General features: G+C 40.5%; 4 protein-coding genes across 4 annotated transcripts; 3 read left to right on the top strand and 1 right to left on the bottom strand.

Annotated features, from left to right (window-relative positions):
* The first annotated feature begins 8,388 nt into the window (after positions 1-8,388).
* On the top strand, positions 8,389-47,099 carry LOC115774669 (adhesion G protein-coupled receptor F5-like). The gene is made up of 30 exons (XM_030722025.1): positions 8,389-8,436; positions 11,769-11,872; positions 11,968-12,019; positions 12,328-12,480; positions 13,118-13,282; positions 13,736-13,903; positions 14,129-14,170; positions 14,304-14,456; positions 14,575-14,745; positions 14,897-14,941; positions 15,033-15,185; positions 18,465-18,635; positions 19,266-19,310; positions 19,708-19,860; positions 20,075-20,245; positions 20,340-20,384; positions 20,529-20,567; positions 24,015-24,019; positions 24,153-24,256; positions 34,430-34,569; positions 34,675-34,890; positions 35,164-35,373; positions 35,469-35,612; positions 35,706-35,884; positions 42,473-42,637; positions 42,752-44,164; positions 44,268-44,309; positions 44,454-44,507; positions 46,693-46,759; positions 46,839-47,099. The coding sequence occupies exons 2-30, from the start codon at positions 11,771-11,773 to the stop codon at positions 46,907-46,909; spliced, it is 4,638 nt and encodes a 1,545-aa protein (XP_030577885.1). The 5' UTR covers positions 8,389-8,436; positions 11,769-11,770; the 3' UTR covers positions 46,910-47,099.
* A 6,323-nt stretch (positions 47,100-53,422) lies between these two features.
* LOC115774743 (trace amine-associated receptor 1-like) lies at positions 53,423-54,438 on the top strand. The gene has a single exon (XM_030722137.1). The coding sequence runs from the start codon at positions 53,506-53,508 to the stop codon at positions 54,436-54,438; it is 933 nt and encodes a 310-aa protein (XP_030577997.1). The 5' UTR covers positions 53,423-53,505.
* Positions 54,439-80,398: 25,960 nt separating this feature from the next.
* LOC115774770 (trace amine-associated receptor 1-like) lies at positions 80,399-81,385 on the bottom strand. The gene has a single exon (XM_030722176.1). It carries the CDS (start codon positions 81,383-81,385, stop codon positions 80,399-80,401), a length of 987 nt encoding a protein of 328 aa, XP_030578036.1.
* Positions 81,386-95,434: 14,049 nt separating this feature from the next.
* Positions 95,435-96,367, top strand: LOC115774665 (trace amine-associated receptor 1-like). Its single transcript, XM_030722023.1, has one exon. The coding sequence runs from the start codon at positions 95,435-95,437 to the stop codon at positions 96,365-96,367; it is 933 nt and encodes a 310-aa protein (XP_030577883.1).
* Positions 96,368-119,798: the final 23,431 nt, after the last annotated feature.

Genomic DNA, 119,798 nt, shown 5'->3' with positions numbered 1-119,798 from the left:
GGCTGGTGGAGTTGAACCCAGGGCCTCCTTTCTGTGAGGTGACAGTGCTCAATGCTGCAGCACTTTGCCAGCCAAGCGGCACTTATCCAGAGCTACAGTGAGGTCTTAATGAGCAGGATCTGCAGGTTACATCACCATCAGTGAGTCAATATTTTTCTCCCAAGAAATGAAAGATGGCTTGAAAGTACAATGAAAGTTTTAGCTTTCATTGTACTTTATTGTGTCTGCTGCAGTAAAAGCCACCTTGTGAAATGTTTATACCTCAGAGCAGTAAATAAACTTTGATATTTGGAACTAACATTTATTTTTATTTATCTAAAGATTAAAGATTTTATTAAGAAGCACTACCGGGGTTAGCTTAATTGGTGATTCTAAATTGCCCATAGGTGTGCATGTGAGTGTGAATGGTTGTCTGTCTCTCTGTGTTAGCCTGTGACAGGCTGGTGACCTGTACAGGGTGCACCCCACCTCTCACCCGATGAAAGCTGGGATAGGATCTTTTGCAAAGATTTTAGGTACTTTAATCATAAGTGTAATATATAATAAATATAATAAACTAAAATGGTGGCAGTGGTGCAGCAGGTAGGTGCTCAGCTTGCTGGTTCGAGCCCCTGTCCCTGCGCTGCGTTGTGTCCTTGGGCAAGACACTTAAACCACTTTGCCTAAAGGTAGCGCTGGTCTCTGGCTGCATGACCGCAGATGCTCGTCTCTGGATGAGTGATCTGGAACGATCATTTAGTTGTGTGCACAATGAGTTGAATCTAACATCTTATAAAATAATTCAAATCAGTATTACATTTTCATGTTTTGTTTTGTTTTTTCAAAAACTGAAAAAAGAGCACAAGGAACACAAGAGTCCCGACAAAACAGTCCAGGGGGTTAATCTTCCAAGGGGCTGCGGGCTGCCTAGACTATGGACCCCCAGCGGCCGGGTCTGCAATGATATCCTATTATTAACTGAAAAAAATCTTTAAAAAGTGCATTGTGGGTAAACTTTCATGTAAAATACTGCAAAAACGTATAGAGCCAGCCCTCATTTCCTTATGTTTTGCTTCCTGGGATGGAGCTAACACAGTTTGATAGAAATAAAATAGTATTTTTGGACCAACAACCTGATTTCCAAAGACCTATTAGCTGAAAACTTGGCATATTTTAATTCAGTTTCGTTTTATTTACATAGCACCAAATCACAACAAACAGTTGCCTCAATATCTCAGAATGGTTTGCAGCAGGAACTTAAAATGATTTGAGGAAATTGGACAAATGGAGGACAAAAGCAGTGGCAGGACTAAAAACTATACACAACAAATAAAAAAATATGAAAGTCATATCCTTAATAAATATGAAAGAAATCCAGCGAAAGCCTTAGACAGGACCTGAGGGATCCATCTGGCCCTTCAGTGGATTCACTTTATTAAAGCCTCATCACAAATGGCTTCAATGGAAGGGAGGCATTCTTAAGGGAAACAGTACATGCGTGCCAAATTACTCAAGAACTGGACTGAAAATTGATTGCAACTGGTCTTGTGGTCTTATAGAAGTCAATATAGAAGAAGTCAAGAGAGAAAAAGAAGTGATTAGAATATGTTCCCACGGTCTCCTGCAGACAGGCAGCTCATCTTTTCCAGCTGTTAGAACCCCCACTGTGAAGATTTCAGTGTTGAAATCCAAATGAATATTTACACACGTTTAATGTTTTTATATTTATTACCGAGTGTAGTTCGTTTACAGTGACAGTTAAAGACGGTGATGTTCAAAACATGCGTTTATTTTGTTTTGTAAGCTCAAATTTAATGTGTTCGATGGTTTACTGAAATCAGCACTCACCACGTCCTCAGCAGGGTGTGACGCACCAGAGTGAAGGACGCCTTATCATCAGGGCAAACTTTGGTAACAGACTGAGGGAGTGTGGACAGAATGATTTCTGAAACGTTTCACTAGGCAGGTGTGTCAATTTGGCCAAAATATGACTTAGGCAATTGTGCTATGAGGCTAATGGTATGTTTTATTAAATATATAATATATGTAAATATGTATTCTTAAATATGTATTCTTTCTATTCTATTTTCTCATATGTATGAGACTTTTAGGGCACAACAATGGTCTAAAAGGCAGCTACTTGCTTTCAGAGCAGGTTGGTGTTGATGTTTTATTTCGTGGAGTCCTGCTATGTGAATCAGTGCCACAAAGTGGCGCTTAAATGTACTTAAAGAGTCTCATGCCTCTGCCAAAATTTGCAGCTGCCACCAAAGTGTCAACCGTGAATATCCATAAACTGTGTAATTAAAATGGAAATTTGACAGACATTAAGCTGCATCTTATCACTCATGTCCACTCAGAGGATGACACCTGACTGAGAAACATGAGAGAAATATGGTTGAAATGCTGAGGTGTGTCATTGCAAGATGTGTGTGATTTGTGTGTGTCGACGTGAGTGCGGGTGTAGGTGCTGGAGGTGAGTTGGCTGTTTAAACCTTCAGCTGAAGAGGCAGAATTCTGTCACAGGGCTGGTTTCACAGGAGAGGTCACGATAGGTTAAAGGTAGGCTGTGATTAAAAATTATATGAATGTGACTACAGCAATAAGTTGAGGTCTAATTACCCCAAGCCAGAATGAGATATAGCAACAAAATGAAAAATGTGCAACTATAATAATAATACTGTAAATTATTGTTTAACTGATCTTTTTGTATGTTTTTGTACAGTTGTGGTTACATATGCCATGGCCATGCACTTAAATAACATTAATAAATGGAACTGATTATATTGTTACACAGTTAAAAATCTGATATCATAACAGCCATAATCCAAGGTTTGGATTTGTATCGCAGGTTTTTGCAGGCTGAAATTTTAACAATTCTTTCCCCTCAGTCTTCATTTGTCAATTTATTCACAACTTTTCTTTTCTGTTAACTTTTCTAAGTCAGCTTTTTGTGCCAAATTTTGAAAATACTAGAGCTTTGGTTTAGTTCATATTTGAGAAAAAAAAATGTTGAGTTTTAAAAAATATCGAAAAAGAAGCCACAAAGTTCCTGGTATCTCAACAGTGGCTGAAAATTAAAAAAATATAAAAATTCCTAATTTTTCCTATTCAACAGCTCATATGAAGAAAGGCCAGCGTGACTCTACTTCTACTATCTGAGTTGGACTTAGCTTTTGAGTGTGTGTGTGTGTGTGTGTTTCAGTCCACTGTACCAAAGACCTATTATGAGCCAGGATCAGATATCTAATCCACAGCAATTCACAAAGGAGCTTTTACAGAAGAGGAGAGAATGGGGGGCGTGCTGGATGTACTGAATGCACTGGCAGCCATAATGAAGGTCTTACGGTGTGCGGACATGACTTTTGTTACCGTGCAGAACTCAGCTGAACCAAACACACAATCACAATATTACATGAAATTATTTAATAATTTATCAACCATGTATTGTGTGATTTGTCCACTTAGTATTTGGATATCTAACCTGACCTAACAGTGGTGGAGTTGACCGTGCTTCATGCTCAGTCTTTACCTTTTTATATCGAAAATGTTTTTTCCTTTTTCTTTCTGACCTTTTACAAACTGCAGCAGGAGACCTGATCTAAAATAGCTACATTTACATTAAATTCTGGTAAAGTGTTTATTTTTCATCATTGTAGATCAGCTATTAAGATTTTTGAAATCATGTAGTAAACAAAGGACATTTGGACAAAGCAGAACCGGTTTCACAGCTGAGAGTCGTCCACTGTTTGCTCCTGGCTACGTCTTTATTATAGTTCAGAATTAAAGTCGCCACGGGCAACAGGTGAACCTTGTCAGAAATTACACTGTGGGATTTTTTTTGCCTATGTAATACATATAGACCATCATGTATGGCAAAGCAAGTATTTCCATTGAGCTACTGCACTGATCCATTTGATGGTGGGAACCATCCACTTAAGTAAAGCAGAATAAATCAGCAGAGCGGGGCAATCATTAGTAAGTGCTACAGAGATGTATCTGTGAAATTCTTCAAGGAACAATAAGATAATGATGGAATCACTGCATTTTTTACGTGTTATGTGTGCAGCATGATAAAATTATTCTGCTGCCTCTTATTCCCTCGTCCTTCAGATGTAATCACAGAAATCAATTAGTCATCAGCACTGAAACTATTTTACCATAAACTGTTGAATTTGTACTTCATTTAAGTTTGTTACTAAGTTGATTTGTTCAAGCTTATAGTTAGGGCTGGATCAGGTGACCCTGAACCATCCATTAGTTATGCTGCAATAGGCCGAGGCTGCTGGGGGGTTTCTATGATACACTGAGTGTTATTCTTTTCATTCATCTATTTTTACTCTGTTTATACCCCACTCTGCATTTAATCATTAGTTATTATTAATCTCTGGCTGTCTTCCACAGTGTGTCTTTTGTCCTGTCTCCCTCCCCTCCACAGTTTGGTGTCATGTTTTCTGGGTGATTGTGTTTCTCTGATGGGAGTGGAATTCTTTCACTCCTGAAAAACTGAGCTTGTCAATGTTAACGATGAAACTTGCTTTTTTATGGAGTTTCTTATATAAAAAGATGTTGTTTAAAGAATGGTGGTTAAAAATAATGTCTGCACATTCAGATTAAATAATTAATTTGGTAACACTTAACATTAGTGCATAATGTACTGATACAGATTCTGTTTGCTTGTTTTTTACAGATAAGACACATTGACACTATAAGTCATGTTTTGCCTTCAGCTATCACAGCCATGTACTATGGGACCAGCTTCCAGTTTGGATTCCTGAGACAGACCCCCTCTACTTTTAAGATTAGGCTTAAAACTGCAATAGAATGGCTGCTGGGGGGGGGGCTCCCATGAGGTACTGAGTATTTATACTTTTACTCGCTATCTGTTTATACACTGCTGCTGTATTCAGTCATTAGTAATCATTAAAGTCTGGCTCCTTTTCTCATAGTGTGTCTTTCGTCCTGTCTTCCTCCCCTCACCCCCAACCAGTCAAGACAAATGGCTGCCCCCTCCCTGAGCCTGTTTCTGCTCGAGGTTTCTTCCTGTTAAAAGGGGGATTTTCCTTTCCGCTGTCGCCAAGTGCTTGTTTATACAGGGCCATGTGATTGTTGGGGTCTTTACAATATAAAGCACCTTGAGGCAGCTATTGTTGTGGCGCTACATAAACAAAAGTGAACTAAACTGAACTGAACAAAGCAATGAGGAATATTTCACAGAGCTTCACAAAGAAGTGTAAAAACCACAAAGCATCCACAGTTAACTGATAAAAGGTACTTAAGGCTGCTCCCTTGTCACAAGGGGTCACCTGGTAATGCAGGAAAATGAATCTGGGATGTTTAAGAGTTACTAGTTCAGCTTTCCTCTGGTTTGTAGTTGGTTGTAGTCAGTTAGCTTGCCTTAGTCAGGCGAGCCATCTTTAAGTCAAGTTTGGTTCTAAAGTGCACCTGGATTAACCAAATTAGCTAAGCTGTTCAGTGCTGTGCTTTCACACAGGTGAACTCAGTAATTAATCCTCCTAAAGGTAAGGAGGTGATCAGGTTCAGGGTAGCTTGCCATGCCCTTCATCAAGGAGAATCCCAAAGCCAATGGCACTTCCATGGAATCTCAAATCCCAACCTGTATAAAACAGGGATGTTGCTGCTTTAAAATCATTCAGTATCAAAACTCTCAAAATACCACTCTTATCACAGTGGGAAATAAATAAATTAATATAACATTATACTCCAATCAGGCCTAACATTATGACTACCTGCCTGATACTGTGTTGGTTCCACTTTTGCAGTCAAACCAGCCCTGACCCATCCAGGTATGGACTCCACTAAACCCCTGAAGGTGTGCTGTGGTATTTGCACCAAGATGTTGGCAACAGACCCACAGATGCTTGATTAGATTGAGATCTTGGGAATCTGGAGGCCAAGTCAACACCTCAAACTCACTGTTGTGCTCCTCAAACCATTCCTGAACCATTTTTTTTTTTTTTTTTGTAGCAGGGCGCATTTTCCTGCTGAAAGAGGCCACAGCCATCAGGTAATACCGTTTCCATGAAAGGGTGTAGATGGTCTGTAACAATGCTTATGCAGATACATGTCAGACATCCACACGGATGGCAGGACCCAAGGTTTCCCAGCAGGACATTGCCCAAAGCATCACACTGCCTCTGTAGGCTTGCCTTCTTCCCATAGTGCATCCTGGTGCCACCACCCATGTGATATAAAAGAAAACATGATTCTTCAGACCAGACCACCTCCTTCCATAGCTCTGGGGTCCAGTGCTGATGCTCATTATTGGCTCTTTTGTTGGTGCACACGGGTCAGCATGAGCACCCTAACAAAAGTTGTGGAAGTAAAGCCATTACTGGTTTTAAATTACATTGGAGAAAAACAGCGAAGGAAGGATGTGATTTTAGAAGCATCGAGTCTCAAATTGTGACTGGAAACCTGCCAAGCAGCTCCTCCACTGTAGCTGTGTTTGCTTTTGCTGAGTGTTGGTGCCACTGTATACAATGGAATCCAAGGCATGTCTAAGAACACAAAGGTCTAACACAGTCTGAGCTTCAAACCGAATGAAAAATGCAGCTCTTTTTCAGAGCAATGAAAATTCAGAGCAATTTTCATTACATGGAATGCTGAAATGTTCTGGTCGGGTAAAGCAATCCTTACAGACCAAACTGCACATTCAAAATAGAGCTAAAAGAAGCAAAAAGAGATGCTAGTTCCAGGCTAATTAAGAAAATGATTGTCTTCAAAAGGACTGGGACAGTGAGGCCAACCCCTTTATTTTTGCTGTAGACTGAAAACTCCCCATCTTTAAGAGATGCTTAAAAAAATGCTCTCAGAGATACCTGTGGGTGTTTCACTTAATTTTTACGATATTTTTATGATCACATTTGCCTTATATTTCTCTGTAACCTTGTGTATGTCTTCTATTTAACACTGTAATATGTATTTTTGTTTGTTTGTTTTTTTTTGTATGTGCATGTTTTCTTGTATGTAATGGAACTTTCCTTTTCTCCCCCGAAAGGCTTTGCCTTTCCCAGGCCACAGTTGTTAATAAGAACATGTTCTTAATCTGTCTGCACTGGTTAAATAAAGGTTTAAATTAAAAATTAAATTTAAAAAAATTTGGGTTTGACATTAAAAGATGAATACAAGACAAAAGGTCAACATTTCACCTTTTATTTCCCCTTATTTACATCAGTTTCATGTCGGCAGCAAAAATGACAGTGAGGCAAGTGTAATTATGTATGCAATGTACAAGAGAGAGGTTAGCAAACTCCTGTGCAATATCAGGGAAATATTAAATATTAAAAGAAATATTAGGGAAATATTAAAGGATTTAAAACTTTCAACTATTAATTATTATTAATCATTATTAGGTTGGCAAACATATATACAATCTTTAATCTTTTCAGTTTGTTTACTCAAACCTCTCTTTGCTCAAAGTGTTTTAATTCCATCTGATGTCAGCGACAGCCTCGGGTGTTTTCTGGGCCGGGCAGCTGGGTTGAGGTCCTAGAACCAGTTCTGAGTCTAAATTCATGAGATCGTGGGTTTGGAACTGCAGTTGCTGAGTTTTTTTTATTTTTTGTTGCCTTTTTCTAAGTAAATGAAGTTTTTCCAGCGATGCCAAATGCCCAATATTTCCTCCTCCTGTTACTGGCAAACGTAGTCTTGATAGCAACACGCTTCCTTTGGCTGTAATCGCTGATGTATATCAGTGGCATATAAATGGTCTTTCTATGATTACTGGGGTGTAAAACATAATTGAAACACAAACGTTTAATATTGTCCAAATGCAGCTAATGCTGTCCTGTGATAACATGATTTGGTTCATCTTGTCACTAAACTGACTTTGCTGTTTCCTTTGTTTTGTTTGTCTTTTAGATTTGCAGGGTATGAATGCTTACCTGTACATAAATATTTACACAGACAACAGTGAAATCTCTATTATTAATCTCATTGTACATCCTGTATAATCCTGTATAATGACAATAAAGGCTTTGTATTATTAAAAATTTCCACTGTCTGTTGGCCTCTACAACTAACAGTTAACTTATCTGGCTTTGAATGCAGCTGCTGCCTTGGTGAACACTGTCTGCCTGGTCCACTGTGTTATCATCTTACAATTAAACTATTTTTCCTTTTGCCTATTCCTGAAAATATTCTCCTACGAATTTTAAAAAAAAGGTCAAATATTTTTTAAAGATTTGCCCTTGGTTTTGCACATGCCCACAACAGACCAAAGGGGGGAAAAAAGACTGATACAATGAAACAAGGAAGCCATCATGGGAATAATTAAACCTGTTGAGTCACTGCCTGTGTAGTTTGCACCCTTTACAACATTTCAGGAAGTTTTTAGTCTTCTGCACTGCGTGGTTACCACAGTTTAACATGCAGCCTTGACGGCCTGCTCTCTGGATAAGCACAGCAATTATAGCAGAGGAGAGAGAAAAGCAGGTGGGGTAAGAAGGCGGATGAATTGTGCTGTTTGAACAGGATTTCTTTTATAAGCTGCTGGTTTAGACTTGGATCTCTTTTGTGATTCTTTAGGAAACACTTTGCATCACTGTTTATTCAACCTGCAAAATATGAACTGCAGATTACACTGAAGTATGTTGTTGGCTTCATGTTTTTAATGCTCTTGTGCACTGACAGACTGGAGTGACTGTGGTTACTCCATGGGCTTGTATTTTATGAAATTTGGTTTATAGTTGATTAATATTTTTTTATTATTTGTCTTGTTTATCTTGGTTATTTTCTTTTTATGTGGGTAATATAAGTATGTGTACTTGTGTTCTGCTGATTGATTTAATCAGTTTTATTTTATTTATTTGCACAGGGAGTGCCGATGGAAATTAGCTGATTGAAAAATCTGGTGCAAAGGATCTTTTCTTTTTACGTAGATTAATGTTTTTTTGTTCATTGTCCCTGAAAGAAATTAACTTGGGGGAAAAAAGAAAGAAAGAAAATGTTTTCAAGGATAAATGTGGGCTGTGGAATAATTGGTGGATTATTGTAGAATAGTTCCTATTTGTGGTTTAGCCCAAGTATGATCTAACACAAGCTGGGCTGGTAATTCACACGGTCGTCTTCCACTATGTCAGCCTTTCTGAAAGTTTCCTCAGAACCATTAAAAACGGTCAGTAATAATGTTTGCACTGAAATTTTATTTAAACTGTTGGATATCGTATAAATACACACAGTACTCTGCGTTCTGTTTTTCGGCACAGAAGCAATATTTACAATATTTGCACACGTATAGAAACTTAATGTAATGTAAATGTAATAACTCTGACATTAACAACAGCTGATTATTCTTTCAGAGAGTTCTAAATTATTTTTTACACAGTTATATTTTTCATTTGTAAATGACTGGTCTTTAAAATCTATAATTTTAAGCACTTCATCTGATGATAGGGATAAAGCATTAAGAATAATAGTCATCAGTGTTTGAAAGTGCATAATGTCATGCAAGGAAAGAGTGATGAAAAAGTACTGTTTTATCCGTGAACATGCACGTTCAAAAACACAGAACAGACACTACAGAATCTGGACCGATTAAAGAATAATCTGTGACCGACTGGAGCGCCGCCCTCTCAGATGCTAACTGCTTTTAAATGCCGGTAGAATTGCAACCACATACCATAGAGCAATAATTCTTTTTGCATACAGAATCAGAGGATTTACACTTCTTGCATTCAATGTGTCCTAGAGCGTTGTATCCATTTCAATCAGCTTCAAATCAGTTTGTTGTTCTGGCGTTTACTTTCAGTTGATTTTGAGGTTTTTGTGATTTGGATTAAATTTGTTGGGCGAAACCTTTTTCTCTTTTATAGGCAAGAAAAACCAGGACTGACCTTGAGATTTTGCCTATGCAGAGTAATCTGGAAACTTTTGTTGTTTCTTTATCAGTGATCAGTGACTGGATTATACTGGCCTACCAGCAGGTGCAATTTGCCCAAACTGAAACATAATAATGGGACCGATGACAGCTAATGATGGCCGTGTGGTCAGCTGATAACATTTAGAGCAGGTGTGGATTCTGTGTTACATCTGTGACAAGTGACCATGTGAGTTTATAGCAGAACCATCGCTGCTCAAATCCCAAAAGTAGTTAAAACATGTTAGCAGATAAGCTAATGCTAAGTTAGCTAGCAAAGGCAAATAAAAACTTTTTTTTTTCTGACATCATGTGAAAGAAGAAGCACAAAATGTCCTGTTTTACTTCCAAAGTAGGGATTTATTGAATAATAGACTTTCTAAATTACTCAGAATAATGAGTTTAGTCATATAAGTTCCTTTCTTAAGTGCTGCACATATAATGTTACATTAATAGCTGATGATATGTTGCTGCCAACAGTGTAGCAATTAATTTCCTCAAAAAGAAATGCACAAAACTCTCTGCAGATAATTTAAATGCTTCATGTGTTTCTGAGCAGATCTTTCTGAAACATGTTAAAAATGTTCTGCTGATGTGCCTCACAAACCAGCAAACACTGAAAGACCCTGCTCAGTGCAATTATTATTACTTCAGCCACATAAAGTGATTATATTGTCAGACAATGTGAAGCTTGTATGTGGAACTACTTTAAATGAACTGGAAATTATTGATTATGGGATTTTGATTTATGTTCAGATTTTGTTACAGACACAGTTTGTTCTGTTTGAGGTAAGCGAGAAATTATCTGGATGATTCACCATAAGTGGGAGGAGCTACTTTGGGCTCTCCGAAGGTTCCAGAAACACAAATCTCACTCCTAAAGAAAATGTTTACAGGTTAATCTCTTTGTGGTTCGGTCTAAAATAATAAAAACTGCAGGAGACCTTGGACATTGAAATTACGAAGTTAAATACTGTATACAAGAAAAAAATCAGAAATTATTTTAACTAGAGTACTGTGCAAAAGAAATTAGAAATAGAAATTAGAATAAATAACGTGTTTCTGTGACGGGCTGCTGGTAACAATGTGTCTAAAGCAGCAAAAAAACTGGTTCTTTGCTAACTTGTCTGTTATGTGCAGGCAGTACACGGGTACATGCCTTGAGTTAGGGGCCTTCATGCTTCAGTGATTTGTAGGTGAGTGTTAAGAGGCTGAACAAACAAAAAACATTCCCATAAAAATGGTCAGGTACAAGGTCTGCCCTGAAAATGACCCAAAGAAACACTTTGAAAGACCTCCAGAAGCCCGGGAGAACTATTGCTCCAGACCACTTTAAAAAATGTACTATTTAAACAACAGAAACAAGCTTTGACTCAGGCCTCAGTCACCAGGGTACAAAGTCATGATAAAGTCATGAAGCAAACATTTCTGCTACTTGCACCACTAAGGGATTATAAATTTGGCACTATAGTTCATAGTTACAATTATGAACTACAGAATTATATTTAGTTAATCTCAACAACAACAAAGCATTTATAAATTCACTGCTGTGTTGATTAAAGTCTCCACCTTGATTCTTTTCTGTGGCATTGGCCTCTGATATTGTAATATACCATATTTTAACTTGTCATCTCTGTTATCTCTGTTTTCTGGATAAATTTGTGATGATGACATAATGAGGTTGTCATGACTGCCGGCAGTAGGTATTACTGTAACCTCCGCACCATGAATCGTGACACACTGTGCTGTCACAGCTGAATGCCTTTCTTGTTTTTGGCAGTACATTGATAATGTACAAACTGCTCCTGTACGTGTCATATAATTAATGAGCTGTAAAACAAGGTGACAGTGTCGTGCAGATGAAATCACAATTTCTTGTTAATCTGTCCTTCTTGAACTTTCCTGTTAGGAATGGCGATATTCGGGAATGCCTTGACCATCGTTGTCCTGCTGGTGATACTTATTATTTTGGAAACAGGAAAGGTCAATGAATTTTCAGGTCTGGTGTTGCAGGTGGGTTACCCCACACTAAACAGAGAGCGTGTGACTCATGATTACATTTTCTCTTCGTAAATCAGTGTAAGCAATTATTTGATATTGTTTCTCAGGAAAGCCATGAAGCAGAACACTTTCATCCTCATACCCGGCACAGAAGAAACGGTTTGTCTGATTAATTGGATTATTGAATATGAATATGACATCTTAGTGATATAATACTTTGTGTATAGTAACAACCTTCAAGGGTCAAAAGTTCTGAGCCCTCATTGGCTTCAGATGCCATGCTAAATGAATTATGTGGTGAAATCACCCACAGGAATTTAGACATTTTTCCCTCTTAAATTCATTTCTACTTCGGGCACCAAGTCTAAATGATATATGCAGAGAACTGTTGACAATGGCATGTCCCAAAACAAAAATAACAACAGAAGAATGAAATGAATTTATCACGTGTTATAATTATTTCACAGAGCTGCGGGCTGAGTTTGAGTATGAAGTTGACCTGGAGCTGAATGTGACAGATATTGCAACAGTGGACTACCTCAGGAGCCTGTTCAACACCGCCAGCTATTCCATAACCTTGGATCCCGCTGTGAATATCACACACACTCACATCACAACAGGTAAAATTATGAAAACTGCGTGTTCTAGTTTGTGTACCAAGTGAGTCATACCATGTGATTTCCTCCCCACAGCGATTCATTCCACAATGAATTTATTTATGTGATGTGATGTTTCCTAATTTTTTACATGAAAACAAACAAACAAAAACTTATATATATCACAGTTATATTAAATATTTCACTGGGATTATTCCTTTATGTCAGTGCAATATGAAAAGTCTGACTTGGAAATTTCTTATAACTCCCGATCCCAAAAGGAAGTGATTCTACAGTCCAATTTATAACAGTCTCGGGCCATAAGCATTCGTACGGCTTTCGTTGTTCTCACACATTATTCTGAAACACTCTAAAACTGCTCTTTGAATCAGCGAGTTCCTCTTGGCATTCATGCAGGTCTGTGCAAATATGTACAAGTTAATGTTCAACAAGTACCAGCACCAAATCCCACAGTCACCTCTCAGCACAGGTGACAATACTCAGCACAGAGACCCTAAAGACAAAAATAGGGTTCCTTTCAATAATTGACCAATTAGATGCAGTTTTAACTGCATATCGTTGTGCTCAACCATGTGTCTAATAAATACGCTGTAGATATTTTTTGATCAGTCTTTTCCACTTCTGCATCTTACCTCTTCAGTGTGCTACCCCAGTGGCACCAGCTTCCAGTGCAAGTGTGAGGATGAATACCTTTGGTCATATGGAAACTGCAACACTTATGGAGCTTGTGATGAGATCATTGAGGACGCTTGCACATGTATTAACAGTATCCCGTTCACTGGGCAATACTGCCAGCCAAAGAGAGGTGATAAAGACATTCAATATCCCTGCATCGTTTATTTAAGTCTTTAACTTTTTTGAAAATCTAATTCCCTTTCATGCTAGAATCTCTACAGTTGTATGAATACTTAACTGAAGTTGAAATCAGCATTAACAATATTGCACTGATTGAAGAGTTAAGGCTATTATGTTTCTTATTATATTCATCTCTTCAACAGTTCTCACAGCTGTTTATGAATATCATATTTCCCTTGAGGTCAACATAACTGACATAGATCAGCTGAGAAACGCTCTGAAAAATGCAGCTTACCCTATTCAAATCAGGTCTCAAATAAATATCTCAGATGCTGATATTACTACAGGTAAGATCAGATATTTCATCCTTCAAAAGGTTGAAATTCTTGCTGTTTATAATTTTTTCAGGCACTTCATAAGAGAATTTGCTTTTTTTTTTTTTTTTTATAAAAAATCCCAAAAGTTTGCAGGCGAGATGCTGAAGGGTTGCAGTGCCGCTGTGAGAATAACTACGTTTGGCCCTGTGACATGTGTGCCACCTATGGGGAATGTGATGGTGATGCAAACAGCACATGCACATGCATCAGAGCCATTCCCACAGAGGGACAGTCCTGCCAGTCAGCACAGCAAAGTAGGTCTTCCTTAACAATCCTTGCTGTAAACTCTCAAATTTGTATTTGTTAAGTTTTGAAATAATTTTTATCTGATACATTTGGATGTTCAAACAGCTGAATTAATATTTTTAGAAATTAAATATAACAGCAGATTACATTTACATCTGTGGGTATATTTAATGTATTTTACATTCACAATTACACCCACAAATCAGCTAGACTGTTTTTGTTTTTGTCCACAGACATTACGAGATGTCCTCTGACAACAACATCTCCATCAACAGGTAAAACCAAATATTACCGGTTCTTATCAGAGAACACATGATCAGGAATTATGTAACAGAAGATTGCATTATTTAAGTGTTTATATATGATCAAACTAATTTCAGGACTCCAAATTGTTATTGTCTTTTTCAGCCTCCATAACCCCTGCAGTTTTTTATGAATATCAGGCTTCTGTTCAGTTGCACATCTCAGAAATCAATCGGCTGAGAACTATTCTGAACAACATCAGTTATCCCATCAAGATTGACAGTCACACACAGATCTCTAATATCAGCATTTCAACAGGTGGGAATGATGAATGTATGCATATTTGCATAATTGTTTAACATTGCAAATAATTTTTTTGGTTTGAATAAAGTTTCTTGAGGGACTTACTTGTCATGACTGATGTTTTTGTCCCCAGTTTGTGATCCGAGCAGTGGAGGCCTCCAGTGCAAATGTGAGGATCAGTATCGCTGGTCATGTGACCAGTGCCTCCTGTATGGATCCTGTGATAACATCACTAATGACACGTGTGGATGTATTAATGCCCTTCCTCTTAATGGACAATACTGCCAGGCTGTTGATCAGCACAGTAAGACACATTGCATCAAATACACCTTTTTAAACTGATATCTCTTTTATCACATCCATCAAATAAATCTTTAAGATTAAGAAGTAATTTCTTCTATATCACAGCACAAAAACCGATACTCTTCTCATCCTGTTTTTCTGTCTACCAACAGACTTCACACCATGTCCCCAGACGACAGGTAATCCACTGTCAACAAGTAAGTCTGAAAAGATGTTTATTCACTGAAAAGTACAAGATATAGTTAAAAAAATAATCCTCCCTCTCTTTTCTGATTTCTTTATATCCAGCTTCTCCATTTACTCATGAATACCTGGTTTCTGTTCAGCTGAACACCACAGAAGTTACTGTGGTAAATCTACTCAGAACTGTAGTTAACAACATGAGTTATCCCATCCACATCAACAGCCAAATAGAACTGACTGACATCAACATTTCCACAGGTAAAACTGTTTGAATCACTTAATCACATAAGATTCAATCCAATAAAGTACTAAGCATCACATTTAGCTCTATTTCTATAACTATAGACTAACATGTTATTTTGGTTGTCTGACCTCAAATGAGCCATTACTATTGTTATTACCTATGGCCAAGGTTATGTTTTTTGCAGCATTTGCTTGTGTGCATGTGTGTGTCATTCTGTCTTTAACACAATAGCTTGAAAAATTTTGAATGAATTCTGATAAAACTTTGTAGGGGTGTAGAGTGGGGCAATGTTAACGATTCATTAAAATTTGGCTCACATCTACTGAGCTCTTCAAGGACAACTTCATGATTTATTAATCAAAACTCAAAAGTTGCTGGACTTCAAAGCTTACATGGGCACTAAGACCTCGAGGTGCATGACTGGGAGGAACGGCCTGCCCGATCTGAGTGGTGTTTTGTTATTGGACTTCTGTGCAAACCACAGTTTGTCCATAACGAACACCATGTTCAGACATAAGGATGTCCATAAGTGCATGTGGCATCAGAACACCCTAGGTTGCAGGACGATGATTGATTTTGTAATTGTATCATCAGATCTGTGGCCTTATGTTCTGGACACTCAGATGAAGAGAGGAGCTGAGCTGTCAACTGATCACCACCTGGTGGTGAGCTGGAACAGGAAGCTGGGAAGGATCCTGTACAGATCTGACGCATCTAAACATATGTGAGGGTGTGCTGGGAATGCCTGGCAGAGGCCCCATTACACGAGAAACTCCCACCTCTGGCAGAATTTTGACAGCATTTCGAGAGAGGCTGAGGATATTGAGTCCAAATGGATCATGTTCCACATGTCCATTGTTGAGGCTGCTGCTCAGAGCTGTGGCTGCAAGGTGGTTGGTGCCTGTTGTAGTGGTAATCCCTGAACCAGATGGTGGACACTAAAGGTGAAGGGAGCCATCAAGCTGTAGGAGTCCTATCAGGCTTGGGGACTCTGGAGGCAGCTGATGGGTACCAGCAGGCCAAGTGGAATGCGGCTCGGGCAGTGGCCGAAGCAAAAACTCGTGAAAAAAAGACATTCAGAAGGCCTTGAAGTGATTCTGGTGACTCAGGAGGGGAAAGCGGTGAGTGTGGGTGTGGCACTGCTGACTTCAACTGAGGTTTTAGTCAGGCGGTGGAAGGAATACTTCAAGGACCTCCTTACTTCCACTGACACGCCTTATGTAGTGGAAGCAGAGCCTGGGGATGAGGGGGATGGCTTGCCCATTACTGGGGGTGAGGTCACTGAGGTGGTTAAACACCTCCTTGGTGGCAGGGCCCCTGAAGTGGATGAGATTTGCCCTGAGTTCCTGAAGGCTGTGGATGTTGTAGGGCTGTCTTGGTTGACACGCCTCTCCAGTGCCGCATGGAGATCCGGGGCAGTGCTACTAGATTGGCAGACTTGGGTGGTGGTCTCCATCTTTAAGAGCTGGGACTGGAGGGTGTGCTCCAACTATCGGGGGATCACACCCCTGAGACTTTATGCCTGGGTGCTGGAAAGGAGGGTCTGTCTGTTAGTCGAACCTCAGATTCAGGTGGAACAATGTGGTTTTCATCCTGGTTGTGGAATGCTGGACCAGTTCTTTATCCTCTCAAGGATATACAAGTCTACGTGGGAGTTTGCTCATCCAGTCTACATGCGCTTTTTGGACTTGGAGAAGGCATTTGACCGTGTCCCTTGGGATATCCTGTGGGGGATGCTGTGGGAGTATAGGGTGTCTGGCCTGTTGTTGCAGGCCATTCACTCCCTGCACAACCGCATCGAGAGCTTGAGCCGTATTGCCAGCCATAAGTTAGACTCGTTTCCTGTGGGTGTTGGACTTCGCCAGGGCTGCCCTTTGTCACCGATTCTGTTCATAAATTTTATTGACAGAATTTCTAGGCATATCCAAGTGGTGGAAGGCTTCTGCCTTAGTGGCCTCAGAATCTCAATTCTGCTTTTTGTGGATGATGCAGTCCTGTTGGCTTCATCAGGCGAAACTCCAGCTTGCAGTGGAATGTTTCACAATCAAGTGTGAAGTGGCTGTAATCAGAATTAGCGCCTCTGAGTCTGAGGCCATGGTCCTCAGCCAGGAAAGGGTGGAGTGCCCACTCCGACTCAGGTACGACTTGCTGCCCCAAGTGGAGGAGTTTAAGTATCTTGGAGTCAGGAGTGAGGGGAGAAATGAGCGGGAGACTGACAGATGGATTAGGGCTGCATCTGCAGTGATACAGAGCATGGGGGACCACCATGGGGAAGAGGGAGCTGAGCATGAAAGCGAAGCTTTCGATTAACCAGTCAGTCTACGTCTCTACCCTCACCTGTGGTCACAAGCTTTGGGTAGTGACCGAAAGAATGAGATGTGAATACAAGCGGCAGAAATGAACTTCCTTGGAAGGGTGGCGGGCCTTTTGCTTAGAGATTGGGTGAGAAGTGCAGCCGTTCGGGAATGGCTCAGAGTATAGCCGCTGCTCCACCACATCAAAAGGAGCCAGTTGAAAATTACATAGCTTTTTAATTTTGAGCTAAAACAATTATTTAGTGTAAAAAAAAAAAAAGTACTCAAAGGAATAATGTATAACACATTAGTGTTTACATTTTTTAAAATGCTTCAGTAGGAAACCTCAAGCCCCTCTGAAACCCTAAGGCCTAATCTGATGTGCACCCCCCTGGAAATATCACTACACATCACAACTATTGTGTGCTCATAACTATTGTAATTGGCCTGTTTAGTAATATTGTGGCTATTTTTACGCTGCAGTTTTTGAATTTGTTGGAGAAAGAATATCAATCATTATTTCAATATAAGGAACAATGACATCAATATAAAGACTCAAAAATATCAGCAAATTCATGGAGTTTGCTGGAACTATTGGAATGGATGTGATGGAATGTACAAAAATTGGAAAATATTCGAGGGATGAATGTGCTGGCTTTTGAAAAAAAAAATGACCACAACAACGACCACAACAAAGTGTTTTATTTGTTTCTATGCTGGCACCACATATATACAACACCAAGACACAACCACATGGTAAATAACACATAAAGCACCATCCACAAGCATAAATACCTGCAATGACTTACGTAGGTCACATCATAGGCTCTACAAAGAGTCACTGCAGAAGTCTAAAAAAGGTCTTAGTCTGCAAAATCACTGTGCAAGTAATTAAATAATGCTAACCTAAATATTATATTTTGAATATTTGGAGGCCTTTAATTTTGCTTTAAAAAAGACAAAAAATAACAGATTTTAATTATGTATTTTTGTCTCCAGTTTGCTCCCCGAACAGTGGAAGCTTCCAGTGCAAATGTGAAAATGGGTATCGCTGGTCCTGTGATCAGTGTGTAATGCATGGACCCTGTGACAGCATCACTGATGACACATGTGGATGCATCAATACCATTCCTCCTGTTGGACAATATTGCCAGTCTGTGTATCAGCACAGTGAGTCAAATAATAGTTAGTTAGAGATTACTTATTTTAAAAGACTTTACTTCCAAGACAACAACAGCGTTTCTCTGTGTCACTTCAGACTCTAAAGTTGTCAGAAAACAGGAACTTGCTTCAGTCAGAAAGAAATCTTTGAGAACAGGGCCATCTGCTGTTGAGAACACATTAATACATGTAGTTGCCTTGTCCTTAAACGTGAGATTACTCAGATCAGAAATCACAGCTGGGCATTCAGGTGGATAAAAGTTGCAGTACAAAACAGTTTACTTCTTAGCAAACCAAGAACATTTAACAGTGCATTTACTTCACTGTTTTTAATCTTTCCCCCCTGAAACTACTACTGTGTCCCTCTGTGTGTCCTGACGTTGGAACCGTTGTTGCTTCAGTTAGAGAGAACATTTTAAAAACAGTGCCATCTGCTGCCTGAATATGCACTATTCCATGTCTTTATCTGTTCCTCAGAAGTGACACTGATAATATTGTCTCAACTTTGAATTTTCAAATTGAGTTCAAAGACAAATGTTAATGAGCTATGCTGAGGTTTGTTCCCTGTAGAAACTACACTGTGTTGTGGTAATTATCAGTGTGTCTGTTTGCATTTATTCTCTGCCTTCCTCCCTGCAGACTTTACCACATGTTCTCCTACAACAACAGCTGCACTACCAACAAGTAAGAATGAGTCATGTTTAATATGGCACAAGAAGAAATGATAGCAGAGTGTAGATTTAATGGACTGGTTCTTATATAGCGCTTTTCTACTCTAGCTGAGCACTCAAAGCGGTTTATACAGCACGTTTGCATTTACCCATTCATACAAGCACTTCCTTCTGCAGCTAGGTGCTTTCTATCTAACATTCATACTTCGACAGCTGCATCGGAGACCAACTTGGGGTTCAGTATTTTGCCCAAGGATACTTTGGCATGCAGACTGGCGCAGCCAGGAATCGAACTACCAACCGTCTGTTTACTAGATGACCTGCTCTAGCTCCTGAGCCACAGTCACCCGTAATCTGCTGTAACTACAATTTTATTTCAGCTTTTTCTTTCTGGATTTTTGTCTCTGCAGCTCCTCCAGTTGTTTATGAATACCTGATTTCCATTGAGCTGATCACCACAGACATAACAATAATCAATAAAGTGAGGGCCATTCTGAGAAACATCAGTTACCCCATCAGCATCAACAATCACATAAACATCTATGATATCCACATTTCTACAGGTAAAGACAAATCAAACATGATAACTGTATAAATATTCAGCTCACTGAGTGAACAGAAAAAAATGAAACTGTGGTTCATTGCTGCACAGGTTTATGATTACAACTAAAGTTTTTTATTAGATGATTGTTTTATCCATCGTTTCAAGATGGAAAGTTGATTTCTGTCATTATAGTGCAGAAAGACGTTCCTGTTGTTTTTGATTTGTGTCTCCAGTTTGCTCTCCGAGCAGTGGAGGCTTCCAGTGCAAATGTGAAGATGGGTACCGCTGGCCATGTGATCAGTGTCTGATGTTCAGACCCTGTGACAGCATCACTGATCACACATGTGGATGCATCAACAGGATTCCTCCTGATGGACAGTACTGCCAGTCTGGGTATCAGCACAGTAAGAAGTTTGAAATAATCTTTCAGAAAAATATTGCAACAATTCATCATTCTCCATGTTTGTTCTTAATTCTATTTTATTCATTGTTCTTTAGATTTCACAGCCTGTCCTGTTACGACTCCCATCCCAACACCAACAGGTATATATATTTACATATAGATAAATAGAGAGAGAGAGAGAGAGAGAGAGGGCGAGAGAGAGCATATACTGTGCTGAGATAATTTTCTTTGAAGTGTCATTCTATTGTATTTATTTAGATGCTACTCTTTGCCTTCATTTTTAGAGTTTACAACATATCCTTCAACAACAGCTCCAACAACAAGTAAGAGAGAATGACACGAGAAAAATGTTAATAGAATACAGATTTGTGTATGTGTGAGTGTGTTTCATATATATATATATATATATATATATATATATATATATATATATATATATATAAATCAGAATTTGTTTATTCATTCTTCTACAGCACTGCTTTACATCAGCTTTTAGAAATAGTGTTGCTAAAACCACACTTTAAAACTTTAAAACTGTTGTTGAGCTAATCTGAAGGCCACATGAGGTTTGGAGGTCTGTAGCATTTGATAGTGGAAAGTTGGTGACCTCTGTGCACTATGCACCTCAGCATGCACTGATCCCACTCTGTGATTTTACATGGCCTACTGCTTTGTGGCTGAGTTGCTGTCATTCCCAGTCACTTCCACTTAGTTATAATGCCACTAACAGCTGACTGTGGAATATTTAGTAGTGAGGAAATGACAGGACTTGTTGCACATGTATCATCCTTTCATGGTACCATGCTGAAATTCACTGAGCTCCTGAGAGCGACCCACTCTTTCACAAATGTTTGTAGAAGCAGTCTGCATGCCGAGGTGTTTGGTTTACACACCTGTGGCCATGGAAGTGGTTGGAAGATCTGAATTCAATGATTTGGATGAGTGAGTGAATATCTTTGGATATATTGTGGGAATATCTAAAAAAAAAAAAAAAGTTTTAAAGTGTGGTTTTAGCAACACTATTTCTAAAAGCTGATGTAAAGCAGTGCTGTAGAAGAATGAATAAACAAATGCTGATTTATACTCTGGCCAGTGCTGTTGCCATTTTTCCCCATCCATGAAAAAAAATGGCCAATAATAATATAGTTTGACCAAAATTCTGTTTTTAAAGTGGTTTAAAGTGTTCAAAGACTTAAACATGTTGATTAAATTGATCCACAGGTTATGGTGACTGCATGATTGACAACTGAAACAAGACACTGCCCATAATCACTGATTATGATGTCATATACTGTACTGTTTCATCTTGATTATGCAGCAAACTATTTAAGGCTGCAGTGTGCTTTCAGGTTTTATTATATGCAAGACCATAACAATGCTTAATTCTAAATTAATTTCAGACACAAAACCAAATATTACAACAGAGTTCAAGACTACAACACCTACACAAACAGGTAACATTAAATGTGTAGTATGAATCATTATTTAAGAAATACAATGTTATACAGTTAGGGCCATAGGTTTTTAGACAAATACAGATTTGTTGTCATTTTGCCAGCAGTGCAGTAGATTAACCAATTAAGATACAATTGAACTGCAGACTTTCAGTTTTATTACAAAGAATTTTAACAAAAGTACTTAATTAACTGTTTAGGAATTACAGCCATTTATACTGCGCACACAAAATTTGTGTGTTGCATTCATATCTTTCAGTACAGTTTATATTAATAGTTTTTTTCAGTTTTTCATATACAGTTAGAAACTTGTCATTTTATAATAAAACTGTCTTTTCAACAGCAGTTACTGCAACAGAATTTACAACAGTAATTACAGCGCAATCAACAACTGTAACAAGTAAGTGCTTAAATATAATTAAACAATTATATTAATAGAAACAGTTATAAATAGCAATTCATCTGAGGACCAATAGTTTTTTTTTTTTTTTTGTATTATGTAGTTATAAATCGGTGGCTCCATAGTGTAGTGAATTTTATGTTTGTTTGGCAAGTGAAAGGGTGCTGATTCAACTTCATCCAGAGACACTAATCCCCTTTGTGTCAGAAAGAGCAGCTGACATAAAAGTCTGACAAATCAAACATGCAAGTGACCCCTCGTAACAAGAGAGCAGCCAAAAATAGCTTTATGAGATCATCTGATTCAACTTTTTTTTATTATACTGTAATTACAGCACATTTAGGCACTTGCAACACTAACAATAACTATGAAATGTAACAAAAGTCTAATATATTTTAGAGTCATGTAAAACTATCTTCTCAGTTACATAGGGTCTGTGTACATTCACTGCAGCACATTTTAATACCACGCCCACTTATCATTACCTAAATTTACCAACATGACAGTGGACAGCATTTGATTTTTGGTAACTTTGGAGGATTGTACAGGATTGTTTTATGGCAGTTTTCAGAGCAAAAACATGTGTAATCAAAAATAAAGCTCTGATCGCAGAAACTGTAGTGGGCTTTAACAATCCTGGTTCCTACAATCACTACTAACAGTAACATTGTCTTTGCAGACCATACTACCTTTGCTGCAACCCATCTGAACTAAGTGAATGGAGGTGTACAAACCCAATCTTTTGCCATACAATAAAAGTACAAATATTTAGAAAGTAATGTCAGCATTGTCCTTGCAGGTTTATCCAGTAGCTCTACAACACATCCACATGCTACAACAGCAATGTCCCCAACAACTGTACTTAACAGTAAGTTTTTAAGTTGTAACAAAACCTTTCAGAAATTTTTTTATTTATGTGAATGATTTTATATAGTGTATATTATTAGATTCAACAGTTACAACAGCTGAACAAAACATCTGTACCAAGTAAACACGTCCAAATAGATGTTGAATCTTAACTTCTTGTTATAACTAGACAGGCTTTGATTTCTTCAGCGTATGTGAAATGTAGTTGGTAGGTTTGTTGCAATGCAAAAACTACAAGTTGTTATTGGCTAATTAATTTTAATATACCATATTGTCACATTTAAAAGTAGTTACTGTGAGTTGCACTCACAACTTCAGCGAGAACTGTATTTACAAGCTGTCACGTGTTGTTTTCAGTTTAATGTATACACTTAGAAAATTGTCTTTTCAGATTCAACAACAGTTGCTACAACAGGTGTGACTACAACAACAACTACAGTTATCACCCAAACAACACCTGTAACAAGTAAGTGCGTAAATAATCAATTATATTAACAAAAGCAGTAATAAATAGCAATTCGCCTGAGGATTGATAGTTTTGTTGTATCATCAGTGGCTCCATAGTTCAGTGAATTACACGTTTGCTTAGCAAGTGAAAGGTTGCTGATTTAAATCTGGCCAGCAACACAAAGCCCCTTTGAGGGTGTGTAAGAAAGGGCAGCTTGTTATGTGGCATGAGCCCTACTCGGAAAGAGGACTCAAAAGCAGACACCGGAACAGACAGCCACTTAAAGGTTAAGGAAACTTTTATTTACAAATTTAACGTAATCACACATCAAACACAAATATTCATTAAAAATTTAGAGGAGGGTCTAATCACAAACCTGAGGGGAGTATTTGGGGAACACATTAATTGACATTCGTCTGGGCTCTGCAAGCATGAGTCGGGTCACTGGGAGAAGAGAGTTAGGAAGGGGGATGCAGTGGAGGTTATCCTGGCAGTGACAGAGAGAGATAAGGGCTTACTTGGTGAAGTGTGGGTTTTCCATCTGGGAGGAGGAAGCAAGACAGCGTTATGACCAGAGTCTGACGTTCCGGGTTTTCTGCAGGGCAGGTGAGTGCTAAATGGTGGAGTGATCCATTCCTGAGCAGAGGTGAGCAACAGTGTTAACAGGTTATCAGGCCAATTACCCTCCTTTCCAGCACCCTGGCATAGACCTTAGTCTGAGGAGTGTAATCCCCGATAGCTGGAGCATACCCTCCAGTCCCCCTTCTTAAAGATGGGGGCCACCACCCAAGTCTGCCAATCCAGTGGCACCACCCCAGATCTCCATGCGACACTGGAGCAGAGGTGTGTCAACCAATACAGCCCTACAACATCCAGAACCTTCAAGAACTCAGGGCGATACTCATCCACCTCAGGGGGCCTGCAACCAAGGAGTTGTTTAATCACCTCAGTGACTTCACTCTCAGTGATGGGCGAGTTGTCCCCTCCTCCCTAGACTCTGCTTCCACTACAGAAGGTGGGGTTAAGGAGGTCCTCAAAGTATTCCTTCCACCATCCGATTATAGAAGTCAGCAGTGCCCCACCAGCACTATAAACCATGTGATTAAAGCACTGCTTTTACCTCCTGACCACAACCACTTTACAGGATCTTTTTATGACAGTTTTCATAGCACAATAACTAAAAACATGTATAATCAAAAAACAAAGAACCAATCACAGAAAGTCTAATGGGCTTTAACTATCCTGGTTCCTCAAAACACTACTAACAGTAAAATCATCTTTGCAGACTATACTGCCTTTGCTACAACCCATTTGAACTAAATGAATCTACTCATGCCTTTTGACATACAGTAGAAGTAAAAATATTTAATAAGTAATGTGAACATTATTTTGTTTTCTACATTCACCATTAGTACCTAAAAACTTTTCCCCCAGATTCAACAGGTATTGACAGTACAACAGCTGGAACAACATCTGTAACAAGTAAGCACTTCCAAATTTTCTTTAATCAGATCTCCTTGTAATAAATTGGCAGTTATTTTAATATGCTATGTGTTAATATAGTTATAATTAAAAGTAGCTACGATGAGTTACACTCACAACTTCACTAAAAACTGTATTTACCAGTTATCAGATGTTATTTTTCAGTTTAACATTAAAAAATGCACTTATAAAATTGTAATAATAAGCAACAATTGTTGCAAAGGGTGAGAATACAACAATAGTATTTACAGCAGCAACTGTCCCAATGTTCAGTTGAAGAATTTTATTTAATGCATTTTTCTGCAGACTCAACATTTATTGTTACAACACAAGTGAGCACTGCAACAGATATAACACCAACAACACATCTGTCAAGTAAGTGCTTGAAAATAAATTATCTTTGATTTCTGAACCTCTAATTTTTGCAGTTCAGTATAGAAGAAAATTACAATCGACTTTTAATTTCCATAGCTTATAAGTTATAAGCTAAAGTACAAGGTGCTTATTTATAACTGTTACATTATACATATACAAAGGTATGCAGCAGTTTAAAAAATTTGCTATACTGATTATTCATAGATAATTATAAAAATGTGGTTGTTCACTTGAGAACTACAGTGGGTGAGATGCATCACTTTGCTTTTTATTTTTCCAAAAGGTTGAGACGTGGCATAAAATTTAAATCAAAAAAATAGATATTACATTAACAACGTATTTGTAAAATTGTCTTTGCATCTTCAGCTCCCAGCAGTTCAACAAATCCCAACAACACAATTACAATATCAGCACCAGCAACAGTAGCAAATTGGTTTTTATGAATACATGGTTCCATAAAATTTATTTATTTATGTTGTCAGATTTAACACCTGGGTATGAAGACTACAACAGTGGCAACAATACATTTAAACAACTAAAAGATTTAAAAACCAAAAACAGAATTCATTGCCAAAATGGACGGTTTTCTTTTAAACCTCACTTGGTATTTCACTTCTGGCATGACCAGTAATGGAAGTTCCACTACCACCACATCTGTCTAAGATCACTTCAAGGATATGGGGTCCCCAACCTCCTTTAAAATAGCCCATACTCCCACATCAGGCATTCTTTCCCATCACGATCAGTAGAGCTCCTCAGCAATCTTGACCCAGGATAGTCTTTTTACCCATTTGCTGACGGGAGGTAGTCCTTGAAAGTTGTTTTTTTTTTAATTTTTTTTTTCTGGTTTTATGATTAACTGTTATTATACTGTTAAATATTTTTGTTACAAGAAAATATATTTCTGGTAACTGGTTGTTGAGTTATTGCAGACCTGTGTATTATCAAGCTAGCAAGTTCCCTGCAATATCTCAGAGCCTGATAGTGTGGAGCAGCATCCTCCAACACCTCCTGTTAGGCACAACACATATTCCCGGTGTGTTCAACACAGGAGCAGATTTGCTCTCCAGAGGGAATTCACTCTACTTTGAGTGGAGACTCAATCCTAAAATAGTCCACCAGCTGTAGGATAGGTTTGTTTGGGCATCCGTACAACAAAGTTGCACCACTGGGCATGGGACACACTCGCTCACCCATGGCCAACATGCTGCTGTACACATTATACCCTCTCAGCCTCATATTGTTGGCAGTGAGCAGGGTTATAATAGTTTGGGATTTTACATTATCATTTAGTTTTAGTTAGTTTTACTTTTCTTCTCTAATTGTGCTCAGTTTTTTTGGCTGCAAACATATTTGTCACAGTTTTTTTCACTTTCTTCCTTCCCTCACGTCCATTCTGACAGTTTCAGCAGTCTCCCTCCAGGAATTTGTTGACATTTGTGAGTCCGTATATTGATGCTCTGATTATTAGTCCTGATTGCTATTCTCTGACTGATAAAGTAGCCGGAGATGCACAAGGACGGAACAGGTTAATCACAATATTGCGACTAAACTCAGAAAAATGATCAATCCACAAGGTTTTTAAATAAAATGACAAACAAAAAAAGAAAGGTAATTTTATCTAAAATTTCAGTTAGTTTTAGTTAGTTTTTTAAACTCACAATGCAGTTTTAGTTAGTTATTGTTTTTTCCTTTTAATTGTACTTTTTTATTTATTTTAGTTAATGACAATGTTTTTTTCAATTTCAGTTTTCATTATTTCGTTCATTTTCGTTAACTATAATAACCCTGGTACTGAGCAGGTGAGGAAGCAGTGGCTGTCTCTGATTTTGATTGCTTCTTACTGGCCCAGAAGGCCATGGATAGCAGAGCTAGCTTGTTTGCTCTACAACCAGCTGTGGCCACTGTCTTTTCACAGGGATTTGGTGTCACGGGCATAAAGGAAGATTTTTCATCATCATCCACAGCAGTTAGCTCTTTGTGTCTGACATCCATCCATCCATCCCCCCCCCCCCCCCCCCCCCCCCCCCCCCCCCCCCCCCCCCCCCCTTCCTCCCTCCTCTTCCGCTTATCTGGGGCTGGGTCACAGGGGCAGTAGCCTAAGCAGAAAAGCCCAAAACTCTTTCTCTCCAGCCACCTCTTCAAGCTCATCCAGGTGTTTCCAAGGTGTTTCCAGGCCAGCCAAGAGATATAATCTCTCCAGCATGTCCTGGGTCAGCGCCATGGCTTCCTCTTAGTAGGAGATTATCGATCACTGACCTGCGACCTAGGGTGTCCTGATGCCACTCTGACTTATGGACATCCTCATGTTCAAACATGGTGTTCATTGTGGACAATGTGATTGCACAGAAGTCCAATAACAAAACACCACTCAGGTTCAGATCAGGAATATTGTTACTCCCAATCACGCCCCTCTAGGTCTCACTATCATTGCCTATGTGAGCATTGAAGTCTCCCAGTAGGACAACAAAGTCACCCTCGAGCACCTCGAGGCACTGCCTGGTTGAGATAGGTGTTGAAAATGTTTGTGACTTTTAGTTGCTCAACACAGTGCTTCAGGACCTACCAGGGGATGTTGTCAGGTCCTGTAGCTTTCTGTGGGTTGACGCTAGCAGGGATCCTCTTCACTGCAGCTGTGGACAGCTGCAGGATGTGATCGCCGGTTGAAGGGGGAGCCTCCATGCCTTTGTGGTGTTACTTACTAACCAAGCAGAGAAGTGGTTGAGTTCATCAGGCTGGGTGGAGTCATTGAGGCATATCCGTGGAAGGCGAAGCTTTTCACAGATGCCTGGTGTCCCCTGTATAAGTGAAGTGGCTGTGAAGTCTCTGTCCACATCACATCTTTGTGTCCCTAATGCCATGTGACAGGTGCCAGTCTGTATGCTTCTGCATCTCCTGACATAAATGCTGTGTTTCTGGCTCTCAGCAGTGCATGCACTTCAGCAATCATCCAGGGTTTGTTGTTGCGACACTTATGGTAAATGGACTAGTTCTTATATAGCGCTTTTCTACTCAGTCAGAGCACTCAAAGCGCTTATACAACATGTTTTACATTCACCCATGCACTCCCATTCATACAAGCACTTCCATGTTTACTAAGCTAAGTGCTTTAAATTAGCTAACATTCACACTCCGACGGGACGGTCGGAGAGCAACTTGGGGTTAAGTATCTTGCCCAAGGATACATTGGCATGCAGCCCGGAGTAGCCAGGAATCGAACCACTGACCTTCCGATCAGTAGGTGACCTGATCTACCTACTGAGCTACAGCCACCCCATGGGTCATGACGATGGGTTTTGACCATCGTCATGTTGTCAATATCCATATCTGCTGTCCCTCCGATTGTTTGGCATCTGAATTTTTAAGTTTTCTGACTTCTTTCAATCTAACTCAGTTAGTTAATGGACCTACACATTATCTTGGACACACCCTGGACCTTGTTATTTCTCGTGGGTTGTCCATTTCTCATTGTGATATATCTGAGACTGCTATCTCAGACCATTTCCCTGTTATCTTTACTCTTGATGCTCCTCTCCTGAGAGAAAGACCTTTGATGAGTGCTATCGTCGTTTCCTGTCTCCTTCTACAGCTGGGCAGTTTGCTACTGCTTTCATGGACTCTCAGCTACCTATCTTGGATATACCAAGTATCTAATTTTTTCCTGACAGCTTTATTGAATCTTTTTATGATATATGTAACACGATTTTGGACTCTGTTGCTCCCAGTACTTTTAAACCTGTTAGACACAGAGCTGAGCCTTGGCTAAATGATAATACTCGTGCACTCAGGAGACAATGCCGTAAAGCTGAACGCAAATGGAGGAAAGATAAATTACAAGTATCATTGGAAATTCTTAGAAACAATTTTGCTCAGTATCAGAGGTCAGTTAAGGAAGCAAAGTGTCAATTCCTGTCTAATCTTATTTCCACTAGTAATCACTCATCTAGGGTATTATTTCATACAATTGATTCTGTTCTTAATCCTCCAACCTCAGTTTCACTTAAGGCATCAGTCTCAGTGTGCAATAACTTCCGCTTACATTTTATCGAAAAGGTGGCTTCTGTGAGACACTCTTCTTTTACGCCTGATAGCTACAATTTAGCTGTTAGTCCTGCTTTGGTTGTCTTTGAGCAGTTTGAGCCAGTGTCCTGCTCTTTTTTAAAGAAATTAATTTTTCATATGAGGCCTGCAAATTGTCTTCTTGACTGCATTCCTTTTAAGTTATTGAAGGAAGTGTTTGATACTATTGGTCCTGTACTTGTGACCTTTATCAACTCTTGTCTTAGCTCAGGGACTGTGCCCAGGATCTTTAAACACGCTATTGTGAGGCCCCTTCTTAAAAAGCCCCATTTAGATTCTTCAGTTTTATTTAATTTTAGACCAATTTCTCATTGATCCTATCTTTCAAAAATCTTAGAGAAAATTGTCTCCCAGCAACTACAGGCCTTCTTAGAATCAAATGATATTGTTGAAAAATTTCAACCAGGCTTTAGATCTAGGCACAGTACTGAGACTGCCTTGTTGAAGATTTATAATGATATTGCTATGTCTGTTGATAATAGATACCTGGTTATTTTAGTTCTGCTGGATCTTACAGCAGCTTTTGATACCGTGGATTATTCCATTCTTCTGTCTCGACTGGAGCATTTTGTCGGTATTCGCGGTTCCGCCTTGAAGTGGTTCACTTTTTATTTGAAAGACAGAACGTTTTCTTTTATGATTAATAATGTATCCTCTTCATATGCACCTCTTTTAGTGGAGTTCCTCAGGGTTCTATCCTTGGTCCTCTTTTATTTTCCATATATATATGCTGCCATTGGGGGAAGTCATATCAGCGCATAATGTATCTTTTCACTGTTATGCTGATGATTTACAACTTTATTTGGCTTTTAAACCACATATGGCTAATCCAGTTTTATCTTTTATTGATTGTATAACTGATGTTAAAAAATGGCTAAGTGATAACTTTCTGGTTTTAAATCATCAAAAAACTGAGTGCATTTTATTTGGTGATGCTGCTGTCATAGACACCAGTGTTCTGCCCTTTAAGTTAAACTCTACAGTTAGAAATCTTGGAGTCTTATTTGATCAGGAATTCAATTTTGACAAACAGATTAATTCTGTAGTCCAAACAAGTTTTTATTACTTGCATCTACTGGCTAAAGTCAAATCTTTTGTAGATCGCACTGATTTTAGAGAGGGCAATTCACGCTCTTATTAGTTCCAGACTTGACTATTGCAACAGCCTCTATATTGGTGTTCGTCAGTCTTCTTTGAGACGACTTCAGCTTGTCCAAAATGCTGCTGCTCGTCTCTTAACTAACACCCCTAGACGCGAACATATTACGCCTATTTTGTTCAATCTCCATTGGCTTCCTGTTCATTATAGAATTCATTTTAAAATCTTGTTTGTTTTCAAAGTTTTGAATGGATTAGCCCCACTGTACTTATCAGATCTTTTAAGATTTGCTGTATATGAGAGATCTTTGAGGTCTTCTAATCGTCTTTTACTAGATGTCCTGAGAACCAGGTTAAAGCATTGGGGTGATTGGGCCTTTTCAGTGGCCGCACCCCCGACTGAGGAACAGCCCTCCTTTAGATTTTCGACTTATTTCTGATCTGAAAATTTTTAAATCTAAACTTAAGACTTATTTGTTTAAACAGACTTTTAATACCATGTAATGGAACGATCTTGTTTTTGTCTTTTGTGATGTAATATTATTGTATATTTAATGTTTTTGTAAAGTGCTTTGGTCACCTTGTCGGTTGTGTTAAAGCGCTATATATATTATATTAGCGCTATATAAATGAATAAATGAAATGAAATACATTTATCAGTGTAGCCAATTACTCATTCAGTGTATTCATCCAGGTCAAGTCCGTTGTCATTTGTGGCCGCCTCCTTGAAGATGTCCATAGTGAGATACCGAGTATATATATATATATATATATATATATATATATATATATATATATATATATATATACATGCTCATGAGCTCGTGACCAAAAGTGTGTACACTTGTTTTACATAAATTTAACTACACTGACTTTTATTGTTCAATCTTCCTTAACCCTTTAGCTAATAAAATGTTTTGTGCCTGGTTAAAGAATTCTCATAAAGTTTACACTGTTAAACAAGATTGATATAGTTGATCTGTACCCGTCCCCCCCCAAAAAAATATTGTTACACCTGCTAATACTGCATATAAATTAAATTAAATATTAAATTAAAAAAATGATCGTTTCAATCTGAATACTTTACTGATTGAGTGATCATATGCTTTTAGTCCAGATTGCTGCAACATCTTGTTCGAAAAACTAAAAATTGGCAGCAGAGTCTTAGAGCAAAACAGTAGGCGTCTGCAAAACTGTGTCTTCTTTAATAAAGTAAATAAGTTACCCAGATATTTTACATGTGAGTTCAGAGTTAAAATCTATGACATTAGACCATGAAAGATGCTGGGTTTGAAGCTGGAATACCTCATTCCTATAGGAGACACAGTTAGACTACACATTTTACTGGCTCAAATATCCAATAGCATCTGTAAACATTTTAATGTGGCAGTTATTATTAGGGCCCGAGCACGAACTGTGCGAAGGCCCTATTGTAATTGCTTCGTTTATTATTATTTTTTTTTTTATTATTATTATTATTATTATTATTATTCAGGCAAATGAATTGGCTTTTTGGGGGCTTTATCATATTCAAAAACTCATGAAACTTTGCACATGCGTCACACCTGGTGAAAATTTAAGTATTTTAATGGGCTCGGGCAAGGGCGCGCCCAAATGGCTCGCTAGCGCCCCCTAAACTGGAGCCCCACCGCTGTGTTTCACGTACATGAATGAAACTTCATACACATGTATATCATGTCCAGGCGCACAAAAAATCCTCTTGGAGCCATGCCCTAAACCCAACAGGAAGTCAGCCATTTTGAATTAATTATGCAAATTTGGCGATTTGCAGCCCTCACACTTTTTCTAATAACTCAGAGGTTTTAGACGTTATCATCTTCATATTTGGTTTGTCTAACCTACACCCCCAGGGGAATCTAAATCTCGAAAATGGTGAGTTTTTGCCAAGGGGGAGGGGTCCTTATGCCCCTTTGAACTTTGATCATTCGCCATGAAATTTTGATTGCCTCTCATTCATACCTACATGATCCAATGTGCATCAAACTTCTCCAGTAGGATAAGGGTGCCCCCCTGAATACATACATATGACAATATTTAATATCAGTCGCAGCGCCACCTAGTGGGAACAGGAAATGTCATATTTTACACTTGGAGGTCCAGCTCCAAGGTGGTTTAGCAGAACCATCTCAAATTTCACCTGGAAAGCCTTAAGAAGTTGGACTTACTGTGTTTTCAAAACTGTGAGTTTTTGACAAAAGGGCGTGACCCTTATGGGACGGCAAAGTTCGATGATTCGCCATGAACACAAAAATGGCTGTAACTCAAAGCCAACTTGCCCAATCTGGCTCAAACTTCAGTGGTGTGATAAGCACCCTGTCCTGAACACACTGATATGCATAAAGTCCATAAACGTTAGAGCGCCGCCTAGTGGCAGCTCGGAATACCTTAAAATAACAAGTTTTTTGAGTAGCCCCGGAGCTACGTTTTATCTACATGTATGAAAATGTACAGGCTCATGTAACATACTAAGACGTACAAAAAAGTCTCTTGGACCCATACCCCAAACCCTACAGGAAGTCGGCCATCTTCAATTGAAGGTGTCAATTTTTGCGATTTCCACGCCTGCTATTTGAACGAACTCGTCCTAGGGCATTTCACCCACTGACACCAAATTGGCTCCAGATCATCTACACAAGTAGCCCATCAAATATTGTGGAAATCTTTACAAAATATTAAACGGCCTTGTCACACCAGGCCATTAAATTTGGCCTTTGTTTTTCTCCCTCACCACCAAAATTGTTTGTGCACTTGTTCGCACATGCTTTGTCTGATCAGGCTGAAAATTTAATCACTCATGTACACACCCAGGCTGAATCCATAACTACAGATTCAAGACTGTAGGCGCAATAGCGCCCCCTACAGAAGCAAATGAAAATTTGTATGACCGTCCACAGAATTAGTTTTGCTCTGAAATACATGAAATATCTTTCACCATTCCTTACAAAATCCTCATCTATTTGATAAGCCTCCTGCCCTGAACAAATTGATATGCATAAAGTCCATAAACGTTAGAGCGCCCCCTACTGGCAGCTTTAAATATCATAATATACCATGTTTTTTAGCTAGCCCCTGAGTTACATTTTATCTACAGCTCTGAAATTTTGCACACTCATGTAACATCCTAAGACATACAAAAAAGTCTCTTGGAGCCATACTCCAAACCCTACAGGAAGTCCAGCATCTTCAATTGAAAGTGTCAATTTTTGCCATTTTCAGGCCTGCTATTTGAATGAACTCCTCCTAGGGCATTTCACCCAGTGAGACCAAATTGGCTCCACATCATCTAGACAAACAGCCCATCAAAAAAGTCAATCAGACCCATGCCCTATTTTGCATGCTGGAGCCGTGACCACACCCCCAAATATTCCATTGCGTCTATGCCGAGAGCAAAAGATACCTTTTCCTATAAAAGAATTCAACTTTCTAGAGACCCATCACGATCACAAAACCTCCGAGTGCGGCACGGGTCGACGAGCGCCACAGGTCGACGCGCGCGGAGTGCGAGGGCCCGATATCACCGCTTGCGGTTTTAATTATGTTTGTGTCTGAAGTGAAAAAAAGAATGTTTATTCATAGCATGCTCATAATTTTCTTCTTTTGATTTCTGTGTTTTAAATAAACAGGAATTAATGTGACGATGTCAGTCACATTAGGCACAGAATACAAAACAGACTACAATAATAAATCGAGCTCTGAATACAAAATGCTTGAATCAAAGATTAATTCTGTGGTAAGTGGATTTTTAAGACCATATCCAATTATATTAGTTGTTATCTAATGCTGATATTATTACTGATATGTTTTCCCACAGTTAAATGAGCAGTATAGGAGTATCAGTGGGTTTATCAAAGCTTTTGTCACAGGATTCAGGTAAAGTAATTCAGGAATAATAGAAGGAAAGATTGAACTAGAAGTCACCTGATTTCACATGATAACTTTGACCTCTGTTTGTTCTTACAGACAGGGAAGTGTTATCACAGACTTTGTTGTTCAGACAAAACAAGTTGATCAGAACGAAATGACTGAAGCAAATACACACTTCACAGAGGCCTTACAGTCTGTTGCCGCTGTCATTGGCTCAGTTATTGTACATTTTTTCAGTAAGTTGAAAAATAGATGTCACTTTTTGCTTAACAGAATTAAATGACTAACTCATTTATTACTAACTCATCTTTTATTAATTTTTTTATTTATTTTTTACAAAGGTTCAGGTTCAGTCAGCACTCCTGATGAGACTTATACTGGTAAAACCATGACGCTGATATGTGGCCCCACTAGCACTGATAATATTAAAATCGGAACAGTTTCTGATTCTGTTTGGAAATTTAATGACTTGGAAATTAAGTCTGAAAGGATTAAAATAGATTCTTCTAACAATCAGTCCAAGTTGATAGTTAAAAACGTCATTCCTGCTGATGCTGGTAAGTCAAAGCATTTGTTTTTCTTTTTAAAAAAATAATAGTTGTAATACTACATAATAGCTGTTACCAAGTCTACATTTCACATATTAATAGTGTGTGTAATTTCAAATCAGAATATAGTGTGCAAGACTAAACTGGCTTTTCAAGACAAAATGTTATTCCTGCATAGCCAATATATAATTGGTCAACATTACCAATTATATATTTACTGCTACCCATTATTTTATATAGTATACCAGTGTAATCCACAATGTCTACTTCTCTTAATCACAGGACGATATGAATGTATCCTTAAGAGTAGAGACTTTAATTTCATCCAAAGTGGAGTTGTAAAAGAAGCTCAGATCAAACAAGCTCCCATTGTCCAAGTACAAAGTAAAATTAATGTGAAATGCAAACAGGGACAGAAACAACCACTTCAATGTTGTGTGCAATCACCCTACAAAGTGACCTGGTATAATGGTTCATCTTTATTAATTTCTGGTAAGTATGAGCTGTTGTTGAATCTGTTTGTCTATCTATGCTGGGAACACAGCTATTAACAATTTCATATTAATAACAATGGCAAATGTCCACAGAAAATGTTGAAAAAAACTGCATCAAGTATGATTATGAAATGAAAAGCTGCAACGGATCACAAGCAGAAGAAAAAGTTTTTACTTGTAAGGTTGATGAACCAAAAGGGTATGAACAGACAACAAAACTGACCATTTTCACTGAAGGTAGGAGCAATGTTTGAAATATAACAACGTTATTTGTTTGCTTTTTAATGGTTTTAAATAACCAATTTATTGTTGTTGTTTTTAACTCTTAAGGTATTGAGTGTAATGACAGTGAGTACGGAGCTGGACGAGCAGGTGACAGAGCGACCAAAAGCTGTGATAAAGGTCAAGAGGGGAACAAGACTGCAGAATGTCAGAAGACAGGAAAGTGGACACTTGTGGAGGACATCTGTGTCATAATTAAAATCAATCAATTATTTACTGCTTCACAAGTAAGTGATCTACTAATGTACCAAACATTTCAGTGTATTGAAAGGAATGCAGCTTAAGGGTTTTGGGGAATTGCCTAATTTTTTTCATTTACCAGTTGATAGTTGCACACTGACAGCAACATTCCACCAGAGTTAGTGTTAATTATTTTGCGTAAGCAATTCCTAGAGGGTTGCATTTAGGAAGGGAATCTGGTGTAAAGTCTTGGCCATATCAAACATGCTGATCACAAACAATGAGATTTCTGTATCGGATCAATTGTGGCCCGAGTTAACAACGACCACCTCCAGTGCTGTTGGCCAGCAGGGCACTGGTGGAAACTGTGCTATTGATGGCTGAAAACAAAGGAAGAGGAAAGTGGGGAAGGTGGGTTAGGAGGAAGCAAGAAAAGGAAAAACAGACACGTGAAGGTGATAGTAGGGACCATGACTGTTAAAGGGATAGAGTACAGTGTCTTACCCATGCAGCCAATCACCAACCTTCCAATTAGTGGATGACCTGCTCTACCTCCTGAGCCACAACCACCCCAGGTTGAGGGTAGGGAAGGCCAGGAGCACTGGAGGTGGATTCAACCTGTTCTACCTGGAAGTAAGAATATGTAAATAGTGTTGTGGAGGGGAAGAGAATGTCAGACAGGATCATTTGAAGCTGGAAATTGAGAGTGAAGGGGCTTGTTGAATGTTGTTAATGCGTATGCCCCATTGGTTGGATGTTAGAACAGAAAGAGGAAAGAGGATTTCTGGAGTTGGATGAAGTGGTAGACAGTGTCTCCTAGAGGTGAGAGATTGGTGATTGTAACAGACATTTAGGTGAAGGGAACAGAGGTGACAAGTAGGTTTGGTAAGAATGGTGTTAAGGAGAGAAATGTAGAAGGACAGATGGTAGTGGACTGGGCAGAAAGGATGAAAATGACAGTGGTGAACAAGTACATCAAAAAGAGGGAGGAACACAGGGTGATGTATATTATTGGAGGAAGGTGCACACAGGTGGACTCTACCTTATACATAATGTGTAATGTGAAAGAGATATAAGACTGCAAGCTGTTGTCAGGGGAGAATGTACCAAGGCAGTGTCTGCAAGATGACGCTGGACATCAAAAAGAGGAAGCTAGTGTCAGGTAAACAGGTTGTTTATGAAGGAAGACACCTGAAACACTTTAATTAAAAAAGTAAGACATTTAATATATTAAAGAATTAGAAAATTTACACATGCCCATGTGGGGACTCAGAGTAAGAGTGTGCTCTCTCTCTCTCCGAGCCCGTGTTCCTGACTAACCACAACATCTTTATACCGCCACTTATCTAAACATAAACAAATTCTGGGTGCTATGAGTTGGCCTTCATCACTCAGTCTTGTACAAGCTGGTTTTTCATGACCCAGATTCCTCTCATCAGCAGTGGAGTCATAAAGCACAAGAGCAAGCACAGAGCAATTTTGTCCAGATAATAACAGAACATGGTGACGTTTTAATTGTACGTTCTTGTGGCTGAACCTCAAGATAAGATGAACTGAGACAGAGAAGTTAGTCAGCACTTTCTGATCTGTTGCTCTCTGTCTAATGTATTATTTAATTGTTTATTATTTGGTTGATCCACTGTTTTTTAATTTACTGGAGTTTACCTTTAAACTTTTGTCCTTTATTCATTGAGTTAAAAAAATCCTTAACACAAGTGAAGGCAGGGGCAAGGATTAAATGGTGGACACAGAAGAAGGAAGACTGTTGTAGAGTTCAGGATGGAGTTCAGATAGGCTCTGGATGCCAGGAAAGATGTTTGGTGTATCCTCTGGACAGAGGACTCTGTGGTGGGATGAGGGAGTACAGGAAAGTATTCAAAACAAGATGTTAGCAAACAAAAAGTGGGATAGTCAGAGATAGTCAGAGAATTTTTTTTTCTTCTGCTCCTCAAAGGAGACAGGCACACTTTTCTTCTCTCCCCAACCCTTCCTTTTTTACCCTGCTTTGCTGCATAGAGCATCTCTTCACTCAACTTTCTAACTAGAATTTGTAATTATGGATCTGATCAGCTGGTCTCTCAATGCATTTTTTTTGATCAAATTTTTCACCATGAGGAGATTGGGGGAAGGAGAACATTCCTGGCTGGCTACGTTTTGGATTCCTGTGTGGGTGGAAGATGACGTGCCTGGCCGTACTGTCACTAGGATTTCTCTGAATTGGTCCTGGAGATGCCTGGCTTGTCGTTACAATTTGGGAAGTCTAGGCAGCTGTTGGGCCTTGGTAAGGCTGCTTATGATGGGACTGCAGGAAGGGACAGGTACAACTCAGACTCTGTATACTGTATCTGGAGCTGATTCAGAGGGGTAAGATCTTGGAGATAATTGGATTTTTTTTCGCCACTGAGAAGTGCCAGAAAGACTGAAGGCTGTCAACAAATTAATCAGTACAGCCTGAACCAAAACAAGTCGTAGAATCAGAAATTTGGCTCCCTGGCGGCCTTGGACTGCAGCTTATCAAATTGTTCTCCTGGATGTTTTGTAAACAGATGCCCTATGCCCCCGCTGTCCTGTCTTCTTCTGATCTGTGTTGAACTGATCTCCCTTGACCTAGCTGCTGATGAACTCCACATCTTATCAGAACTGTTAGCTGAGGAGGGAGTTTGAATCAGCTCACAGTAGCCCGATCCCCGCCTCTCGCCTCTGCTGGCTCTCTTCGTCCCTGTCCTCCCCACCCTAGTGCTCCCATGCTTTATGCCATGTGCTTCTTGCACTATCACAGAGGTTTTTGTAACCTTATACTATGTGTGTATGTATACAAAGAATGAGATGATTTTTTCCCCCTCACTCATCCTTATATGTTTTCGCTATTGTTTCCATCTTTTTAATGGCAGCGCCTCCAGAAGGGGGGAGCATGGCCACAGTTCACCTATCTCCCCATGTTTGTTTGGTTGTCTTCTTGCATGGGTGTTCTATTAACTGTAATTTCCCCATTGTGGGATCAATAAAGTATCATTCAAATTAAGAAAGAAGTTGGGAGTATTGGGAGGATAGCAGTATAGCAAAGAGGTGGGAAAGACAAAGAAAAACAATTTATAATCAGTTGGTGCAGTGGTTAGCACTGCTGCCTCACAGTTAGAATACCGTCTGGAAGGCCTGGGTTTGACTCCACCTTGGCCCAGGCCCTTCCCTTTCTCTGTGTGGAGTTTGCATGTTGTCTGCATGGGTTTTCTCTTTGTACTCTGGTTTCCTCCCATAGTCCAAAGACATTCACTTTCTGGGGTTAGGTTGATTGGAAACTCTATATTGCCCTTAGGTGTGGATGTTGTCTGTCTCTCTGTGTTGGCCCTGCGACAGGCTGGCAACCTGTACAGGGTGTACCCTGCCTCTTGCCCTGTGTCAGCCGGGATAGACTCCAGCCCCCCGCAACCGTGAATGGCTGTATGTATGTGAAGCTGGACAATAAGGAATAGTAAGTATTGTTTTGATTGGCTAGGCAGAGCGATTGAGCTGGAAGTAATGTGCAGCAGGTCGGGGAGTTAAGGACAGAAATGAAAATGTTCTTACAAGTGAAGACAGTGTTTTTAGAAGGTGGAAGAAATACTTTGAGAAGTAGAAAATGAGAGCAAAGAGGATGGATGGAAAACAGTTACTGAATCAGGATGTGTAGAGGATTAGTAAGGAGAAAGTGAGAACAGTTATGAAGAGGATGAAGAGTGGAAAGGTGTTTGTTCCAGATCACATGGAGGTATGGAGATGTCTGTGAGAGAAGGCAATGGACTTTTTGACTGTTTTATGCAGTCTTGGAGAGTGAGAGGATACCTGAGGAACGGAGAAGATGTGATGTTTGCTTTGAGAGTGTTGATGGAGAAGTACCACCTCTGTCATCTTGTATTATTCTCTTTCAGGTTATAATGGAGACCAGGGGTTACATTAGCTTTATCTGCTTATTTAGTAAAATAAAGGATTGATGTTTTAAATAAGTTATATAAAAAAACACACATTAATTGTTTTGAGTATTCTTTATTGAGTTAGTTTGTGTTAAAGTGACAGTTATGAAAGGTGAAGAAATGGGACTGACCATCCTACCTGTATAGAAAGAAAAACCTTAGTCAGAACTGTTGACAATAATCTGTTTCACAATTTTCATTCTGTGTTGTAAATATTTGGCGTGTGGTAAGGTTAGCAGTAGTGAGGTTTCGAAGCGTGTATCGAGTAATTCAGGGGGGCTTTTGTGAAACACGTATCGAGGCTTGTGTCGTGACGTTTGAAGCCTCACAAGCCGGCTGTACCACGTGAGTAATTCAGGAAACGATTCATAAGTTTGGTGTGCGATTCGAAATATAATGGGCAGCGAAATGCAACAGATCCCCCCTCACAGATTGTGGTATTGGCGACTGTTGCGTGTTTGTTTGAGCTGCTTCTTTTTTGGTGTTGGAAACAGCCAGAAAAAGGAGATTTTCATTGTTTGGGAACGTTTTCAGCTGATCTCTCCTAATAATGTGTGTGCATAGTAATAAATTATTACCCCAGCATCATCTGTGCCCTGTTAAAGTGTATTTTCTGGTGCAGGTGAAACCGTTTCAAATAAAAGAAAACACCTGAAGCTCAGCACTGCGGCAAAGCTGTTATTTCTAAATAAAAACGAATAAGTAAAATGTCCCTAGTGAGCACACTTACCAACCAAGTAACACAATCACGATCACATCACAACTCTCTCCCCAATTTATTTCCACTTTCCCTCTTGACCCCAACATTGTATCATAAAGACAGGCACCATATTAGTTAGCTCAGGATTTATTTATTGTCATCACAAAAATCGTATATTCTGTTCAAAGCTTCACGCACCAAATCCTTGGTGTGATTATAATCAGTCTGTCTGTTTTACATTGACTGTCCTCTTGATGGCGCAGTTTCAACCCATGGGTTCACCGATTGACTGGAAAGCTTAAATTAGGGATCCTCAAGTCCAGGCCTCGAGGCCATTATCTAATAGATTTTTACATGAACAAAATAAATTTGTGGAGCAGAGTTTAGGTAGCTGCTCTGCACTGTGTTGGCGTGTGGCTTTGAAGAGCATAACAATGTAGGAATCAGATCCTTAAACTTAGTTACAGCACTTTCAGAAAGACTTTTACTGTAATGTGCTGTAACATTGTCCTGTCTCTCTCCCCTCAGCCCAACCGGTCATGGGTCTTTGATTAATTAATAAGCCAGAGTGGAAGATTGCTGCTAATTCTCCTCCTTAACCTGTGCTTCAAGCATTCTGACAGTTAATGTGACTCGGCGGTGTTGATTAATTTAAACTAACAGATTCATCCTGCTGTAACCAGGTTTCTGTAAGGCAGAATAAATCAATATGTTGATCAATTATTAAATCACTTAGTAGCAGGGACTTGGAAGAGAGAGACCTAATGTTGAATAATCTACATTTAACTGTTATACTCGTTGGTGTAGTTGAGGATACTATATTATTTTTTCTTTTTGAATTTTTATGCTTAAATAGTTTTTTGCTGATTTTAGGTTTGTTTCAAAGTACGTTTGATCAGCCATCTCAGCAGTGATATGCTCTGTGTTAACCAGCTGTTCGTGGCAGGTAAGGGCAGGTCACAGGTGCATCAGCGGCGATCGCCCGGTGTTATAGGGTTAAAGGAGGGCAAGCTGTTCCACTGGGTTAAGTCAAAAAGCTGATAACTAAGATTTATTTGGCTCAAACATGTTCTTCAGGCATCCTAGTCACCCAGTGATAACGTTAAATGAACCATAACTAGAGGGTTGGCACTCCCCACTGGCCATTGCTGCCCCCTCTCTGGGGTGAAGTCACTTTGCAGTTCCGGGGCAGGTGGCTGAATGTTTTGGCATGGTTGCTGACCAGCTCTCTTTGAGGTTATGATCTGGGTGTCTTCGGTTTCTTCGGCTTGGGGAGGGGAGATTCTTGGGCGCTTAGACCCTGGGCCCTATTTTTGGCTTGGAGTGGGGTGGCCAGCCTCTGTAGGGGTCGGCCCCCCGCTACCTCTGGTTCTCTGCTGCTCTTGACCTTTGGCCGTGGGGGCACTGGCTGGGCCTCCCTCTTCCTTCTGCTGGGGTTGGCATGGGGATGTTATTGGGATGTGTGGCCTCATTTCTTCAGTGCATCTCAGGTGCGACGGGCAGCCCAGGACTTCTGGGTCCTTCTTTATCTGTCGTTGCAGCTTCTCACCCTCATTACCAAAAGTTCATGACAAACACACAATACACACACACTTACACTCGCTCGCTCACTCGCTCACTCACAAACAGTCAAACAAAGAAAGACTATGTGCTAGGTTCTGTTTAGGTTTTTGTGTTTCAGGGGCTGTTTATTCTCTTTTTTTTGTTATAGTCATAGCATCTGGGAACAAATTATATGTGCTATATTCCTGACAACATAACATAACATCTACCTTCTTATATTTTTAAATGATAATGGCCTGTAGCCTTTTTTAAACTGAATCGCAGAGCAGCATTTTTTTTTTATATGTGTTCTCAGAGTTCAATTAAATATTGTTTGTAATAGTTCATTTTATGAATGAAATGGTTTGGTATTTTTCAGGAAGAGCTCATTTAAATGCTGTCATCAAAATCTGTTTTTGTGTTTTCTTCTTTTTACTCTTTTTCAGGACCTGGTTGTTGAAAAAGTGCCAAATTTTGTTGCAGAACTGAGTGAAACTGTCAGTGGCAGTGCAAAAGAAATTGCAAATTCGTCTGCAACAATATCAGCTATTGTTAACATCCTAAATAACATTGCAAATGTTTCCACTAATGTCAATGAAACTGTCATGCAGGTAAATCGTGCCTTTCATTTTTAAATCTTTCAGTAAATGTTCTGGCAATAAAGGTTACTTTTTCACCCCATGATGGGGTTCTTTCCTAATAATATAACATCTCTTCATCTGCAGAATGTACTAAACACCATTGATGTCATTATTGGTGATGATGCAAAAAAGTCCTGGGGCTTTCTGAATGAAAAAGCCAACAATGCCAGCTCAGCATTACTGGGTTCACTGGAGACACTCACCAATGGGCTGGATGGTAGATTTTCCATAGCAACTGAACGGATCACACTCAACAGAACCACATTCAACAACTCATTCACTGGAGATCTTAACACTAACTTTTTCATAAAAATTCCACACACTGACATTTTCAATGTCTTTATTACTACAATTACTTTTCCTACCCTGAGTAATGTCATGCCAGTAAGGAACTCCACTTTTGACACCACCGCCATCAACAACAATGTTAATGCCACCAGCAACGAAACTCATGAAACTAATGATGCCATTAACGCTGCTGTGGTGCTTGTCAAAATCGATGCAACCATTCAAAGTGTTACTCTCAGCTACAAAAAGTTAAACACCTCCCTGTCACAGAACCCACAATGTGTCTTCTGGAATTTCACACTTTTTGATAATCTTGGTGCTTGGGATAATGAAGGATGTACATTTGTTTCTGATGAAAATGATAACGTAACCTGCCACTGCAACCACCTGACATCTTTCTCTATTCTGATGTCAACTCGTGTCCCTCCACTAGTTAGAAAACTCTTAGATATAATCACTTATATTGGGGTTGGAATATCTTTGGCAAGTTTGGTTATATGCCTTATTATTGAAGGATGTGTTTGGAAAGTCATTACCAGAAACAGTACTGCCTTCATGCGTCATGTTTCCATCATTAACACTGCTCTTTCTCTGCTGATTGCTGACATATGTTTCATCATTGGGGCTGCTATTGCTAAGAACCCCAGTGAAAACCCTGGAGAGAACTATGATGTTCCAGTTGGACCATGTAGCACAGCAACATTCTTCATGCACTTTTTCTACCTTGCTCTGTTCTTTTGGATGCTTGTCTCAGCCCTTCTCCTCTTTTACCGGACAGTTATGGTCTTCTCCCATATGTCTAAGTCAACCATGTTGGCCATCGGCTTCAGTTTAGGCTATGGCTGCCCTCTGATTATAGCTATGATTACTGTTGCTGTCACAGCATCTAACAATGGATACATAAGGGACCGTGAAGCTTGTTGGCTTAACTGGAATGAGACAAAAGCCCTGCTTGCTTTTGTGATACCTGCCCTGACTATAGTTGTTATCAACATTTTGATAGTAATTGTGGTCTTGTTCAAAATGATGAGAAGAGGTGTGGGAGACACTGTCCAAAGAGATGAAAAACATACATTGATTGTCATTTTAAGATGCGTGGCCATTTTGACTCCTTTATTTGGATTAACCTGGTCTTTGGGAGTGGGAACTATGGTCTCTCCAACAAATCGAGGAATTCATATTGCCTTTGCATCCTTCAATTCATTCCAGGTAGTTACAAACATGAACATCTAATGCAATAATTAAATGCGTAGGAGGCAGTAATTCAATAAACCTTTTTTTTTTTAAATAAAGGATGTTTTTCTTTTCTTAGGGTTTCTTCATTTTATTGTTTGGGACACTATTTGATTCAAAGGTATGCTGATTTATAATTAAACCCTTGCACTATACCTGTACAGGAGGAGCATTGAGAGAAAGTTAATGTAGCAGCAGCAGTTCAAGGAAGAATACAACCACAGAACAGAATTGAATTTTTCCTAATATTTGCTTGTCTCTGCAGATCCGTATGATCCTCTCAAGACGTGTGCCTAGACTAAGTACGAGCTCATCAAAGGTAAGTGATCTTTTTAATGTAACACAAATATTATCTTTCATTGAATAGTTCGATGGCCGGAGGCATGAGTGTCCTTCAGGTTGGATGAGTCTGTTTTTTGGAAACTAAGATGATGATGACGCTTTGAATGTGTGTGGGAGTTCTGCATCTGTTAGAGACTGATTGAACATGTCTGTGTACACACCTGCTAGGTGTTCAATGCAGGCCTTGGTGATACTCCGTTTAAGCCCATTGTCTTATGTGGGTTCACTTCCTTTAGGGCCTTCAGGGCCTACTGTATGTGTATCACTTGAAATGCAGAATTGACAGGGTCACAGGAGAATCTGTGTTGAGCTGGTCGAATTTTGCATAGAAACTGTTCAGGCAGTCTGGTGGAGCGGTGTCTCTGATCTCAGCGCTGTGTTCTTCTTGTGGTTTGTGGCAGACTGGATACCCTGCCACATACCACGTGTTTTGTTTTCCAGGTATAGAGGCTTTCCAGTTTTGGGGAATGTGCCCTTTTTCCTGCTCTGATGGACCTGTGCAGCTTTTACTGTGCCCACTTGCATGCTGCTTGCTTCATTAAACAAAGGCTTTTGGTTTGGAAAGACACAAACAGTTCTGGTGGGAACACCAATAGAAGTGCACCAACTGATGTAGTTGCTGACAGTCACCAAATGATCATAAATATTGTTTGTTGCCTCTCTAAGGATGCCCACCGTGTTTCTAATGCATAGACAGCTCTGCAGGTTTGCCAGTGCACTTTCAGTCCAGGTGTTAATCACTCTAGTGTGACTGGGCTGGCCTTTAGCTGTTTGGTGTAGGTGGATCCTACTGTAACCAGGTCTTTATAAGGAGGAAAAATCAATATATTGATCAATTATTTAATAGTTTACTAGGAGTGGCCTAATGTTTAACAGTCCATATTTATTTGATTTACTCTGGTGCATTTCAGTGTGTTGTATTGTTCTTTCAGTGTGAATTTTTGTACTTAATTTTTGGTTTGCTCTTTAATGGGAGCAGACAGCATCTCTATGAGGATGGGATTTTGGAGGATTGGCAGGAGGAGCGGAGCTGCAGAGAGGCGTGTAAGACTGCAAATCTGCTTCCTGGTCCCAACTCTGGATATTCACGTTTTATGGTGTTTAGTAAATATTGCAAGACTTTTCAAAATGAGAGCTGAATGGATGCCATCTTTCCTAACAAAACTAGGTTTTCCTGAGAAAGCTTCCCAATTATCTTTGAAGCCCATGTCATTTATTGGACACCACTCAGGGGGCTAAACATGTCGCTACTGGTCTGATTGGTGCGGGCACCAGAGAAAATTACAGAGCCTTAGACTGTTTCAGCAAAATTACACACAAACTCAATATCGATTTTAGTGACCTCTTGATGCAACTGGGTGTCATTACTGTCAACGTGAATTACAGTCCTACAAAATCGATGTTTATCCTTAGCTGGTAGTTTCAAATTTCCTTCAGTGTTGCATGATCTGGACCGTGGAATACAATCAACTATGGTCTGGTCTGGTCTGGTCTGGTCTGGTATGGTATGGAGTCTGTAGCTTCACATGTCCAAGAATAGAGTCACCAATAACTAGAGTTTGCTCCTCAAACCCTCAGATTGTTGATGTACTGGGGGCTTCTGTTTAGATCTACGCTTCTTCCTCACAATCACCCAGCTGGCCTGATTTCTCAGTTATCTGTGCCACAATCTGCTGTGGTACAGATAATTGGGAGTACCTTGGCCCACACTGGGGTCTGTGTTGTTTTAGGCTATATTTCAACTGTGCAGAACCGGGTTTCCAATTCACTGACCCTGGCTTCCAAAACTATAAACAAATTATATCTATTAAAGACCAAGGAATAACTAAAAATTTGACAAACTGAGCAGGAAAATGCTGGTAAGACACCTGAATAATCACTGGCCACATGTGTGACACAATATGTGAATACTAAGAATATAATTTGCAGGTGATTCAAGAGAAAATGTGTTCTGATAAAGCATAATGTAGGTTACAGTATGAAATACGTCACTATGTAAAAGATTGTAATTAATCAAGCTACACAAAACACCACTGTGTAACAAGAATGGGAAGTGATACAGTACAATACCGCAGTGAGAGCGATACCAAGTATGATATTGAAAAAGTAAAATACTGTGTACTGAATAGAGCTAACTTTATATTTCTTTGTTTCTACCGTAGAGCACAAGCACTGGCATTTTTACTTTCAGTGGAATTAACTTAATAAATCGACTCAGAAGGAGGCAATGTAAGTTAATTTTCATTAAACATTTGTGTTTACTTACTGTGAATCAGCTGAATTATCACTTTTGCATGTTATCTTTCAGATCACTACCGTGTTTCAGAGGCTGAAAACTCAAACAGCAGTGGTGCATCTGAATCATTCATGTATATCTGAATGGTTGCAATAATGAATTCACATTAAATGAATTCAATTAACAGTAAGAAAGCAAGAACAATATGTCTCATGTAAAGATCAGTGGCGTGATATTGTAAATATAAATGTAAAACAGTATTGTGACTTTGCACTTGTTGCTTCTTGCAGCAGTGTTCAGGATCACTAAAGGTGCACAATGATGATGGCAGGCACTAAGCAACTTCTAAGAAATTACATTGTATGCCTTGTAAAATGTTTCCAGTGTTTCATTATAATTGTATTGTTAGTACTTTAAATGGCATATTTTTCATTGAAAACCTGCTATTGATGTTATTGACTGATATAAATATATATAATCTTTTCTGAAATTATCAGAATTAAAACAACCTGAAAATAAAATTACATTGTTATATTTGTGATGTTCACTTACACTTAATAAATTAGATAATTAACAGATTGCTAAATGTAACACAAAAATACATTCTAGGAAGAAACTTCTGTTTTTTTCTGTTGATTGTAGAGCAGCCTAATGCTTTAGCTGTTGACCCTGATCAAATATCCACTGAAAGTTCAGCAGTGTTGATACCATCATCCCCGTTTGTTAGGGTTTTTGCCATAAATCACCATTTACTAAACCCCTCCTCTAAATAGTGGTTCAACCAATCCAGGCTTATTATAATAATAATACCTTTAATTTATAACTCACTTTACATTTTAAAAAAACCTCAAAGTGCTACAAAACAAAAAACATAACAAACAGTAAGAGTATAAAACACACTAAATAACAGACCATGGTGTAAATTAAGATACACCAGGGTGTAGATAAAATAGCTAAAAATTATGGACAAAGATTAAAAGCTCTTATAAAAAGAAAAGTCTTTAAGCCCTTTCTAAAACTGTCCAAAGTTTGAGGCGCTCTCAGTTCAGATGGAAGCAAGTTCCATAGACGAGGGGCAACCACACAGAAAGCCCGGTCACCCATAGTCCGTAAATTTGTCCTTGGTACGATGAGGGAGTTTGTGTGAGCCGATCTGGAGGAGCGTGTCATACATTTTAAAGAAAGAAGTTCTTTAAGGTAGGAAGGGGCATTGACATAGACGCATTGATAGGTAAGAAGAGCGACCTTATAGTCAATCCTGTAAGAAACAGGAAGCCAGTGGAGGGACTGAAGAGTTGGTGTAATATGATCGTATTTGCGAACTCCCTTCAGTTTTCAGGGCCGCAGCGTTTTGAATGTACTGGAGTTTCTGAAGACTCTTGTAGGGGATGCCGACAAAGAGTGCATTACAGTAATCCAGTCTGGAAGAGACAAATGCATGGACCAGTTTCTCTGCAGAGTTAAGAGAGTTGGAGAGTTAAGATAGGGCGGAGTTTTGCAATATTGAGATTTTACTAAGGTGGTTTATATGGAGTTCCATGTTGAGTTGGGGATCCATCCTAACACCAAGATTGGTAACTGATGAGGAGAGAGGAATACTGTGTCCGAGAAAAGATAAACTAACGATGGGTGATGATTTGATCTGGCGGAGAGTACCAATCATGATTGCTTCTGTTTTAGAGCTGTTAAGCTGGAGAAAATTATCTTCCATCCATCCCTTGACCTCCTCCAGACATTTAACAAGCCTTGGCAATGATGGAGACGGAGATGACGAAGGTGCAGGTGGAAGAGGCTCGTCAGCAGTGGCTTTAACATATAACTGCGTGTCGTCAGCATAGCAGTGAAACGAAACACCATGTTTGTTTATGATCTGACCCAGAGGAAGCAGATAAAGGTTAAACAAAGCTGGTCAAAGCACAGATCCCTGGGGCACCCAACAGGTGACAATGTGGGGTTCCGATTTGGCCAATGCAACACATTCCGATCGATTTGTGAGGTAAGAACTGAGCCAATCAAGGGCTGGGCCAGAAAACCCAGTGGTGTATTGAAGCCTGTGTAATAGGATGTCATGATCAACCGTGTCGAATGCTGCCGATAGGTCCAGGAGGATGAGAACGGAGGGGGAACCATTATCGGCTGCCATCAACAGGTCATTCTTGATTCTCACGAGTGCTGTTTCTGTGCTGTGGGCAGTGCGAAATCCAGATTGAAATTTTTCATAGAGATTATTGCAGCTAAGATGATTTTGGAGATGCATTGCAACAACCTTTTCCTTTAGAAATAAATGAGAGGTTTGAGATTGGCCTGTAGTTTACTAGGTTATCCAGATCAAGGGTAGGTTTTTTTAGTATGGGTCTGATGATGGCTTTTTTCAAAGAAGAGGGAACATGGCCACTTCACATGGAGAGGTTGACAATAGAACAGATGATGGGGGTAAGAAGAGGTAGATATGTTTTCACCAAGGTGGTAGGAAGAGGATCTAGGGAACATGTAGTGGTCCTCATCTTCCTGATGGTGTCCTGGATCTCTTCTGATGTAACAGTTGGGAAGCAGGTGAAGGGGTGAGAAGTAGCACTCAGGCTATAATCTGAAATGACAGTTTTAGAACCTGATAGAGCTGTACGTATTGAGGAGATCTTGGATGTAAAGAAGGCCATAAACCTGTTGCATTGCTCCACTGCGACATCAGAGGTAATGGTAGGAGAAGATTTCACAGTAAGAAGACAGTTTACTGTTTTGAAGAGCTGTTTGGAACAACCAGGGTTTCTACCAATGATGTCAGAGAAGAACTGCGAACGGGCAAATTTCAAGGAATGAGCATAGGCCCTTTGATGTGCTCTGTACATTTGTTTATGCACAGTGAGCCCCATAGATATATATCGGCGCTCCAGGGCCCGTCCTGCAGTCTTCATTTTCCGAAGTTCACTTGAATACCAAGGAGCTGACCAAGAGAATGTAACAGTTCTTGTTTTAATTGGCACATGGGAGTCCAAGAGGTTACTAAGATGAGTGTCGTAGTAACCGAGTGCCTCATCAGCTGATGTAAAGTCTCTACAGAGGCACTGAAGCTCAGCTACAAAGCCAGATGTGTCAATGTTTTTAATATTTCTAAAACATATCTGGTGTTTAGGCTTTTAGTGAGTGCAGTGGAGCGTAGTTTCAAAGATATTGCCTTGTGATCAGATACACCCAGGTCATAGGCCTGCAGATGAATAGGAAGCGTGGCGCTTGTGATAACAAGGTCCAGGGTGTGACCCCCTTTATGAGTAGGGATATGGACATGCTGCCTTAAGTTAAAGCAATCTAGTAGTTGGAGAAATTCGGCAGCAAGATGATCAGTAGGGACGTCGACATGAATGTTGAAGTCTCCCAGTATGATAATATTTGCTGAAGACACGAAAATGGTGGATAAAAGATGAGACATCTCGGAGATAAAGGATGCATTTGGTTTTGGTGGTTGGTAGATGAGGAGAACTAACACTGAGGTAGGTAAGTTTGATTTAAATGCCAAGCATTCGAAAGATGACCATTCAGGTAGGTTTACTGAAGAAAGATCCAGGTTATTACGGTAAATTACTGCAAGTCCACCACCACGCCCCTTACTACGGCTTTCTGAAAGTAACTGTATTCTGTAGGACAGCACTCAATTATTATTACAGAAATTATTAACGTTTACAGGCTGAGGCTAAAAGGAGTGACAACTCCAGGTCCAGGTCATGTTTGTAAATGAGAACTGGTTCTCAAACATTTTACCTGTTAAAATAAAGGTTTAAAAAACTGTAGAAATAAATGTTTGTGAACTTTTGATTTCTGTTTAAGTATGGCCTAAAATATCACCTGATTTTTAGCACAAGCCCTAAAACCAGATAAAGAGAACCCAACTAAACAAATAAAATGAAAATATTTTACTTCATTATTATATTTGAGAAATGTGATCCACTAATGCATATCTGTGACCAACAGAGAGCACTCCATGAGAAAGACTTGAAGCAAACAATTCCTGCCTACAGCTTCCTCTCTCTGGTCAATCAAAGAGGAATTGTCTCTAATTTAATGTTTTCAAGTGGAAAGTGTATAGTTGTAGCATTCACATTGTTTTTCCAGTATGATGCAATGATATCATCCAACCTAACACCTCTCCCATTAAAGGTGTGAGTGCCTGTGAGTCTTTGATCCCTCAGCTGCTCAGAGAGAGAGCTCTCCTTTTCCCCAAGGTGTGTTTTTTATGTGCAAACTGATGTGTTACTCATTAATAAGAGTTGTTTACATATGAAGTATTTTCAACAAAGTTATACATTTGAACAGAAACAAAGATCTAAGAACAATAGGGACTACTGGCAAACTCATTTCATTTTATGGAAATTATTCACTTCATTTTATGGACTCAGGTTAATGTGAGTCACTCAGAAATGAGCCTTAGGGTTGGATATTTCCATTTAATATTTTCTCTAACCCTCTTTTTACTTTGCTGAATACAAGGCATTTTTGATTAAATAACAAGTACATATTCTATAACATGTGCTATTAACATGTGCTGTGTATCAACTGAAAATCTTATGCTGTGTGGCAACCTCTGACCTCTAAAATTAAAATGTAAAAAATTCTGTTGCTGTAGTCATACAGCTGTGTACTACATACCTCAGCATCCACTGACCCTGCGCTGTGATTTTACATGGCTTCCATTTCTTGGAAGCAGTATAAACTCGGTCACCTACAACATTTCCAAACAGCTCACCACCATCTTATCTCTGCTTGTTGGCAACACAGCCCACCACACTGAAAACTCCACAGATTTTATGAACAAGGTCCATAATCTTGTACTGAATCCAGATGAAACCATGGTGTCCTTTGATGTGGTTTCACTTTTCACTTGCATACCCACAACTGAGGCAGTGGAGACTGTCAGAAGTGGACTACAGGAAGATGACTCCTTACAGAACAGAACCAGCTTTACCCCAGATCTGATTTGTGCACTTTTAGACCTCTGCCTTATCACAACATATTTTAAATACAATGATGGATTCTACAGACAGAAACATGGATGTGCCACGGGCTCCCCAATGTCACCCATTGTAGCCAACGTTTACATGGAGGAAGTGGAAAGTAAAGCTCTTGGTTCTTTCAAAGGGGTGGCACCTAGCCACTGGTACAGATATGTAGATGACACCTGGGTCAAAATCAAAACCCAAGAAGTAGAAGCCTTCACTCGTCACAGCAACACAGTAGATAAATACATCCGTTTTACCAGGGAGGACACCAGAGATTACAAGTTACCATTCCTGGACTGTGCAGTGCTTACTGAGGAAGATGGAGGCCTCAGCATTGAAGTTTACCGGAAGCCCACACACAGGGACCAGTATCTCCTCTTTGACTCCCACCACCCACTGGAACACAAACTTGGGGTGATCAGGACCCTACAGGTACATCACTGGGCAAAGAGCATTCCCTCTAAGGGGAACAAAAGGAACACACACATATTAAGAAAGCCCTCAAAACATGTGGTTACCCCAACTGGGCTTTCATTAAATCAGCCAAGATGCACAGGAATGACGGTCAAAGACAAACTAGAGAGAATAAGATATATACAATGATACCACCAAGCTCATTCCGGCAGGAATGAGCTTGGTGGTATCATGTGGTATGGCCAAACTCGCATGCAATTGGTCAGTGGGTTTCCTGGGATGCTTCACCACTACCGTAAGGACTGTAAAAGCTGTGCTGGTAAACCAGTAAGCGCTCAAGATTTTAAGTGGGCATTTCTGTTTCGGTATTATGTTCATGTCCACATGAGACATCATTTCAGTCCGGATCCAGACCAAGGTCCGCCTACTGGTGACCTCTGCCCTAGACCCCAAAATGAACCCTACAACATCCTACACCATGACAGTATCATACAGAATTGATTTTAAAATCCTCTTGTATATAAAATCTTAAATGGTCTTGGACATTGTTGATATTGGGTCATGGCTTTATGTGGCTTTTTAAAAAAAAAAAAAAATCTTGGGATGCTAGATGTGTGTACCAAATTTCATACATGTATATGGAACATAGCAATTGGTTCTCATTTTTCACAGTTTTGTAGGGGGTACTCTGAAGCCATTTTTAATTATCCATGTACAATTTTCATTGGTCCATATGCAATTTCATGAGTGTTCAGGCTTAAATAATAATAATAAACAGAACAGATCAAAGCAGTGTCAATGCTCGAGTACTAAAAACACAAACATACAAACAAAAGTCAGCACTACACTATCTGCTTAACAAATGACTGAAATACTGCATACTGAACATAATGCTGGGCATAAATCTGTAACATGGCCAGGTATTATATTACTATGGGTTTTAAAGTTGTTGACTCCAGTCACAATATTAACTCAAAACAAAAATGATCGTTGGTTGTTTCAAGTAGTTTTAATGATGACACAAATCTTTCATGCACACATGCAAACTCATAACTACTTGTGATGTCAGCAGCAGGCGCGAATTTTTTTTACATTTGAATGGATGAGCAAATTATGTATTCTAATTAGCTGAGAAATGTTACAGTCATGTGATAGTCATGTTAAAAGGGTCTTGATGAGTGAACACACTCATCAACACAGGTATGTAGCACCTCTAGACTGCATATTGTTTGTGTGTCATTTTGAGAACAGGTATTGATGCATTCAGAGATGTAAGTTAAAAATGTTATTTTAAATGTAGAAAACTGAATCTTGTTTCAAGGATGTGAAATGGAGCCATGGAGTCATTCAATAGGACTAATGATACTATGAGCTGGCTTCTCTGTGAAACAGAAAAAAACAAATTGTGTGTGTTATTATATGTTTTTATTCTATCACTGATAGCTGTCATAATATGTGGAAATCTTCTTGTGATAATTTCTATCATTTACTTTAAACAGCTCCACACTCCTACGAACTACCTTATCCTCTCTCTGGCTGTGGCTGACCTGCTAATTGGTGTTTTAATATTTCCTTTCAGTATGACATTCTCTCTAATAGTGTGTTTGTCTGCATACACTTTACTTTGTAACATAAGAAGCACTTGTGATATAACAATAAGCATAGCTTCCATACTTAACTTGTGCTGCATTTCTGTTGACAGATATTATGCTGTCTGTCACCCTCTGGTTTATAAAACTAAAATAACTGATTCTGTTGCTATGAAGATGGGCCTTGGGAGTTGGACTGTTGCTATCATGACTGGAATTTGGTACTTCCTGATGTTTTTTATTCAGTATGAATGTGACACAGGCTGCAATTCCACTCTGATTATCTTATTTATTATTATATATTACACCCCAACAACAATTTTAGTGTGTATGTACTGTAAAATTCTCTCTGTTGCACTGAGTCAGGCACGCAGCGTCCAGAATAAAACAAAGTCTGGAGCAGTTGCCAGTAAGGAGAGCAAGGCCACCAAGACTCTGACTATAGTTGTTGGACTATTCTTAATTTGCTGGGCTCCTCTCATTTTTAGTTACCCACTTTATCCTCTGAGTAATTTTATAGTTCATGTGCTTCTTGAACCATTGAACTGGTTTTCACTTTCTAACTCATTGCTTAATCCCTTTATTTATGGTTTCTTTTACAGTTGGTTCAGATCAGCTTTTAAAATGATCATTTCTGGAAAAATATTTCAAGGAGATGTTAGTAACACAAAATTATACTGATTGTGAATTATATCAATAACAGTAAATATTAGCACAATTGATCTTCTCTGTCTTTGTCATTACAATTCTAACTATGTAAGTCAGCTGTTACTATGCAGTATCAACTGTTTATGTACAGTTATTTATCAGTACAGTGTTTATGAGCTTATTTATGTAATAATCAACTGCCTGTAAAATATGAGCCAACAGGCTAAAAAAGATCTGATTTTTATGCTGTCATAACATTAAATGGCTGTTAGCACTGAGTACTCCCACACATATGATCGCATTGTTACCTGTAGCTCACTTATAGAAGGCCATATTCATGAACAATGTGTACTGTTATAATAAATATGAACATAATTCATCAATTGTGCCTCTTTTTTTTCACTTTTTGAATCTGTATTTCCTAAGCTGCCCTAGTTGTACACAGAGCTGTTTTTCTTTAGGCAACTCAAATCCTTACATGTGCCCCAATGAACAAAGCTAAATCATGATGCAGACCAGTAACATACACAATGTCCATCTAGCATGTTAGCTGCAAAGAGAACTTTTTTCATCTCACTGTTAATGTAAGTAAAAATGCAGTCATCCTTTCCCCTTCTCTCTCCCTCTCCCTGTGTGTGTGTGTGTGTTTTCTGACAGTACTGTATGGTGGCCCAGAGGTGTCAGGTCGAATACAAAAGCCACAACACAAATATAAAAGCCACAACGGAAATAGAAAACCACAACGGAAATGACGCAACATAAGTTTTATTTTTTTCAGAACTTTATTTGTCGTTAAACAATACAGAAGAAGCAGCAGGACCGCCAAAAATTCTATGAAGAATAAGGAGCTTTGCTTGCAGACTTAGAAGAAGCAAATATTGAGGAGACAAAGACAGTCTGCACACCGGAACATTCCTGGGAGATCGTTCCGGTGTGCAGACTGTCTTTCTCTCTGTCTTTGTTCCTGCACCCCTTTAACTGCTGGATGTGCGTGTTTGGCCTGTAAAGAAGCAAATATTGCCCGTTTGATAAGTAAGTGAAGCGTTTTTAAGTTAACTATGATGCAGGTGTACCGCTATGCCAGAAAGTGGGTTTACTGACAAAGTTTGTTAACCCTGTGTGGGAAACATTGCGTTTTAAGTTTGTGAGTCAGTGGTTACCATGGAAATGACTTAAACAATTTCAGATAACTTGCGTTGCTTAGTGACAGTATGGTGAAAAAAACGGAGAATTGATCGCTCAGAAACTCCCAAATTGGAAACTATAACTTCAACTATATTCTATGCTTTGGCAAAATTGTTTAAATTGTCTCCACAGACTCCTTGGCCCAGTTTCCCATACAGGGATTATGTCTAATCCTGGACAAAATACTTTTTCCTATTTTGGTCTTCATTGACTTTTTCCTTTTAGTCTAGGACCATGCTTAATCCATGACTGGAAAAACCGGCTGCTTGAGTTGTTCTTTACAGTTAGTGTCTTTATTGAAAGCGACTTTTTCATTTGTGTGTTAAACACATTATAAATCAGGTTTAACTCTGCCATGTACGGAACATAATTTTTTTAAGCCAAGGTGGAAAACAGTTTTATGGTGTACCTTATGTATAATGATGGTGCAAATACTCTGTGAGTTTGTGTATGAAGACTAATTGATTCTTCTTGGCTTTTACCAGGTTATGTTTTGTCCATTTTGTGGTGGGAACCTTCATGTCATGCTGTTCTGTTGTGGCCAGAGGTGGCCAAAGTACTGACATTCTGTACTTAAGTAGAAGTACAAGTACTTGTGTTAAAAACTACTCTGGTAAAAGTTGAAGTACTGGTTCAATTTCTGTACTCAAGTAAAAGTAAAAAAGTACAGGCTCTGAAATCTACTCAAAGTGAGAAAGTAAAAGTAGCTCCTTGGAGGATGTTTCTACCTCTTTCTTACATCTTTCTCCACCTGAGCGAAGTTATCGCTCATTCTTTGCTCTCCCTTAAAATATAGCAGCTGTTCTTTTAGCCAGCAGACACAGTGTGTGACAAACTGCACACTTTTTTGTCCTTTTCCTTTTCTGTCACTTATTTTCCTCACCGTTCTGGCATGCAGCCTCTATGTAAAGCACAACTTCCTCTAGCTTTTTCCGGTCTCCGAACTAGCGTTGCAGGGGCCTCTCCCTCTACCTTGTGGGGTGTCTGTCCCCCCACCCTATTGGTGTGACTTCCAAGAAAAAAACGCTCGCAATCAGGAACCGGCTCCCGCACTGACCAGAAATGCAAACGTTTCTCAAACGTGTTAAAGCTAAAGTAACGAGCTTGTTTTGAAAATGTAAGAAGTAGAAAGTACAGATACTTGTGTAAAAATGTAGGAAGTAAAAGTAAAAAGTAGTCAGAAAAATAAATACTCAAGTAAAGTACAGATATCTGAAAAATCTACGTAAGTACAGTAACGAAGTATTTGTACTCCCTTACTTTCCACCTCTGATTGTGGCTCATGTGAAATATTCAGTTTTTAAGGAGTCATCAAGATGAAGATATGTTTTGCTCTGAAAGTTGGTGATGTCATATAAATTACTAGTAAATATACCGTATTTTCCGGAGTATAAGTCGCACTTTTTTTCATAGTTTGGCTGGGGGTGCGACCTATACTCCGGAGCGACGTATATGTGACATTTATAACACATGAACCAAAATACTCCAGCCACTTGACATCTCCGTGAACTGCAGCTTTAAGGCAGTCTTGCGTAACCTGTGGGCGCAGTGGATGGTGGATGGAGAGCACAGCTTAACGGCAACTGGGAGAATGCGCCACCCAACTTTCCTGGAAGTCATTGGATGGATCAAGAAAACATGGGCTTCAGTGACAAACCATCCTGTTGGGATTCAGAAAGGCTGGAATAACTGGAACTGCAGCTGACGACGAGTCGGACTAACGCGACACAGAAGAGGAAGCGGCGCTTCGTCTACGGAGTGTACGGAATTGTTTAGAAGTGACACCGAGGATGAAGAATTCAATGGATTGATGGTTTGGTTAACTTGTTAGTATGTTCTTTATGCTATGGTTATCTGAATAACTTAATGTTACGTTAACATACCGAACACGTGTTCGTTGTGCGTCATGTAGCTGAATGTGCTACGTTAGCATAACGTAGGCGTAACCGTGTTCGCCCTGTTCTTTAATCCATTATTATTTTAAATTGCTGTTCAAGATGGAATTTCTGCTCTGGGTCTCGGATTCTATCAACCCCCCCCCCCAAAAAAAGTGCGACTTATAGTCCAGTGCGACCTATATATGTTTTTTTCTTCTTTATTATGCATTTTTGGCTGGTGCGACCTATACTCCGGAGCGACGTATAGTCCGAAAAATACGGTAAATGAAAACAAAGTTCATGAATACGGCACATTTTCTATTCTTAGATCTGGTGTCTCATTCTTTCCCCTCAGATCCTGAAACCACAACTGCAGATGATCTTATCTCGAAGTATTTCACAGAGGGCCACAGTTATGAAGTAATAAGAGACTTCCTTGCAGCCAGACACAATATTTCAGTGAGTCTTAGCACTTTAAAAAGAAGACTACAAGATGTAGGCCTGACGAGGAGGACAAAGTACACACCAATTGCTACTGTGCAGGCAGCTATTTCTGATGCACTTAAGGGATCAGGCCTGCTGGGTTACCGAGCGATGTGGCAGACCCTTAAACAGAAGCACTCTCTTGTTGTCAGAAGAAGGGATGGGAGAATTGGATCTGTCTGGAGTAGAAAATTGGTCTAGACGAAGATTTGTCCGCAGAGCATATCATTCAGTGGGACCCAATGAAATCTGGCATGTTGATGGGTATGACAAATCAAAACCCTATGGAATTTCATTAAGTGGCTGCATTGATGGGTTCTCCAGAAAAATCATGTGGCTCAAATGTGGAAAGTCCAACAATGATCCTAGGATCATCGCTCAAAATTACATGCAGCGCATTTCTGAGTTTGGAGTTTTCTAATGCGCCTCCGCACAGACTGCGGAACAGAAAATAGACTGATGGCAGCACTCACTGTTCCTTGAGATCACTGCACACAGACGAATTTGCAGGAGCCAAAAGTCTCATGTAAGGGACTTCAACATCCAACCAACGTATTGAAAGCTGGTGGTCCTACTTTTGGAAACAAAAGGTTTTTGTCACATAACTCTTCTTGTTGAAGTTATTATGGATTATGGTCCATTTACTTGACATTTCTGTAATTATTGCATGTGATTATTGTGATCCATACACACTTTTACTTCTGGCTTTATCATATATACTAGTGTCAGCTTGAGACTACTTGTGCTCATTTTAAAATTGCTTTCATATAACAGTTTCTTTAAATGCTGAAAATTGCAGTACATCTTTAAAAGCAACTTCAACCATTGTTCAGTGTTTTTTAGGGTCAAAGTCCATCTTAATAAGATGTTTGTACTTTAGGAGTCAGTTTTGGATGGATCTGTTCAGTGACTTGAGGGAAAGTCACCTCTTCAGTAGCAAGGAGTAGAATGTTAATGTTCAAGTACAGTGTAAAATATGCAACTGTTAGAGGCCACTACAATACCCACTATTAAATAGATACAAATCTGCAGCACGCGAGTACATTGTCCTACATATTTAAAAAATGCCCCGCCTGATACACTCCCACATCTGCTGTAGCTCAAAAGTTTTTGCAAACGCTAATATAATTAACATATTAACAGAAGTAAGCAAATGCAGTGTTTTTAAGTTCCAATTTACAGTTGCAGATCAAATAACTTCTTACCTGTGCGTTTCTAAGGCTCATACCATCATGTAACTTCCTTGTTTATCGATTTGAAAAATATGATGGCCAAAATTATGGGGTAAGATAACTGTCAAAAAGAATGTATGTGTAAGGAGTCTAAATTCCTACATGTAAGTCAATAAACGTGCATAAATATAAGATTTATATTTCGAATGCAATCTACAAAGTTACAACTTCGCAACAATACAAATACAAATCACAAATTTACAAGTACAAGTTACAACTTCTCAACAATACAAGTACAAATCACAAATTTACAAGTACAAGTTACAAAGTTACAACTTCTCAACAATACAAGTACAAATCACAAATTTACAAGTACAAACCTCTAACTATCGAACGTCATACTGCGCATGCGTTAAAAGACAACATTCTTATGGCGGATGGAGGATACTTCCCGGTTGGTGGTTTAATATTTTTCTCGAAAATGACATGAATCAAATCCCGGGAAAAGACAAACCATTTCCCGGGAATCCCGGGAAAAAGTTTTTTTTTTTAAATTTTAATTAGGCTTTCTGTAGCCTGTGTCAGGCTTAACCTATTTGATATTGTAGAGGTAGCTTTCCAGCTATGTCCTGTTATGTCCAGCTATGCGGTGTTGTATCGTTCCTCAACACTCCCTTAACAAATATAATTTGAATATTCCTGCATTGTACATGGAATTATACCAAGCTATTTTACAATTGCTGGTGCAAAACTAGGGATGGCACGATACCACTTTTTTATGTCCGATACCGATACCGATCTTTTAAATACCGATATAAATCCGATATTTAAAATTTATCTAGGCATTTAAAAACATTTAAAAAGAAGTCAACAGTCTCTCACACAACAAAATCAAAGTCTTTTAGTTGTCCCACATACAAGACTAAGGACCAGGGTGGACAGAGCTTTTTAGGCAGTGGCACCAAAGCTCTGGAACTGTTTACCACTCTAGTTCCATTTAGCTGTCTCTGTGGCATCATTTAAAAAATAGTTGAAAACTTTTCTGTTTAACCAGGCTTTCTGGTTTCTGACTTTATTTTTATTCTTTTAATATGGTAATGTTATTATGTTTTCAACATAGTGTTTTCTGGGGGTGGGGGTGGGGGGTTGATATTGTGTTTTAATTATTGTACAGTGCCTGTCTGTGAAAAACGTTATATAAATAAATTTTACTTACTTACAACAATAACTATCACCTGAATCCTGTTGCTTCTGTGTGAGAAGGTGATGCATTGGCTTATGGTATGTTGCAAATTTCATTAGGGCTGCAACTATTGATTATTTTAGCAATTGACTATTCTATTTATATTGATTACCTAAGTAACTGGATAAGAAATACTTTTTTTCAACAGTTCATCTGCATATTTTAACTTCGGTACTGTAGTGGATGGAGCAGCTACAAAGTTCTCTTTTCTTCACTTACTGATCAGGTGGTTGATGAAGGACCTCCAGCTGTTTCCCAGTAAAGGTTTATGGAGGTTACAGGGACGAAAAAGACGAAAAAAAATTTCCTTCTGCTCCATCTGAGCCGGCTTCGCCTCTTTCCGCTTGTGCAGACAGACTGCTCGTAAATCAGCTGATTGCTGCTGTTTTGTCATCAGTGTTTATGTTGACAAACTGGGGGCTGTGTGAGCGTAATCTTGTAATGCTTTATATTTACAAGCATTCTCCTAAATACGTTTCTACTGCAGGTCTATATTTAGTCACAAATCAGGGATTAAAGTATCAAAAATATTTTGACGGGGAAGGGGTTCTTCCGGTACCGGACGGTCACCAGTGCTAATAGCTGCGCTCGCTAGCAGTATGTCCAGGAGTAGAGAAAAAAAAAATAACAGCTGATTCTCAGCACAGCAAGCACAACATACAAACAAGACAGAGAGCGGTGGAGGCGGAACAACATGTCAGCGATGATCGCTCAGTGTCAAAGGGAATCCGTCGCAGCGACGGCGAACTTTATAGAATGTGCGGAGGGTTTTTTCCTAACTCCTGATCCCCCACTCCAATCCAGTAGGTGGTGGTAATGCAGCTCTAAGCTGGTTTGGTTAGCCGCAAACCCACAAGAAGAAGAAGACGACGGAGCACTGTAATGCAGCTAATGTGAGCGAAACGTTATTTAATGTATCGGATTATATTTTTTATTTCTCTCCGATATCCGATCCAGTAATTTAGGCCAGTATCGGACCGATACCGATACTGAATATCGGATCGGCGCATCCCTATGCAAAACAATACGATTCATCTCCACACAGCATTGATAAAGGCTCAGCTACTTGTGCTGTCCACAATGCACACCGTTCCACCAGTGGAACGCTGTAATAGTCATTGAAAAGTTAACTACCGTACTACACTATAATATGACATAACACAGGGCCTTGAGTAATGCACTACAACTTGGTCATTGCCATTCTGGCAACAGCAAATTTATAACGCCGTGTCTGAGGGTTAAAGTAGGTTCGTTGTGAATCGTCTTTTGAAAAACTGGCCAATCCTTATAGCCTAAAAAATATACATTTTACTCAACTCCATTTTAAAAGCGAAATATGTTAAAGTAATCTATTTCATGATACTTTCTTCACACATTAGGCCTGTATCCTAATTCATGATTGTTAGTAAGCGGCTGCAAACAAAACACTCGAAGTTAAACAGATATTTCTTTATTGTTCAGGGCAGGCATATTTTATAGGCTATATAATGCAATATAACAATATATAATAATATAAAATTATATAATACAAAATACCGTAGGGTAAACACATTGCCTACGATTTCAACAAATTAAAGAGGAAAAAAGTACAACTGTGTAATACCTCTATTAATACGTTTAAGATGAAGGCTGAAGCCTTAAACGGAGGCTGAACGTGCCTGAAATGAAGAGTAATGCTTTTTTTTTGGTTCTGATCGCATTTCCCGGGAATCCCGGATCCCGGGATTAAACCCTAGGGTTGTCTGCCTATCTCACTTGTGGAAAATGGACATTTTAAACACTTTCTTGAGGTCACGGATAGTAAATACAGACCAATCTCTAAAAGAACAGAATATGAAATGTGCTTTTAAAGTACACATGCCCCAACAGCAATCTGATGACAGTGAGAGTGAGGAGGATAATCTAGATGACGAGCACTTGTGGGAGGACATTAATTTAGCGGAAGACACAGAATTACCCTGGTCATCAGGTAAACGTCTCTCCTGCTTTGCACACTCTCTGCAGTTAGTTGTGAATGATGGCATGAAGGAGGTTAGGACCATTTCCAGCACCCTAGCCAAAACATCACAGTTCACAACTCTATTACATAGCAGCTCACAATTCAAAGACAAGTTTGAGGCTATGTTTGGCACTAATAGGACTGTTCCAGCTGCAAGCATGACTCGTTGGAACAGTACATTTAAACAAGTACAGGCCCTCATAGCTCTGGACCACAAAGCCCTGAACGAAATGTGCACTAAGGATTATGAGGATGTGGTGGTTAGCACCCATGAGTGGAACCAACTGAAGGAACTGAGTGCAGTTCTTGCTCCATTTTCTGAGGCAACAGACCTGACAGAAGGAGAGAAATCAGTTACCATTAGTATGGTGGTTCCAACTGTCCTGGACTTGAATACACACCTCCTCAAGATGGAGGAGACCTGAATGCAGTGCCGGCCATTAGTTGCAGCCCTCAAGCAGTCTCTGATGAAAAGATTTTCTGGAATCTTTATAAAAATAAACATGGCCAAAGAGAGCGGAAGAGAGGAACCTTTTAACCACAATGTGTACTTTTTTGCTACCATGCTGGATCCGCAGTTTGGCTTAAGCTGGGTGGACTTAGATGTTACCAATGGGGGAAATGCAGCATCAGTGAAGAAGTTCAGAGATGAACTTAAGAAGACTCTGACAGGTTAGTATACATTTTTCTCTGCTGAAAATAAATGTCTTATTTACAAAATCATAAATCCTAAAATGTTTTAAATTGGTAGCCCATAAAAGCTTCATTTCATCTGTTTACTTGTCATAAAAATTATGTTGTATACTCTACTGAACCTTATACTCTTTAAGGTTACCAGCCTAAATATTAGGCTGGTAACATGCCTATTGTACATAATCCAAACTCACTTTATACTAGCCCGTCATACTCACCTGCACCTGTACTCAAAGTACCAAGTGTTTCAAGTACTATTAAATAAGTAGGCCAGCAGTTAGATATAGTACAGCAGCATCTTGTAACCTAAAGAAATAACTATTCATAGAATCATTTCATAACTGACCTCTGCACTGGATAAAATAACCAGCATTTGATTCTACATTAACCTACTGTGTTTTTTTGAACAGCAATAATATAACTTAATCAATAATTTAAAAAAAAGGCCCTATATAAGGTTCTAAAAGTGTTTAATTTAACTCTGATATGTGCATATCCCTTTAAATATAACTTTAGTCATTGTGTTTATGTTTTTCAGACACATTGATCTTTGAGGTGGAGAACATGATGGACAGTAAAGATGAAACGGGCTCAGAAGCCAGGAATGTGGATCCAGCCAGTGATTCACCACCAGCTAAATGTCCTCGCCTTCTGTCCTGCTACAAGGCACACAAGAAACGCAGCTCAGTGCAGGATTCAAGTATTGTAACACAGATAAGCAAATACTTTGATGCCGTCCGTGACTCTGATCCTGACAATGTACTTGTCTTCTGGGCCAAAAACCATGCCAGATTTCCACAACTCCACAATTTGGCATTGAAGGTGCTATCAGTCCCTGCCTCCTCTGCACCAGTGGAGAGGGTTTTCAGTAGAGGAGGCATTATAATGAGACCCCATCGTGCACGTTTAGGTCACAGAATGTTGCAATGTTTTTAAAATGCAACCAAACTTTTCTTTAAAGTGATTTCTACTGATGTAACTTTAGAGGTGTGCAACTACTACTTTATTGCAACCACTGTGCAACTATATGGTTATCCTGTCATGTACTGCGCCTGTGGCCCAGTGTTTTGTTCCTTTTTGTGAAGTTCTGTTTTGTTGTATTTTGTAGTTATGTTGTCTTAGATTTCCTTTCAGTTTAGGTCCTCAGTTTGTTATTGTTTGGGTGTTCTGTTATTAGTTATTTGTATGTTATTCTGGTTCCCCTTTGTTCTGGTCTTTCCATGTTTGTGTCTGTTTTGTCCCCGTGTCTTGGCTCTTCTCTGTGTTTAGTTCCCTTCCCATTGTTTTCTTGTGTGTGTGGTGTTTAGGTTCCCTCTCCCATAGCTTTAGAGTTTAGTTCTCCCTTTGTTTTCCCTTAGTGTCCCGTCCTTGTCTTGTCTCTGTCTTCCCCGTGTTGTCAGCCTGTGTTCAAGTAGGTGTCTCTTTAGTCATATCTTTAGATTCTGTCTGTGTCAGGTTTCCGTGCATTAAGCCTGCATGTCTGTCATGGTTAGTCACTTGCTGTTTTATTTTGACAGTCTCGTGTTCCTTGTGCTTTGTGTTCAGTTTTGGCTCCCCTGTGTAATTATGTTCAGCTGTGCCCCTCACCCATTGTTACACTCCTCATTATCCCTGGTGTATTTATTGTCTGCTTTTGTCTTTGTCAGGTCCTTGTCAGTGTAGCCATCCATGTTGGCTTGCCTGCTGTGTGTTTTCAAAACACTGTTTTGGTTTCTAGTTTCAAGTTTTTTCATGTAGCTGGCCCCTAACCAACCTAGTCTTGTTACATGTGTACAATAAAGTTAAGTAAAAGTACAGGTCTTGTCTTTGTGTCCTGCATTGAGGTCTTTTCAGCCTTGCTGCAGCAGCAGCCATGACACATCCTTGGTCTTGAGTTTGGACTTAAAAAGATTATTTTGCCACTGGAGTTTTTTAAGGCTTGGGGTATGATAAAACTGCTCCTAATTTAACAGTTGTGTAATTTTATGGTTGAAACACATGTGGTTAGGCCATTGAAATTCTTTATATTCTTATGTAGTTTGAAAACTTATAAAAGCTTACACATTAATTCAAAAGCAAACTTAATGCTGGAGTATGTAACTTTTATAAAAAATGTTTTACATATTAAAACACTATGTCATGACAGTATAGTATGAGACAGATAATCTGAAAAGATTGAGCTCCTCTGCCTTCTCCCAGTACTCCCAGTAGTAACTGCAGAAATACACAGCTAGGTCAGAAACAACCAATCAGAGCCAGGAGGAGGGTCTTAGCACTGTCAGTCATGCTTGTGTACGTGCTGCTAACACTCTTTATGGAAATGTGGATCTTTAAGATCAATTTGAGAAATGATTCTGATCATCTTTCACATTTTATTGTGTCGTGTAGGATGGGGCACAGGTCTTGGTCTTGTCTCGGTCTCGGACCCCAAAAGTCTTGGTCTTGTCATGTCTCGGACCCTAAAAGTCTTGGTCTTGTCTCGGTCTCGGGTTAGGTGGTCTTGACTACAACACTAGGACAGGGGAAAAAAAAAAGCCCTCAGGGCTGAGAGAGTCAGCTCTTAAATGCTCCAGGGAGACTGGCCAGGTGATCCCAGTTGCACTGATTAGCTCCACCCACCAGAAACCTGGAAGACACAAACAAACAGACAGACAAGCAACAGCAGGCCCTGGCCAAGGCAGAGGGCTGTCACATCTCCCTCCATAAGAATGGAGCACCAACCCCAGACTAATGGGAAAAAAAAACATGCCTACTGAAGGAAGGAATGTAAATATGCCGCACACTAGACATGCCATAAATATAACAATTTAAATAGAAATATAGCATCAAGTAGCATATTTATTGTTTATTGTTTATTTTCTGTATATCTCTTGATCATATTGATTATACTAGATTATAATATTTTTATTTTCATTTAGAGAGTTTGATTTTCTGTTACATTGCACTGAACAGGAGTGGCCCTCCAATCTCATTGTACATCCTGTATAATGACAATAAAGGCATTCTATTCTATTCTATTCTATTCTATTCTATTCTATTCTATTCTATATTGCAGAATTAATCTTCACAACAAGGTGAAGGTGTTGAAGTAACACTGCACAGCAGACAGAAATAAGACTGCATAGCAGGGAAACAACAAAATCACATGCCGATGATTTACTGGAAAAGAATGTGTGTTTTGGTCTTTTGTTTTGTGTCTACAAGACCCGGATGAGGCCGTAAACAGGCGACAGTGAAGGGCACAGAAGAATGAACTGATAAGCATGATTGTGATCTGTATAGACCACCACTGGAACCACACCAGAACTCACATAAATATCAAAATACTTTAGGGTCCACAACAGTGCCAATGCTTCCTTTTCAATGGTGGAATAATTTAACTGGTAAGAGTTAAATTTTTTGAGAAGAAGCATACTGTTATACTGACAACCATCTCATCGGCTTGCTGAAGGACAGCCCCTGCCCCCACATGGCTAGCATCCACCTGAAGTTAGAAAGGCCGGTCAAAGTTTGGGGCTGCCAACACTGGAGCACTGCACAACAATGTTTTCACATTTTCAAAAGATTGTTGACAGGCAGGAGACCAAACAAAGGTCACTTTTCCTTTCAGCAAGTCAGTTAGTGGGGCTACCACTTCAGAAAAGTTCCTGCAGAAACTCCTGTAGTATCCTACCAACCCCAGAAAACGCATCAGCTCCTTTTTCGTGGTGGGTGTAGGATACTGTTCTACAGCTTTCACCTTGTCTTGCACTGGGTGAATTGCACCTTGTCCAACCACCCTCCCCAGGTACGTCACGGTTGCCTTAGCAAACTCACATTTGGTGAGGTTGATGATGAGATTGGCATCTGCCAAACGATCAAACAGAGCCCAGATATGCTGTAAATGTGAGGACCATGTATCAGACCAAACCGCAACATCATCGAGGTAGACCGTACATTCTTCCAGAGCCCCCAAAACTTTATTCATAAGTCTCTGGAATTACGCAGGCCAAAAGGCATGACTTTGTATGAATACAAGCCATTTGGTGTAATGAATGCAGAGATCTCCTGTGCAGTGCAGACAATGGGACCTGCCAATACCCTTTCAGTAAATCAAATTTACTAACATACTTGGCATGGCCTACCTGGTCAATACAGTCTTCCATACATTGCAATGGGAAGGAATCTGGCTTAGTAACTGCATTCACCTTGCGGAAGTCAGTACAAAACCTAGGGGTACTGTCTGACTTTGGGACTAAAAGGCAAGGCAACGCCCAGCTTGATGACGATGGCTCAGCAATTCCATTGCTTAACATGTACCTCACCTCAGCCTTCAGATGTTTATGTTTTTCAGGATTGACACGGTAGAACATTTGTCTAATTGGCTGGGTCTCACCAACGTCAATGTCATGCTCTATAACATGAGTCTGAGTGGGAGTATCACCAAATAAACGTGGAAATTCCTTAATCAATTTGGACAAATCCACCTGCTTTGCCTCAGGCAGATGTCCCAACAAAACCTGTAGCTTACAAAGTGACTCTGAATTCCTCAAATGTCCCTCCACCACAGCGGAGTCAGGGCAGGGTAAACTGTCCTCCAGCTCAGGTGCCACAGTCTGAGGAACCGAGACTACTGACACTCTCCCCCCTGAACATGCTGGAACCACACAACCTAACTGATCTTCAGCGCCAGAAGAGACAGGCGACCGGGAATAATAAGGTTTCAACAAGTTCACATGGCATAACTGGGTTGGTTTCCTACATTTAGGGGTGGCTATGATGTAATTTTGTTCAGATACTTGTTCAAGAACCTCATGGGGACCTGTAAACTTTGCCTGGAAAGGCAAGCTTTCCACAGGCAACAGGGCCAAGACCTGGTCCCCAGCCATGAATTGTCAGCACTCAGCACCCTGATCAAACAGCTTCTTCATTTCACTTTGAGCCAAGGCCAGATTTTCCTTTGCCATCTCCCCTGCTGCAAACAGTCTATACCTAAAACCATTGCCATAGTCAATACGATTTCTGGGTGGTTCGGCTTCTTTTCACTGTCCATGCAACAAAGACAGCGGCCCACACATGGTATGGCCAAACACCACATCATTAGGACTGAACCCAGTGCTCCCCTGTGTGACCTCCCTAGCTGCTAACATCAACCATGGTAACCCTTCTTCTCCCCCCAACTGAGTGCAATAAGCCTGCAACAGGGATTTCAGCGTCTGATGGAAACGCTCCAAAGTCCCCTGACTTTGAGCATGATAGGCTGAAGCCCTGTTGTGCTGTTGGAAAACAGATGAGAGGAAAAGTTTGAACCCTGTCGGTTTGAATCGTTCTTGGAATACCAAAAATAGAAATGAACTGGGTGAGTGCACAAACAACACTTCTAGCAGTTATGGTACACAGAGGGTATGCAGCTGGGTAGCGGGTATTCAAACACATAACTGTGAGTAGATAAACGACTCCAGACCTAGAACGAGGCAGTGGTCCTACACAATCGATGATTAGATGCTCAAAAGGCAGTGAAACAGTGGGAATGGGAACTAATGGAGCAGGTTTAACACTGATTAGGCTTACCTGTGAGCTGACATGTGAGACATGTCCTAACATAAAGAGTAATGCCCCTTTTCAACCTTGGCCAGAAAAAATGACGTAGCACCTGATCATATGTTTTCTTAACGCCCCAGTGGCCCCACTCATCATGGGCCAGCCTCAACACAGGACTTCAACATTTTTCCGACACCACGACCTGAACAATGGGGTCCCCAACGCCCGTTGTCCCATGAGGCACCCATGTCCTTACAAGCAGGCCATCGTGGACGAAGTAACCCCCAGCACTATCATTCACCTCTGTTGTAGGGAGCACCTGCTCAAACAAGCTCTTGAGAGAAGGATCAGCATGCTGTTCAACCTTCAACTCGTCCTTTGAAACTGAAAGGGGTACATCAGACAAAGAAAATGGACAGAGCTCTGTGGCCTCACATCTGCCAGGCACAGGAGCAATATTTGCCCCAGACATTGAACGTGTCGCTGCGCATGCTGTACAGATGTCCAACAAATTCTTTCCATCCTCCCCAGGTGGTTCCTTCGCCAGTGGAGTTGAGGACACCACCAAAGGTGGAGGAACTTCAGCCCAAACACATCAGCCCATTACCCAAAATCCGCATAATACCTCTAACTGGCAAAGCGGGACGCACTCCCACCATTAATTCACCATGAAAGAGGTCAGACTGCAGACTACAGGACCCTATGCAGCGGAACATGCAAACTCTTTATTCCCATACCTACAACTTTTATAGAGGATCCCGTGTCACTCTCTTCTGAAATGGTAAAATTGAAGCCTGAATGAAAGAGTCAAAAGCCGCTGTATCCTGCAGTATTCTTACCGGTGATTTCACCTCACTCCCCACAAGGGAAACCAAACCATCAGGGACAAAAGGTAAAAAAGACTCTAGGCTGTAAGGCAATACTTCTCCCATATCCTCACCAGCCAAGCAGGTTGGGGACAAACTAGACGCAGACACAGCCAGGTAAGCTCCTTTTCCCTGTGACAGTGCTCCTACGGACCGCAATTTAGCCTTAAGAGCATAGCAATCAACCTTCCAATTTTTTATGACAAAAATTACAAACCTTCCCAAGGTTGTGTGAACTGCTACAATCCTTGCCATCAGACCTACCTGATGGAACAGAAGGTCTAACATTATCAATGTCTGTACTAGGGATGGCACGATACCACTTTTTTATGTCCGATACCGATACTGATATTTTACATTTGGATATCAGCCGATACCGATATAAATCCGATATTTAAAATTGATCCAGGCATTTAAAAACATAAAAAAAATTTTTTTTAAAAAAGAAGTCAACAGTCTCTCACACAACAAAATCAAAGTCTTTTAGTTGTCTCACGTACAAGAGTAAGGACCAGGGCGGGCAGAGCTTTTTAGGCAGTGGCACCAAAGCTCTGGAACTGTTTACCACTCCAGCTCCATTTAGCTGACTCTGTGGCATCATTTAAAAAATAGTTGAAAACGTTTCTGTTTAACCAGGCTTTCTGGTTTCTGACTTTATTTTTATTCTTTTTCTTTTATATGGTAATGTTATTATGTTTTTAACATAGTGTTTTCTGGAGGTGGGGGATGATATTGTGTTTTAATTATTGTACAGCGCTTTTCTGTCTGTGAAAAACTCTATATAAATAAACTTTACTTACAACAATAACTATCACCTGAATCCTGTTGCTTCTGTGTGAGAAGCATGTTGCAAATTTCATTAGGGCTGCAACTATTGATTATTTTAGCAATTGTGTATTCTATTTATATTGATTACCCAAGTAACTGGATAAGAAATACTTTTTTTCATATTAACAGTTCATCTGCATATTTTAACTTCCGTACTGCAGTTTTTCCCTGTGTGAAACAAACAGGGTGGATGGAGCAGCTACAAAGTTCTCTTTTCTTCACTTACTGATCAGGTGGTTGATGAAGGACCTCCAGCTGTTTCCCAGTAAAGGTTTAATGGAGGTTACAGGGACGAAAAGGCTTCTTTTGGACAATAGAAAAAAATTTCCTTCTGCTCCATCTGAGCGCGACGGCTCTGCCTCTTTCCGCTTGTGCAGACAGACTGCACGTAAATCAGCTGACTGCTGCTATTGCGTCATCAGTGTGAAAAACTAGGGGCTGCGTGAGTGCAATCTTGTAATGCTTTATATTCACAAGCATTCTCCTAAATACGTTTCTACTGCAGGTCTATATTTAGTCACAAATCAGGGATTAAAGTATCAAAAATATTTTGACGGGGAAGGGGTCCTTCCGGTACCGGACGGTCACTAGTGCTAATAGCTGTGCTCGCTAGCAGTATGTCCGGGAGCTGAAGTAGAGAAAAAAATAACAGCTGATTCTCAGCACAGCGAGCACAACACACAAACAAGGCAGAGAGCGGTGGAGGCAGAAAAACATGTCAGCGATGATCGCTCAGTGTCAAAGGGAATCCGTCGCAGCGACGGAGGATCTGAGGGGGTTGTTTTCTAACTCCTGATCCCCCACTCCATTCCAGTAGGTGGCGGTAATGCAGCTCTAAGCTGGTTTGGTCAACCGCAAACCCACAAGAACAAGAAGACGACTGAGCCCTGTAATGCAGCTAATGTGAGCGAAACGTTGTTTAATGTATCGGATTACATTTTTTTATTTCTTTCCGATATCCGATCCAGTAATTTAGGCCAGTATCGGACCGATACCGATACTGAATATCGGATCGGCGCATCCCTAGTCTGTACCAACCACACTACCACGGGTCCCAAAACCCCCAGAAGTATGCTTATGTGTCAGCAAATAATCATCCACTAAAGCAGCAGCTTCAGCAGTTTTCACCTTCTGATTGATGACATGTGTGACAACAGCCTCAGGGATGCAATTTTTAAACTGCTCCAAAATGATTAGGTCACACAATTTCTCAAAAATGTCTACCTGCAGGGTCGAACACCAACGCATAAAATGTACAGACAAATCGCAGGCAAATTCAAGACCCTTTCTCCACATCCTAAACCGTTGTCTGTAAGCCTCTGGAACCAGCTCATAAGCCTTCAAAACAGCTGCTTTCACAACAGAGTATGTCTGGCTATCATCAGAGGATAAAAAAGAATAAGCTTCCTGCACTTTACCAGGCAGAGGGCCCTCACAACACACATAAATATATATACATATGGGTCATTCTATACGAACTCAACCAATGGGTCCCTAGGTCACCATCTCAGATTTGAGTGAAAATTATTTTGAAAGTACGTCTATAATATATAGATATGTAAAATTATGTTGACCAAGTGGCATTACCTTGGGCAATTGCCCAGGTACCCAACCGGACAGGCAAAAACAAGCAAAAAAGTCATTTTTTCCCACCTGGAACCGTTTTCTGAGTCCCTTAATTCCAATTTTATGCTTTCTACTGAGCTAATTTTCCCCAAACACACACACCTGTCCTGAAATAATAGGAATATGCCATTAAGTGGTCTCTGAGAGAGATCCTGGCATCATGGGAGAACTTTGAAATCTGAACTTTGTAATTTTGCCTGTAAAAATATTGGTTTTTAAGGGGTTAATAACTTGAGAAAGAGAGAAATACAACATTTATGATGCCAGATTCTGAAAGTCTGGGCCAAAATTTCAGGCTAAGCATATTATTCATGTGGGAGATATTGCCTCTTGAAATATTAGAAATTTGAAAATCATGATTCACGAGGTCAAATATAGGGCATGGCACCTAATGTTTGGAGGGTATATCTCAGAAACCCTTTGGAGCTGAGGGCTATAATTTTGCATTGTTCATTATACACATAGAGGTACTTTCAAAATAATTTTCACTCAAATCTGAGTCGGTGACCCGGGAAGAAGTTTGGCTTTTTCGTTGAGTTCATATGGAATGACCCATATGATATATTTAACTGAAATTGCTGATCTGAACAACCAATGATTTATAAAGCAAAATCATGAAAATTATCAGGGATGCCCAAACTTTTGCATACTACTGTAAATTGCTCCACTGCCACTGTGTACAGTGTGGTGGCATGTACATTTTGCGTACATGCAGTGCAGTACAGTGTTTTAATAGATAGGAAAGAGAGTATATTTGATACCAAGATTTCCAGAATTTTTGAACACCAAGATGTGTTTTTAATACTTCCTATTACATTAAAATACCAAAGAACCAGGAGAAATTAAATGTATATATCAACATTTTCTTTGTAAACTTTTGGGGAAGGGGGGTCTGAAAAAAGAGTACTCTGTGTAAACTTTGGAAAATGTTGATAATTGTGAATGACCCATTAATGTGCTGGAAAATCTTGAAAATGGACCTTGAAAGTGGTTAAAAAGTGCTTGAATTTGATCCTGGAAAAGGTGTACAAACCCCATACCTGTCAAGTTTTGTATTTAAAAATACGGGAAATTTTACGCTGCTGAAAATAGAGGTCACTATTTGACGTCATCACCTAATTTGCAAAATTGTTCATTTGGATGTACTGTAGTTGCAATCGAGGCTGCAGAAGAGAGGAAAAACATCTTTGGAGAGACAAAAAGTTTAGAAAAAAACCCACCATAAATATGTTTAGAACTACAAATAAACTTTATGAAATAACTTAATAACTTTAATGCGTTGCCTAGACCCACATTACATAGATCAGTTTTGTCCCGTATTGTTTCCTCCCCTCCTCCTTTATCTGGGCCGCTGTTGCCAACTTGAGTAAGAAAACTCGCTGTCGGCTGTCTCAAAGGTTGATAAAGGCCGAAGAGAGGACCGAGGACTGGGGAGCGGACGGAGCGGGTGGGCAGGCCCAGTGTTTAAGTGAGGTTTGGGGGTTGGAGGGTGGAGACAAAGTGAGGTCTGAGCGATGCCAAAGCGTACAAAGGGACGCAGTAAGAAGGCTTTAAGTACATAACACATAGTGACAGCGGAGGATTTCGCTGTCGCTATATCGCTTTATGGGGCAAAACAAAAAAAAACAAAACAAAAAAAAAAACGCAAAACTTTGTTTACGCTGCTAAACTAAACTGGAAACATGTCACCGAACTCTGGGAAAAGGGCGCACTGAGATCCATTTGTTTTTACGGGGTTGTTCTGTCTGTCGGCACTAACCTAGTGATAGTGACAATTCAGTTTGGAGCGGCACAGGAATGCTTTAAAAAAATTGAAAAATACGGGATGACGCCAGGACAGAGGGGTAAAATACGGGAATTTACCGGCCAAACTTAACAGTTTGGCAAGTTGTTCAGACTTGATTTTACAAAAGGCATTTTACACTGTTTCGCTGATAGTTCATGGGTAAAAGAAATGTGAATATTGTTTGAAATGGCACAGAAGTGCAGTGTCATTTCAGTTTTAAATTTGTTCCTTTTATTTCAAACAAAACTTTTATCCTAAATGACTTTTTTCGCTCCCATTCTCTTGATTTACTTCTGTTGACAGAATCTTAGCCACTGGTGTTCTACATTTTTTTCTGGGTGAAGTTCTGGCAACAACAGCTGCCACTGTTTGAATGTAATGTTGATTTTTATAATAAAATACTTTATTCAGAAACCATAAAGACTGGTTTCTGAATACAACTGTGTATCACACAGTTGTATTCTGTTTTTCATTAACGACTGTAATTAGATTTAAGGTATATCATTTGTATTTGGAATTGTTTACCATAAATGGTTTTAAATTGTCACTGTATTTTATACAGTATACGGTATTTTACTATGAACCCGATTTACGGTATTTTGCCATGAACCCAGCTTACGGTATTTTACTGTGAACCCGCCTTACGGTATTTTGTCGTAAACCTGGTTTGCAGTATTTTGCTGTTAACATGTTTACGGTAAAATACTGGCAGCTGTGGTTGCCGGTACTTTAACGTGAATCTGTTTACAGTATTTATTGTAGAGCAGTTTACAGTTAACTACTGGCAACCACAGCTGCCAGTATTTTACCGTAAATTCAACCGATTTTTTTTACAGTGTAGAATGAAATGAATGAAATATTCTCATTGAATACTTTGTTCTGTACAAAGTTGAATGTGCCAACAACAAAATCACACAAAATCAATGGAAATCAAATTTATTAACCAATGGAGGCCTGGATTTGGAGTCACACATAAAATTAAAGTGGAAAAACACACTACAGGCTGATCCAACTTTGATGTAATGTCCTTAAAACAAGTCAAAATGAGGCTCAGTATTGTGTGTGGCCTCCACGTGCCTGTATGACCTCCCTACAATGCCTGGGCGTGCTCCTGATGAGGTGGTGGATGGTCTCCTGAGGGATCTCCTCCCAGACCTGGACTAAAGCATCTGCCAACTCCTGGACAGTCTGTGGTGCAATGTGATGTTGGTGGATGGAGCAAGACATGATGTCCCAGATGTGCTCAATCGGATTCAGGTCTGGGGAATGGGCGGGCCAGTCCATAGCTTCAATGCCTCCATCTTGCAGGAACTGCTGACACACTCCAGCCGCATGAGGTCTAGCATTGTCCTGCATTAGGAGGAACCCAGGGCCAACTGCACCAGCATATGGTCTCACAAGGGGTCTGAGGATCTCATCTTGGTACCTAATGGCAGTCATGCTACCTCTGGCAAGCACATGGAGGGCTGTGCGGCCCTTCAAAGAAATGCCACCCCACACCATTACTGACCCACTGCCAAACCGGTCATGCTGAAGGATGTTGCAGGCAGCAGATCGCTCTCCACAGCATCTCCAGACTGTCACGTCTGTCACATGTGCTCAGTGTGAACCTGCTTTCATCTGTGAACAGCACAGGGCGCCAGTGGTGAATTTGCCAATCCTGGTGTTCTCTGGCAAATGCCAAGCGTCCTGCACGGTGTTGGGCTGTGAGCACAACCCCCATCTGTGGACGTCGGGCCCTCATACCATCCTCATGGAGTTGGTTTCTAACTGTTTGTGCAGACACATGCACATTTGTGGCCTGCTGGAGGTCATTTTGCAGGGCTCTGGCAGTGCTCCTGGGTTGTTGCCCTCCTACGGTCTCCTCCACGTCTCCTGGTGTACTGGCCTGTCTCCTGGTAGCGCCTCCAGCCTCTGGACACTACGCTGACAGACACAGCAAACCTTCTTGCCACAGCTCGCATTGATGTGCCATCCTGGATGAGCTGCACTACCTGAGCCACTTGTGTGGGTTGTAGAGTCCGTCTCATGCTACCACGAGTGTGAAAGCACACCAACATTCAAAACTGACCAAAAGATCAGCCAGAAAGCATAGGTACTGAGAAGTGTTCTGTAGCCCCCACCTGCAGAACCACTCCTTTATTGAGTGTGTCTTGCTAATTGCCAATAATTTCCACCTGTTGTCTATTCCATTTGCACAACAGCATGTGAAATTGATTGTCAATCAGTGTTGCTTCCTAAGTGGACAGTTTGATTTCACAGAAGTTTGATTTACTTGGAGTTATATTGTGTTGTTTAAGTGTTCCCTTTATTTTTTTGAGCAGTGTATATTGATTGCTGTGATGTTTAAACAGTTACTTATAAATTTTCTTAGCTTTCTTGAGATTGATGTGTGCCATGTCAGGACTTTCACTGTGAACATGTCAGCATAATGACATCAGGATTAAATTCAAAGCACAGCCCTGCAGAGCCACTAACTATGAAAAAGACTAATGAACAAGAAAGTGAGATTGTGAGCTTCATCACTGATAGTTGCTGAGGAATCAAATTTCATTTTTACCTTCAGTACAAGCATTGAATTTGTCAGGTAAACAGGTTTTTTGTGAAGGAAGACACCTGAAACACTTTAATTAAAAAAGTAAAACATTTAATATATTAAAGAATCAGGAAAAATACCCACATGGACATGCGGGAACCCAGAGTAAGAGTGTGCACTCTCGCTCTCTCTGAGCCCGTGTTCCTGTCTACCCAAAACATTTTTATACACGTTGTTATCTAAGCATAAACAATCTCTGGGTGCTATGAGTTGAACTTCGTCATTCAGTCTTGTTCCAGCTGGTTTTTCATGACCCAGATTCCTCTCAGTCATAGGCACATCTTCTTCCTGATGTTCTAATTTAATCAATGCAGAGAAAGCTTGTCCAGATTAATGACAGAACATGGTGACGTTGGCGATGTTCTAATTGTTCATTCTGTGGCCGGTCCTCAAGATAAGATGCTCTGAAACAGAGAAGTTAGTCTAGAACTTTCTGATCTGTTGCTCTCTGTCTAAAGTATTATTTAATTGTTTATTATTTGGTTGATCCACTGCTAATTATTTAATTTACTTGAGTTTACCTTTAAACATTTGTCCTTCATTCACTGAGTAAAAAATAATCCCTAACAAATTGTAGGACTGTTGTGCCATGCATTCCAAAGCTTTGTTGCAATATATACTATAGTTCAATATGTGAATGCTAAGAGTATTTGAAACTTCACGATTATTAGCTAACTTGAATTTAAAAAAATGAGCTGAGTAATAATTGTGGCATGTTAGGGTGTGCACATTGCCTCGAACAACTAATCTCATTTGTTACTGTTTTCAGTTCAGTTATTGAAATATCAAATATGAGTCAAGTACTTTTGGACTGCTACTAAGAATCAACATGAACACTAGAATTAACCAGCCCTGTTAAAAGAATTATTAAGGACACACACTTCCTCTGTGTCTAAGCGTGCGATCAGCTCTGAACGGGCGCTATCGATACATTTCCACGCATGACAACTCAGACCTGTCTACCTTATCTGGGAGCACTGGGTGGCATTTTATATCACAACAGATGAATAACGGTTCTTTTTTGACAGTTTTAGCAACTCACCAGACGAATTTTAATCTGAGGGAAAAAAAAAAAAAAAAAAAAAAAACCTTTCCAAGTGCAGAGTGATGTCTCAACAACCTGCAGTCAACATTGTGTTTTTTCTGTGTCATATACAAAATGTAGTACCTTACACAAAGCTGATTAATATATGGAACTAACCTTGTGTATAACAATGCTTTGGTTTGTTATTTTGTTGACCAAATACAATTTGTTTCTGTGTTATGAATTTAACATTGCATGTGTACATGTGGATACTGATGCTATGTAGCAATGATAGTAAAACAATATGAAAACATAATTTAATTGGACCATGTCTATTTATTTACAACTTTAGCATAAATAAAACATCAATTTGACTTTTTTGTTTTTTAGAAAAAAAATCATCATATCTCATTTTTTATAGCTGTCATAAGAAAAACACATTCATCATACACCTCGATCACAGCCTAATCTAACTCAATCTGTGTCATCTGTCTGACAGATTGTGTATTCTGTTACTTTAAAAAGTCCAACTGTTGTCTTGAAACCAAAAACAAGCACAGGGATCCGTCAAATGTTACCCTCATGCCATACTTATCAAAGTGTATCGTAGTGTGAACAAATGAGATTTCTGTGAGTCTCAAAACCAAAGTTGTTGATGCTTTTCAGGAAAGAAAACGATAGTTATTTTGAAATGGTTATCAGCTGTTTCAGTATTTAAGGCTGTGTGCCGTTCCAAAAGCTTTCAAACAGACCAACATTTGACGTAAGGTCAGGGAAAAGGAAAGAATACCGCTTTTATGTCACGCTGTGTCTACACAGAAGACTTTCTACAAGCATCATGTCTACAGTGGAGACATTCAGGCCCAAATCTGAGCTGTAGGATGACAGAAAAAAAATAGCCTTTCTTAGTAAAAATGGTTGTATATTATTTGTAAAATCCAAACCACTGTAGGAAGCTAAATTGATAATATTTCATCTTAAACTGGTTTTATAAATGCAAATTACTGAATTTTTTTTTTGTTTCAGCTGAACTATAGTCTAAGGCAGACGAAATTATGCTGCATGGTTCAGGCCCATCGTTTCAAAACTAATTTTAAGAAAAAACTTGGTCCTTGGTCTGTGACCCAGTGTTTCTTATTTTAATGCACTTTGTAGTTTATTTACCCTCGTTAGAGTTTGGTTCTCCCTGTGTTTTGGCCCTTAGTGTTCCTCCCTATTGTGTGGCGTACATTTAGTCGGTTTTTCTCAGTGTGTCTGTCTCCCCGTGTGGTGTCAAGTTTCTGTTTCCCTTTCTTCTCACTTCCTGTTTTATATTGTCAGTCTTGTGTTCTGTGTACTTCGTGTCCTGCTTTGCTTCCTCTTATCTCGTTTGTATCATTCTGTTCACCTGTTTTCCCAGCTGTCTCCACTTATGTAATTATCATCTCTGTATATATTGCCTCACTCAGATCCTCTACTTATGTTCCTGGTTGCCTCACCTGGTTGCCTCACTCTGAGATTGTTTGTGCCACTCAGTCAGCTGATTTCAAGGCTGCATCTGCTGCCCAACCAGCATGCCAAAAGAACTGTTTGCAATGTTTCCCTGCTGGCATTTTTAGAAACAGGTAATAGTGCTGCTCAGCCTGCCTTGTCAGAGACTCTGTTTTGTGTTACCTGGCAGGTAACCTGTTTTCCAGCCTACCCAGTGTGAGTCAGAATAAAATGTTTTCCAGCCTATAAAGACTGAGACTGCACTTTGTGTTATTCTGCCTGCCCAGCCAGTACCTGACTCTTGTATGACTTTTGTATTGCTCGGCCTGAAAAGATAGAAACTCCATACTTCACAGCATGCAGCCCCAGTGACTGTTAATAAGGTGCGTGTGCAGGTACTTCTTGAGACCAGTTATGTTTCATTGCCTGCCTCCCCTGAGACTGTCACTCCACCTGAGGCCTTACCTGTGTCTAAGCACCCTGCACCCGAATCCTGCTCCACAGGTGGGGGTGACCAAGAACAGACCCATTCCTGCAGCTGTATCTGTTCAACGGGTTGGGGAGGCCAAGGTCCGTCCAAGACTTCAGCCTCTGGGAGTAGCAGTGTGCCCTGCAGAGTGGCCCCAGCTGTCGGAGGAGACAGAGTGTCCACTACTACTTCAGCTACAGCTCCTCCTCATCAGCCTTCAGAATCTGCAGCGCCAGCTCCTCCTCATGAGCCTTCAGAGTCAACAGTCTGCAGCTCAATATGAGCTGCTGTGCCCTCTGAATCACTTGGACAACCAACTTGTGCAAGAGAAATGGCCGGTGCAGCTGGGTTTCAGCCAAAGACTGTTTTGCCCACATCTACTAACACCAGGCCTCCTCACTCTATTTATGGCTTTGCCAGCGGAAAGCCTGAGTCCTGAGCCTCCAGCATCTAAGCCCGAGTTGCAGTAGTGCCCTGCTTCACCCATGTGTCCTGAGCCAGAGAGTCCGGCTCCGCCTGCATCTTGGTTGTCCCGTCGCCTTCGACATCAGCTCCCAGACAGTCTCCTCCACTCTTTACCCCTGGAGTCATGTACATTGTAATATTGTATAGTCTTGACCTTAAAATATAAAGCACCTTGAGGTGACTGTTTTTGTGAATTGGTGCAATCTAAACAAAACTGAATTGAATTAAACTGGACACAGTGAAATCACACTAACCTTTGTACTTTGTTGTCTTACTTCTCGCGCTTCATCGCTGAGAGAGTTGACTAACTCCTTGAATAACATTTAAAATATGTCTAAACAGGTTCAGAAAGTTCAGAGACGTGTGTCATTCCTGCTGGGGAAACTGCTCCTGCTTTTATATCTCTTGAAACTTGATGCACTAAACTGAATAACTGCACACTTATAAGTGCACACTTATTTAATCCCATCCCTTCTCCATAGGTTAGTTATTTCTTTTTCATGATTTTACAGTGTGTCTCTTCCCACCATATATAACTCATATCATAATATATGAGTTATCTTTTTAGTTGTTTTTAATTCTATAGACCAATATTAGAGGTTTGCCAAAAGAAGGTTTACAATCTATAATATCTATAATATCTAATTACACACATTATGAGATGAGACAATGTCTACACATAACTGTTTCAGCACTCCCAACTCAAAATAAATCAAAGGAGTTTTGTGTTAGCAAAGTCACCTTGAAATATTTTTCCTGAAATTATCATTCTGAAAGCTGACCTGAACCAACTGTAAAAGAAAGCATAAATAAAGGGATTTAGCATAGAATTGCACAGTGTCAGCCAGTTAAGTGTTTCATACACAGCAAGTGGCACTGACACTTGTTTCAATAGCTGACAACTAAAACAAAGAAAAAAAGGCAGCCAACACATGAGAAAAACTCCCAGAACAGTTGCCAGTGTTTTAGTGGCCTTCTTCTCCATCTTACTCACAGTTGCTCCACACTTGGTTGTGTTCTGGATGCTCCGTGCCTGTCTCTGTGCAACGAGGAAAATCTTCAGGTAGATGCAGAGCATTATAATCACTGGGAGATAAAATGAGAGTGCTGGTCCCAAAATGTTTGCAAGTAGAACATCAGAAATACAATCTCCTTTGCATTTCTCATGGTTTAATTCTGCAACAAGAAAGCCAACAGCAACGAGAATAGAAACACTCCAGCTTACCAGGATCATGATCACAATAACATGAGCCTTCATCTTACTTCTGTATGTCAGAGGCTGACACACAGCATAGTATCTGTCAATGGAAATACAATACAAATTCAACATGGAAGCTGTGCTCAAGATTACATCACAGCTGTTTCGTATTTTGCAGAATAAATCTTGATAGAACAGGCACACACTAACAGTGAATTTCGTGCTCAAAGGAAAGACTAAAACTCCAACAAGCAGGTCAGCCACAGCCAGCGAGAGGACCAGAGAGTTAGTGGGAGTGTGGAGCTGTTTGAAATAAATGATGGAGACTATTACAAGAAGATTTCCAAACACGATTAGAGCAGATAACAAGCCCAAAAAAACGCACAGTAAAACACAGAGTGTGGAAGGGGTGCTTATTACCATGTAAGAGACCTTATCTACTTTATAACAGGGATGCAAGTCATCAGCATCAGTGTGGTTGACAGGGATGTCTGATGCCATCTTTCTGGGTTCCTATTAATGGTAATTGCAATTTTCTTTATATAGCACATTTCATTACCTGCAAAATTAATGTGCTTAACATAGAAGACAAAAGCATAAGAACCACAATGCCTAAAAACAATAAAAACAGCACATATATATATATATATATTATATATATATATATATATATATATATATATATATATATATATATATATATATATAACAAAACAAAGCAAAACAGAGCAAAACAAAATCAAAAATCCTGCTGAGTTTTGGGCCTGTGTGAAAAAAAAAAAAAGGTGTTGATTATTTCATTCACACTTTTTATTTATTTATTGTGAATTTTGCCCTGCAAAAATGCTAATATACAATAACAGTTCTTTAGTTTTATTTTATAACACAGCTTTCAAATGCTGAATATCATTTTGGCATGAAGTGTGTGAACGAGGAGTTTCTCAATGCTGTAACAATGTGCACAGCCTCAGTTTTATCAACCCTGTATCATTAGCAAAAACAGTTGCATCATGTAGTTGTCCAATCAGATGCAGACTTTTCGTGTAAATGACATCATGTGCCAGATTAAACTAATGTATTTTAAATTCAGTTCATTTAATTCATTTTCACCAGAAATGCTAAAACATCAGGATCAGAAGGAATATATTATGAAACATAACCTGACCACAATTGGTCTGTTATATAACCTTTCTTTTCAAAACAAGTCCATCATTTGTCTAAGGATAAAATTGTGTTCATTAACATTCAAGATGACTACAATCAAGTTCATCAAGAAAATTACCCTACTGTCAGACAAGAGTTTCTGCCACCCTGCCTACACATCCCATCTCAGTCTCAGACTCCCAGCTGAACTAGCATTGAGTTGAGTCTCTTTACCTTCATCACCTTTGTTTATTAAAACCAGACATGAATGGTAAGGTATAGAGTAACCCCCCCCACCCCACTCCACCCAGGGGGGGTGTGGACCGGGCCTTAAACGGTCCTTTATCACAGGGACACAGAGTTGTCATGAAAAACCTGTAGTCGTGATAGAAAGCGGTGGAAGGATTGGCCGGAATGGTCAGACACTCTGAAACGAGGATCTTCGCGTTTTTTCAGCACAAAATCGCAGATGTGTTTATTTTAAAACATGATCAAGGGAAGAAAAACATCATTTTTAAAAAAGATTCTAACCATAGGTATACCACACGTGTTAATTTAAATTCACATTTCTGTTAAAAACAAAAAGTTTGACCCATAGGTAGACCGTCATTTACGTTCACAAGGCCTACTGACGCTGTCGATTAAGGTTGGTGATTTAGCCTATATATATATATATATATATATATATATATATATATATATATATATATATATATATATATATAAAACAGACATTTTTATTTAAGGTGTGATGTATTCTATGTTTTTAACAGTTTATTACACAGCGCACAGCGGTTAGACAGCCGTTAAGAGAGCTCAAAATGATATCAAACGGTATGTATTTTCATATTACAACATAACACATCTGTTTGAAACATTGGATTAAATCATTCACGTGTGTATCTGTGGATAACAAGTAGACTTTTCACTACAGGGAGACCTGGTAACTCACCATTTTCTACATCAGACATTACCATCACACCTTCAGCCTCCTTTGAACCTGCACATCAACCATGGAGGCCTTTCCACAGCTAATATGCAGAGGGACTTTTGAAGGTACGTTGCCGGATGACTAGTTGATGTGTGCTCCCCACAAAGAAAACGTGGAGAGAATGAGTCTAATTTAGAATACAAAAGTGGTGGGTATGTGTATACAGTTAAATTTAGCGAGGCGAAATTATGATGTGTGTGGTTTCTAGCGAGGAGGTTAAATTTTATTCAGTGGACAGCTCAGCTTTGAGTATGTTAGAAATCACCTTATGTTTTGATGATATTACACATGCCATTCTCACATGTGTAGGGCGAAAATCATCAGTCTACTAGAAAATAAATATGGTATGTGTGACATTAATGAAATTATGAATACTTATAATAATAATAACATAGTTTTTTCTATTACAGCCTTCACTAAAACCAAGCCAGAAATGTATGGGTCATCCCCACCATCATCCCCACCACCACCTGTACAGGCATCTCCTTCACCACCCCCATCATCACCTCCTGCGTTTCACCAAATACCTGAAGAGGAACTGTCGGAGTGCGCTGTCACGGCGGTTAAGCTGGCTACACTTCACATTCTGGCTATGGCAGTGCAAAAGTATCATGAAGAGATATGCTACAGCTGTCAAGTCGAACATCCTAGCCAGAATCAACACAGCTGTCTGCAGGATATTCCTGATTTCTTCTATGGAATCCATTATGATGAAGTGATGAAAAGATTCTGGTCGGATCGTCTCATTCCAGCCATTCGGCTCTTCTTGTGGCCCAACAGTGTGATGGATGCACGCAAGGATTTCACAGGGATTGTGGAAGTTCAGGTGTCTGAATTGAAGCATGCATTAAACATCATAGAGGCAATAGACAGTTTGTATCATGAATTAAGGCAGGAGTATTTCTTTGATGACTTAGCAGCAGAGCCTTTTCATGGTGGAGAACTACTGGATCGGCAAACAGACTGTGTGTATGATGCATTTCTCTGTGTTTTTGGTTTTTATGGTGTTGAAAATAAAATAAAAAAATCAGTGTTAACCTCACAATCTAGTCATGTTTGTATGTATCACAGCGATCATGGAAAAAAAAAAAAAAAACACAGTGCAATATATGCTTAAACATCTTTTCATTCATAAAACATCACATACTAGGCCAAACAAAAAAACTATGGTTAAAGCAAAAGGTGGTTATTTTCTCATCTAAGGGGGGAAAAAAAGAGTTCTTACACCATCTTGTATTTTTTATCACATCTGCATTTCTTAAAACACGAGCTGACTCTAATTTTCAGTCACAAAGAGACCAAAGGGGGACTGCACTCACACGAGGACCCGTTAGGTGACCTCGCAGCCGTGTATACTTACCATTCATCCCCTACTACCAGGGGTGTGGTTACTTTAGTTTCTGTTTTTTAAAATCCATAGTTAAAACTTCTGATACTACTCTGTTTTATTCAACCATAATAAACTCATCACCACTGTGAAAAGCATTATTGCATTAGGTTCTCATCATCCTTTTCTAACGACATTATAAGTCTGACTCGATAAAGTCAGAACATAAAGTAAAACATCACAGAATAATGTTGATAACAGCGGTGCTGAAGTACAAAGATGCTTTAACACCTTTAGGGTTTATGAGTAGCATTGTGTTGACTTTTTTCCTTTTAAGCTCAATGACCCATCTGTAACACACGCTTGAAACACAAAAATATATATAAATACATTATGTTTTGGTCTTTGTGGCACGGATCATAACTATACAAACCATCGAGTGTCCTGCCCGATACTTTGACAGTGATAGTGTGCAGATTTGTGTATAAAACCGCAGCTGTCTCACCAGTACTGCATTACAAACTTTCATTTTTAAAACATCTTGTTGCAGACTTTGAGCAACAACAAACAAACAGTGATATGCTACTATGAAAAATACTTAAGTCCAGTATGGTGAAATCAAACTAGGTGTGTTTAGTCTGATTTAAATACAGACAACCTGCTCGTGTGTGTGAGTTGGAAAAAAAAAAGTAGTGATGTAGCATGCAAACACACTTTCTTTGTGCTGTTTTTGTAAACAAAGGTTAAAGAGACAGATACAATAACACAATATGATCGTGTCTTATATCGTTTTGGCATCAGTTAATCTGTGTTGGACAACAAGATTTTTGGGGGGTGGAGCATGGAAACGGCTCTGCAGCAAAATGTCCTAAAGCTGATTCAACGACGGTTTTGTTTACGAGTGTCTGAACTGTCACATTTAAGAAAGACGGAGGTGGTTGTGACTTTAGTGGAGGGTCCCACCAAAAGATCTGTGCGCAGGGGTGATGCGTGAGTCTTAGGCCATGTCTTCTCTTAAACACGAGTGTAGACTCAGGCAGTTGTTACAAAGATCAAATCTGTAATTAGTTTGCATTTTTACATTTACAGAGATGTTCTTCATCTATTTGGGTCACATAAAGTTGTGAGGACAACTCAGTTTCTACAGAACTCAGCCTGCTCGCTCTGTTCTTTCAGCTCTTTAAACGACGCGCACTGTGAGAATAGGATGGTTTTTTATTGGATCCAATCTACAGTATCTACATCACTCAATTAACGCTTCCACTCGTTAATTGAGTGATGGGCCTAAGATGTAACTGGAAAGCAGTAATCAGTTTTTTTTGGACATGTAGTTACATTCTCGAGGTGCATGTCAGGTTTGGTTCAGAGAGGATTTTCAGTTATACACAAAGGATCAATGCAGAATCTCTAAATCAGGCTTTAATCAATAGAATGATAATTTTGCATATAATCCAGAAAGTTACATTTATATATCAAGCATTTCATGTGTCCCAGAGTGACGTTCCTTCCACTGTGTTTGCAGAAATCACAATAAAAAAAACATACACAACAAAAACATAATCCAGATTCCTCAGGCTGCTAAAAGCATTTCCTACATTTGAATATCAGCCACCATGTTGTGAGCATAAACAATCACGTTTTAATGCAACCATAGAAGTGACATCTTGCTGGGAACTGTAGTTATTTTATTCTTGAAGGCGTCTCATAGCTCTACTGGTGCTGAAAAATAATGTTTGACTATGGCTTTCTGAATACAAGTAGGGCTGCAACTATCAATTATTTTAGTAATCAAGTATTCAATTGATTACTCCGTCAATTAATCAAGTAATTGGATAAGAAATAATTTTTCATTTTAACAGTTCATCAGCATATTTTAACTTCCGTACTGCAGATGTTTCTCTGTGTGAAACAAACAGGGTGGATGGAGCAGCTACAAAGTTCTCTGTTCTTCATGTTGCTGATCAGGTGGTTGATAAAAAACATTTTGACGGATCCTCTCTGTACTGAAGGGGGTGGGGGGGGGGGCCCCGAGCGATTGCTAGTGCTAATAGCAGCCCCCCTTTCCCCAGTACACTGTGGTTATAGGTCTGTTCTGGTGGCTACAGCTGACGTAAAGAAAAAATAACAGCTGACATTCTCTGCACAACGCGCACATTCAAACATGCGCACTCACAGCACAGAGAAGTGGGGGCGTGGAAAAACATCTCAGCGATCCACTCGTGTTAAAGGGTCGTTTTTTTTTTCCCGCCAAATGAGGGAAATCAGTTGCACTGATGGAGAACTAATGTGGAGGAAATGCTCCGCTTACACGGAGACACCTGAGCTGCAGAGTTGAAACGAAACATCAAAGCAACAAATTTGTGTCGAGGATTTTTAATAATTGAATTGCGTTACTCCAAGAATTGTTGCAGCCCTAAAACTTGCATTAAATTTTTAGTTTGTGTATCAAAATACATGAAGGTTGGTATTTACCTTTCATGCTGGGATTTTTTTTTGAATCGAAGCCTGAAATTTTCCTTTGATATTTATTTTCCCTCTTACTTCTCCTCGTGTTCATGCCGGTTGTTGTTTCGATTTATGCAGCACACGCATGACCATAGTCAGGGGCGCAGCTATATACTTTCTGAGGTGCATGCGGACACATCTTTAGGCGCCCCCCCCAGGGGTGGGGGTGGTAATGCTAATTAGCAAGCTAATACTAACCGCTAAAAGCTGCTCCCGCTTGTTAATTGAGTGAAGGGGCCTACACATGTAACCAGAAAGCACATCTAAAGCCTAATCACAGTCTTCGTGAACCTGTAGTTACATTTCTCGAGGTTCATGTCATTTTTCTTGAAGGCCTTTCACAGCTCCACTGGTGCTGACTAAGGCTTTCTGAATAGAACTATCGATTATTTTAGGAATCGAGTATTGTATCGATTATTCCATCAATTAATCAAGTAATCGGATAAGAAATAATTTTTCGTACTATGAATTCATCTGCACATTTTAACTTCCGTACTGCAGTTTTTCTCTGTCACATGTGTCAGACTCAAGGTCTGCGGGCCACTTCCGCCCCACGATTTAATTTTATACGGGCAGCAAGATGATTTCATATAGCTATTATTAATTGCCCGCGGATAAATGTGCTCCCACCACTTATACTACACATCCCACAATGCACTGCAACAGCTGCCGGCAGGCCAAGAACTGTGTGCTAACCCGTTTTCCGTATTGCCAATTGATCAGTGATCAGCGGATAAAACATCGGTCAGCACTTTTTACAGTGACATTTAAGCTGCCTGACTCCCCAAAAATGACCAAAGGAAAAGTGGAAAACAGGGATTTTCCAAACAGGTGGGAGGCAAAAGACCTGAATGCTGACATCGGAGGTAAACCATCTGTCTCTTTTCCTCACTTGCGCTGCGGGGAATAGAGCGGATTGGTGGGACAGATACGGAGAAGATGAAGAGGGAGACCTGCACAGGTGAGCTGACAGAGCATCACTGCGTCACACAGCAGGAAACGCTGCGCAGCAAAGTCCTGAAGACAGAACGCGTCATAAACACCGAAACAGACAGGGAACTTTATAAGAGGCAAAGGTTTAAATCACACCCCTCTTTTCTGGAGTAAATAGCTTCTGAATTTGGTGACGTGCCTTATTACACAGGTGCGATGAGCTGCCTGAGGAAATCTGTCAGTTCATAGAAAGTGAAGGAAACGGCACCAAACAATCGCACAAACCAAACCACAATAGTGTGATTACCACCAGATTGTGGTTATAGTGATCGTTCTGGTGGCTACAGCTGATGTAGGGAAAAAATAACAGCTGACATTCTCTGCACAGCCAGTAAAACCACACAAACAATGGAGGCGTGGAAAAAACTTGTCAGCGATGATCCACTCGTGTTAAATCATGCCTGAAATTTTCATTTGATCTTCGTTTTTCTTCTTACTTCTCCTCATTCATGCTGGTTGTCATTTCGATTTCTGTAGCCGCGAAATCAAGTGCGCGCATGACCTTAGGGACATCAAACATGCACATTGTGAACTTTCCCTGCTGTGGTTGATTGTAAATTGCAGTGAAATAATTCAGGCGTAAGCAGCGATAAAAGCAGCTCCTGTTTGCTAAATGCAGAGACAGCAGAGCTCCGAAGGTGAAGCGGAGAAATCCTCAGCCCGACTACAGGGCGTCTCAGACCGGCGCGGCACCTTGCGATCAACCGCTAGCTAGAACACTACACACACACACACACACAACACACACACACCATCCGCATCCTCTCAACATTTACTGTGTTCATGTGTGCAGATCACTTATTCATGGACTTATAAAATACAAGACTTCTATGACATCACTTGCCGACTGTCTTTAAACGGGGACAGGAGGAGGGGAGGTGAAGGAGCGCAGGGGCGCCTAATCAGTGCCGCGCCTGTTATTGAGCATGTCATATGCACAGCTGTTAAATACAGATAATGAAACTAGAGAAATATTTTCCCACATTGTTTTGGCGCCCCCCTCTTGTGCGGCGCCCCTATGCATTGCATAAAGTGCATACCCCCTTTTTGCGCCACTGACCATAGTGAGATCAAACATGCACATTGTGAATGAAACTGTCCGTGCTCTGTGGTAGGTTGCAAACTGCGGTGAAATGATACAGGCGTAAGCAGCGATAATAGCAGCGACCTAGTCGGGGCAGAGGCTGCGAGGTGCGCTCCTTTGAGAGGCAGAGGAGCGCAATCTTTGTTGGATTTGAATCAGTACGTTTTGCATCCAATAAAAGCAAAGATGTTAACAAATAAATTGGACAGTATTCTGGCAATTTAGTGATATTTCCAGAGCTGTGGTCTTGACTGGTCTTGAAATAAAATCCCGAGTTCGCAAGGTCCGAGTCCGTGACAAGACCGAGACCATCAAAAGCGGTCTCGAGACCAAGACCGATATCGAGTACTACAACACTAGCCTGCTCAACACTAGATGCCCATTCACTCGACAATAGACACAAACAAGAGACAGGACAAACTGCCCTTAGTTGGAAACACAGGTCCCTGTCCACCCCAACCACGCCACGACGTCCCCCCCCCCCCATGATGTAGGCATCCCAGAGCCCCAAAAGCACAGACTGGACATCCTGACTACTTTTCCCACAACAGTCCTACAATTTGTTAGGGATTATTTTTTACTCAGTTTTTTACTCAGTGTAAAGGTAAACTCAAGTAAATTAAATATTTAGCAGTGGATCAACCAAATAATAAACAATTAAATAATACATTAGACAGAGAGCAACAGATCAGAAAGTTCTAGACTAACTTCTCTGTTTCAGAGCATCTTATCTTGAGCCACAGAACGTACAATTAGAACATCACCAATGTCACCATGTTCTGTCATTAATCTGGACAAGATTTCTCTGTATTGATTAAATTAGAACATCAGGAAGAAGATGTGACTATGACTGAGAGGAATCTGAGTCATGAAAAACCAGCTTGAACAAGACTGAAGGTCAACTCATAGCGCCCAGAGATTGTTTATGTTTAGATAACAAGCAGTATAAAAATGTTTTGGTTAGACAGGAACACGGGCTCAGAGAGAGAGAGAGAGCACACTCTTACTCTGAGTCCCCACATGGCCATGTGTGTATTTTTTCTGATTCTTTAATACATTAAATGAATTACTTTTTTAATTAAGTGTTTCAGGTGTCTTCCTTCATAAAAAACCTGTTTACCTGTCATTAGGAACCCCATATCCACACATCTGCCCCCCACAGACTAAGTCAAATTATGTGACAGCAACAAACCTACACTGCCAGATGCACAGTCATGCGAATATATAGCCGTGCATTTTAAAACTGGGGATATCACTTTACTTTGGATTGCTGACCTCTTCTTCAAGGTCAAATAAGGTCAAACTGTCATAAACTGTCTTATCTACTGCCTTTGTTTGTATTAACAGCATTTAAGAAATTATACAGGTACCGTATTTTTCGGACTATACGTCGCTATACGTCGCTCCGGAGTATAGGTCGCACCAGCCAAAAAATGCATAATAAAGAAGAAAAAAACATATATAGGTCGCACTGGACTATAAGTCGCACTTTTTTTTGGGGGGGGGGGGTTGATATAATCCGAGACCCAGAGCAGAAATTCCATCTTGAACGGCAATTTAAAATAATAATGGATTAAAGAACAGGACGAACACGGTTACGCCTACGTTATGCTAAAGTAGCACATTCAGCTACATGACGCACAACGAACACGTGTTCGGTATGTTAACGTAACATTAAGTTATTCAGATAACCATAGCATAAAGAACATACTAACAAGTTAACCAAACCATCAATCCATTGAATTCTTCATCCTCGGTGTCACTTCTAAACAATTCCGTACACTCCGTAGACGAAGCGCCGCTTCCTCTTCTGTGTCGCGTTAGTCAGACTCGTCGTCAGCTGCAGTTCCAATTATTCCAGCCTTTCTGAATCCCAACAGGATGGTTTGTCACTGAAGCCCATGTTTTCTTGATCCATCCAATGACTTCCAGGAAAGTTGGGTGGCGCATTCTCCCAGTTGCCGTTAAGCTGTGCTCTCCATCCATCATCCACTGCGCCCACAGGTTACGCAAGACTGCCTTAAAGCTCCGGTTCACGGAGATGTCAAGTGGCTGGAGTATTTTGGTTCATGTGTTATAAATGTCACATATACGTCGCTTCGGAGTATAGGTCGCACCCCCAGCCAAACTATGAAAAAAAGTGCGACTTATACTCCGGAAAATACGGTATATGGGAATTGTAAATATCACATTATACTTTGTATCAAATATCATGTCACATTTGACCTCTGACCTCACTTTTACGTTTCCCATATGCCTTTCTTTCAAGCTGATCCAAAAATACATTCTGTCATTAGAGAAAGTCAATGAGGTGCCTAGTTACTTAAAAATAAATTGTGTAATAATATTATATAATAACCTCAAGTTATTCATGGCAAAATATTTGTAAATTAATACAGATTATCCAGTATGTACTCCTACAAAATGTTTGTGTAATCAAAGTAAACATCTGACATTTCAATTCATCAAGAGCACTGAATCACAGACAGCTCATACATTTTGATTTACTACTGACAGAACACTTTAAGTCGGTATTTCTGTTGGATTTTTATTTTTAATTTAAACATATGAACTCCATCTAATCCTGACTTTTGTGGGTCCATGACTGGCTTGGGCAGAGATCACCTGAAACTGAACCCACAATGAGTCACTTCACCAGCCAGCATTGTAATTCCAGCCCGGCCTGATCAGATTATCTTACACTCATCCTTATTATTCATTCACGACCATGCAAAACTTCCTCACATAATTAAACCTTTAAAGTGGCAAAGATATGGCATGGGCCTTGGTAATTTCTAAGGTGATGCATGTAATGATGTAAACCAAAGCTACACAGCAGGGATTTTTTAAAAATTGCGTTATTGATCTAATGTCATATTTATTTATTTTTATTAATTATAGTAAGTAGGTATTTGTCAGGTGTAGATTTAAGAAATACATATATAACCCTATGCACTAGATCCATAGAGACAGGAGTCAACCACAACTGACAGAACCCAAGTTGCAGGCTTGTTCCCCTATGAACACTATTCATAGGGGAGGACAGAAACTGGTGCAGGGTTTGCAGGGGTAATGTCTATGAGAGAGGGAAAGGTAGAGGTGAGTTACAGTTTTTATTGATTGCTTTGACCTGTTTGAAGAAACTGGGAACCTCTCAGTCTTCATCATCACCATCTCAGCAGAGCAAAAGACACCTCTTGCAAATCTGTTAACCCATTCCCATTGGATTGACACAGTTTTCCTACCCTTTTGCAAAATAGTTAATGCAGATGTCATTCAAGAAGTCCAAACTCTATTGTTTTAGCTGTGGTTACAGAACAGAAACCATATGCTCTGAGCTCTTAGAAACTCCCTGATCAGTATGAAATCACTGAAAGCACCTGTTTGACACTTCTTCACAGAATTTTTCAGTTTGCAGTCAGTCTGCAGGCCTGTGTTGTTCTTTGCAAGCATGGATCATCGAGGAGGTCTAAGGCAGATGAGAGGCAGAGTGAGAGTAAGAGGTAGAGGGGTCAAAGGAAGAGGAGTCCATGTGCAAGGTGGAGGTATAGCTGGAAGGGCTCAAGTTAGAGATGAAATTCGGGCAACTGTGATTGATCATGTCGTAAATCATGGCCTTTCACTTAGAGAGGCTGGACAAAGAGTCCAACCTGTTCTAAACAGAAACATTGTTGCATCCATTGTTAGAGTTTTTCAACAGGAGAACAGGTAATGTTGCTATACAGTATATACGGAAATATCTGCAGTGATATACAGTACTTCATGTAATTTTTTCCACATTTCATGCATTCTTTATAGAATCGAAAGGCTACCAGTCGGTGATGGTAGAGGGAGAATTTTTAATGCCGAGCAGGAGGCAGCCGTTGTCAACATGAGTCTGGCAAATAATGACATTAGGCTGCGTGAAATCAGAGCAGCAGTGATTGCTGATCAGGGAGTATTTAGGAACATCAATACTGTGAGCGAGGCCACAATTGACCGCGTCCTCAGAAGGAACCATATGGCCATGAAACAGCTCTATAGAGTTCCATTTCAGAGGAACTCTGAAGCTGTGAAGGAGGCCAGATGCCAGTATGTGGAGGTAAGGAAACACAACAGTACTATACTCTTATGCCTTGTCATATCATGCAGTTACTGTAGAATGAACTGGAGTCACTTTGATGTAATTGTAATTTTGCCTTTTCATTCTTTAGTGAATAATGGAGCTTGAAGCTGAGGGGGCACATCATGTCTTCATTTATGTCGATGAAGCCGGTTTCAATTTTTGTAAAGTAAGGAGACGTGGAAGGAACTTCATTGGGCATAGGGCCACTATTACTGTTACTGGCATCCTGTGCCATATCCCTACCATTGGCCCATACAACACCGAGCGTCTCGTAGCATTCCTGAATGCCCTTCATGACATCCTGATCCTGCCTCAGCAGAGAGGCCTGTTGGAGCCTGGCATGCCACTGTTCGTGATTATCTGGGACAATGTGGCGTTCCACCACTCTCGTGTTGTGAATGAGTGGTTTGCAGTGCACCCTCGGATGATGGTACAATTCCTTCCTCCATACTCTCCATTTTTAAATCCCATAGAGGAATTCTTTAGTGCATGGAGATGGAAGGTATATGATCACTGTCCCTATGAACAGATGTCCTTGCTCAATGCAATGACTGCTGCTGCCCAAGATATAGATGCAGAGGCATGTCAAGAATGGATCAGGCATGCTAGACGATTTTTCCCTCGGTGCATTGCACGAGAGAATATTGACTGCGATGTGTATGAGGCCGTGTGGCCCATTCTTCAAGAAAGAAGAGACTAGAAGAGACAGAAGTGTATCACTTGTGGCTATCTCTTATACTCTTATAGTATAGGCCTACTATAGATTTTTGTTCTTTACTGTAAAAGACTGTTTTTTTTATTTTCCTAATTTCTCACACAGTAATGGATTTTATTTTTATTTCCATGTATTCTCTGTTGGAATATTTCATTTGTCAGCCACAGTCTGAAAAATGGAATGTAATCAATAAAATTTGCATCAAAGCATATCTAATTCTGGATGCATTTTTTGCAAGAGGGTAAATTTGACTACAAACGGCACTGGCATGTAAGCTACGTACATTCATAGGCTACAATGACAAGCAGTGGTGCACTGATTCACACATGGGTGCTGTATTTTGGATTTTGTTGCCCATTGTGTAATGATTGATTGGAGGTGCTCATACACTTGTGTCATAGTTGAGTTGTTTGACGGCAAAATTTGCTTTTGTTCCATATTTTAAATGTTTGGGCACAGTTAGAGCCTTTTGCAAACAAAATGTGTCATTTTGACCACTGTGGCACTGTTTAGGCCTCTGCGTTAACTGTTTTGAAAATGTGGATTTTGAGTTGATGGCTGCGTCAAAACAATCAATAAAAACTGTAATCAACCTTTCTCTCCCTAATCTCAATCACCAGGTAAGTGACTCAGCACAATGGCATGACTGAAGGGTGAGGGTAAACAATGAGCAAGTCCATCCTGGGGAGAAGGTTGGTGCCGGAGAAGTCCCGAGGTGTCAGGTGAGGCAGACAGGTAAGAGCGACTGAGCAGTTGGAGATTGAGATCATGCTGAGCAGACGTTGACCTTCTGGTGTGGAGTGAAGCCTTCCACTGGTTCTTCTTGATGAAGCTAGATGGGTGCGTCTGACAGCAGCAAAAGAATGTAGCTGTGCCCCAAGGGACTTTCTAACCCTTTCCCATAATTGGATTCAGCTGTGTATGTAGTTCAAGGGTCAATGAGCTTACAAAAGAAATTTTGTGTTCCAATAATTAGTGCTAAAGGTATTCAAATCAATAAAACGACAAGGGTGCCCAAACTTATGCACCTGCCTAATTTTGTTTAAATAATTATTGCACACTTTCTGTAAATCCTATACACTTCATTTCAGTTCTCAGTTATCACTGTTTTTGTCTGCTATATGATATATTTAACTGAAATTGCTGATCTGAACAACCAAAGATTTATAAAGAAAAATCTTGAAAATGATCAGGGGTGCCCAAACTTTTGCATAACACTGTGTTACTGTGGGTTTTAAAGTTGTTGACTTGCATGGTCACAATATTAACTCAAACATCATCATATGTTCCAGCTTGTTTTCACTAGAAGTGGCTGAAAATAATCATTGCTGGTTTGAGCTAATTTTCATGATGACACAAATCATGCATGCACACATGCAAACTCAACACTACTTGTGATGTCAGCAGCAGGCACAAGTTTCTCACATTTAATTGGACAAGCACATCATGTATTAGTTATTCTGATTAGCTGAGAAATGTTACAGTCATGTGATAGTCAGGTTAAAAGGGTCTTCTCAGTGTAAGTGAGAGTGAACACACTCATCAACACAGGTATGTAGCACCTGTAGACTGCATATTGTTTGTGTGTCATTTTGAGAACAGGTATTGATGCATTCAGAGATGTAAGTTAAAATGTTATTTTAAATGTAGAAAACTGAATCTTGTTTCAGGGATGTGAAATGGAGCCATGGAGTCATTCAATAGGACTAATGATACTATGAGCTGGCTTCTCTGTGAAACAGAAAAAAACAAATTGTGTGTGTTATTATATGTTTTTATTCTATCACTGATAGCTGTCATAATATGTGGAAATCTTCTTGTGATAATTTCTATCATTTACTTTAAACAGCTCCACACTCCTACGAACTACCTTATCCTCTCTCTGGCTGTGGCTGACCTGCTAATTGGTGTTTTAATATTTCCTTTCAGTATGACATTCTCTCTAATACAGTGTTTGTCTGCATACACTTTACTTTGTAACATAAGAAGCACTTGTGATATAACAATAAGCATAGCTTCCATACTGAACTTGTGCTGCATTTCTGTTGACAGATATTATGCTGTCTGTCACCCTCTGGTGTATAAAACTAAAATAACTGATTCTGTTGCTATGAAAATGGGCCTTGGGAGTTGGACTGTTGCTATCATGACTGGAATTTGGTACTTCCTGATGTTTTTTATTCAGTATGAATGTGACACAGGCTGCAATTCCACTCTGATTATCTTATTTATTATTATATATTACACCCCAACAACAATTTTAGTGTGTATGTACTGTAAAATTCTCTCTGTTGCACTGAGTCAGGCACGCAGCGTCCAGAATAAAACAAAGTCTGGAGCAGTTGCCAGTAAGGAGAGAAAGGCCACCAAGACTCTGACTATAGTTGTTGGACTATTCTTAATTTGCTGGGCTCCTCTCATTTTTAGTTACCCACTTTATCCTCTGAGTACTGTTATATTTGAAGCTCTTCTTGAACCATTGAACTGGTTTTCACTTTCTAACTCAATGCTTAATCCCTTTATTTATGCTTTCTTTTACAGTTGGTTCAGATCAGCTTTTAAAATGATCATTTCTGGAAAAATATTTCAAGGAGATGTTAGTAACACAAAATTATACTGATTGTGAATTATATCAATAACAGTAAATATTAGCACAGTTGATCTCCTCTGTCTTGTAATTACAATACAAGTATGTAAGTCAGCTGTTGACTATGCTATAGTGTATACTATGCTATAACATATACTATATTATTTATCAGTACAGTTTTTATGAGCTTATTTATGTAATAATCAACTGCTTGTAAAATATGAGCCAACAGGCTAAAAAACATCTGGTTTTGATGCTGTCATAAAATTAAATGGCTGTTAGCATTGAGCAGTACTCCCACACATATGATCACATTGTTACCTGTAGCTCACTTATAGAAGGCCTTATTCATGAACAATGTATACTGTGATAATAAATATGAACACACTTTTTCAACTCTGCCTCTTTTTTCAGTATTTACTGTATAAATGAACCATCACAATGCAGAGTTCTGTTTTAGCGGTGGGAAGGTTGTTCCATTTCACTTTATTCACTCAGTACAACACATATAGTATGAGGATATCACACCCAGTGGGTTTGAATGGAGAGGGGCTCCAGCAGCAGGGAGACATCACTTCTCTCCATCTGTTGTCACCCAAAAGGTGCCACCTACGTTCTGTTCAGTCCCGGAAAGTATTGTACTCTCCTAACACTGTCTCCCAAGAACAAACCCCCTGCACACAAAAATGTTTTTTGTTGCCTCAGGTTGTGTTAAATGCTCAGGTGACCACAGTGTTATGCCCCAATAAATGTGCCTCCAATAAACTTTGTGAATATACAGGGGTTGGACAATGAAACTGAAACACCTGGTTTTAGACCACAACATCCCTTTCAGACAGCTTCCTCTTGCGTCCACAGTTAATCCTGTTGGATGTGGTTCGTCCTTCTTGGTGTGCATTTCAATATTTTGAGCAAAACTGTGCTCTTACCCTGCTAATTGGACCTTCACACTCTGCTCTTACTGGTGCAATGTGCAATTGATGAAGATTGACCACCAGGCTGGTCCAATTTAGCCATGAAACCTCCCACACTAAAATGACAGGTGCTTCAGTTTCATTGTCCAACACCTGTACATGTTCCCATGTTGTAATCAGTAAAAAAAAAGTGCATATTCTCAAACAATCGCAAATCCTCAGCTTGCAGGCCAAATGAGACAGGTCAGACAAAGCACCTCCATCGGTGGCAAGCTTGCAGCATCTCTCTGTAGATGTGAGATCTGTTGCTATGGGTTACTGGCTACATGCTGCCTTGTTTCCATGGTGTAATACGTTGTACTGTAAGAAACAAAGCACCTGCAATACTAAGGGAGGAAATAAACACACTGCTGCAGAAAAAGAAACCTTTGAATAACACAAAGTTAGTATACCTCAGTTTGGATTGGAGGATGTTTCATAATATTTAAAATCATAACTTCACATGATATACAGAGCCAATATCTGATTTTAAAAATATGAGCATTACATGTAAGATGTAAACGTCTAGTTTATCAGATGTCACTGAGCAGTCCTTTAAATATAACTGCTCTTCTTTCCTCTCTTTGTAGGCGATAAGCCCTGATGATGGATACACAAACAGGACTGGCTTTTCTGTGTTATTTTTCCCTCCATTTAGGCTCAGATCGGTTTGATGTCCGAAGGTGGAGTGATGTGAAAAAGAAGCTTCCCTCAGACATGTTAAATCTAAAGTAACGAGCCTGTTTTGAAAATATAAAGAGTAAAAACTACAGATATTTGTGTAAAAATGTAGGGAGCAAAAGTAAAAAGAAGTCAGAAAAATAAATACTCAAAGTACAGATACCTGAAAATTCTACTTAAGGACAGTATCGAAGTAGCTGTGCTTCATTACTTCCCACCTCTGTTGGTGAGCTTAGGTTATGTTGTATGGAAATAATAGGTGTTATGGATGGTAACCCACCTTTAGCTTACAAGTCAGTAGCAGCCTAGTACACGTTTGTGGTCCTAAATAGCCTTGCTCATTTAAATATTATAATGTAAAAAATTAGATACAGATGCAGCCACCTAATGTTGCCGCATCCAGCCAGACGTCGGCCAGCTGAAGTCCAGCTCCCAGCTGGCCGACGTCCGGCTGTCGTCGGGCTGGAAGTCCCCCTCCTTCTCCTGGGCGTATCTACTTTCCAGCATGAACACACCCCTTTCCCTCAATTGTAGACTGTCACCAAAAGGTGGCGCCTTCTTAACAAAAACGTTGAGTTCTGTGATTCAAAAAAGTTTTGGTGAAGTATCAAGTTTTGAAAACCTAAAATAGATGCCTAAAATTTTTGTCAGTATGACCTTTCACACATTTCCATTGCGAATCACCAAAAGATTCCTTTGTTTCACTTCATCTTTTAACTAAATAAGTAAATAAATACAGTAGGTTAAAAAAGAAGCGGTGCTGCGCTGAGCCAACCCGGTCTCACGGCAGTTCGTGCAGTAGTCACGAAATTTAATCTATTGATTCGTGCTCATGAACACGAATTCCCTCTTTTTTCGTGTTACTCTCGGCACGACTTCTAACCTGCCTGAAATGCAGTGGGATAAAGTTCGTGCCTCTGAGCACGGCTTCTAAGCTGCAGTATATTTTTTTTTTTTTTTTGCCCCTGTCCCCCTTTTTTCCCCCCTTTTCTTTTGAACTGGAAGCTCAGAAGCTGAATTATGCCTTTAATTGCGATCCTTAAGCGCCACTTTTCCTTTTGACATGAATTTCTCCTTGTTTCATTTAATGTGGGGTGCTGCTTATGGTTGTAACGATGACATTTGTGGGGCTTTTTAGGTCTAAATTTATATTTACGTGTTTATGGTTAGTGCTATATTCGGTGTCCAATTTTTTCTGTGAGTTCCGTGGTCTGAAGCCGTTTTTCCTCTGTGTTAAATCCATGAACCAACGATGAATAAATAAATGAACTACAGTACCCATCACCCCATCCGCCGTAACCATGGTCACGCGTATTCCCGTTGCTGTCCAGCTAATTGCATTAGTTCACCCGCTTCGGGTGTTATCAGGTAATTACTGACTTTATTAGCGGTTTTCAGGCCTGTAGATATGGGCCAGCAAGGGCCGTCTGCACCTCGTAGTCAGTCGAGAAGGTAGTTATCGTTCTAACGGAGGATCACTGACAAAGAAGGACTACAGAAGAAGGACTACAGAAGCCATGCTCGCTGACTTCCGGCGGATGCTGCAGTGTTCAGGTAAGAGGATTTCAATGGACAGCGTTTATATAGTGATATTATTAAGGCAGTGAGTTCAATAAGCACTTGAAATTAGATTAATGTGGTGTAAGAGAGCGCTGATATCCCAACTCTGAGATGCATTTGTAGAGATTATTGCGGGTTTTGCCGTCTTTGAGACGCTAGCTTAAATTTTCTGTGCAAATGTTAGCGGATATCGTAGGAAAGCGTTCACTATTTAAACAATGTTATGACAGAAATATGAGCTTCTGGACTTGCTAGTTAAGTAAAATGATTATTTTCAGCCACAGATTCCAAATAAATATCCTGATGAGCTTCAGTGCATCCATATTCAATATCTGCGAGTACAGTGCTTCGTTTAATCTGCATTGAACTGACCCAGGCTTATCACAATGTAAAATAAAATGATACTGGTCTGAACACAGTTGCTGGATCAGGTGACCCTGAAGCCTCTCTTAGTTATGCTGCTATAGGCCTAGACTGCTGGGGAGGTTCCCGTGATTTCTTTATATTCACTGTAAACAAACCTATATTAGCAAGTTTCTTATATTCACTATATAAACAAAGAGCAGTCTGTTTATACTTCAGACTGCTGGCTTACTTGTGGTTCCTATGATACTTAAGAGTAGAATGGGATGCAGAGCTTTCAGCTCTTCTGTGGAAAGAGCCTTGAGGTGACTGTTGTGATTTGGCGCTATACACATAAAACTGAAAGTCTGGCTGCCTTTAATCCTCTGTGACAAACCTGAGGATCCATGAAACCTGCCAGCACCTGACAATGAGCTGAAACTTACAGTGTATTACAGTGTATTACTTACAGTGTATTAGCTTCCAGACTCTGGGAATCCTGTCAGTGAGCAGGGACTGATTCACTGTCCTCAGCTTTAAACAAACCCAGTCTCCATCTCAGGTTTTGACTCAGCCTGCTTTGGAATCACTAATCTAGAAGCATCAGGCTACTTACTTTCAACACCATAATTTTGTTACTGATTCATTAATATGTTTTACATATTAATGAATCAGTAATTTTTGGCATTTTTGTGGAAGAGGAGGTTCATCTTTAATATTCAGGCTATATCAGCTACCAGTTTATAAACCTGTTTTGTGCTGCAGCAACAATCAAACATGTCCAGTTCATACATCATTGTAGTTTGTGTCTTTGCTCTTTCAGAACTGAATTGGAAATCCAAAGGTGCTGGAAAGCTTCTTCTCCAACCCTCAAAGCCAAACTTCACCCATGAGAGCTGACAGCATGCAATCATTTTGAGAAGTGACATTCTCATAAATAAAGGTGAGCAATGATACTTAATGTGTACTTTTGATTATCATGTTTAAAGGTTTGTCATTGCTCACAGTGGCCTTGTATTCATTAGGCATTTCCAGAATAGTATCCAGCAGTTTCTTGTGAGCTGAGCTGAATCATTTTTCTTTTAATACATGTTTAACATTCACTTGAGTATTACTTGTGTACATAACTGTGGCTCTGAAAACAAAGGCTCTCCTGAAGGAGAAGAAGAGAGCCTTTAGATCAGGAAATAAGGAGGAGCTGAGAGCTGTGCAGAAGGATCACAGAAGGAAAATCAGGGATGAAAAAACACCTACAGAAAGAAGATGGAGGACCAGCTACAGCAGAGCAACACCAGTGGAGTTTGGAGAAGCTTGAACTCAAGTTCAGGCCACAAACCAAGCCCACTCTGAGACTTAGAGTAGAGTGGGTGAACAACTTGGACCACTAGAACTACCAGCATTTTCACACTACTCCTTTTCTACCAAGCGCCTCCAAATGGCAGTTTACATCTCATTAGGCCACCTTTTGTTATGTACACGGGGCCAGTAGATCGGAATGTGTGTGGATGGGTTGGGGGGTGGGGATGGGTTACCACTGATGACCCAGGGTCGCCAGGTGTATAAAAAGCCAGGTCACAACACATATTTCACCTTTAATAAGAACATATTTGTAATTGAGATCCAGATTTTGAAGAGATGTTTTGTGTTCTCCGTGCTTCAGGTTCACAGCAGATGGAAGGAAACTCAAACAGCCACTAATGTAGCCGTTGTGCTGACTGTAGACTGAGGGATCTCTTCAAATTGTTGTATTCCTCCTCTTCCTCGTCACCCCCTGCTTCAGATCTTGCTATCCACCATCAGACTGCAGCAGTTATGTTATTTAGCCATGAAACATGTCGTCACCCTCCCTTGATTTTTTTCAGGCTTTTCAGAAAACACAAAAAACTGAACTGAATGTTGAAAATTTAATTTGGACAAAAATAAAATTTAAAAAATGTCTTTGACCATTTTTTAGGAGGTGACGATATATAACCTTGTTCAGCCTGTTTAGGAATGCACTGAGATCAATAACCTAATTTCCAACGCAGATCTGGAGAAACAGCAAAAACCCACGGGACCCTACACAGCCACAGATGCTGCTCCAGAGCTAGAAGTTCTAAACCATAAACACCAACCTGGAAACTTGCTAAGTGTGACAGGTCCAACGTAACCCCAGATACAGCCCAGCCACAGGGTGAACCAAATCTTTCAGATATGACAACAGAGAACCAAACGCACCTCCCTCCTAAACTCACCAGCCTGCACCAACCTGACATTTCTCCTCCCTGAGTAAATAGATGAATGGAAGTTAAATGGTTACAAACATAAAAACCACGGGTCCACAGACAGGATCAGTGAGCTGAAATCAACACAAAGCTACCTGAGAGGCTGTATTGAACTACTATATATAATTTAATCATTTGTCCTGACTGGTTTCACCTCAGATGTTCTTTCTCCTTTTGGTAGATTTCTCCCACCTCTGTTTTGATGCCAAGAAGAAGAAGAAGCTGCTTCAGAGAAGTGGGCTTCATGGTCTCAGTGCACAGCAACATGTGTTTTCACTGCCACAATCAAAACATTGAATAAAATCTATGTATTGTTGTTTGGAAATGTGTCACATTACTACATGCTAAGGTGTGTTATTAAAGAAAAAAATGAGTTCTATTTTTCTGGTTTGATGATATCCGAAGCTTTTGATTCAAAACGTTATTTTCCACTGGACAAAATATTTACTGTTGCACATTTATTTCTCATAGGGATTTTTTTTTCTTTCCATATTTCAGTCTCTGGTTCTTGAGAGTCATGGCTCTGTCTGGTCTCTGACAGAGATCCTTAAAATATTATTGGAAAGTACCTATTAATTTTACTTTCAAACAGCTTTATGTGAATGTTATCTTTTCATTTATAATTTTTAATATATTGATCACAGTGTAGTGTACCGTAGAGGCATCCAAAATGATGAGACTGGGCTGCTTGTGTGTGATTTGGAAGGTTTGTGTCTGTCTGTGACTCTGCAGAGGTTAAAGCTGTGATCCAGTCTCAGTCTCTGACTGAAGGTTGCTGAGACTCTGATTAGATACACAATGTGAAGTTCACAATTCTCTAAACAAATAAAATGGTAATGACAAACATGAACAGCTGTACTTATTTCAGAGACATGAATGTTTACAAACATAATATTTATTTTAAGGATTGGACTTCATAAAGCGCACTGATGTTAGAGTGTGTGTTCATATTTAAATCATTTTGTAGGCTGAAATTGTAACGGTGGACCTGAGATGGTCCAGAGAAAGTAAACACATGTTAATTGGAGTAATATCACAACAGACTGAGACAGACAGCTGTGAAATGCGCACACAATGACGTCACCTCATTCACTGCTAGCTACACTGCTAGCTACATCGTATCATTCATGATCATCTATGTAAACAACGTTTAAAGAAGCCGCCACAGCTCTGCAGCTGTAACTGTTTCAAATCATATATTTTTGCTCGTTTGAACTCTGAGGATGTTTTTAAAACGGTCTTAAAAGGCTGTTTCTATGGTGGTTGTCACGGACGCCTCAGCAGCTTCTTAGGCTAACCTGGCGCGTCCGGTTCCTGCTGCTAGCTGTCTGCCGCAGGAAGGCTGCGTCCCATTTCAAAGAGCCGCCGCTCCGTCGTAACTGTGGCTCAAACACCACTTTATCCTTTAAGAAAAGGCCTTTTATAGCCACTGATGACACACACACACTAATGCACGTCACTGTCACAGTGTGACTTCACTAAAACCTCTAAAGTATTGTTTATAAAATGGAAAATGAACCGGGCAGGGCTCTGATGATGGAGACTGGGGGGTCTGCAGCTGACGTTTCACATCCTGATTGACTCGCTGTACATTCATATAATTAATCAGAGCAGAGTTTAGACTGCACAGTGTGCTGCGCTCACTGTTACTGTGTCAGCTGCTGCCTTCATACATGTTACTGCTGAGGTTTGATGAAGCAGGTGGAGGAGAGTCAAAGAAGTAAATATAATCCACTTATTATGCAATTACTAACCCTAACCCTAGCTCAGCATACAATAACGACTGCCGGTATTATTAGTTTGGGAAGGAGTCATTTTGGTCGCAGTTTTGATTATAAAATAAAAGGGAAAATATAAACAAACAAAAAGCTTAACATTGTGAAGACTTGGAAGAACAATGTGACACTGATGAGAGGATTAGGCTTCCCAGGTCATTCCCAGGCCAAACCAGCTGGTGATCAGAATTATTTTAATTATTTTTTTACCCAGTTTCGCTGGCGGTGCAGCGCTCAGAGCCTGTCCGAGGTCCCGGGCTGAACTTCAAGCCCAGCCCGTCCCTCCAGACAATACTCACTGCTCCACTATAATGACCGCTTTACTCTCATCTTTCTATTGTTTTTAATGGACAGTTCCGCTTACAATTACAGTTCAATGATGTGAGGATCCTTGGTACAGTATACAGCGGGCTGTAAATGAATGCGCTTCCACTATTACTGCTCCTCCTGGTGGATCAACAAGACATTACCACCATTTTCCCCAAATGCTGCTTAGGGGCGTTCCCACCAGTGGCCGGAATTCCTACGTCATTAGCGGGGGATCGCGTTTAGGCCAAGGTTCGGCCACGAATCGGCCAAGGACCGGCCAAGGTCGCGTCACGGATCGGCCGGCCATTTTCGGTGGCTGCATCTGTAGTTAGGCTGTAAAGATTCGGGTACTTTTTCTGTACTGGAATGTAATCACAGTTTTCTGAACAAAGGATCTATACTAGTCACATACTCATGTGATATACTTAGAGCTTCTGCTTATTGTAGTACACGGTTGAGATATATTCCATAAGAGTAGTATTGTGTAAATATGAAACAGGATTTCTATATCATAGACCTGGCTCTGATAACAGTGTTACATTATGCAGATTATCATGTTGGGGTATTTGCTGTTATAGTCCAACATTGTGACATCTCAGTTAGCTACTTGTTTATTCAGAGACCTGCTTTGGGTGTTATTTTGTTTATTTCTTCTGAGGTATCACAGTTTGCTATAAGATGGAAAAATAAACTTACCCTGTTCCATCAACAGTTTCCCAGGTTAATCACAGGTTGTTTAATGATATGGGGCAATTACTTTTTCACACAGGGGCCAGGTAGGTTTGGATAGCTTTTTTCTTCTTGACTAATGAACTCATGATTTAAACACTAAATTTTGTATGTACTCTGGTTTTCGTTGTCTAAGGTAGAACTGGTTTGATTATCTGAAACATGTAAGTCTGACAAATATGCAAACAAAGAGAATCAGGAAATGGAGTAATACTTTTTACATCACTGTATATACACACGGGAATACACTGAGGGTTACCAAGGGGAGTGGAAACAGCTGGGGAACAAGGAACACGTGTAGCTAATCAAAGAAAATGAGACAAGACCTAAAAGGGGAAATACAACACAGAAGTCAAAAGACTACCAAAATAAACTGGAAGTGACTATATATCGAGACAAGACATAAACCCGTTACAGAAGATACAAGGGAAAAGCTAGAAAAATAACAAGCAACTATACAAACTAAGCACAACCAGAATCCATCCATTCTCTTTCACTTATCCGGGGCCGGGTCGCGGGGACAGGAGCCTAAGCAGGGAAGCCCAGGATTCCCTCTCTCCAGCCACCTCCTCCAGCTCATCCGGAGGGACCCCAAGGCGTTCCCAGGCCAGCCAAAAGATATAATCTCCCCAGCGTGTCCTGGGTCTACCACGGGGCCTCATCCCCGTTGGACATGCCAGGAACACCTCACCCAAGAGGCGACCAGGAGGCATCCTAATCAGATGCCGGAGCCACCTCAACTGGCTCCTTTCGATGTGGAGGAGTAGCGGCTCCACTCTGGGCCCCTCCTGGATGGCTGCACTCCTCACCTTATCTCTAAGGCAGAGACCAGCCACCCTTCGAAGGAAACTCATTTCTGCTGCTTGTATTTGCGACCTTATTCTTTCGGTCACTACCCAAATCTCTTGACCATAGGTGAGGGTAGGAACATAGATTGACCGGTAAATTGACAGATTCGCTCTTCACCACGACAGACTGGTGCAGCGTCCGCATCACTGCAGAAGCAGCCCCGATCTGTCTGTTGATCTCCCGCTCCCTTTTTCCCGTCACTCGTGAACAAGAGCCTGAGATACTTGAACTCCTCCACTTGGGGCAGGAACTCGTCCCTGAACCGGAGTGGGCACTCCACCCTTTTCCGGCTGAGGACCATGGCCTCAGACTTAGAGGTGCTGATTCTCATGCCAGCCGCTTCACACTTGGCTGCACACCATTCCACTGCAAGCTGGAGGCCACCACCTGATGAAGCCAACAGGACCGCATCATCTGCAAAGGGCAGAGACGAGACTCTGAAGCCACCAAGAAAGAAGCCTTCCGCCACCTGGCTATGCCTAGAAATTCTGTCCATAAAAATTATGAACAGAATCGGTGACAAAGGGCAGCCCTGACGGAGACCAACACCCACAGGAAACGAGTCCGACTTGTTACCGGCTATACGGACCAAGCACTCACTGCGGTTGTACAGAGACCGAATGGCCCGCAACAACGGGCAAGTCACCCCATACCCTCGCAGGACCTCTCACAGGATACCCCGAGGGACACAGTTGAATGCCTTCTCCAACTCCACAAAACACATGTAGACTGGTTGGGCAAACTCCCATGCACACTTGAATATCCTTGAGAGGATAAAGAGCTGGTCCAGCATTCCACGACCAGGACAAAAACCACATTGTTCCTCCTGGATCTGAGGTTCAACTAACGGGTGGATCCTCCTTTCCAGCACCTGTCATATTCCTTACCGGGGAGGCTGAGGAGTCTGATCCCCCGGAAGTTGGAGCACACCCTCCAGTCTCCCTTCTTAACCCCTTAACTGGCCAGGGCCCGCTGACGGGCCGTTTGTAGTCCCTTTGTAGTGCATTTTATATGGCAGGCTAGACCCTCCCATTTTCATTGACACCGCATTCGGCCAATCATGTTAAGAAATGGCTTTGCTAGAGCCAGTGATACTCAGAGGGCGTCACGTAGCTTTGTCAGGTGATTTGGTGCAGGCAGTTACATGATTGGCCGAATGAGGTGTCAATAAAAATGGGAGGGTCTAACCTGCCATATAAAATGCACTTCATTCGGCCGGCGGACCAGACGCGGCCAGTTAATAGGCTATGAAATGGGTTTTTCAGAGCCAATAATAACCAGAAGGCGTTATGTAGTTTTTGTCAGGTGATTTTTTTGCTGCCAGTTCAGGGGTTAAAGATGAGGACCACCACCCCGGTCTGCCAATCCAGTGGCACTGCCCCAGATCTCCACGCGATGTTGCAGAGGTGTGTCAACCAAGACAGCCCTACAACATCCAGAGCCTTCAGGAACTTGGGGCGAATCTCGTCCACCCCAGAGGCCCTGCCACCAAGGAGTTGTTTAACCACCTCAGTGACCTCACCCCCGGTGATGGGCAAATCATCCCCCTCGTCCCCAGACTCTGCTTCCACTACAGAAGGCGTGTCATTGGGATTAAGGAGGTCCTCAAAGTATTCCTTTCACTGTCCAACTATAGCCTCAGTTGAAGTCAGCAGCACCCCACCCGCACTATAAACCGCGTGAGTGGAGCACCGCTTTCCCCTCCTGAGTTGCCTGACACTTTGCCAGAATCACTTTGATGCCATCTGAAAGTCTTTTTCCATAACCTCACCAAACTCCTCCCACACCTGAGTTTTTGCTTCGGCCACTGCCCGAGCTGTATTCTGCTTGGCCTGCCGATACCTGTCAGCTGCCTCCAGAGTCCCACAGGCTAACCAAGCCCGATAGGCCTCGTTCTTCAGCTCGATGGTTTCCATCACCTCCGGTGACCACCATCATTGTAGAAGACAGGTCTGCAGCAATTGTTTGATACTGTCATGTCAATATCATGGTTGTGGAAAAGTGAATCCTATCCCAGCTGTAATAGTGGAAGCAATTCAATTTGAATTTAATGCTAAAGGTGTATGTTAAAGAATCCAAAAACTTTAATCTTCAGTTGTTGCCTATGCAGGTGGATATCACTTGACAAGGAGAAACCTTTGGTGTGCCATGCTGTGAGTTGAGATAAATAAATGACTAATAAATAGCCACTGTCTGAGTGGGAATACTTATTGTTCAGGAGAATACTGCAGCGGCTACATGTGCCATAATGCAACATGTAATGTATGTAATGTAATGTGTACATAACATAACATAAATTGGCACATTAATTGGCCAGTACGGCAGGTATACTGGATGAAATTAAATGTAGCTTTATTGCAGAATTACACAGAATATAATACCATGCAGCTACACTGGGCTGGACAGGTGCCAGAAATACTCTAGTAAGGAAAATAGGAACATATAGAGCAAGGAGACGTGCAGTGAAGGGAAACCACTGACATGACAAAGAACAGAGGAGGATGTAGACAATACATATATGATAAGTAATGAGGGGGAGAGAGTAAACAGCTGGGGAGAACAGTCAAACACTAACAAGACCAGCAGAAGAAAAACTGAACACAATGCACATGGAATAAAGGACTGGCAAAATAAAACAGAAAGTCAATAAACAAGGAGACAGACATGCAGACTTGACCGCACAACGAGGCATGTACACAGAAACACAGGGAAGTGAAACCAAATACAAAACATGAGACACGGGACTAGGACATAGAGGGACAAAAGAGACACAGGAAAACAGGGAGGCAGGGATGATATAGAGGCCATAGGGAAACAGGAATTAAATTAACTACAGCTGAAAGTCCAAGAAGGGAAACATAAAGAGACTAAAACTCAAAACAGCAAAACTGATGGGCATGACATAATTGCAAACAATGTTAACAAAGAATTGGCATTGTTACATTCAACCCCTAGAATTACACAACATTTTGAATATTCTTCAAAATATTTGAGGCCACCATAGACGATCAGTTCTCAGTTGTCAGAAAGCTTCCGTTTCCCCCTGGCAGTTTTGTTCACCAGCAGCAGCTTATCCCCAAGTGCCAGATGCAGACCTTTGACCCATTTATTGTACTGGTCACATTGATGTTTTTGCTCCACTGTGCAATTCTTTTGAGCAAGAGCCATCTTGCAGCACAGGTCACCCAAGAGGGACTTAACATTAGATCAAAACCTTTCAAATAATGAATACAAAGGTGCAACATATGGTCTCATGAATGGTGCAGTTATAGACAGGCGCACAGCTATATACTTTCTGAGGTGTATGTGGACACATTTTCAGACTAGAGACTAGAGAAATAATTTCCCCACATTGCTTGATGTTTTCTACTGGGGCTTTGGCAGAAGGTTGCCAAGTTTGCTGGGGAAACATCTTTTCACAAGATGTTCCACAACTTTCCTCATACCAGACCACACCAGACCACATCAGACCACACCAGAAAAAGCTCTGATGAGCCAGAAAGAGTTTGAGCTTAGTGACCAGATAATGCAACAGCTTTCAGAGACCCAGGCACAACAAAGTGAAATTGCTTGTGTTTGGTTCAAAAGGTCTTTGTGACCCGACAGAGGATCCCACATGAGTGTCAGCCTGTCCCACTGCTTCAGGATTCTCAGGGTTGGCTGACTCTCATTGCATCATTCAAGTCTGGAAGGCCTGCGCTTTCTCGACATAATGAGAAACTCGTGACTTTACTGGAGCCTTCTGCTGCTGTGACTGAAGGTCAGCAAGAGACAAAGAAGGCCTGAACAGCAGGTTCCAAGGAGGTAAGGTGGTCAGCAAGGGAGGCTGCACATTCTCTTGCAGCAGAGTCCCACTCCTTGAATGAGGAGTGAAGAGAGGAAATGTTATCTTCACGCAGTGAGCCATCAACTGCAGCTAAGGTCCATTGAGTAGTAGGTAGTGTTGTAGTCAAGATCACCTGACCCGAGACCGAGACAAGACTAAGACCAGAGTGTATCGAGACCGAGACAAGACCAAGACTTTTAGGGTCCAAGACCAGTCGAGACCAAGACCGAGGGAGGGCGAGACCGAGACAAGACCAAGACCAGTGCCTGACGCTACATGACCCAATAAAATGTGAAACATGATCAAAATCACTTCTCAAATTGATCTGAAAGATCCACATTCCCATAAAATCATCCTGATATTAAACACTCACAGCTCAAATAAATATAACCATCTTTATTTAATACTCCTGGGTGACTTCCATCATTTATCACAGAATGTAAAACAATTATTCATAGTTCATCACAATAGTCTTAACTTTTCTCTGCCTTTCATAAACAATGCATAAAGTTGTGTTGTTTTTAAACCAACAATCTTTGTAAAAATGGGTGCTTTTTCAAAACCACATAGCTAAATGTGTAAAACTGAGAAAATGGCAAACACTCATCGACAGCAAGAACTAAAGCCCTTAATCTTATACAGATTAAAGCTGCAGGATGTAACTTTTATAAAAAATCTGGTTTTTACATATTTGTTAAAATTGCCACCATGTCATGACAGTATGAGACCGATAATCTGCGAAAAAAATGGAGCTCCTCCACTTCCTGCCTGAACCACTCCCAGTCAAAAACAACCAATCAGAGCAGGAGGAGGGTCTTAGTACTGTCAGTCACTCCTGTATGCTGCTCAATGTAGTTGCTGCTAAAAGCATTTCCTACATTTGAATATCAGCCACCATGTTGTGAGCATAAACAATCACGTTTTTAATGCAACAATAGGAAGTGACATCATCTTAGTGGGAACTGTAGTTATTTTATTCTTGAAGGCCGTTCATAGCTGTACTGGTGCTGAAAACTAATGTTTGACTATGGCTTTCTGAATACAAGTAGGGCTGCAACTATCAATTATTTTAGTAATCAAGTATTCAATTGATTACTCCGTCAATTAATCAAGTAATTGGATAAGAAATAATTTTTCATTTTAACAGTTCATCAGCATATTTTAACTTCCGTACTGCAGACGTTTCTCTGTGTGAAACAAACAGGGTGGATGGAGCAGCTACAAAGTTCTCTGTTCTTCATGCTGCTGATCAGGTGGTTGATAAAAAACATTTTGACGGATCCCCTCTGAACTGAAGGGGGTGGGGGGGGGGGGGGGGGGGAGCGATTGCTAGTGCTAATGGCAGCCCCCCTTTCCCCAGTACACTGTGATTATAGGTCTGTTCTGGTGGCTACAGCTGACATAAAGAAATAACAGCTGACATCCTCTGCACAACACGCACATTGCGTGTTGTGCAGAGGATGTGTTGTGAGGATGTGTTGTGAGGATGTGTTGTGCGCACATTCAAACATGCGCACTCACAGCACAGAGAAGTGGGGGCGTGGAAAAACATCTCAGCGATCCACTTGTGTTAAAGGGTCGTTTTTTTTTCTCCCAAATGACGGAAATCAGTTGCACCGATGGAGAACTAATGTGGAGGAAATGCTCCGCTTACACGGAGACACCTGAGCTGCAGAGTTGAAACGAAACATCAAAGCAACAAATTTGTGTCGAGGATTTTTAATAACTGAATTGCGTTACTCCAAGAATCGTTGCAGCCCTAAAACTTGCATTAAATTTTTAGTTTGTGTATCAAAATACATGAAGGTTGGTATTTACCTTTCATGCTGGGATTTTTTTGTTGAATCGGAAGCCTGAAATTTTCCTTTGATATTTATTTTCCCGCTTACTTCTCTTCGTGTTCATACTGGTTGTTGTTTAGATTTATGTAGCACACGCATGACCATAGTGAGATCAAACGTGCACATTGTGAATGAAATTGTCCGTGCTCTGTGGTAGATTGCAAACTGCGGTGAAATGATACAGGTGTAAGCAGCGATAATAGCGGCGACCTAGCCGGTGTGCTCCTTTGAGAGGCAGAGGAGCGCAATCTTTGTTGGATTTGAATCAGTACATTTTGCATCCAATAAAAGCAAAGATGTTAACAAATAAATTGGACAGTATTCTGGCAACTTAGTGATATTTCCACAGCTGTGGTCTTGACTGGTCTTGAAATAAAATCCCGAGTTCGCAAGGTCCGAGTCCGTGACAAGACCGAGACCAAATGCGGTCGAGTCCATGACAAGACCAAGACCATCAAAAAGCGGTCTCGAGACCAAGACCGATCTCGAGTACTACAACACTCGCCTGCTCAACACTAGATGCCCATTCACTCGACAATAGACACAAACAGGAGAAGGGACAAACTGGCCTTAGTTGGAAACACAGGTCCCTGTCCACCCCAACCACCCCACGACGTCCCCCCACCCCCCATGATGTAGGCATCCCAGAGCCCCAAAAGCGCAGATCGGACATCCAGATGGGGGCCAGACTTACCCACCCCAGTGCCAGGGGCACCTGCAGCTAAACCATGTGGATAGGTCTTCACATATCCTCTGTCAGAATCTCTGAACAGGCATACAAGACCATAGAGTGTGTAGATAATTCTCCCCTAAATTGCTTTTACAGTGGGTACTTATGTTTGAGAATTATTGTGGATTTCAGACATGATGTCTGAAGAAGGGCATGGATGCCCAAAACGTTACCTATTAATTGAAGGTCTTTTTGTAATAAATTATCTCCTAGGAGCGCTCTGGTGTGCAGACATTCTTCTTCCTCTCATGTTAGATTCAGACCAGCATGTCATGTAACAAAGCAACTCAAGAAACTGTACACACACATTGCTCCCAGTTATCAGCTCATCTCTCTTCCCTGGAACAGGGAATGTAGGAACAGTGGACTTGGAGCTATAAATCTCAATGTCAACATCATATATACATCTGGGCTTTGTGGTGAGGCAACCACAGTAGGACCACCTTCTCAGGCACAAGTTGATGATCAGGGAGAACTGCAGCTCTAAGCTTGGACTCCCCATTTTCATTGAGTGTGCATGACATGCTACCTGAATCAAGCATCCCTCTCAGAGCACACTGACCACTGACTGTCACTAGAGCATAAAACAAGTCACTCGCTCCATCTACAATGTCTGAAACCACCACAATTACTTTTGTGTCATCAGGGCGAGTACTTCAACAGTTCACATAGGTGGACTGAAAGCCATTTTCCTCACTGATGGTGTCACCAGCAACCCATGTTACCCCTCTTATCACACAGGCAGGCTAGTTTAAATTAGTAATGGATGGAGGAAGGGTAGGCATGGCATCACAACAGGAGGACTGTGAACACTCAGTTCTTATATCACCAGCAACAAAGTCTAAAATGTGCATGGGTTGAGTGGTCCTTGGCACCACAGACAGTTACTTGGTCTCACACTGGCAAGTGAAGGACTGCGCAGAGACAGAACCATATCAAATATAATAGCTGTCATACTAGGGACAGCCATTGATGAGAAATGTATTTATCTTTCTGGTGTGAACTGGTTGGAATTGCTTGGGAAACAAAATTATGTCACTGTATAAAATAGAGCTGATACCATCTTGGGGACATCTGCTCTGTTTCTTCCAGTTTCTTCCAAGAACTTACTTACATCAAACGCACCAGCCGCCATGCTGACCAAACACAATCACCAAAACCAAAAACCTCAAGATGTTCAACATCCAGCAGTGGGATAAAGCAATCCCGGACGAGCCCCCATTTATGTTACATCCACATCAGAGGCCTAGGGGTGAGGGGAGTAACATAAGGCTGGAAGGAAGAACATGAGGAGGCTTTCTTAAGGTGGATTAAAGCTTTATTGCCCAGACAACATTAGGGAAGCAAGATTATGACTTCAGAGAGAGCCAAAGCCAACATAACAAACAAAACAGCCCTACTCTAAGAAAAGAAAGCCCCATCGACTACTTAACTAAATCAAACCAAAATTACAAACCTACACCTCAGCTCCCTAACAAGCATCGTCAAAAGAAATGGCAGCTCTCCCCTACCAGCTTCCACAGGGCACTAAAGCAGACAAGAATAAAAAAAAAATTAACAAACAAAACAAACAATTATCCACGAACATAAGCAAACAGATACATCTCCGAAGTGCCTGGTGCACTAATTACCACCCATGGCCAAAGGCCCTGAGGCACACCTGCAGCCAGCTTATGTAGACCCTGCAGAGCGTCAATTGGCTGCAGGTCCCAGACTCCAGCCAATGACAGCCTGACAGCAGGAGTAAGGGCTGGGGAAGGGCGGATCCCACACAGCAGGTCCTGGAAGCAGCATAGCACTTATAAAAACGTCAACAAGGGAATGTAACACCCCCACCCATAAGAACAAACACGTTTGTTAACCACAGTAGATAAATTACATTCGTGAGAGGGCGTCTGCCACAACATTGTCACATCCCTTCTTGTGTCTAATGAGGAGGTTGTAGTTCTGGCAAATTAGTGCCCGCCTCATCAGATGCTAATTGTTGTTGTACATGCGTGACAGGAACACAAGGGGGTTGTGATCTGTGTAAACTTCTACAGGCTGTGATGCTGAACCCACATAAACCTCAAACTGTTGAAGGGCAAGAAGCATGGCCAACTTTTCCTTTTCAATAGTGAAGTACTTCTGTTGATGCTTGTTGAACGTATGGGAGAAATAGCATACGGGATGGCTCACTCCCACGGAATCATCCTGAAGTAGTACAGCTCCAACCCCTGCATCACTGGCATCCACCTCCAAGTTAAAAGGCTTAGAGAAATCTGGAGCAGCAAGGACAGGTGAGCTGCACAATAGGGCTTTGGCACAGTCAAAGGCATGCTGACACTCACAGTTCCAGACAAACGGCTGCTTTGGGCTGCACAGGCTAGTTAACGGGGCTACCACATTAGAGAAATTTCTACAGAAACAGCGATAGTAGCCAGCCATCCCAAGGAACCTACGCAGCTCTCTTCTAGTGGTAGGTACAGGAAAGGCAACAATAGCAGATACCTTGGCATCAATGGGGCGAACCTGGCCACGACCAACCTTCTTCTCAAGGTAGGTGACAGTGGCCTTGCCAAACTCACATTTTGCTAAGAGTGACTATAGAAACTGATGCTAGAGGAGATGTAGTTTGGTCATTCAAGGGAGGTGAGGAAGACATAGCAGACTCACTTGTGGGCTTAGTAAGGGATTGCTTCCTTGCATGATACAGCTTCAGCATGTTGAGATGACACAAGCGAGTCTGACGTTTCCTGTCAGGGGTTTTAATCACATAATCTGTATCACTCACTTTCTGCTGCACTACGTAGGGGCCAGAAAAACGAGCAGAGAGAGCCGAACCAGGGGTTGGAAGCAAAACCAGCACCTTATCACCTGGGTTGAATGATCTAGGGATGGCTTTTTTATCGTAATGCTGCTTCATAGTGATCTGAGCAGATGAAAGAGCTTCCAGTGCTACTGACCGAGTGTGATACAAACATTCATGGAACTGTGAAACATAGTCCAAAACATTGGTTTTAACAGATTGCCCTGGTGACAGGAATTGTTCTTTTAGCAGCTTTAGAGGACCCTGCACTGAATGACCAAAAACAAGTTCCGCCGGGCTAAAACCCAGAGATTTTTGTTTAGCTTCTTGTATGGCAAATACCATTAAGGGCACTCCCTCATCCCAATCATTACCTGTGTCCAAACAGTATTTCTGCAACATAGACTTAAGAGTCTGGTGCCACCTTTCCAGAGCTCCCTGTGATTCGGGGTGATAAGCACTAGAAACAATGTGCTGAACACCTAGTGTTTGCATGACCTGTTTAAAGAGTTTCGATAGAAAATTGGAGCCTTGGTCTGTCTGGACTATTTTTGGAAGGCCAAAGGTGGTAAAAAACTTTGTCAAGGCCTTGACAACTAGAGGAGCTGTAATTCGTCTGAGAGGGATTGCTTCAGGGAAGTGGGTTGCAGTGCACATTACTGTTAGCAGGAATTGATTACCAGCTTTTGATTTTGGCAATGGGCCAACACAGTCCACGATCACATGCTCAAAGGGCTCACCAAGTGCTGGAATAGGATGGAGGGGCGCAGGAGGGACTACCTGGTTTGGCTTTCCTGAAATCTGGCAGATATCACAGGACCGGCAAAACTGCACCACATCTGCCTTCAACCCGGGCCAAAAAAAATGGCTGAGGACCTTGTTGTAAGTCTTGTGACCCCAAGGTGACCAGACAATGGGTGATCGTGTGCAAGGGACAAAACATGCTGGCGATAGGCAATAGGAACCACAACCAGATACACTGCACACGAATCACACGCTGTATCTTCCAGACCCACATTACCCTCAGACTTTATTATTTTTGCTGCATGGGAGGCCCACTTGCGCATGAGGACCCCACCCTGCAAGAAATATGTACATGAACCATTTTGGCCTCCTGTTTGAGACAGTGAAGTAAAACATTTAGTCAAAGAGGGGTCGGCTCTCTGGGCAGCAGTGAGGGCATCATGTGCTTAGACAGAGAACAACAGATCAGAAAGCGCTAGACTAACTTCTCTGTTTCAGTGCATCTTATCTTGAGGATTGGCCACAGAACGAACAATTAAAACATCACCAATGTCACCATGTTCTGTCATTAATCTGGACAAGATTTCTCTGTATTGATTAAATTAGAACATCAGGAAGAGGATGTGCCTATGACTGAGAGGAATCTGGGTCATGAAAAACCAGCTTGAACAAGACTGAATGACGAAGTTCAACTCATAGCACCCAGAGATTGTTTATGTTTAGATAAAAAGCAGTATAAAAATGTTTTGGTTAGACAGGAACACAGGCTCAGAGAGAGAGAGAGTGCACACTCTTACTCTGAGTCCCCACATGTCCATGTGTGTATTTTTTCTGATTCTTTAATACATTAAATGAATTACTTTCTTAATTAAAGTGTTTCAGGTGTCTTCCTTCATAAGAAACCTGTTTCCCTGTCAGATGGTGACCCCGACGTGATAAGGACTGATAACAGGTAATGACAGGTGATTTGTGAAGGAGGATGACTGGCAAAAGAGGACAAAGGGGAATATTTTCTCCTGGACTCACCTTGGGACTTTAACTCCTCAAAACACTCACACGGGGCCTCGTGAAAAAGGTAAGCAGAAACCTGTTATTTTTAAATAACCGAATTCTGCAGAAATGGACATTAAATTTTTTTTGTGAATGAGGAGGAGGTAAGGTCTTGAGAGAACAAATTTTAGAGAATCTGTTATAAGTGGTTAAAGCTTGTAAATATTAAAGTGTCAGAAAAAGAAAAAGGGGTTGAAATTAGAGAAAAATAAATAAATAATGGGTAAAAGAAACAAAACAAGTGAAGTGATAAGTTGAAATAAGTAAAAAAAGGATTGTCAGAGATGAAGGAAACATAAAACTGCCCTATAGCAATAGGCTATTGATCAAATTTATTTATTTATTTATTAAAACCAAGAAGTGTGTATGGCTGGAAAATTTTCTATTGAATAGAGATAACTCCTAATATCCACAGCATGAAGAATAGTGTGTGAGAATTGGCTTTTATACATAGTAGTGTGGTGGCGTACTGAAATCACTAGGACATTAATTAGAGCTGTTCTAGAGGTCAAGCCTGACTGGTGGCATTGTAATCAGATTAGACCTAAAACAATGACTTTCTTGTAGAATAGACTCATGGCTGTTTTAGATAAAATTGAACATAACCAATAGTTCGGGTGATCTTTCATGGTATACGTTGGCAGGAAATAAAAATTGTAACAAAAGTATTGTGAATAAATAGAGACTAACAAATTGGCATGAAATTTTTAGTAAAAGCTGCAACTAAAGTGTGAATGAGGAGGCCTCCGCATGTGTATGTGTGTGGGTGAGTGTCTGTGTGTATCTTTGTGTGTGGGAACAAGTGGGCTGATACTGCAGAAAAAAAAAGGGGGATGACATACTAAAGAAACCAGTAAAACAAATCTAAGGGTGAATAAAGTCCAGAGGACAAATATCAAGGTTCCAGTAAATGTAAACAATTATGGGGGAGACGTCCCTCAGTCAGCTGTTAGATAAAGTAAAAGCTTAAATAAATTCTTTGTTTTAAATTATGCACCTGAAAAACAAAAGATCAGGAATGTGGGAAAAACTCTAAAGCTGAATCACACAGGAAAAGGAAACTGCTTCTGTTGCTATCTGTCTGTGTGTATCTGAGTCAGTGTGTGTGCCTTGCAGAGAAAAGAAAACAACTGGAGTGTGTGTGTGTGAGTGTGTGTGGCTCAGAGACAGACATAGAGAGAAAGAGAAAAAGGAAAAATGGTTGTGTGTGCGTCTCTCTGAGCTTTGTGGTGTGTGTGTGTGTGTGCATGTGAATCTAAGTTTGTGTTTGTCAGAGAGACACAGCCTGTGTGCGTATGAGTGAGAAAAAATGAGTTATGAGTGCTATAAGCTGTTGTTTTGTTTTTGTTTTGTTTTGTTTTTCCTTTTTGTTTTTGTTTATTTGTTTGTTTTTGGTATGGATGGTAGAGTTAGGGAGTCAGGGTCAAGAGCACTCAGGGATAAGGTTTATCCCTGATACAAAGTAAGTATTGCCTACCATTGAAGGATAAAAAAAAAGACAGTCAGGAGTTCATTGTTTTTAGAGAAGACCATATACTTATTTTATTTAAAAAAGGAAAAAGATGCATTTTCAGTTTTATTTTTTATTCTTTTTTCTCTCTTGATTTTTGGGTTGTCTAGGACTTTGCTTTAGGAAAACCCATATCCACACATCTGCCCCCACAGACTAAGTCAAATTATGTGACAGCAACAAACCTACACTGCCAGATGCACAGTCATGCGAATATATAGCCGTGCATTTTAAAACTGGGGATATCACTTTACTTTGGACTGCTGACCTCTTCTTCAAGGTCAAATAAGGTCAAACTGTCATAAACTGTCTTATCTACTGACTTTATTTGTATTAACAGCATTTAAGAAATTATACAGGTATATGGGGATTGTAAATATCACATTATACTTTGTATCAAATATCATGTCACATTTGACCTCTGACCTCACTTTTACGTTTCCCATATGCTGTCACGCCAGAAGGTAAACAAGGGGGCGGACCCAGAAGCAGACTCGGTAGACAGTGTTAACAAACACAAATCACTTTATTAATCACTAATCTTTACAAACTCTAAACTGAAAAAGGCCTCTTAGCAAAAATGAGGTGAGCTGAAAACACTGGTAGTGAAACGAGGTGGACACAGGTATTTCACGGGCAGCTCGCAGGTGGATTCCAGGGCGGCGACTGGCAGGTAAGTTATGTCTAAACAGAGGGATAGGATGATTAATGTATGGGAAAGAGAAGGGACTGTTCAGAACTAACGCTGAGGAAGGAGATGATGATGATAAATGGCTTACTCGGGATTCACTGTGATAGAGTCCTCGAGGAAATGGTGGTGTGGATGGTGGTGTGCCAGAATGAATCCGAGGGGAGGCAGGCAGGCTGACGGCTGGAGAGTCCGTGGAGCGAGCAAAACCCTGGAGCAAGAATGTCAAAAGAGATACGTGACAAGCAGGTTCCTAAAGGAATACAAAACTCGAAACCAAATCCAAAGTCTCACGAATGGAGGCTGGAGGCTAGTTACCCAACTGCAACGTTAACACTCTGGCGGAGACAGGAGGCTGGAGCTGGTCCTTAAAAATCGGAGGGATTGTTGATGAGCTCCAGGTGTGAAGGTCGCTGCAGAATTCACCTCCAGCTCCGCCCTGCAGGAGGAGGAACTCAGCCGCCCAGCCTACAAAGGAAAAAAGGAACACCCCACAGCCACACTATAACCACCTGATCCCTTACAGTACCCCCCCCTTCAACGGCCGCCTCCAGGCGACCGCCCAGCCCGGCACCGGGCGGCATGGAAGTCCCGAACCAAAGAAGGATCCAAAATAAACGACCACGGAACCCAGGCCCGCTCCTCCGGACCGTAACCCTCCCAGTCCACCAGATACTGCCACCCCCGACCACGACGCCGGGCATCCACCAGCCGGCGGACAGAATAGGCCGGGCCACCATCCACAAGCCGGGCGGGAGGCGGGGGAACGGCCGGAGGGCACAGCGGACTGGCACGAAAAGGCTTGACCCGGGAAACATGAAAAAC

Source organism: Archocentrus centrarchus, chromosome 24 (genome assembly GCF_007364275.1).
Source record: "Archocentrus centrarchus isolate MPI-CPG fArcCen1 chromosome 24, fArcCen1, whole genome shotgun sequence".
In the NCBI taxonomy this organism is placed as follows: Eukaryota; Metazoa; Chordata; class Actinopteri; order Cichliformes; family Cichlidae; genus Archocentrus; species Archocentrus centrarchus.
This window is presented reverse-complemented; position numbering and strand designations above follow the sequence as displayed.

Coding starts and splice junctions, on each gene's coding strand:
- LOC115774665 (XM_030722023.1), top strand. CDS start 95,435: ATGGAGTCATTCAATAGGACTAATGATACTATGAGCTGGCTTCTCTGT.
- LOC115774743 (XM_030722137.1), top strand. CDS start 53,506: ATGGAGTCATTCAATAGGACTAATGATACTATGAGCTGGCTTCTCTGT.
- LOC115774669 (XM_030722025.1), top strand. CDS start 11,771: ATGGCGATATTCGGGAATGCCTTGACCATCGTTGTCCTGCTGGTGATA. Junction 14,942..15,032: donor AGGTAATCCACTGTCAACAA/GTAAGTCTGAAA, acceptor CTTTATATCCAG/CTTCTCCATTTACTCATGAA. Junction 15,186..18,464: donor TGACATCAACATTTCCACAG/GTAAAACTGTTT, acceptor TTTTGTCTCCAG/TTTGCTCCCCGAACAGTGGA.
- LOC115774770 (XM_030722176.1), bottom strand. CDS start 81,385: ATGGCATCAGACATCCCTGTCAACCACACTGATGCTGATGACTTGCAT.